The sequence below is a fragment of the Tinamus guttatus genome, unplaced genomic scaffold (assembly GCF_059628265.1).
Source record: "Tinamus guttatus ecotype Peru unplaced genomic scaffold, ASM5962826v1 Tinamus_guttatus_pri_ptg000447l, whole genome shotgun sequence".
Taxonomy (NCBI): Eukaryota; Metazoa; Chordata; class Aves; order Tinamiformes; family Tinamidae; genus Tinamus; species Tinamus guttatus.
The window spans coordinates 32,716-173,258 of NW_028288981.1; the positions used below are offsets into that span (position 1 = coordinate 32,716).

General features: G+C 47.8%; 10 protein-coding genes and 1 long non-coding RNA gene across 11 annotated transcripts in view; 5 read left to right on the plus strand and 6 right to left on the minus strand.

The window, feature by feature from the left end:
* Positions 1–8,431: 8,431 nt before the first annotated feature.
* LOC148593151 (butyrophilin-like protein 1) lies at positions 8,432–29,744 on the plus strand. The gene is given in 18 exon segments (XM_088532013.1): positions 8,432–8,549; positions 9,807–9,982; positions 9,984–10,152; positions 10,626–10,889; positions 11,563–11,826; positions 12,487–12,540; positions 12,767–12,793; positions 13,624–13,685; positions 14,674–14,694; positions 17,488–17,508; positions 21,055–21,075; positions 22,549–22,569; positions 23,599–23,619; positions 25,027–25,047; positions 26,075–26,095; positions 28,067–28,087; positions 29,116–29,136; positions 29,715–29,744. Coding segments are annotated over 18 exon segments (1,353 nt in total).
* Positions 29,745–30,224: 480 nt separating this feature from the next.
* LOC104579431 (butyrophilin subfamily 3 member A1-like) lies at positions 30,225–34,866 on the plus strand. Its single transcript, XM_088532014.1, has 5 exons — positions 30,225–30,228; positions 31,908–31,928; positions 32,419–32,439; positions 33,232–33,258; positions 34,303–34,866. Exons 1-5 carry the CDS (start codon positions 30,225–30,227, stop codon positions 34,827–34,829), a joined length of 600 nt encoding a protein of 199 aa, XP_088388140.1. The 3' UTR covers positions 34,830–34,866.
* Positions 34,867–43,294: 8,428 nt separating this feature from the next.
* Positions 43,295–50,536, minus strand: LOC104570481 (butyrophilin subfamily 3 member A3-like). Its single transcript, XM_088532010.1, has 11 exons — positions 50,462–50,536; positions 49,218–49,490; positions 48,577–48,675; positions 48,139–48,165; positions 47,242–47,268; positions 46,830–46,856; positions 45,841–45,867; positions 44,624–44,650; positions 44,363–44,383; positions 44,232–44,258; positions 43,295–43,849 (listed from the first exon to the last, which is right to left on the minus strand). The coding sequence occupies exons 1-11, from the start codon at positions 50,526–50,528 to the stop codon at positions 43,341–43,343; spliced, it is 1,131 nt and encodes a 376-aa protein (XP_088388136.1). The 5' UTR covers positions 50,529–50,536; the 3' UTR covers positions 43,295–43,340.
* A 10,620-nt stretch (positions 50,537–61,156) lies between these two features.
* Positions 61,157–72,578, plus strand: LOC148593152 (scavenger receptor cysteine-rich domain-containing protein DMBT1-like). Its single transcript, XM_088532009.1, has 10 exons — positions 61,157–61,262; positions 63,233–63,556; positions 64,419–64,742; positions 65,650–65,973; positions 67,260–67,596; positions 68,057–68,367; positions 68,814–69,137; positions 70,739–71,062; positions 71,634–71,957; positions 72,208–72,578. The coding sequence occupies exons 1-10, from the start codon at positions 61,157–61,159 to the stop codon at positions 72,576–72,578; spliced, it is 3,069 nt and encodes a 1,022-aa protein (XP_088388135.1).
* A 1,370-nt stretch (positions 72,579–73,948) lies between these two features.
* LOC104575518 (soluble scavenger receptor cysteine-rich domain-containing protein SSC5D-like) lies at positions 73,949–80,875 on the minus strand. The gene is made up of 7 exons (XM_088532015.1): positions 80,792–80,875; positions 79,720–79,746; positions 78,444–78,773; positions 77,049–77,378; positions 76,122–76,451; positions 74,516–74,845; positions 73,949–74,010 (listed from the first exon to the last, which is right to left on the minus strand). The coding sequence occupies exons 1-7, from the start codon at positions 80,820–80,822 to the stop codon at positions 73,949–73,951; spliced, it is 1,440 nt and encodes a 479-aa protein (XP_088388141.1). The 5' UTR covers positions 80,823–80,875.
* A 2,221-nt stretch (positions 80,876–83,096) lies between these two features.
* Positions 83,097–85,986, minus strand: LOC104569199 (sulfotransferase 2B1-like). The gene is given in 7 exon segments (XM_088532016.1): positions 83,097–83,212; positions 83,390–83,570; positions 83,765–83,859; positions 84,477–84,609; positions 85,032–85,228; positions 85,580–85,656; positions 85,958–85,986. Coding segments are annotated over 7 exon segments (828 nt in total).
* Positions 85,987–90,462: 4,476 nt separating this feature from the next.
* On the plus strand, positions 90,463–98,526 carry LOC104579363 (epididymal sperm-binding protein 1-like). Its single transcript, XM_088532017.1, has 9 exons — positions 90,463–90,468; positions 91,485–91,587; positions 92,307–92,459; positions 94,829–94,993; positions 95,081–95,242; positions 95,863–96,021; positions 96,956–97,114; positions 97,582–97,746; positions 98,346–98,526. Exons 1-9 carry the CDS (start codon positions 90,463–90,465, stop codon positions 98,504–98,506), a joined length of 1,233 nt encoding a protein of 410 aa, XP_088388143.1. The 3' UTR covers positions 98,507–98,526.
* Positions 98,527–107,828: 9,302 nt separating this feature from the next.
* LOC104580695 (uncharacterized) lies at positions 107,829–109,334 on the plus strand. Its single transcript, XM_088532018.1, has one exon. It carries the CDS (start codon positions 107,829–107,831, stop codon positions 109,332–109,334), a length of 1,506 nt encoding a protein of 501 aa, XP_088388144.1.
* A 5,036-nt stretch (positions 109,335–114,370) lies between these two features.
* On the minus strand, positions 114,371–115,414 carry LOC148593153 (uncharacterized). The gene is made up of 2 exons (XR_015913787.1): positions 115,281–115,414; positions 114,371–114,449 (listed from the first exon to the last, which is right to left on the minus strand). It is a non-coding gene; the product is annotated as an uncharacterized LOC148593153 (long non-coding RNA).
* A 2-nt stretch (positions 115,415–115,416) lies between these two features.
* Positions 115,417–140,543, minus strand: part of LOC104580693 (scavenger receptor cysteine-rich domain-containing protein DMBT1) — a gene marked incomplete at its 3' end in the record, with an annotated part of 25,881 nt that continues 754 nt past the window's right edge. The window contains exons 2-10 of the mRNA XM_088532019.1: positions 137,973–138,311; positions 137,533–137,862; positions 136,542–136,899; positions 135,654–135,961; positions 121,428–121,757; positions 120,725–121,054; positions 119,655–119,984; positions 117,488–117,817; positions 115,417–115,610 (exon numbers count right to left, since the gene is read on the minus strand). Coding sequence (XP_088388145.1) covers positions 115,417–115,610; positions 117,488–117,817; positions 119,655–119,984; positions 120,725–121,054; positions 121,428–121,757; positions 135,654–135,961; positions 136,542–136,899; positions 137,533–137,862; positions 137,973–138,311 — 2,849 coding nt within the window. The remainder of the gene's footprint in view (positions 115,611–117,487; positions 117,818–119,654; positions 119,985–120,724; positions 121,055–121,427; positions 121,758–135,653; positions 135,962–136,541; positions 136,900–137,532; positions 137,863–137,972; positions 138,312–140,543) is intronic.
* LOC148593154 (scavenger receptor cysteine-rich domain-containing protein DMBT1-like) lies at positions 122,190–134,845 on the minus strand. The gene is made up of 11 exons (XM_088532021.1): positions 134,743–134,845; positions 134,073–134,402; positions 133,042–133,370; positions 131,169–131,490; positions 130,293–130,622; positions 129,557–129,880; positions 128,082–128,431; positions 126,647–126,950; positions 125,181–125,510; positions 123,695–124,044; positions 122,190–122,570 (listed from the first exon to the last, which is right to left on the minus strand). The coding sequence occupies exons 1-11, from the start codon at positions 134,843–134,845 to the stop codon at positions 122,190–122,192; spliced, it is 3,453 nt and encodes a 1,150-aa protein (XP_088388147.1).

Sequence of the window (140,543 nt, forward strand, 5' to 3'; positions counted from 1 at the left end):
AATATTATAAATTGGCCCATTTTTTAGAATAAATAAATAAATATTTATTTTCTTGTGTTTTCCCAGGAAATTTTAAAAAGACACTGGAGGCAAGTGAGTACTGAGGGAGCCAAATATAATCACAAATGAAAATATTTTGGAAGAGAAGTTTGTGCTGCTTATTGCTGATTCAGAAATGATAGAGAAACGATAATAATGAAGATGGTTTCATAATAATGAAACGATAATAATGAAGATAATAATCAATACTTAGACTATTTGGTTTTGTTATGGGCAGAAGCGAAGTGGGGATATAATAATAAAAAATGTTTATAGCTCAACTATAGGTCAACCAAATGTTAGGTCAACATTGGTTAACAAAGCCATTTCTGCCTTGGAGAAGATGTTGCCTGTTTGGAGGTGAAAATTCTCCTTGTCTCTGGCATTTTTCCAGGTTATAAATCATAGCAGAATTATTCAATAAATGCAGTGTCTGCCTTCCAGGAGTACCTTTTTCTTCAGGTACTTCTTAGGTCTTCCAGTACTCAAACATTACTCCATTAGAAGAAATGACTTTCTCTATAGAAATAATGAATTTGGTTTTCTAGCAGTATTTGAGATTCTTTAATTATTCTTCACTTACTCTCTCACTTATTACTGCTGTTTTATTGCTTTTGTTAGTTGAAGTTTAAGGGCATGAATAATACGGCGATATAATTCTCTCTATTTTCAGAAAAAATGAAGACGAACTTGGAAGTTGGTAAATACCCTTTGAAAGCTGGGAGGATACCCTGAAATCATACATCTAAAAATACTGATTTAGGGCACTTTGATTCCTTTGACAAGAATTTCAAGAGTATTAGTCCTTTAAGTGTTAAGTCACAATTGGCCATATTGTTCTTAGTTATTAAAATGTTTTAACCCCTTCATAGGTAGATTGCACTAATAGATTGAGATATGATTTTACTAATAACCTTTTTTTTCCACTAAAGATGCCTTTGACCTATGATAATTTTCATGATATCTTTTTCTTCATAGCTGGATCAGTCACTCATATATTCCATTCTTTGTGACATATTTATCTCTGCTTCCTCACTTTATATCTCCCAAAGCTCCCAAATTAAAAATATAGACGCTAATCATAAAGGCCTCTTCACATCCTCAATACCTATTCTGATTACAAATTGAGTATAAAAAAATGATTTTAAGTAGTTGTTTGTGACCTCATAGAATAATATAAGACAAAGTTCAGTTTAAAAGTTGCTAAGATTCATAAGAGATTGGAAGTTTTACCCTATACTCGATAGTTATGTGATTTTATTACAATATATTACATTAAAAGCTATGCTCTGTTTCTTTCAGAAAAAGAAAGACTGAAGGAGGAATTAGGTAAGAATACAGTTGTTCATGTTCATATATATATATATACATATATATATACATTTCATGTTCATATATATTTGCAGCTGAAAAATGTAATATTTCTTGTCTGATCAACTTCATACATGTAGTAAATCTTCACTATCCCATACAAAAGCAAATAAGCTGGAGAATATTTCTACATGAAATAATTCTGGACATGTCTATTCCTTTCAACATTTTTTTTTATTATCAATTAAAAGATGTTTTAATTTAGATTTCCATGTACTTAATTCAGACTTAATAACTGAAGACAATGGAGTAATTTTAAAGCTCATTTTATCATTTTAACTTCTAAATTAATCCAGTGCATTAATATTTTTTCTTTTTCTTCCTCTTTTGTTGTTCGTGTTGTTTTGGATCGATTTAGATATACAGAAGGAAACAAATCAAGGAGGTAAATATAATTCCACGTGTGAAAATTAACTTATCCACAATTAATGAGTGAACATTAATTAATTAATATTTATAATAATTAAGTCATTCATTCATTAATATCAGACAGCACTGGAGGCTTAAAATGGGAACAGGGAGGCAAAGTTCAACAGCTCTAGAACATGGAAAATCTTCTACATAGATATGTGCGTTTATACCTGAATCTTATTAATACCATATGCTTTTGAGAACTAAAGTTGCCATATTTTCACACTGTAAATTTTGAAGTTAAAAAGCACGGTATTCTTCATGGGGGTAGCTGTATATTTCTGTTCTCATCTTTAATGATCTTCAGTTAACTCATTTAAGCTCTTCCTTTACAGCAAAGGTTGAAAACGAACAACGTCTTGGTAAGAAAATACGTCTTGAATAAATCTTGTATTCTTAAGAACTTTAGAAACAGCAAAGCTCGTCAGCATAGAGCCTATATATACAGCTAGTCAGTCATATATATTCCTAAATATAGTCATATATATTCCTAAAGCCCAAGGTAAATATCTCATCACAATGAGATTCTATTTCTTCCTTCAAGAAATATGGTAGGTAACGACCTCTCAGGATTAGGAACTCTTCCTTGGTTGGAAGTTCTTCATGCCCAACACCGCGACAAAGTTATCAACACATATATTGCTTCGGGTTTCATTATAAATCAAATTTTGGAAGTGTCTAATCTATTTTGAAATTGATTTTGGAAAAAGGGAAAACAAAAAGCAGAAAAAAAGTAGTAATATTAGTGTAAACGTCTTTTCTTTACAGATCGATACCGGGTTGATTTGGGTAAGTGGTTTTAAAAAAATATTGTATTGTGTTGGTGCGTTAATAGAGTAAAGTTAGCACTGATATAGAATCAGTGACATAGAGATATGGAATCACAGTGATGGCAATAACTGTACATGAGAAGACTGAATAGTTTAATCTGAGAAGTGTTTTACCACTCCAAGTTTTCACAAAACCTTAATGCCCGTTAGATTAATGTCCATGGATTCACAAGTAGATTAATGTCCATGGATTCACAGTATCCTTTTCTCCTTTTTTAGATTTCTGGGAAGCTCAGAATCGTGCAGGTAAGTTGACAAGAGGATGGATGGGGAAATGGGGGACCGGTTGGCCAAGGTATCCTGAAATGGGAGCACCCGGTTCCTAGAGATGTAGACGGAGTCAAAGACGTGTCCTCATCGGGCTTTATGTAAGGGAAACGAGGTTCAGTTGTGTGTTGGGAAGGGGGAGAAAAGGGGATTTTGGAAGGTGGCAAAATGAGGGCAACGTCAAAGCACGAGGGGGGCAATTCTGGAGAAGACAGAGCCACGTGAAACAGGAAAGAGACTCCAGAGCATGGAAGGGAAGACAGATCTGATGTGCCCTGGGAGAGGAGGTGGCTGTGGCAGCTGAAGGGGCCTCTTTGCCCATCAGCAGTTGGATGCTGCTTTGGGGACGGTTTGTAGGTTATGCTGAATTGAGGCAGTTCTGGTTTCTAGAACATCTCCCCCTCGCTCTAGTGGACGGAGGTCCCCAAGTCACCCTGCTAATTGGATTATCCTCCTTTTCCCTTCTAGTACCCATTCCTGTGAATCCAGATTACCCTCCTTTTCCCTTCTAGTACCCATCACTATGAATCCAGACTAGCCTCCTTTTCACTACTAGTAACCATCACTGGGAATTCCAATTCTCCTCCTTTTCCCTTCTAGTACCCATCACTGTGAATCTGGATCACCCTCCTTTTCCCTTCTAGCACCCGTCACCGTGAATCCCAATCAACCTCCTTTTCCCTCCCAGTACCCATTACTGTGAATCCGGATTCTCCTCCCTTTTCCTCACAGTCTCCATTCCCATGAACCCGGATCATCCTCCTTTTCCCTTGTAGTCCCCATTCCCATGAGTCTGGACTTTCCTCCTTTTCCCTTGCAGTCCCAATTCCAATGAATCCGGACTCTCCTCCCTTCCCCGTCCCCATCCCCATGAATCTGAACTCTCCTCCCTTTCGCTCCCCATCCCCATTCCCGTTAATCCGGGGATGGATCGGGCCGCGGGGATGTTGGAGCCGTTGGCGGCCCCACGTGAGGCCACGGCCTCCCCGTTCCTGTTCCACACAGTGCGGATCGTCCCCGTGCTGGAAAACCGGCCATGGGAAGCGGCGGATCCGGCGCATCCTGGAAGCGAAGCTCTTCCTCCACAAGCGGGAGAGAGGCTGGAACAGAGCGGACAGGAATAACTATGAAATAAAGGGAGCCGGATCAGGGAGGAAATGGGAAAACCAGGAAAATGGGGAAGAGTGAAGGAAGGATCCAATGTCTGCAATTGGGAAGGGCAACAAAAGGATTATTTTTGCTATCGTTACTGTCTCTACTAAGAGGAGAAAATTCCCAGGGAATGGCTAAACCGAGATGGAGGACGCTGTTGAGTTGAGCAAGTTATGTACTATCCATTGCTAAATAAATGCATAAGTAAAATTTTAAAAACGACATAACAAATTACTCTGGATAAACAGAAAACTTCCTTCATTGCTCCCTCTGAATGCTCTAAGAAGATGTATATGAAATAATGGGACACGGTTATGTGACATGATGGGAAGTTTTGTTTTTTTATTGTCAATTTGATGTGCTTCTCACTCAGCCCATTCATTCTGTTGGGACCCTTGAACATTTGTGACATCTTTGATGGACATAGCAGCCTCTTACCCTAACAAATACCACCATTCCCAAGGGAAAACTATGTAGTAGAGTTAAAGAAACTTGCACTGTCCTACTCCAAGTTTTATATGTTTTTTTCCATATTATATATCCAGCTGTTTGAGAGATCTGATGAATCAAAGGAGTTATGGTAAATCTAAGCATTAAAATGTTACTATGAGAAAAGAGGAGGAGCATGAGCCTAAATATCTGAAGGTCTCGTTAAAGCTGGAAATGTTACAGAAGCTCTTTATAATAAATTGTTTGTAAACCGGCCTGCTACCATCTGCACTTTGTTTTCATCTCATAATGCATTGTGTGACCCCCTTGATTTATCTTTGGTAGGATGAGTGAAGAAATACCATTTCTTTCAACCTCTGAACCATTCATCACGACAGAATCTCAGAGTTTCTTGCACCAGAATAGTCAGAATAATTAGAAATAGTGCAATTAGAACATCATCTCACAAGCTGATATAGTTTAAATATTTGATTTACTTGCAGTGCTGCCAGTTGGCTTTGTAAAGGAAGTGAATTTCACTTCTCTAACTAATAAAACCCCCAAAACCAGCACAGGGGAAGACTTGACTGCCTGGAGAAAGACATTTTGAGGCAGAAGAATGAGAAAAGAGGTCAGGTTTTGGAAGGTTTTTCTAAACTCTTCTGAGCAACAAGTGGGTAGAGAAGCTGCAGTTCCAACGCCAACATGGGATGAGGATTTGGAGCATGGTATTGGCATCCTATTCATGTTTTCCATGAGTCTGCTCCATGCCATGGTGCTAGCCACTCATATCAAGCAAATTATGAGGTTATAAGAGTTTCGCTATGCACTAGAGTTTGGAAATTTCTCATCACCAGCATGAGGTTCCTCACGATGCAAAGCTTTGCTGACATCCTGCTGTCACATTGGTGGTGACATGATATGTTGCAGACTAAACCATTCTATGGCCTCTAAGTGACCTAGAGAGTCTTCTTTTCTTGGGCTAGACCTTTTGGCCATGAGGAGAACCTAAAGATACCAACTGAGCTGGAGATATCAACAGTGCAGACACTTAAACTGACCAGATCTGAATGGAAGACATCTAGACATATATAGACATATATAGAGCCCAATCCTGTTTTTGTCCTCTGAACAAGCTGGAATCTATTATGTAAAAATGTTCATAAATATATCTCTTGTTCCTCTCTCAAATTCCTCATTATTTTGGGGAAAAAAAAAAAGGTCCTCCAATTACTGTTCTCCCATTAGCTTAGAAACTCTCCTCCTACTTAGTACTATTCCTACTACTACTACTCCTATGCTACTCCCAGTTTGATCCCATTACCCTTCTCCCCTTTGTGGAGAATTGCTCCTCCTACTTCCGTCTGTAACTGATTCGGTCTGTTTGCTTCTTCCTGCATTTTTTAAAAATCACATAGCCAGGAGAACTCTTCTGACAGGTAAGAACACAAGGCTTTTTCCTGCTGGAGAGAATATATATATTTAAAGTGTCTTTTTGGTCAGGCAAATTGTATTAATTCTTAGCAAAAGACAACTCGATATTAGAGCAATAAGAAGGAACAGAGAGTATATTAATAACAAATCCTCGGTATATTTCTGTCAGTTAATCACATAGTGTTTTGATATTTTACTGCTGATTTTAATTCATTGTCCTATTATTTTGTTGAAAAAAGTCGTGTTCACTGTTATGAAATGGTAAGCATCTATAAAAGTATATAACATAGAAATATTGAGCATAACAAAAGGTAAGGGGGTGGCAGATGGAGAAGTTTATGCACAACAGTGATACTCAAATGTTCTTTTTATTAATTTTTTCCACTCTTTTGAAATCTTAAATGGTTGAAATGAATATGTTAATACTCTGTCCTTCTGGCAGGCTCTAATGGAAAGATCTTATAAGTGAGAGCTTTCCAATGGGAATGATTTCTTCTGAACTGGACAAGAATGTGCAGAATTTTCTGTTTTTATAAGTAGTTGTGCTGCTCTGAGGAATAGCTCTGCACTTCTGCACTATTCAGAAAAACAGAGAGAAAAGACTGACTTGGGGGTTCATTCTTACCCCTTCACCTGCCTTTCAGGTGATCCTTGTGGTGTGCAGCATTTTTTTGCACTGTGCCTGCATTGCCTCCCTCTCATATTCTGCACATGTAGAGAAAAGACCAGATACATCCACGCCATGGTGTACTCTACACCCATTTCCTTATCGTACTAACAGTTACTCCAGTTTTACCACCCAGCTTAACAGCGGTTTGTTGGTCTTTTTCTGCTCATAAAGAGCAGAGTACAAACTATCAGAAGCTCCGTAGATTGCAGGTGCAAGATAAGGTAGTCATAGAGATGTACAGTAAGGCATGCCAAGGGTCACAGAGTAATTCAGAGCCACAGTGATTCAGGGATATTCCATGAGTCCTGCTGTAAGAGAAGGAAGACACTCTCTGGTAGTAGAGTCAACTCAAGGGACCGCATGCACAGAGGAGCGTTACTTGTCCAAAAGTGAGATAGGACCCTCAAAAACCTACAGGGATATTGCTGGAGAGCCATAACAGTCACTCCCTCTCAATCATCCATGAAATAGAGCAGTTTATTCTCCTGCACAGTTGTCCAGAACTTCACACTTGCCTGGGATACAAAAGGCTGATGCAATTTCCTCCTAGTCTACAACAAAGGTAGGACTTTCTTTGGACCCGGATCACATTCTTCACTCCAAACACAGCTCAGCTCCTTAGAAGAAGTCAACAAGGGCAGGTTGTCCAGCCTGTTTATTACTCACGAGCCTAATAATATAAGGACAAGGTTGATAGTGGGAATCCTGGATTTTTGGCCTTCCTTCATGCTTTTTTGGGTGAAAGTCAGAGCACGTGGCACAGGACTGCGTCCAAGCAGGTTTTGAAGATCTCCAGAGAAGGAGACTCCACAACCTCTCTGCGCAGCCTGTTCCAGTGCTCTGGCACCCTCACTGTTAATAAACTTTTCCTTAAGTTCCTGTGGAACTCTTGGGGTTTCAATTTGTGGCCATTACCTCTAGTTCTGTCAGTGGCCACCAGTGAAAAGAGGCCGGCCCCATCCTCCTCACTGCCTCCCTTGAGTTACTTCTAGACACTGCTCAGATCCCCTCTCAGCCTTCTCTTCTCCAGCTGAACAGGCCCAGCTCCCTCAGCCTCTCCTCATAGGGCAGATGTTCCAGGCCCCTCATCATCCTTGTAGCCCTGCGCTGGACCCTCTCCAGCAGCTCCACATCCCTCTTGCCCTGTGGGGCCCAGAACTGGACACAATACTCCAGATGCGGCCTCACCAGGGCTGAGCAGAGGGGCAGGATCCCCTCCCTCGACCTGCTGGAGACGCTCTTCTTGATGCACCCCAGGATCCAATTGGCCTTCTTGGCCACGAAGGCACCTGCTGCCTCATGGTCATCTCCAGCTCTTGGGGCCCTGGCAATGACAAAGCTGAGTGTTGTCCAATCAACACAATTCTCAGAGCTGAGAGAGCAGGCAAGAGGCACCCCAGCTGAAGGAGGGAATCAAGGATCTGCCCATGCTTCCGTGTTGCTCTGTTATGCTCTAACATAACACTGAGCTGCAGGAGTCTAGCCAGCAAAAATAGAAATATGGAATTTACCCCCCAAAATGAACGATTCTCAATTACAAAGCTTCATCAGTTCTTATTCACTTGTAAGAAATACCAGAATCCTGGTGCCACGTGATGTAATCATGCTGTAAAGCAACTCTATACTTGCAAAGAAGGTTCTCAGGAAGGAAAAATCCCTCACAGCTTCATTCTGGCAGCCTATATTTAAGAAATATGTGGAGGTTTCTATGTCTTGCTCCATAAAGAGTTTCTGTGTTTGTCAGAATTCATTTGCTTCTGTTTTATCCCTCCCAGCAGTTGTTCTTTCTCACCATGTATCATCTGCTTCCAGGAGGAACGTGACCAATATGCCGCAATATTCAAGGAATGTGCACATGGAACAGTCCCGGAGCTCAAAAACCCTGCAGAAACCCATACTCTTCTTTGCAATCCCAATGGTTTTTTTATTCAAAAAGTGGTTAACAGGTAAGGAACTCCCTAATTTATCCATGCATTCACCTCAGCTACACAATAGCTAGGGTGATGAACCCTTATGCTGATTTCCAAAATCCTATACAATATTAGTTTCATTCAGAAAATAAGAAAACATAAAGCACAGAGGAAGCTGAGATTAGCTTTCGAAATATGTTGGAGTTCCCCTTCCTCTCTTCCAAATCTTTTTTTTCAGCATGAACAAAAACCTTCCACATTGATGAATTAGTAAAAGAAAGGGTTTGCCACCAAGATAAATATCTTTTTTTTTTTTGGCTATCTTTATTGATGACCACTAAAGGAACATTGTCCAGAGTGAAGAGATCCTATGGGAAAGAGGACTAATGAAATCTAACTATTGACTATGTGTACTGATATCTCCAGACTGAGACTGATTAGCTCATGGAGCCTATTGCTCCATGAATCACCTTAATGGTACTTGTTTTAATCCTATCTTAACATCCACGAATCAGCTCTGATTTAAACTACTCATTTCAGACACCTCAAACCATCCCATAACTCATCTCCTGAGGTGGGTCTCCAAACCTCTCTGCAAAGGGAACAAGAAAAATAATAGAATGACTGTTGCTATTCCTCAGCTTGCACACTTACGTACTGATTGCTTTTTTATCCACCATGGGAAGGTCAAGAGCAACCTCATGTATCAAATCCAGGAAAAGAGAGCGTTGCCTCTCTCCTAGAATGGTTGTAATATTCAGTTGAGTTGCCTAAATGTAGACATTGGGTCATTTAATCCAAGATATCATGCCTGTACTTCAGTAATATTTCAGAAAGGGGCAGATCTACTGTAGATCCTGTGTTGAGTCTCCAAGCACAGGTCACACAATGACAGAATGGTTGAGATTGGAAGGGACCTCTTGAGAACATCTAGTTCAACCCCCTGCTCAAGCAGGGGCACCCAGAGCACGGGACCCTTATCAGTGTCCTCATTGTCCTCCTTTTTATACTACTGCCACAGCACCTTATAATACCTTGAAGGATGAACATGTGAATATAAACACAACTGATGTATATGAAATCTGGTAACTCTAAACAGGTCTATGCCTGGAGAACTGGCAGCAATGACTCATGATCCCATCCATGTTACTGCAGGGACTGTGAGGCTGTAACTTAGAGCTCAGCCTTCTCTTTTAGAGTCCAACACACCTAGTTTTTCCATTTAGATCCCTCTATGGAAAGATTACACTTGCAGGGAACAACAATACCTTGTCCCTTACCTCTTATTTGCAGGTGACGTTCCCATCACCATCATCAGTGTTGATGCCCCAACTGTCCTTGTTGGAGAGCAAGCGACTCTTCAGTGCTGGCTGGAAGAGAGTGTCCCCTCTAACACAAGTGTGCTTTGGTACAAAAGGGAAGAGAGGAAGAACATCACACTGTGCTTTTCCTCCAGCCTGGGAGGGGTGGGTAGAGCAGCACCAGGATGAAGAACGGATCAGGACACAGGGACACTGGGAGGGAAGAGCCCTTGTCTTGATAATCCGGCAAGTCCAAGTCGCAGATGAGGGCACGTATGTTTGTGCTGTGAGAGGCGATACTGGCTCATGGGAAGCTATTACTCACCTTGACGTCACAAGTAAGCAAGGAGATTCTTCCCAGTGAAATGAGAGCTGTTGTGACTATGCTGAGTTCAATTCCTGTCGTGGTTCTTTGGGTCTACCCATTCTTTGCTAGGGATTCACCCTCTCTTGAGGATATCACCCTCGCTTGAGGATATGAGCAAAGGAAACAACTGGGAAGCTAAGAGTTGGGTGCTGAGTGGGAAAAGAGCTCAATGGCAAGCTGAATTAAGAAGCTCAATATCCCTATTATTTCCTGTTCTAGAATCACAAGTGTTCTGCCCTTATGGCTAGAGCTGTTTTGACTGGGACAAATAAAAATAGTTGGGAATGGTATTTGCTAATAATCAGGGAGTGTAATGATGTAGTGAAGCTCCCTTTTCACTCCTCGGTGGGAATTCCTGATCCCAAAATACCCATCCCAAATGCTGACATGGAAATTATCTCTTCCAGAAAGCACCTTATTGCAGTAACTCTGGTTTTGTTACAGAGGTGGGGAATAAACCCACTTTTCAAAGGAAAGAACTAGAGGAGAACACATGTCAGTACACGTGTAAGTCAACAGGATGGCACCCAAAGCCCAAAGTCCTTTGGAGGAATTATGGAGGAAAGCCGATAAATGTGGAGGCCAAGACCAACGTAACCTGGAATGAGGGAGAACTCTTCACAGTACAAAGCAACATCACTGTGCCTTGTAGTGATGTAGATGTGATGTGTGTTGTTGTCATTCCCAAGACAAACATCAACCAAACCGGTAGGTCATGTTTTTATACCTACGTTGTTGAGGGGCTCCTGCATTTTGGCTAAAAGATCTGAAATTGGGCAGTCCTCAGTGCTTTGCCTGAGGCCCCAGGCATCCTGCAGGATCTCTTCTTAATAGAAATTTGTGTTCTTGGGTTATGGAGGTTCGGGTTGGCCTTGTAACATCTTCAAGGGATGAAATGACAACCCATGGCTGAGGGCAGCCTTACTCTTAGTGCAAGGAAGGAGTTCCACAGTATTACTTGCCTTTAAACATATGATGCCCGATATAAGGAAACTATGGGGAAGAGGAACAGTTAGAGGGCTTGATTCTAAGGCAATCTTCCTGCTTGTGAGACGCGTCCAGTCCCTAAAATCACAGAGGACAAATGCCTTTTTTTATATCTGGCTGCTCCTTTCTGTAGCCTGAACTGATCTTATAGAGCAGCTTCTTGTGAAAATCTGTGTTGACTACCTGCAAGTGGAAAAAAATGAAAGGTCGTCCTGCTGCTTTTGAAGTTTATGAAATTAAATGCTCAAATCCAAATGGGTATGATTGGAGATGAAGAAAAAAAATGCAGGTGTTCTATGAGATAGAACAACTATTTATGAGATAGATTCTCTTTTTGTGGCATACTCAGTACTTCTGTGCCATGTCAGATGTGGTTAAGTGTCCTCTTTTTCAGGTTCCATGAACGAAATGATGTTGCAAAAGCCAAGCACTTGTATCTACACAAGCAGAATAATAAGCTCACATGTCAAGCCCCAAATTATTTGGGTAGATCACCAAGGAGAAGACCTATCTTCGTTGGCCCAGACACACATTCGGCAGGAGGAGGACAATATTTTTGCAATAGAAAGTTCCATCCAGAAACCCTGTGAACAGCTGCCAGCTGCTTTCATGACCACCGATACGGAATTTGGTCTACACCTCCTTGCTCAAAAGTCAGGTATGCAGGAATTAAGGAGTATTTCATGTGCTTTAGCATTATCTGAGAAAGAAAAAATTGCCTTCTTCTCACACAGACATCGTTCTTCACTAATGATAACGATGGGCCTAATGCTGTGAGTTATTTGACTCATCTACCACAGTTGTTCCCTTTTTGAACTTTATTGCTCAAAATTTTGACAGACGTAGTGTTTCTATTTGTAATTTTTACGTAATGAAAAGTTCTCTTAAACGAAAGCATTTAAAGGAAGAGTTTTTGTGATATTCTTACAAGAGATGGTTGAGGGAAGAGTCTGGGTCTTGAATGAAGGAAAACTGCAAAAATAAACAGAAGAATAAACAGAAAATGAAAACCTTCCCGAGTGAGTAAAATCATCATTTCCTGTGTATTTCAAATCCAGGTTTCTGGGTGCAAGCATGTGGAAAATTCTCGGACACAAATCATAGATTTAAAATGAAAATATCTGTATCATACATAGTGTTTTTAAAGGATTTTTCTGTTTATGATCATTTTTCCAAAGCAATTTTTATTGAAACTGACTTTTTACCAGACACTTCCAAATGGGACAGAATAAGTGACCCCATCACTGCTCTGTGTATGTATATGCTATACTGAAAAAAAAGTCACTGTTTTTAATGCATTTTTTCTCCATTGTTTCAGAATTCAGTGACTGGTTCTGGCTTGTTTATGCCTTTTGTCATCTTATCTTAATAGGTAAGTCTGGTAGACGTCTTTACCCAAGTCTTCTTGCCATGAACCTCCAATCTCACTATAACGCTGAGGGTCTAGCTCCTTGCAGTCTTCCCAAGGGCCATGAGACTCCCACACAAGGAATGGCTCGTTATTGCCCCAAAATTCACAACTCGGGCTATGTATGTGCAAAAACAGAAAGAGAAAACCCAGATAACAAACCAAGCTGTACTCCCTTTCCCTTGTGTAGTTGCAGAGAAGCTGCAGAAAGACAACGGTGAGTTTTCCTGGCTGTATCCATCTCCATGTGGACCAATCCGTGGGAGGAGGGACTTGTCATTAACGTCTTGCGCTGTCCTGACATCTTGTTTTCTTCTGCTCTTCTCCACGGTCACTTGGTAGAACAACTTGAAGCAGACAAAGGTGAGCTGCTCCCTTTCCCCTTTGGCTTTCCCCTACGGCACAGAGCCCCTGACAGGGTAGGCAGGAATGGCCCACAGGCAGCATCTCTCCAATCCCCATACACCAATATCTCATTGGGCAGCCCCTCTACTCAGCCCTGGTGAGGCCACATCTGGAGTATTGTGTCCAGTTCTGGGCTCCACAGGACAAGAGGGATGTGGAGCTGCTGGAGAGAGGCCAGCGCAGGGCTACGAGGATGATCAGGGGCCTGGAACATCTGCCCTATGAGGAGAGGCTGAGGGAGCTGGGCCTGTTCAGCCTGGAGAAGAGAAGGCTGAGAGGGGACCTGAGCAGTGTCTAGAAGTACCTCAAGGGAGGCAGTGAGGAGGATGGGGCCGGCCTCTTTTCACTGGTGGCCACTGACAGAACTAGAGGAAATGACCAGAAACTGAAACACCAAAAGTTCCACAGGAACTTAAGGAAAAATTTATTGAGAGTGAGGGTGCCAGAACACTGGAACAGGCTGCCCAGGGAGGTTGTGGAGTCTCCTTCTCTGGACATGTTCCAAACCCGCTTGGACGCAGTCCTGTGCCACGTGCTCTAGGTGACCCTGCGTTTGCAGGGGGTTGGACTAGATGATCTCTAGAGGTCCCTTCCAACCTTAAGCATTCTATGATTCTATGATTCTATGTCCTTGTCTTTCAGCGCACCGTGACCACCTCATTGGTAAGTCAATGCGGGCACTCGGAAAAAGCGTGGGCAGCCACGTAATGCCAAGGTGCATGTGATGGGGCTCATCCTGTGTTGGGCTGTTGGGGTGATGACCCGCACCTGTGTGCATACGGCAGTGCCTGTGTGTTGTTGTGGTCTCATTACTGCCCACTTCCACCCAATTGCATTCGAAAAGGCCCTTGCTCCTTCGTACTAAGCTGTCAGGGGAAATTTTGACCCAGAAGGGCAAAGAGGCCCCGAAAGGGCAAAGCAGTGACATTCCAGTTGGGATAGACACGCTGGATCCACTTGTGTGAGAGGTGGAAAGGGGCCGTGGGGTGGTTGTGCATGGGGCTAGTGCAGGTCCACGGTGGCCAGAGGGTGCTGGGAGGCCTGAGTGCTGCTGCCAGGTGTCCCGTGCGCTTATGTGGGACATGGGACACTTGTTATACATAGGGACATTGTGCTAACCAAGATTGTTCTCCCTTCCACTGTGCTGTTGCAGAGGAACTGAAGAAAGAGTATGGTGAGTTTTCCTGCCTGGACCATGTCTGGGTTTATGAAACTCCTTTGGGGTAGTTGCTCTATGGGGTGGGATCCATGCGACACATGAGAGGCTTTGTGTCCATGTCTGGGTGGAACAATTTGTGGGAGAAGGGACTTGTCAGTAGGATCTTGGTCTGTCCTGACATCTTGTTTTCTTCTGCTCTTCTCCATGGTCACTTGGTAGAACAACTTGAAGCAGACAAAGGTGAGCTGCTCCCTTTCCCCTCTGTGCCACCAAGGGCACGGAGTACTGCTACAGCATGAGCAGAGACACCCCACAGGCACCATGGCACCAACACCCACACAACCACCACTGCTGCCAACAGCCTGGTCAATGCCTTGTTCGTCAGCACAGATGCTCCTGTCATGCGGGCTTTGCGTTGCCCTCCTTTGTGCCCTTGGGAACCCTGTTTGGTGCCTTTGGGCCTTGGTGTTTGGTTGTGGGAGTGGGCGAGAGCAAGTGTGGAGCTGCCCTGAGTGCTGGTGTTTGTCTTGCAGGGCGCCTTGAACGTGGGCTGGGTGAGTGGAGCTGGGCAGGGTGCGGGTGTCCTCTCCTTGGAGCGGGTGTGGGCAGCCCCGTGGTGCCCAGGTGCCCGTGGTGGGGATCATCCTCTGCTGGGCTGCTGGGCTGCTTCTGCCCTGCGTTCCTGTGGCAGGACCTGAGGGTTGTTGTCCTCAGAGCAGCAGCCACTTCCAAGTGCCTGCGTTTGTGAAGGCCCTTGATGGTTCTTGGCGTGTTGTGGGGAGGAACTGTGACCCAGGAGGGCAAAGAGCCCCTGCAAATGGAAAGAAGAGCCCATTCCAGTTGGGAAAGACACACTGGATCCACTTGTGTGGGAGGCGGGAAGGGGACGTGGGTTGTTTTGCATGGGACTACTGCAGGTCCATGGTGGCCAGAGGGTGCTGGGAGGCCTGAGTGCTGCTGCCATGTGTCCCGTGGGCTCATGTGGGACATGGGACACTTACTGCATATGGGGTCACTGTGCTAACCAAGATTGTTCCCCCTTCCATGGTGCTGGTCCAGAGGAACTGAAGAAAGAGAATGGTGAGTTTCCCAATTTGGACCGTGTCTGGGAATAGCCATTCCCGGCTACTGCCATTGCAAGGCCACGGCGGGTCCTGCATGGGCTGGTGAGCGTGGGGGTGTCTTCTGCTCAGCCACTGGTGCCTGTTTTTTAGGGGAGCTGCGGGCACGACGGGATCCCCAAGGGGAGGACGCCCAGAAGGGTGAGTGCGAGCGGCGCAGTGGCCCGTGCCCTGAGTGCGCCCACAGGAGGCCACACAGCCGTGGCCATGGGCCATGGGCAAAGGGTGTCTTGGAGAAAGCTCCCTGAGCTGTGGGTGGGCACTAGGGGGCAGGTGTGGGGTGTCCGTGGGTGCTCGGAGTCCTGCTTTGGTCCCAAAGGAGGAGATGGCGCCCGCGCACCCCTTGCTGAGGACACCCATGGGGCAGGGTAGCAGCAGCGCGTGATAACGAGGGTGCTGGGAGGCCTGAGCGCTGCTGCCAACGCTGCCCTGGCCCCCGTGCCCACATTGGCCCCCTTGCTCCCCGTGGGGACAGCGTGCTAACCGAGGTGTCCTCTCCTGCCCCTTGTTCTGTTGCAGAGAAACTGCAGAAGGAGATGGGTGAGTTTTCCCATGTGAAGGGAGGCCGAGGCCTCCTGCTGCACGTGGGAGCGGAGGCTGAGGCGGGAGAGCGGAGGACAAGGGTGTGCGGAGAGGCCGAGAAGGGGGAAGGTCGTCCCGAGGCTCCGTGTGGGGTGTCCGTGATGGCGGGAGGGCTCAGGGCCGCGTTTCTCAGCTTTCCCTCTCTTCTCCTTCCACCCACGGGGCCTGTGCGGCGCTGTGCGAGGTGGCAGCTCCAAGCGTGGAGCCTCTGGTGTCCCCAGAGCGGACACTGGAATCCATGAGGGGGTGTTGGTGGTGCTGGGTGTTGGTGGAGCCTGCGGTGTGTGAAGGAGGGGTGGGAAAGGGCCATTGTGCAATGGGGAATGGGACAGATGTGTCCGTGTGAGCATGAGAAGCGGGTGTGAGGGAGGCCCTGCAGGAAGGGCGTGATGGTGGGAGGGAGGTTGGCCTCACCCTTGGGAAGCTGGAAGCTCCTTAGGGGTATCAGCTGCACGGGGTGGCAGCCATGTGACACAGGAGTGTCTTTGTGTCCGTGTGCTCCGTGGGCAGCGGCGTGTGCCGTGACACGTGTCTCCTCCTGAGGACACACCTGAGGCACCACGGGAAAACAGGGGTGTTGGGAGGCCTGAGTGCTGCTGCCAGGTGTCCTGTGGGCTCATGTGGGACATGGGACCCTTGTTGTATGTGGGGACATTGTTCTAATCGAGATTGTTCTCCCTTCCATGGTGCTGTTGCAGAGGAACTGAAGAAAGAGAACGGTGAGTTTTCCTGCTTGGTTCATGCCTGCGTTAACCAAACTCCTTCAGGGTAGTTGCTGTATGGGGTGGGATCCATGCGACACATGAGAGGCTTTGTGTCCATGTCTGGGTGGAACAATGTTTGGGAGAAGGGACTTGTCAGTAGGATCTTGGTCTGTCCTGACATCTTGTTTTCTTCTGCTCTTCTCCACGGTCACGTGGTAGAACAACTTCAAGCAGACAAAGGTGAGCTGCTCCCTTTCCCCTTTTGCTTTCCCCTACGGCACAAAGCCCCTGACAGGGTAGGCAGGAATGGCCCACAGGCAGCATCTCTCCAATCCCCATACACCAATATCTCATTGGGCAGCCCCTCTACTCAGCCCTGCTGAGGCCACATCTGGAGTATTGTGTCCACATCTGGAGTATTGTGTCTAGTTCTGGGCTCCACAGGACAAGAGGGATGTGGAGCTGCTGGAGAGAGTCCAGCGCAGGGCTACAAGGATGATGAGGGGCCTGGAACATCTGCCCTATGAGGAGAGGCTGAGGGAGCTGGGCCTGTTCAGCTGGAGAAGAGAAGGCTGAGAGGGGACCTGAGCAGTGTCTAGAAGTACCTCAAGGGAGGCCGTGAGGAGGATGGTGCTGGCCTCTTTTCACTGGTGGCAACCGACAGAACTAGAGGAAATAACCACAAACTGAAGCATCAAAAGTTCCACAGGAACTTAAGGAAGAATTTCATAACCGGGTGCCAGAGCACTGGAACAGGCTGCCCAGAGAGGTTGTAGAGTCTCCTTCTCCGGAGATCTTCCAAACCAGCTTGGATGCAGACCTGTGCCACGTGCTCTAGGTGACCCTGCGTGTGCAGGGGGGTTGGACTAGATGATCTCTAGAGGTCCCTTCCAACCTTAAGCATTCTATGATTCTATGATTCTATGTCCTTGTCTTTCAGCGCACCGTGACCACCTCATTGGTAAGTCAATGTGGGCACTCAGAAAAAGCGTGGGCGGCCACGTAATGCCAAGGTGCATGTGGTGGGGATCATCCTGTGTTGGGCTGTTGGGGTGATGACCCGCACCTGTGTGCATACGGCAGTGCCTGTGTGTTGTTGTCATCTCATTAGCGCCCAAGTCCACCCGATCACGTTCGAGAAGGGCCTTGCTCCTTTCTACTAAGCTGCTGGGGGAAACTGTGACCGAGGGATCCACTTGTGTGGGAGGTGGAAAGGGGACGTGGGTGGTTGTGCATGGGGCTAGTGCAGGTCCATGGTGGCCAGAGGGTGCTGGGAGGCCTGAGTGCTGCTGCCAGGAGTCCTGTGGGCTCATGTGGGACATGGGACCCTCGTTGTACATGGGGACATTGTGCTAACCAAGATTGTTCTCCCTTCCATGGTGCTGTCACAGAGGAACTGAAGAAAGAGAACGGTGAGTTTTCCTGCTTGGACCGTGTTTGGGCTAACCAAACTCCTTCGGGGTATTTGCTACATGGGGTGGGATCCATGTGACACATGAAAGGCTTTGTGTCCATGTCTGGGTGGAACAATGTATGGGAGAAGGGACTTGTCGGTAGGATTTTGGTCTGTCCTGACATCTTGTTTTCTTCTCCTCTTCTCCACGGTCACTTGGTAGAACAACTTCAAGCAGAGAAAGGTGAGCTGCTCCCTTTCCCCTTTTGCTTGCCACCAAGGGCATGGAGTACTGCTACAGCATGAGCAGAGACACCCCACAGGCACCATGGCACCAACACCCACACAACCACCACTGCTAATGGCCCGCCCAATGCCTGGTTGGTCACCACAGATGCTCCTGGCATGCGGGCTTTGCGTTGCCCTCCTTTGTGTCCTTGGGACGCCTGTTTGGTGCCTTTGTGCCTCGGTGTTTGGTTGTGGGAGTGGGCGAGAGCAAGTGTGGAGCTGCCCTGAGTCCTGGTGTTGGTCTTGCAGGGCGCCTTGAACGTGGGCTGGCTGAGTGGAGCTGGGCAGGGTGCGGGTGTCCTCTCCTTGGAGCGGGTGTGGGCAGCCCCGTGGTGCCCGTGGTGGGGATCATCCTCTGCTGGGCTGCTGGGCTGCTTCTGCCCTGCGTTCCCCTGGCAGGACCTGAGGGTTGTTGTCCTCAGAGCAGCAGCCACTTCCAATTCCTGCATTTGTGAAGACCCTTCATGGTTCTTGTCGTGTTGTGGGGAGAAATTATGACCCAGGAGGGCAGAGAGAGCCACAAAGGCAAAGCAGTGCCCATTTCAGTTGGGAAAGACTCACTGGATCCGCTTGTGTGAGAGGCGGAAAGGGGACGTGGGGTGATTGTGCATGGGGCTAGTGCAGGTCCATGATGGCCAGAGGGTGTTGGGAGGCGTGAGTGCTGCTGCCAGGTGTCCCGTGGACTCATGTGGGACATGAGTTGCTCCTTCCTACTAAGCTACTTCCTACTAAGCTACTAGCATCAACATCCACAAATTGGGTTCGAGAAGGCCCTTGCTCCTTGGTACTAAGCTGCTGGGGAAACTGTGACCCAGGGATCCACTTGTGTGAGAGGTGGAAAGGGGACGTGTGGTGGTTGTGCATGGGGCTAGTGCAGGAAGCTACCTTGTTGTACGTGGGGACATTGTGCTCACCAAGATTGTTCTCCCTTCCATGGTGCTGGAGCAGAGGAACTGAAGAAAGAGAACGGTGAGTTTTCCTGCTTAGACCGTGTCTGGGAATAGCCATTCCCGGGCTACCGCCATTGCAGGGCCACGGCGGGTCCTATGTGGGCTGGTGAGTTTGGGGGTGTCTTCTGCTCAGCCACTGGTGCCTGTTTTTTAGGGGAGCTGCGGGCACAAGGGGAGGCCCAAGGGGAGGACACCCAGAAGGGTGAGTGCGAGCGACGCGGTGGCCCATGCCCTGAGTGCGCCCACAGGAGGCCACAGGGCCTTGGTGTGGGCAAAGGGTGCCTTGGAGAAGGCTCCCTGAGCTGTGGGTGGGCACTGAGGGACAGGTGTGGGGTTTCCATGGGTGCTCGGAGTCCTGGTTTGGTCCCAAAGGAGGAGATGGCGCCCGCGCGCCCCTTGCTGAGGACACCCATGGGGCAGGGTAGCAGCAGCGCGTGATAACGAGGGTGCTGGGAGGCCTGAGCACTGCTGCCAACACTGCCCTGGCCCCCTGTGCCCACATTGGCCCCCTTGCTCCCCGTGGGGACAGCGTGCTAACCGAGGTGTCCTCTCCTGCCCCTTGTTGTGTTGCAGAGAAACTGCAGAAGGAGATGGGTGAGTTTTCCCGTGCGGACGGAGGCCGAGGCCTCCTGCTGCACGTGGGAGCGGAGGCTGAGGCGGGAGAGCGGAGGACAAGGGTGTGCGGAGAGGCCGAGAAGGGGAAAGGTCGTCCCGAGGCTCCGTGTGGGGTGTCCGTGATGGCGGGAGGGCTCAGGGCCGCGTTTCTCAGCTTTCCCTCCCTTCTCCTTCCACCCACGGGGCCTGCGCGGCGCTGTGCGAGGTGGCAGCTCCAAGCGTGGAGTCTCTGGTGTCCCCAGAGCGGACACTGGAATCCATGAGGGGGTGTTGGTGGTGCTGGGTGTTGGTGGAGCCTGCGGTGTGTGAAGGAGGGGTGGGAAAGGACCATTGTGCAATGGGGAATGGGACAGATGTGTCCGTGTGAGCATGAGAAGCGGGTGTCGTGGAGGCCCTGCAGGAAGGGCGTGATGGTGGCAGAGAGGTTGGCCTCACCCTTGGGAAGCTGGAAGCTCCTTAGGGGTAGCAGCTGCACGGGGTGGCAGCCATGTGACACAGGAGTGTCTTTGTGTCCATGTGCTCCGTGGGCAGCGGCGTGTGCCGTGACACGTGTCTCCTCCTGAGGACACACCTGAGGCACCATCTGGAAACAAGGGTGTTGGGAGGCCTGAGTGCTGCTGCCGGGTGTCCCGTGGGCTCATGTGGGACATGGGACCCTTGTTGTACGTGGGGACATTGTGCTCACCAAGATTGTTCTCCCTTCCATGGTGCTGTTGCAGAGGAACTGAAGAAAGAGAACGGTGAGTTTTCCTGCTTGGACCATGCCTGGGTTAACAGAACTCCTTCGGGGTAGTTGCTGTATGGGGTGGGATCCATGTGACACAGGAGAGGCTTTGTGTCCATGTCTGGGTGGAACAATGTGTGGGAGAAGGGACTTGTCAGTAGGATCTTGGTCTGTCCTGACATCTTGTTTTCTTCTGCTCTTCTCCACGGTCACTTGGTAGAACAACTTCAAGAAGACAAAGGTGAGTTGCTCCCTTTCCCCTCTGTGCCACCAAGGGCACGGTGTACTGCTACAGCATGAGCAGAGACACCCCACAGGCACCATGTCACCCACACCCACACAACTACCACCACTGCTGAAAATGGCCCAGCCAATGTCTCGCTGGTCAGCACAGATGCTCCTGCCATGCGGGCTTTGCGTTTCCCTCCTTTGTGTCCTTGGGACGCCTGTTTGGTGCCTTTGGGCCTTGGTGTTTGGTTGTGGGAGTGGGCGAGAGCAAGTGTGGAGCTGCCCTGAGTGCTGGTGTTTGTCTTGCAGGGCGCCTTGAACGTGGGCTGGGTGAGTGGAGCTGGGCAGGGTGCGGGTGTCCTCTCCTTGGAGTGGGTGTGGGCAGCCCCGTGGTGCCCGTGGTGGGGATCATCCTCTGCTGGGCTGCTGGGCTGCTTCTGCCCTGCGTTCCTGTGGCAGGACCTGAGGGTTGTTGTCCTCAGAGCAGCAGCCACTTCCAAGTGCCTGCGTTTGTGAAGGCCCTTCATGGTTCTTGGCGTGTTGTTCGGAGGAACTGTGACCCAGGAGGGCAAAGAGACCCCGCAAAGGCAAAGTCGTGCCCATTCCAGTTGGGAAAGACACGCAGGATCTACTTGTGTGAGAGGTGGAAAGGGGCTATGAGGTGGTTGTGCATGGGGCTAGTGCAGGTCCATGGTGCTCAGAGGGTGTTGGGAGGCCTGAGTGCTGCTGCCAGGCATCCAGTGGGCTCATGTGGGACATGGGACACTTGCTGTACATGGGGACACCGTACTAACCAAGATTGTTCTCCCTTCCATGGTGCTGGTGCAGAGGAACTGAAGAAAGAGAACGGTGAGTTTTCCTGCTTGGTTCATGCCTGGGTTAACAAAATTCCTTCGGGGTATTTGCTGTATGGGGTGGGATCCATGTGACACAGGAGAGGCTTTGTGTCCATGTCTGGGTGGAACAATGTGTGGGAGAAGGGACTTGTCAGTAGGATCTTGGTCTGTCCTGACATCTTGTTTTCTTCTGCTCTTCTCCACGGTCACTTGGTAGAACAACTTCAAGCAGACAAAGGTGAGCTGCTCCCTTTCCCCTTTGCTTTCCCCGACGACACAGAGCCCTGGACAGAGTAGGCAGGAACAGCCCACAGGCAGCATCTCTCCAATCCCCATATACCAATGTGTCGTTGGGTGCCCCTCTACTCAGCCCTGGTGAGGCCACATCTGCAGTATTGTGTCCAGTTCTGGAGTATTGTGACCAGTTCTGGAGTATTGTGTCCAGTTCTGGGCTCCACAGGACAAGAGGGATGTGGAGCTGCTGGAGAGAGTCCAGCGCAGGGCTACAAGGATGACCAGGGTCCTGAAACATCTGCCCTATGAGGAGAGGCGGAAGGAGCTGGGCCTGTTGAGCTGGAGAAGAGAAGGCTGAGAGGGGACCTGAGCAGTGTCTAGAAGTACCTCAAGGGAGGCAGTGAGGAGGATGGTGCTGGCCTCTTTTCACTGGTGGCCACCAACAGAACTAGAGGAAACAGCCAGAAACTGAAGCACCAAAAGTTCCACAGGAACTTAAGGAAAAATTTCATAACAGTGAGGGTGCTGGAGCACTGGAACAGACTGCCCAGGGAGGTTGTGGAATCTCCTTCTCTGGAGATCTTCCAAACCTGCTTGGACGCAGTCTTGTGCCACGTGCTCTAGGTGACCCTGTGTGTGCAGGGGGTTGGACTAGATGACCTCTAGAGGTCTCTTCCAACCTTAAGTATTCTGTAATTCTATGATTCTATGATTGTTTGTCCTTGTCTTTCAGTGCACCGTGACCACCTCATTGGTAAGTCAATGTGGGCGATCGGAACAAGCGTGGGCAGCCACGTAATGCCAAGGTGCATGTGATGGGGATCATCCTGTGTTGGGCTGTTCGGGTGATGTCCCGCACCTGTGTGCATACGGCAGTGCCTGTGTGTTGTTGTGGTCTCATCAGCACCCACGTCCACCCAATTGGGTTCAAGAACGCCCTTGCTCCTTCGTACTAAGCCGCTGGGGGAAACTGTGACCCAGATGGGCAAAGAGACCCCACAAAGGCAAAGCAGTGACATTCTAATTGGGAAAGACACGTGGGATCCACTTGTGTGAGAGGCGGAAAGGGGACGTGCGGTGGTTGTGCATGGGGCTAGTGCAGGTCCATGGTGGCCAGAGGGTGCTGGGAGGCCTGAGTGCTGCTCCCAGGTGTCCCGTGGGCTCATGTGGGACATGGGACACTTGTTGTACGTGGGGTCATTGTGCTCACCAAGGTTGTTCCCCCTTCCATGGTGCTGTTGCAGAGGAACTGAAGAAAGAGAACGGTGAGTTTTCCTACCTGTACCACGTCTGGGTTAAACAAACTACTTCAGGGTAGTTGCTGAATGGGGTGGGATCCATGTGACACATGAGAAGCTTTGTGTCCATGTCTGGGTGGAACAATGTGTGGGAGAATGGACTTGTCAGTAGAATCTTGGGTTGTCCTGACATCTTGTTTTCTTCTCTTCTTCTCCACGGTCACTTGGTAGAACAACTTCAAGCAGAGAAAGGTGAGCTGCTCCCTTTCCCCTCTGTGCCACCAAGGGCATGGAGTACTGCTACAGCATGAGCAGAGACCCTCCACAGGCACCATGTCACCAACACCCACACAACCACCACTGCTGCCAACGGCCCGGTCAATGCCTGGTTGGTCAGCCCAGATGCTCCTGCCATGCGGGCTTTGCGTTGCCCTCCTTTGTGCCCTTGGGACGCCTGTTTGGTGCCTTTGGGCCTTGGTGTTTGGTTGTGGGAGTGGGCGAGAGCAAGTGTGGAGCTGCCCTGAGTGCTGGTGTTTGTCTTGCAGGGCGCCTTGAACGTGGGCTGGGTGAGTGGAGCTGGGCAGGGTGCGGGTGTCCTCTCCTTGGAGCGGGTGTGGGGAGCCCCGCGGTGCCCAGGTGCCCGTGGTGGGGATCATCCTCTGCTGGGCTGCTGGGCTGCTTCTGCCCTGCGTTCCTGTGGCAGGACCTGAGGGTTGTTGTCTCAGAGCAGCAGCCACTTCCAAGTGCCTGCGTTTGTGAAGGCCCTTCATGGTTCTTGTCGTGTTGTTCGGAGGAACTGTGACCCAGGAGGGCAAAGAGACCCCGCAAAGGCAAAGTCGTGCCCATTCCAGTTGGGAAAGACATGCAGGATCTACTTGTGTGAGAGGTGGAAAGGGGCTATGAGGTGGTTGTGCATGGGGCTAGTGCAGGTCCATGGTGGTCAGAGGGTGTTGGGAGGCCTGAGTGCTGCTGCCAGGCATCCAGTGGGCTCATGTGGGACATGGGACACTTGCTGTACATGGGGACATCGTACTAACCAAGATTGTTCTCCCTTCCATGGTGCTGGTGCAGAGGAACTGAAGAAAGAGAACGGTGAGTTTTCCTGCTTGGTTCATGCCTGGGTTAACAAAACTCCTTCGGGGTAGTTGCTGTATGGGGTGGGATCCATGTGACACAGGAGAGGCTTTGTGTCCATGTCTGGGTGGAACAATGTGTGGGAGAAGGGACTTGTCAGTAGGATCTTGGTCTGTCCTGACATCTTGTTTTCTTCTGCTCTTCTCCACGGTCACTTGGTAGAACAACTTGAAGCAGACAAAGGTGAGCTGCTCCCTTTCCCCTTTGCTTTCCCCCACGACACAGAGCCCTTGACAGAGTAAGCAGGAACAGCCCATAGGCAGCATCTCTCCAATCCCCATACACCAATGTCTCATTGGGCAGCATCTGGAGTGTTGTGTCCAGTTCTAGGCTCCACAATATAAGAGGGATGTGGAGCTGCTGGAGAGAGTCCAGTGCATGGCTACAAGGATGATGATGGGCCTGGAACATCTGCCCTATGAGGAGAGGCTCAGGGAGCTGGGCCTGTTCAGCATGGAGAAGAGAAGGCTGAGAGGGGACCTGAGCAGTGTCTAGAAGTACCTCAAGGGAGGCAGTGAGGAGGATGGGGCCGGCCTCTTTTCACTGGTGGCCACCGACAGAACTAGAGGAAATGGCCAGAAACTGAAACACCAAAAGTTCCACAGGAACTTAAGGAAAAATTTATTGAGAGTGAGGGTGCCAGAGCCCTGGAACAGACTGCCCAGAGAGGTTGTGGAGTCTCCTTCTCTGGACATGTTCCAAACCCGCTTGGACGCAGTCCTGTGCCACGTGCTCTAGGTGACCCTGCGTTTGCAGGGGGTTGGACTAGATGATCTCTAGAGGTCCCTTCCAAGCTTAAGCATTCTATGATTCTATGATTCTATGTCCTTGTCTTTCAGCGCACCGTGACCACCTCATTGGTAAGTCAATGCGGGCACTCGGAAAAAGCGTGGGCAGCCACGTAATGCCAAGGTGCATGTGATGGGGCTCATCCTGTGTTGGGCTGTTGGGGTGATGACCCGCACCTGTGTGCATACGGCAGTGCCTGTGTGTTGTTGTGGTCTCATTAGCGCCCACATCCACCCAATCACGTTCGAGAAGGCCCTTGCTCCTTCCTACTAAGCTGCTGGGGAAAACTGTGACCCAGGAGGGCAAAGAGACCCACAAAGGCAAAGCAGTGACATTCTAGTTGTGAAAGACACGTGGGATCCACTTGTGTGAGAGGCGGAAAGGGGCCGTGGGGTGGTTGTGCATGGGGCTAGTGCAGGTCTATGGTGGCCAGAGGGTGCTGGGAGGCGTGAGTGCTGCTGCCAGGTGTCCCGTGGGCTCATGTGGGGCATGGGACACTTGTTGTATGTGGGGACATTGTGCTAACCAAGATTGTTCTCCCTTCCACTGTGCTGTTGCAGAGGAACTGAGGAAAGAGTATGGTGAGTTTTCCTACTGGCTCCATGCCTAGGTTTACCAAACTCCTTCGGGGTAGTTGCTGCATGGGTTGGGATCCATGTGACACATGAAAGGCTTTGTGTCCATGTCTGGGTGGAACAATGTGTGGGAGAAGGGACTTGTCAGTAGGATCTTGGTTGTCCTGACATCTTGTTTTCTTCTGTTCTTCTCCACGGTCACTTGGTAGAACTACTTCAAGCAGACAAAGGTGAGCTGCTCGCTTTTCCCTCTGTGCCACCAAGGGCACGGAGTTCTGTTACAGCATGAGCAGAGACACCCCACAGGCACCATGTCACCAACACCCACACAACCACCACTGCTGTCAACGGCCCGCCCAATGCTTCATTGGTCAGCACAGATGCTCCTGCCATGTGGGCTTTGCGTTTTCCTCCCTTGTGCCCTTGGGACGCCTGTTTGGTGCATTTGGACCTTGGTGTTTGGTTGTGGGAGTGGGTGAGAGCAAGTGTGGAGCTGCCCTGAGTGCTGGTGTTTGTCTTGCAGGGCGCCTTGAACGTGGGCTGGGTGAGTGGAGCTGGGCAGGGTGCGGGTGTCCTCTCCTTGGAGTGGGTTTGGGCAGCCCCGCGGTGCCCGTGGTGGGGATCACCCTCTGCTGGGCTGCTGGGCTGCTTCTGCCCTGTGTTCCTCTGGCAGGACCTGAGGGTTGTTGTCCTCACAGCAGCAGCCACTTCCAATTCCTGCGTTTGTGAAGGCCCTTGATGGTTCTTGACGTGTTGGGGGGAGAAACTGTGACCCAGGAGGACAAAGATCCCGCACAAATGCAAAGCAGTGCCCATTTCAGTTGGGAAAGACACGCGAGATCCACTTGTGTGAGAGGTGGAAAGGGGCCGTGGGGTGATTGTGCATGGGACTACTGCAGGTCCATGGTGGCCAGAGGATGCAGGGAGGTGTGAGTGCTGCTGCCAGGCATCCTGTGGGCTCGTGTGGGACATGGGACATTTGTTGTACATGGGGACACCGTGCTAACTAAGATTGTTTTCCTTTCCATGGTGCTGTTGCAGAGGAACTGAAGAAAGAGAACGGTAAGTTTTCGCACCTTGGACCATGTCTGGGAATAGCCATTCCCGGTCTACCGCCATTGCAGGGCCACGGCGGGTCCTGCGTGGCCTGGTGAGTGTGGGGGTGTCTTCTTCTCAGCCACTGGTGCCTGTTTTTTAGGGGAGCTGCGGGCACAAGGGGAGGCCCAAGGGGAGGACGCCCAGAAGGGTGAGTGCGAGTGGCGCGGTGGCCCGTGCCCTGAGTGCGCCCACAGGAGGCCACAGGGCCGTGTCCTGGGCAAAGGGTGCCTTGGAGAAGGCTCCCTGAGCTGTGGGTGGGCACTGGGGGGCAGGTGTGGGGTGTCCGTGGGTGCTCGGAGTCCTGCTTTGGTCCCAAAGGAGGAGATGGCGCCCGCGCGCCACTTGCTGAGGACACCCATGGGGCAGGGTAGCAGCAGCGCGTGATAACGAGGGTGCTGGGAGGTCTGAGCACTGCTACCGGGTGTCCCATGGGCTCATGTGGAACATGGGACACTTGTTGTATGTGGGGACATTGTGCTAACCAAGATTGTTCTCCCTTCCATGGTGTTGTTGCAGAGGAACTGAAGAAAGACTATGGTGAGTTTTCCTGCTTGGATCTTGTCTGGGTTAAACAAACTACTTTGGGGTAGTTGCTGTATGGGGTGGGATCCATGTGACACGAGAGGCTTTGTGTCCATGTCTGGGTGGAACAATGTGTGGGAGAAGGGACTTGTCAGTAGGATCTTGGTCTGTCCTGACATCTTGTTTCCTTCTCCTCTTCTCCACGGTCACTTGGTAGAACAACTTCAAGCAGACAAAGGTGAGCTGCTCCCTCTCCCCTTTTGCTTTCCCCCACGACACAGAGCCCTTGACAGAGTAAGCAGGAACAGCCCATAGGCAGCATCTCTCCAATCCCCATACACCAATGTCTCGTTGGGCAGCATCTGGAGTGTTGTGTCCAGTTCTAGGCTCCACAATATAAGAGGGATGTGGAGCTGCTGGAGAGAGTCCAGTGCATGGCTACAAGGATGATGACGGGCCTGGAACATCTGCCCTATGAGGAGAGGCTCAGGGAGCTGGGCCTGTTCAGCATGGAGAAGAGAAGGCTGAGAGGGGACCTGAGCAGTGTCTAGAAGTACCTCAAGGGAGGCAGTGAGGAGGATGCGGCCGGCCTCTTTTCACTGGTGGCCACTGACAGAACTAGAGGAAATGGCCAGAAACTGAAACACCAAAAGTTCCACAGGAACTTAAGGAAAAATTTCTTGAGAGTGAGGGTGCCAGAACACTGGAACAGGCTGCCCAGGGAGGTTGTGGAGTCTCCTTCTCTGGGCATGTTCCAAACCCGCTTGGACGCAGTCCTGTGCCACGTGCTCTAGGTGGCCCTGCGTTTGCAGGGGGTTGGACTAGATGATCTCTAGAGGTCCCTTCCAAGCTTAAGCATTCTATGATTCTATGATTCTATGTCCTTGTCTTTCAGCGCACCGTGACCACCTCATTGGTAAGTCAATGCGGGCACTCGGAAAAAGCGTGGGCAGCCACGTAATGCCAAGGTGCATGTGATGGGGCTCATCCTGTGTTGGGCTGTTGGGGTAATGACCCGCACCTGTGTGCATACGGCAGTGCCTGTGTGTTGTTGTCATCTCATTAGCGCCCACGTCCACCTGATTGGGTTAAAGAAGGCCCTTGCTCCTTCCTACTAAGCTGCTGGGGAAAACTGTGACCCAGGAGGGCAAAGAGACCCACAAAGGCAAAGCAGTGACATTCCAATTGTGAAAGACACGTGGGATCCACTTGTGTGAGAGGCGGAAAGGGACCGTGGGGTGGTTGTGCATGGGGCTAGTGCAGGTCTATGGTGGCCAGAGGGTGCTGGGAGGCGTGAGTGCTGCTGCCAGGTGTCCCGTGGGCTCATGTGGGGCATGGGACACTTGTTGTACGTGGGGTCACTGTGCTAATCATGATTTTTCTCCCTTCCATGGTGTTGTTGCAGAGGAACTCAAGAAAGAGAACGGTGAGTTTTCCTGCTTGGACCATGGCTGGGTTTACCAAACTCCTTCGGGGTAGTTGCTGCACAGGGTGGGATCCATGTGACACATGAGAGGCTTTGTGTCCATGTCTGGGTGGAACAATGCGTGGGAGAAGGGACTTGTCAGTAGGATCTTGGTCTGTCCTGACATCTTGTTTTCTTCTCCTCTTCTCCACGGTCACTTGGTAGAACTACTTCAAGCAGACAAAGGTGAGCTGCTCCCTTTCCCCTCTGTGCCACCAAGGGCACGGAGTACTGCTACAGCATGAGCAGAGACACCCCACAGGCACCATGGCACCAACACCCACACAACCACCACCGCTGCCAACAGCCTGGTCAAGGCGTTGTTGGTCAGCACAGATGGTGCTGCCATGCGGGCTTTGCGTTGCCCTCCTTTGTGTCCTTGGGACGCCTGTTTGGTGCCTTTGGGCCTTGGTGTTTGTTTGGGGGAGTGGGCGAGAGCAAGTGTGGAGCTGCCCTGAGTGCTGGTGTTTGTCTTGCAGGGCGCCTTGAACGTGGGCTGGGTGAGTGGAGCCGGGCAGGGTGCGGTGTCCTCTCCTTGGAGCGGGTGTGGGCAGCCCCGCGGTGCCCGTGGTGGGGATCATCCTCTGCTGGGCTGCTGGGCTGCTTCTGCCCTGCATTCCTGTGGCAGGACCTGAGGGTTGTTGTCTCAGAGCAGCAGCCACTTCCAAGTGCCTGCGTTTGTGAAGGCCCTTCATGGTTCTTGTTGTGTTGTTCGGAGGAACTGTGACCCAGGAGGGCAAAGAGACCCCGCAAAGGCAAAGTCGTGCCCATTCCAGTTGGGAAAGACACGCAGGATCTACTTGTGTGCGAGGTGGAAAGGGGCTATGAGGTGGTTGTGCATGGGGCTAGTGCAGGTCCATGGTGGTCAGAGGGTGTTGGGAGGCCTGAGTGCTGCTGCCAGGCATCCAGTGGGCTCATGTGGGACATGGGACATTTGCTGTACATGGGGACATTGTGCTAACCAAGATTGATCTCCCTTCCATGGTGCTGGTGCAGAGGAACTGAAGAAAGAGAACGGTGAGTTTTCCTGCTTGGACCGTGTCTGGGAATCGCCATTCCCGGGCTACCGCCATTGCAGGGCCACACCGGGTCCTCCATGGCCTGGTGAGCGTGGGGGTGTCTTCTGCTCAGTCACTGGTGCCTGTTTTTTAGGGGAGCTGCGGGCACGATGGGATCCCCAAGGGGAGGATGCCCAGAAGGGTGAGTGCGAGCGGCGCGGTGGCCCGTGCCCTGAGGGCACCCACAGGAGGCCACAGGGCCGTGTCCTGGGCAAAGAGTGCCTTGGAGAAGGCTCCCTGAGCTGTGGGTGGGCACTGAGGGACAGGTGTGGGGTTTCCATGGGTGCTCGGAGTCCTGGTTTGGTCCCAAAGGAGGAGATGGCGCCCGCGCGCCCCTTGCTGAGGACACCCATGGGGCAGGGTAGCAGCAGCGCGTGATAAGGAGGGTGCCGGGAGGCCTGAGCGCTGCTGCCAACCCTGCCCTGGCCCCCTGTGCCCACATTGGCCCCCTTGCTCCCCGTGGGGACAGCGTGCTAACCGAGGTGTCCTCTCCTGCCCCTTGTTGTGTTGCAGAGAAACTGCAGAAGGAGATGGGTGAGTTTTCCCATGCGGACGGAGGCCGGGGCCTCCTGCTGCACGTGGGAGCGGAGGCTGAGGCGGGAGAGCGGAGGACAAGGGTGTGCGGAGAGGCCGAGAAGGGGGAAGGTCGTCCCGAGGCTCCGTGTGGGGTGTCCGTGATGGCGGGAGGGCTCAGGGCCGCGTTTCTCAGCTTTCCCTCTCTCCTCCTTCCACCCACGGGGCCTGTGCGGTGCTGTGCGAGGTGGCAGCTCCAAGCGTGGAGCCTCTGGTGTCCCCAGAGCGGACACTGGAATCCATGAGGGGGTGTTGGTGGTGCTGGGTGTTGGTGGAGCCTGCGGTGTGTGAAGGAGGGGTGGGAAAGGCCCATTGTGCAATGGGGAATGGGGCAGATGTGTCCGTGTGAGCATGAGAAGCGGGTGTGAGGGAGGCCCTGCAGGAAGGGCGTGATGGTGGGAGGGAGGTCGGCCTCACCCTTGGGAAGCTGGAAGCTCCTTAGGGGTAGCAGCTGCACGGGGTGGCAGCCATGTGACACACGAGTGTCTTTGTGTCCGTGTGCTCCATGGGCAGCGGCGTGTGCCGTGACACGTGTCTCCTCCTGAGGACACACCTGAGGCACCAGCGGAAAACAGGGGTGTTGGGAGGCCTGAGTGCTGCTGCCAGGTGTCCTGTGGGCTCAAGTGGGACATGGGACACTTGTTGTACGTGGGGACATTGTGCTAACCAAGATTGTTCTCCCTTCCACTGTGCTGCTGCAGAGGAACTGAAGAAAGAGAACGGTGAGTTTTCCTGCTTACTCCATGCCTGCGTTAACCAAACTCCTTCAGGGTAGTTGCTGTATGGGGTGGGATCCATGTGACACAGGAGAGGCTTTGTGTCCATGTCTGGGTGGAACAATGTGTGGGAGAAGGGACTTGTCAGTAGGATCTTGGTTGTCCTGACATCTTGTTTTCTTCTGCTCTCTCCATGGTCACTTGGTAGAACAACTTCAAGCAGACAAAGGTGAGCTGCTCCCTTTCCCCTTTGCTTTCCCCGACGACACAGAGCCCTGGACAGAGTAGGCAGGAACAGCCCACAGGCAGCATCTCTCCAATCCCCATATACCAATGTGTCGTTGGGTGCCCCTCTGCTCAGCCCTGGTGAGGCCATATCTGGAGTATTGTGTCCACTTCTGGGCTCCACAGGACAAGAGGGATGTGGAGCTGCTGGAGAGAGGCCAGCGCAGGGCTACGAGTATGATCAGGGGCCTGGAACATCTGCCCTATGAGGAGAGGCTGAGGGAGATGGGCCTGTTCAGCCTGGAGAAGAGAAGGCTGAGAGGGGACCTGAGTGTCTAGAAGTACCTCAAGGGAGGCAGTGAGGAGGATGGGGCCGGCCTCTTTTCACTGGTGGCCACCAACAGAACTAGAGGAAACAGCCAGAAACTGAAGCACCAAAAGTTCCACAGGAACTTAAGGAAAAATTTCATAACAGTGAGGGTGCTGGAGCACTGGAACAGACTGCCCAGAGAGGATGTGGAGTCTCCTTCTCTGGAGATCTTCCAAACCCGCTTGGACGCAGTCCTGTGCCACGTGCTCTAGGTGACCCTGCGTGTGCAGGGGTTTGGACTAGATGACCTCTAGAGGTCTCTTCCAACCTTAAGCATTCTATGATTCTATGATTCTATGATTCTATGATTCTTTGTCCTTGTCTTTCAGCGCACCGTGACCACCTCATTGGTAAGTCAATGTGGGCACTCGGAAAAAGCGTGGGCAGTCACGTAATGCCAAGGTGCATGTGATGGGGATCTTCCCGTGTTGGGCTGTTTGGGTGATGACCCACACCTGTGTGCATACGGCAGTGCCTGTGTGTAGTTGTCATCTCATTAGCGCCCACGTCCACCCAATTGGGTTCGAGAAGGCTCTTGCTCCTTTGTAGTAAGCTGCCGGGGGAAACTGTGACCCAGGAGGGCAAAGAGCCCCCGCAAAAGCAAAGCAGTGACATTCCAGTTGGGAAAGACACGTGGAATCCACTTGTGTGAGAGGCGGAAAGGGGCCGTGGGGTGGTTGTGCATGGGGCTAGTGCAGGTCCATGGTGGCCAGAGGGTGTTGGGAGGCGTGAGTGCTGCTGCCAGGTGTCCCGTGGGCTTATGTGGGACATGGGACACTTGTTGTACATAGGGACATTGTGCTAATCAAGATTGTTCCCCCTTCCATGGTGCTGTTGCAGAGGAACTGAAGAAAGAGAACGGTGAGTTTTCCTGCTTAGACCATGTCTGGGTTAACCAAACTCCTTAGGGATAGTAGCTGCACATGGTGGGAGTCATCTCAGCATCATGATCATCATCCCAGGATCATGGATTCCAAAACCTCCAGGTTTCACAGGATTGTCATGTCTGTCTTGATATATCTTGCACCCAAAGCACAAGCTCAGCTGATTCTGCTGGTTCAAGATGTAATGTCTACTTGTAGGACTGGGCATCTCAGCAGCTCCCTTCATCTACATGTTCTGCATTTGGCACCTCTTTCCTTCCCTCCTGGCCACCCTTCCACAAAGCCGTCAAGATACACATTCCCACCAAGAAATTCCACCTCCTCCTGCCTTCATTGCTCCCAGTGCAGGCAAAATTTTCCCAAATGTTCCTTTATATCGCGCTGAGCCTGATATATGTATGAAACATGACTGAACGTATCTCCATGAGTGTCACACATGGGACTCTCTTCTGCATCCTCAGACATTGGTTGACCTGCTACTCTCTCTGCATAGTTTCACCTCCCTATTTTGTGATTGTAATCTGACTTAAGTCTGAGATTTCTTTTCTGCCAGTTGCAGGAATATTTGGAGTTGGCGAAACTTTTCATTATTTTATTTTATTTTATTTTATTTTATTTTATTTTATTTTATTTTATTTTATTTTATTTTACTCTATTTTACTTTACTTTATTTTATTTTATTTTATTTTATTTTATTTTATTTTATTTTATTTTATTTTATTTTACTCTATTTTACTTTATTTTACTCTATTTATTTTTTTCTCCCCAGAATTCAGGAAGGCTCGTGGCTATGCAGGTAAAAACAATACATTCATTTCTGTGTACTCACTGGCTTGAAGGCCACCAAGGGACCTGTGCGCACAGCGCTTAGCATCAACTGGACTGTGAGTCCGTCCAGCACGGTTTTAAATTCCCCTGATGTGGAGATTTGCTTTAACTCAGATTCAGTCAAAGCTTTCAACCCTAAATACTAAAATTCAGTCACTGTTAATGAAGAAAGGTGATTAGAAGGCTTAAGTGTGTCCACTGGCTATGGCGTTTTGCTGTAACATCTCAACATCATTCAAAGAAAAGACTATCTGTTAAAATTATGGCTTTAAGTGTTCTCAGTATTTTTTGAAAAAAAAAGCAAAAAACAAACAAACAAAAACCCAGAAAATACAATTCTAGCCAAACACATTCAGCAGATGAACCTGATTTCTATAAGCACCTTTTTTTTTTTCCTTTCGATGTATTTTTTATTGAATAATGCATTTCGAGATCAAAACGAAAAGCCCTAACATTATGGAACCATAATCTCATGCCAGAGAACTCAGCGAAGATAAGAATGGTTCTTTCTAATCAGCAAATTTACCTTCCATCCTCAAAAAAAAAAAGAAAAAAAAAGAAAAAAAAAGAAAAAGAAAAAGCAGTGCTTTGAGTTTGATGTAATTCTTAAAATTGATATGTGCCCCACTGCACTGAAAAAAATACTTATTTTCTCTGGAAGTTATCAAAATTCTGGGTTTTGGGCTGTCTCCTTTGGAGGTGAAGTTCATCCCTCGAATTGGAGTGGCACCATCACCATATCCAACTATGAGACTTATTGCAGTCTGCCATGGATATTAGGTTGAGCTTATTTATATATTTATTACTTATTTTTTATTTTTAGATATGTTTCACTTGACAATTAAATACTTTAAAGTCAGAGTGCAAATATTTTATGACTGCAACCCTTCTGCACTGTAGGACAGAGGTTTTTCTAGGCTGGTTGTAGGGAGGTTTTCAAGGTGAAGGTCTGTAGACTTTTCTCTCTGCTTGAATATTTAGAAACTTATGAAGTCCCCAATGTCTATTGCAGATGATGTCAAGGCTGATGTGGACACAGCCCATCCAAACTTGTCTTTTACTGAGAACGGGAAGCGTTTTACGCATAATCCACACACTCAGAGAGTGCCTCAGATTGAAGGGAGATTCAATGCAACCGTCTGCGTCTTGGGCTCAGAAGGTTTCTCCTCTGGGAACCACTACTGGGAGGTGGAAGTTGAACAAAGCAATGACTGGGACCTCGGAGTGGCCAGCAAATCTATCCAGAAGAAAGGAATAATTAACTTGTCAGTAAAAGAAGGATTCTGGGTTATGGGGTCAAGTTTGAAAGATTATTGGGCAAGAACTGACCCTTGGACGCGTGTCTTGGTGCAGAGAAAGCCCAAGAAAATCGGAGTTTACCTTAGTTGTGAAGAGAAACTCTTGACCTTTTTCAATGTGACTGACATGTCTGTGATGTTCACGTTTAAGGACTGTGCCTTCTCAGAGGAAGTGTATCCGTTCTTTAAAAATTCACAGAAAGAATCAACCATGAGAATCTGTTCAGTCAAAGAGCAATAATGATTTTAAATGCGGTCATTTTGTTGTGAAATGAAAAAGCAGAGGGTACAATTTTCTTAGGCAAATGTAATGCTTAATAGCAATGTATTTCATGTATTTAATAATATTTTACATTGCACGTTTTTAATACTTTGGTTTATTTTTTTATTTTTTTGGCATTTTTGTATGCATTTTGTACAATATATACACTGTTTGAGCAGAAAAGAACACTGTCCTGTGCCACAGTTCTTTAAATGATATGTTTCTCTCAAGAACAATTTTCTGGAGAGCCTGTTTCCTTCAAAACATTTTAATAATACTAATTCCCTGGAGTTTCATTCTGGCGTGCTGCAGTGTGGCAGCAGAGCTGCATTTAGGTGCAAGGCCCAACTGAAGATTTTAAAAGCATATATCTCAACAGAGATACAACCTATAAATGTACCTACTCTTCCTCACTCTTTTGAGTGATTTCCCTCACTCTTTTGAGTGATTATCAGAAGTTTGAGAAGGTGTCATGGAATGAGTTGAGGGCTGATGTGATGCACTTCACTCGTATGAGAGAAGTGGTAATAGATTTCACTGATATGGGACTGTAGTTCAATCAGCTTCAACGGGTAGGTGCACTGTTATCTACTGCATAGAGGACAGGGTTATACATCATTGCTAAGGAGACCCTTCCATTGAGTCATGAGGTCCAGAAGGGACCCCCTTGCTTTCCAGACTCCTTCTCAGAGGAGTCTTGCTGCAGCTGAATGCAATCTTAGTCCCAGATTTGGTCAAGGAGGGATACAATTTAGTAAAGTTCACAGAGTTTAGCATGCCATGTTCACTTACCATGGATCTGTCCCGGGTAAGGGATCGGTCAACCCTGCGGAGTAACCTTGAGATCCGTCCTTGCTCAAGGGGAGATCCCAGGGGGCATCCCACTGCCATGCAAGGAGACCTCAATGGAATCCTGGGCTATTCCCTAATTTACGGGTTAAGATGATTGACTTGCAGTCACTTTTTCACACCAGGTGAATTTTAGCTCAATTATCCCCTGGTTATTGTTCTGTTAACTGTCTCCCCGGAGTGAGTCCATCGTAATGTGCCCCAGCAGAATGCAGCCATCAAGACTGTTACTGAGGGCTGCACATGAGGAACTTCGGAGTTTATTTGGGAAGGAAAACTAGATCAAACAACTTCATACTACATCTAGTTCAAAGGCTTGCTCACTCTGCCCTTCCCAAGAAGATGCCTGGCAGATGTATATTCCAGCATCAGAGGCTTGGACGTGTTTTAAAAGTAAAGAAAAGGTTCCTCTTCTTGGAATCCATTTGAGAAGCTCTTTTTGATGCCAGTGCCTTTTGTTCTGAACCATTTTTCTGGTGTTTCCATTGTAGGAGATGATGTGTACTAATTCTGAGGGTGTGGAAAGAAACCACGTAACGGAAATATTTGCTGGGATACCAGTGGCTGGCAGTCTGCAGTCCAAGAGCACATCATTTCCAAGGGCTGTAGCCACATATGTAGATGGGAGAATGCTTGGCAAAGCAGCTGTGTATAAAATAGAAAACAAGAGACATAGTAAGACACAGTAATCCCTAAGGAGTATCTGAAGCTATATGGGGAATTAAGCCATTTCATGCTCAGAATAGTCTTTGGACACAAACATCTTACTGCAAAAGAAGCAAGGATGGGTAGTTTTTTAGCCATTGTCAGGACTTGGAGCCTGATCAAAGAATCTTGGGCTGCCCCTGGCTCTTGCCAATCAAATCCAGGGTTTTGTATCTTCATCAATGCCATATAGCTACATTCCTCTTTGGAAAGTGCAAAAAACTTCAGGTAACTAAAGTGTTTAAAGTTGTCCTTCCTCATAGTTAGTTCATGGAAAGTTATGGAGAGTTATGGACCCTGCCCTTCCTGATTCCCCTTACTATTCAGAGCTATCGTTCTTGACCATGGGTAACCAGGACCATAGTAGCTCTGAACTGGCAGAGGAAACTGTTCCCTCCAACCATGCCAGAGAGATTAATTTGCCTATAATGAGCATATGACACTGCTTTCTTTGAAGTGATCTCTTTTGCCGCTCATAACTGACTCCCATGGTCCCTCTACCATGGACACATCTCTCTTTCTCCCAACCCTTGCATTCCTGATTAAAGAGAAGATGCTAACCTGTCACTTCCAGTTCAACGGCCACCTGGTCACGCCATTTGCCAGCTGATACACTGCAAATGTATTTCCCTTTGTCAGGGACCTGGGTGTTCTTCAGTTTTAGGGACAAATCGCCCGTGCTCCACTTGCTGAGGAAGAGCTCCGTTCCACCCCAGCTCCGATCCTGCAGCCAACTCTCTTCAATCTCCGTGTTGTAAGAGATCTTCCTTGATCTCCTGAAAGGCTGGACAACAGTCCACTCAACTGTGATGCTTCTGGGAAAAACTGTGGATGACAACTGGCAAGGCAGAATGGCATCTGTTCCAACATAGCTGATGACTGGTTTGTTGTGAGGGAGGATGTGGAACTTGCCTGTTTGAAGACAACAACATTTAGAAGAGGGGTTCTGAGAGGCTGGAAAAGGTGTTCCTGTCACTCAGCTTGGGGATAATTTTTCCTCCTCTAAGATACCTCCAAATGCTGGGGGGCTTTGGGGTTACGGCCTCTTGGAGAAGTCTGTGAGTTTGACAAGACAGTGCAATGAGTGAGCCCATGAGAGGGAAATATACATATATATATATATATATATGTAAGGCATGTCTACACTGTATTGAGAAGCCAATTGCAGTCATTGACGCCATTGAAGCAATGTTGAAGAGTCCATGAACAGCACAATACCACAGAGCGCGGTAACGGTGTGCAACCCCACTCTGCAACCAGACACGAGGTGCTACCATGCATACAGGTAAGACCCAGCTTGCATGAGTCCTGAAATCATTTCACTGACCTGTCACATCCAGCTCCACCTCAGTTTCATCCTGCCAGCTCTGGGTGGACAAGGTGCAGATGTATTCTCCTCTGTCAGTATACTTGACATTTTTCAACAACAGAGACATATTGCCATGATTTAGTTCAGAAGAAGACAATTCTGTTCGGCCTCCGTATTTCTCACCTCTTACTTCTGCTGTGACACCCTCGTTATATGAAGCTCTGTGGATTAATTCTGAAGAGTGAAGCAGCTTCCATTGCACTACAAATTTCCCGGTAAAATTAGTGAAGGAGAATAGGCAAGGTAAGAGAACATCTTTTCCTATTACTCCGATAACAGGAGAGCTCAAAGGCAGGCTTCGGTATGGAGCTGTTGAAACAGAAAGAAAACGTACTCACATTTCAATGTCATCAAGGATCTCCTTGATCCTCATCAAGGAGATCAAGATACAGTGGAAAGAGATAATGGGAATGAGTCAAGTCCAGCCCCTTGAAGAAGTCTGCATCCCAGAGAGCAACTGGAATGTCCTATGTGCAGGCCTTTATATGTGGACAGCTGAAATGAATCATAGGGATATACTTTTGAATAACCTGAATACTTGGATGTTCCTAAACTCAACTGTTTGAATTACTTGGATTACTGTTGTCTACTACGGTGTCTTGGACATGGTATGCTTAAATTTAAGCGTTTTTTAACTCTAACCACATACCATCCTTGTTTAAAATGAGTTGAACCTGACCTTGACTGTTGAGTATTTCTCTGTAGATTATCAAGTGTGAGTTTGTAGTTAAATATATTTGGTCAGATAAGTTCTCCTCTAGACAGCTCACTCAGGTGCTGATGTGGAGAAATAAACTCCACTTGGATTTTGCCCTTCTTTGGGTAGAAATTATTCTTCTGTTTTATTCCTTTCCAAATGAAATTCTAGGAAGAAGGTAACAGCAGTTGGGGATAATTGATTCATATCTCGTCTGCCCCATCATCCCTCCTGGAATACTGCCTTTATTCTATTTGTTAATTGATTTTGAACATCTAGTCACGTCCCACATGGAGACTCAGCCTACTGCCTGAAATTGTGGTCCAGTTGATCCATTTCCCCTCCCTATTGGAAAGAAAAGAAAAATCAGAGAGGAAGACACAGATTTTCCTGGAAATCAATTTTATCTTGCTCTGGACAGACTCCTTTTTGATCTTTCTTCTATGCAGGGATTCTCGGGCACTGACCTGTTACATCCAGTTCCACATAAGTCTCCTTGTACCAGTTGGAATACGTAATCCGGCAGGCGTATTTTCCTTTGTCAGAGACTTGGATGTTCCTAAGCTTCAAGGAGAGATTCCCCTTCCTCACTTGGGATGCAAAGAATGAAGTTCTACCCTTGTAGCTTTTCTCTTCCCTTTCCACTCCACTTCTTCCAATGAAGGAACTTATTCCTGTTCTTTTCATAGGCCTAATAAGGATCCATTGGACAGTGAGGCTGACAGGAACACTAGGGGCAGAGAGGTAGCAAGGCAGGATGCCGTCATCTCCAACAGTCCCAGTGATGACTTGATGAGAGGAAAAAACTCTAAATTGACCTGAGAAAATCAGATATGCACAGGTTAACATGTATAAATTAATGTTAATAAAGTATGTAGTATCATTGGAGGCATCCTAGGTGAGCTTCAATATGCATGCAGGGCTGAAGGAGACAATGCTACACAAATAGAAGTCCTTCTGTAGAAGTACTTGAAGGCCAGAGTGTACCTTATGTTATCTCAGGTGGTGCAAGATACCTCTGTTTTGGTAAATGAATAAGACCCCAAGTGTCTGCTTTAGCGTGATGTAAATAGGTATTTTAATTAGATCTCCATTGAAGTGTTTAGACACATGCTACAATTAGGTATTTTGACTGGGAACAGAGTACATATCCTTGAAATTGTGTTAAGATCCCTGCATACATATTTCTGATTCATGCAGTGTATGCATGGTAAATCCAATATATTCTGCACTTCCCAGTTGTTCGTATTTGCTCTACTCCTGCATGTGCTAAAAATCAGGTTCTGAGCTTTCTGGGTTGTTTTAACTTTATCTGGAAAAAGGGACATGTCTTGCTCTTGGAGATGTCAGACTGAACAAATAACAATATTTTGTAACAAACTAATATGTCTATGGATTTATATAAATGCTTCCCTCTGGATGTCTTGAATAACCAAGAGCATGGGTTGCCAGATGTGTATCCTCAGGCAAATTAATCCTACACTTAGGTAGAGATTCAGCTCATGGTTTAAGATATCTATATGTGGATAACGGTCTCCATCCGAACAAGTTATTAAGTAAAAATTATAATTAATGAAGAGCCCCGGTACAATTCAGTAGCTCTATCATAGAAACCTCCTATGGCATTCCAGATGCCCTGAGGAAGTATGTATATATAAATACCTATATTAATAGCAATAATGATAAGGATAGCCATATCGATATAATACGCACAGACATATAAATACATCCATTTTTTTATTACTTTGCAAGTGATGTTTTTGTGACATAAATTATGCTTACCACCGGTCTTCTGAAATATTTGCAGAAGAATCAGGATTTGTATCCTTGACAGCCATGTGAAGAAGAAAGCCATTGCTCAGCAGCAGCAGAAGCTCAGACTTTCCAGGTAATTGCAGACAAAGACTTCAGGGAGTTTCCCTGAATGCAAAGAATGAGTTAAAAGCAATGAGTTTATATTAGTAAATTAGAAGGAACACAATGGTAGTTTCAGAAAAGTATCTTTGGAAAAATGTTCAAGAGTTAGTAAAAAGAAAATCAAATATCATTTTTTACAACACAGAAAGAAAAAATAGCAGTATCTTTATAGTATTACTTACTAAGGATAGTCAGAGCAAACTTCCAATTAAAAGTTCTTTACATTTATCTATAAGCCCCAGAATCTGAACTCAATCAGTGAGGTAAACTACTTGCAAATGATTTCTGATGTTGCAGACTCTTTGTCCAAAACTCTTGTTCTTTAAAAAATATTTACATATATTTGCAACCAGGAGAACTGGTTGTGTATTAGTAATATGCAATATATAATCACAAGTAATTTTGCAGAGAGGGAGGAAAGTGATTTGTTCAAAGTGGAATGGCATTGGCTTAGGACGATTATAAGGTGAAGGTTTTCTAAAGCTGAGCTGAGTTTTTTGGGGGCATCACCCCATTCCTAGGGCAAAACATTGTTATTTACTCCAAGCTGGAGTCCAGTTTTCCATGTCGGAGAACTCATCCAAGATCTTCAGACTCTGAGCATCTACGAGCTAAATAAAAGGAGGGCACAAATTCATTAATTTCTTCTAAAGTCCTTGACTTCACATTTCTGTGCATTTATTCTTTGACACCACCAGCGGCATTATGAGTATTTAATTTGGCCTTGCTGTTTCGCTTGTATCGTGAATGTAATGAGTAGTAAACGCTAAGCCATGTCCATACTTGTGATAGGCATTCCTCTATGAGCTTTTTTTACCATAATGTCAGTATTTATCCAAACTTAAGTGAAACGGTAAGGCCAGATAAAGTGCTCATAATGCCGCTGGTGGTGTCAAAGAATAAATGCACAGAAATGTGAAGTTAATGACTTTAGGATGACTAAAGACAACGGAAACTCTCCTTCAGCTAAAGGAAAGACTCATTTTCTCACTTTTCTTCAGAAAACATGATCTTTTGAGAGAAGACAGTGTCTTTTTCTGTGTGATACAAGCTCAAATTTGTTCAAGAAAATATTGCTATAGTACAGCAAAGGAAGAAAATCCATCCTCCTTTTTTCTGTTTCATATGAGATCTGCCTAATGTCATGTAATACAAATAATATTTAATATATGAATAGTATAAATAATATAAAATTATCCTTGCAAGCAATTATCTTAAATACTACCCTAAATATTATCCTAAAAATCAGCCTAATTACTTGCAGAAAATCTATTCATCTTTTGCTGAAAAAAATGATCAGTTGAACTTGTTTATTAGCTTAAATAAGATTTCTTACCTGGACAGCAGACTAGAAAACAGTCGTTGAAAGCTTTACTTGGATGCTTGGTGAGGCGAACTTTTCCCCCCGATAAATATATAGCCCTTATTGTCATTTGTGTATATTGCTCTCATATCTTACAGGATTAGAGAGTTGTTTATTAACCAGGGACTTGGGTATAACGATATTACTGTAACACAGGAAACACCATCCATGTCACAGCCATGACCCAGGCTCCTTCCATCCAGCCATAAGACCACTCATAGCCACTCAAATCTTCTTCTACAGAGCTCTGAAAACATGAATTAGTTTCTGCAGAAAGATGTGGGTTCAACCAGAGCATGGTTTGTGTGAAAATCATGCAGGGAAAAGCAAGCAGGAAAATGTGACCTTCAGTTCTGAGGGCTGTGGGGAGAATTGAACTTTCATCTTCCTTGTCTAGCATGTCCTGACTGCTCAACAGTTGTCTGCATAAACAGATATCATCTTCCCTTTGCTCTCATTTTTCATTTTTTTTATAACTAACAGGAAGAGCTTCTCTTGATTCTTTGAAACAAGAAGCAAAGGACACCGAGGAGAAAGAATGGATTTCATATATCCTTTGCGTAACCGTAGAATCATCATGACCGGAAAAGACCTTCAAGATCGTCGAGTCCAACCGTAAACCCTTCAACACCCACATGCTGAACCATGTCCCTAAGTGACTCACCTACACGGTTCTTGAAGACTGTCAGAAAGGGAGACTCCATCACCTCCCTGGACAGCCTGTCCCAATGCTGGACTACTCTTTCCATGTTGAAACTCTTCCTAATGTCCAGCCTGAACCTCCCCTGGAGCAACTTGAGGCCATTGTCCTATTGGTGGTTGTTCTGGAGAAGAGATGGACCCCACCTCACTACAACCTCCTTTCAGGTAGTTGTAGGGGGTGATAAGGTCTCCCCTGAGGCTCCTCCTCTCCACACTAAATAACCCCAACTCCCTCAGCTGCTCCTCATAAGGTCTGTGCTGAAGTCCCTTCACCAGCTCCATTGCCCTTCTTTGGACAAACAAACTCATAATATATTAGGGTTTTAAATATGGGCAGGAGAATCTAGCTGTTGACTTCCATTCCTTAAGTCAAGCTAACTTAATCAATGTTTACATATTTGTTTAGGAGGTACTATCTTCAAGGAAAGAGTTTTATCACATCCACTAAGTAACGTTTATTTAACCCCAGAATGCCCAAAGATAATTTAGAAACAGATTTAAAAGAAATGTGCACAATTTGGTAATTTAATTTCTATCACAAGTTACTAATTTGTATAACATTTGGATAACAGTTGGCATTAATATTCTTCCTAGTAAATCAGATCTAAGGATTTATTGAAGAAAGTGAATACATAACAAATGCAAAAAATACATGTAAATAAATTCATGCTCCTTTTGTCCAGGTAAAATGCATTGTGATGGATCAGGATTTTTACAAAATTAATTCTCAGCAGGAGACAAAGATCCTGGAGAACCTTGAGAAAGTTTTTCTTTCTCATGCACAGTTTTAAAAAAGGCTGAAAATATATATTTTTTCTTCCTTTCTCCTTCTGTGTCCTCTGTGATTTGTTAAAAATATTAATCTCTTCTTGGTCGTGTGGAAGTGCTTCATGAAGCTCTCTGTGATGACTCGTGAATGATGACAGAACTTATCGCCAACCACTTGTCATCAGGGCCCGGATTAAAGAATGGATACAGCTTCCCAAAATAATCAAGAGTGAGAGACCCGAGAAGACGCTTCTCATCAGGGTTATAGAATGAAAGTGTTTTCTCCACTTGGTCCAGGGCAACACCAACAACACTACAAGGCTTTGGAATACTTATATCCTTGTTATCAGTTAGAATGTACTTGCCCTGGGAAAAATGGAGCCCGAAGACCGATGAATCGAAATCGCTCATCTTCACTGTATTTCTAATTTCCTCGCTTAACACCCCCAGCATCCACTCCAATTTATCCCCCACCTCCACTTCCCAGTATTGGATTCCATCCAAAAACCCTTCATTTGCTACTGCAAACAATTTTCTATCGAAATCTTCCTGCATGGAACACTTGACTCTGTTTTTCTCCTTAATGATGAGTTTTCCATCTTTGCGTTTCTCGTCCAAGGTGATATTAACTTTAGAAAGAAAAAGAAAAAAAGAAACGCACAAAGTGAATGACATTTCAGATGATCAAGAAAAATAAACAACAATAATCTCAGAGAAAGTGCATAAAGGAAAGAATAAAATAAAAGTTTAAATTGGAAAATGTACTGTGACTCAGTGGGACAAGAAGTCAGAAGGGAAATAATTTCAAGTCACCACAGCAAGGAAGGAGGAAGTTCTGAAGTCAAATCCCATCCAGGTTGTTCTTTTTCTATGTGTCAGATTGATATTTTTACTCATTTCAGATATATATTTTTCCCCATTTCAGAATATGGATTCTCAAAAATGATTTAAGACCATTTGTTTCTGAGAATGAAAGAATATGAGATTAATAACAGGCAAAACTTGGCTTACCTGCTTTGCAACGAATTCTCATGAATTCTGCAAGAAAATAAATTAATGATTAATTGAAATAGTGCTTATTCTACCATATTTTGGAACAGGAGTATGAACTTGATAAAATTAATTTCGAGTTTTCAACTTACCCACTTCATTCCTGGCTTTTTCTGAAATGCAAAGAAAGTCACATTATATCTACACATGGCAAGACTCATTGGTAGGATCTGCACTAATGTGAGTATTCCCAGTACTACGTTATTTAAGTGTAACTTGGCCTATGCAGTCAGATACAGCTAGATAAAAAGCTAGATAAAAAGGAGGGATTTTAGTTGCATAAAGCCAGGCTGGTCACCTGGGCTCTTTACACAGATTTTTAAGGACCTTCAAGTTTAAACTAATTTTCTTACCAAGTTCACGCTCTGCTTCTTGAATTTCTACAAAGAAACAGAAAGAAAAATGAAATTTAGGATGACCAAAGAAGTTGATTTATCCTGCAGTCATTATACATTACAGAAGTAATTTAATCATGTTTATCTAAAAATCTTTTTCATGTCTATCTTTAAAGAAATATAGACATGCATTAGGTAAGTTTTCTTTCATATTAAATAAGGTATTGGATGAATTGATCTGAAGAAATGAAATAAATAAAAAAAAAATGAAATTTTCAGAAACAGCCAGGAAGTGATCCCTGAATATTGTAAGGGCACAATAATTTCCTTACGTTCCTCAATATTTATTTAAGTGCTGTGTAAGAGTATATATATGAAGGCCTAATGCACACACAGGATTATTTTCTAAAGATACTTTATTTGCCATTTAAATTCACATTTTACAGTAATAATATCTCTTAGACAAAAGGTCATGAATCTAAAGAAAATAAGATTTTCAGAGATCTAAAGATTTCATTTAAGTCATCATTCTCAATGCAAACTAGGTGAACATAAATAAGTATCTTTAAACCATTATCTCTCAAAAAGCTGCCTACCAAACTCACTTCTTGAAGAAGTCTTAATATATGTTCAATATCGATGCTCTAAAGTTTAATGCATCCTTAAACATTTGCTGTAATAAAGACTTTACATTCCACCAAATAATCTATTTAACTTTGTCATCCTGACAGATTTTTATTTAATGTTTATCTTAGCATCCATCTCTATAATTTGTCTATCTCTATAATTTGTCTATCTCTATAATTTGCCTATCTTTATAATTTTTTGACATACAAGAGAGTTTATTCTCATTCCATTCGTGGCAGTAATTGGTACTTTTTCAATGCTATAATCTGTTTGGATGCAAATAACCCCTCCTCTTTTTCTTGCATATATATATATACATATTATATATATACACACACATATAATATATATATACTGTATATGTATATAATGTATATATATTATAATATATATATACATACAATACAACTTTTCAACTACCTTTTCTGTTGGAGTAATTTTAATCTCCACAATATAAAATTGGAAAAGCTCTTTCTAATTTAAGTACTGGAAATTGCATAGCACATTGTTCTTGTCTTAAAGCCATGATCTACTAAGTGTGTTTTACATCAGGACTTAAAGCATGATATGCAGTAAAAACGCAGAGTAGTAAAAATATGGCACATTACCCTTCTCTGACTTGTTCTGCTCCTCAGCTGAAAAACAAAACAATAATAAAAAAAAACAAATATAATAAATGCTACATTTTCAAGACCAAAACCCCCAAAACGTGATGGAGAATTACAGTGTTAAAGAATGTGCTTATACAGGGAAATGAGGATTAACATTAAATTCAGCATACAGTTTAAGGTTAAGCACACAAGGAGGTCTTCAAAATACATAAGATAAATTGTCCTCCTGAAATACGTGTCTTGTTGTATTTAATTTGAAGGCAATCTACATGATTAGCTAAGTCTGGGTATGTAAATTCCTATAGCTAAACCTAGGTGACGTGATACCTGGAATTATTACCCTCTATGTAACTGGAACAATAACAATTTCAAACAGTTACATATCAATGTAATTGAAAAACACACAAACACACGTATATTATGTATATCATATAATATTCGTAATATTATATATTTATGTTATATCATTTTAATATAATATAATATAATATAATATAATATAATAATACATACATCTATTTATATATAATATAATATAATTATATTACATCTATTAATATAATAAATAAAACTGCATAACGTATGTATTATATAATTATGCAATATATAATTTTTATAATAAATACAATTAATATAATCAATTAAAATATAATAATAATATAATTCTTATTATATAATATTGTATAAAATATAATGTATATATAATATATATATTATATTATTATATATATAGTACATAACACATAACATATAACATAATATATGATATATAATATTTAATATATAATATACACAATGTATATATAACATAATATATAATATACATTATAAATATTATATTATATTATATTATATTATATTATATTATATTATATTATATACATAAGAATAGAAAGCCTAATACTGTAATTTCTGGACTTACAAAGACTTCTAACAAAGAATACCCCAAATCAATATAACTAAGGTAAGTCAAAAAATGGTCTTACCCATCTGCTCTTTGAGCTGTGATATTTCTGAAAGAAATTAGGTTTCTACAGTAAAATAGCATTTTTTAAAAAATGTATAATTTAAAAAATGACAACTATTTATTTCAATAAGGCCATTTCAAGTTTATTATCTGTCATTCTGTGTTCAAATCTATTATCTAACATGGCTTTATAGAAGGTATAGATAGTGTTTCCCCGTGGTACCTTAAGAGCTATCTGAAAAGTTTCAGAAGAGTTTACTAAGCCTCTGCAATGAGTTATCTTCCTTTTCTCTAAGTGAACAACAACAAAAAAATTAAATTAAAAAAAAATTCAGCAAAAAAGTAACCACTGATATTTCCTGAATTCATCTTTCATCCAGATCGGAAAGATTTATTGACGGAAATAACTGTAAAAACGCTTCTTTACTTACCTTTTTCAAGTTCACGTTTTGCATTTACTGTGAATAGAGGGAAATACGTCATAATCCTAAAGAAAATTCTTAAAACAGTATCATTTTTTAAAGACTATACGAAAAGACTCCACATTGTGACATCCAGCTTTACTTTCTTTGCCGTTTCAAACTCAGAGAAATCCAGGGACCAACAGCTAAAGTTACACTTTGTGGATGATTTATTTTTAATAATAATAATGATTTATTAATCAGGGTTATATCCTGAGTTTTATTCCACACGCAATAGTGAATCTTTGACAGCTGACAAAATTTTGAAAAATGGATGACAAGTGTTTTAGGGACGACCTAGAGCAAATTCTAATGCAAGTCAACAGATTTGTTCCCAGATGTTTAAAATTTTATCCCCAAAATGTTTTCATTTTTACACAAATTCCTGAGTTATTTCCTGGCTAGCAGCTTACCCTATACAGGATGGCAAAGGAGTATTTTCTGTCCTTTAGGGTGTCTTAAAATACCATCGAATAGGTAACATAAAATGCCATCCGTTAGCTTTATAGTGCACATCTAATGTAAGTTAGAAACCCTAAAAAAGAGAAAAAAATCTCATGATAAATCACAGATCTCAATCATGAAATGGGAACTAGCACAACGAAGATCAGCGATTCCAGTATTTATCCAAAACAGGCAGGTTTTAATTTAAAAGGCTGAAAATCACCTGGAGCCTGAAGTTCAGTAGGAAGTACAAATCAACTATCAAATAAGCTGATTTATGTCATTAAATCAGCTGTTAATGTCATTAAATAGCATCTGGAATACAGCCCCGTGGTTTATTTATACAATGCAATGGGCTAACACTGTTTAAACTGCTGGACATATCATCGAAAATGCTGCAAAATAGGATTTATTATAACTTACATGCACGAGCGGTTGTCTTGTTGTTCTCTGAGAGAGAGAAAGAGGAAGGAAGGAGGGAAACAGGGAAGAGAAAAAGAGAACACGTTACTTTCTGTCTTCCTTGTAGGTTTTTGAATGAAGCTTTTCATACTGCGTTGGGGTCGTGGGTCATGTTTGGCGAAGGACAACTTATTTCCAAAATATCTTGGTGGATATTCACTTAAATTTACCACTGACATCATGAGAAATCATACAAAATTTACTAACTCTATCTATTGACATTGAAAGTGGAGAAAATGCAGAAATTATTTGTTTGTAGCATCATGAGCTGATGATTCGGAGCTGAATCACAGCTCTTTCATAACCCAGCACCTTTCACAGATAATTCTAGACATAGTGATGTGATTTTTTAGCCAGACTATGCTAAGGATTCGGTACTGAATTACGAGGGGAACTTACTCCTGAGTTTATACGTTGCAGCAATAACCAGCAATATGCTCAAGAGGAGGATCACGACAAACGCGGCCAGCCAAGGGGAGGTGGCAGGAAAGAAAACATCTGCAAATTGTTCACATGAACATAAACATGAGTTTATGGACACAAACGCAAGTTTATGAAAGTAAATTGCCCTGCAAAATCAAGTTTGGGCATGTCCTGAGGTTCACTGGGGTAAGAAACAACAGTTACTGCATCCACTGGGGTGGGTGGTGAGTGTCTCTGTCCATCTTTGATGTCCCGTTTCAACAGGTGGATGGCCAATTCCAGCAAGGTAAGACCTCAAGAGAAGACTGGAAAAATACCCTTAAGAGTGCCAGGATGCAGAAGAACCAACTTTCATTGCTCTGCTCCCATCATCCCAAAATAGCAGCACAAACACAAGTCTTGACAGGATCTAAATGTCCTCCAAAGCTGTATGCTCATGCTCAAATGAGAGCTGGTAGCAAAGCTGAAGTCGTAGTTGCTATTGTTACCTTCATTTTACTGGGAAGAACAGAGGAATAATCACTGAGGTTGTCATTTTCCAGAAGAAACTGGTAATTTCTGGCACCCCTTTGTCAACCATTGCAAGCGATTTACAGGAGAATTTGAATCATGCCCACCTGCAATGACGACTGAAGACTCTGTTGACGTTTTCAGCATTTTATCGATTATTTTGCAGGACACCGAGTTTCCAGATCCGGGTTTTAGAAGGAGAGAGCTGCTGGCATTGGCATCGCTGGTGCCGTCATCGAGCGGCGTTCCCATGAAGTCTTCTCCTTTGCTGTCCGTCCACAACACGTGGACTTCATCAAACAGCCTCTCGGAAGAGCATTTGAGTCGGATACCGTCGCCCTCGTAGTCATCCAGGATAATCAGGGGACTGTGGCCACGACCTACAGAAAGGGGAGAGGTGCAGGAGAGCTGTGCTTGGTGCATCGAGTGGTTTTGAACGCAACAGGACCGAACGAGCAAGAAATTTTGCAATTATTATCCGTGTTTTCCCATGGAAGCTGCAACTTGCACTCTAGGACATGAGCAATTCCCCCCACAGCAGCAGTCAGTGTGTGTAGGGCAATCTTGAGGACGAATTAAAGCCCAGAGATGCATTTTAAACACCATTTAGATGCATTTAGTTGATGCATTTAGATACCATTAAAAGACATTCATGCCGTGAATCTGTAGGTCAAAATTATCTTTTCAAAACCCTTTTCTGTGTTTAATATAGTAGATTATCAGGGACATAATCAGCCTACCAAATCTGAGCCATTTAAAAGAAAAGTATCTCATTTAAGGCTAACATCTCCTTATACCAAATAATAATAATAATAATAATAACAACATATAATATTATATAAATCATATTATATATTACATATTATATAATAATAATAATATATGTATTATTATTATTATACATAAATAATAATAATATATAATATAGATATAATAAAATAATATAATAATAATAATACATTATTATTATAAATAATAATAATATAATATATATATGTAAAAAAAAACACCAGGGAGAAATGGGATTCCCTAGAGAGAGTTTCATTCCCTCTTGAGATAAATGGGGTGCATTACACTGAAAATGCTGGTCTGTTTGAATTGATTATACGGGTAGCTTAGATTAGCAGGTAGGATTCAGATGCCCAGTTTTAGTATCTATAATTGAGCACACAGAATCCCCAGATATGCATTTATATTCACTGAAATCCACATAAATTAATCATCAAAGTCTGAGCTTATCCGTTTAGCTGAGAAGAAGCCAGTCATCATAGAGGGGTATCAATTAAAATATATTGATTTTAGAAATAAGTGTATTACAGAGTTAAATTAACGTGTTAAAGAGAAAAAATACCTGTAATGGGTTGGGGTGTAGATACCAAGATGAAGATAACTGCTGTCAAATGGAGCAAGAGCCCCATACCTATGTGGTAGAGAAAAAACTATTTGAATGCAGAGTAAATTATGAGTGGGTCTTCACATTCATGGACAATATAAACACGTAGAAAAACCTCTTAAAGTATATTTTTATGCATACATGGAGGCTCATCTCAGATGAAAAAGAAAAGCAGCCTCAAATGCTGCTTCCTTCCTTCCTATAGCTGCTCTTGAAACTCAAAATTGCAGGTGAAGATATTATCTTTCTAGCCACTCATATTCCGAAAACAGCATCTTGCCTTATTTTTGAAAACCCATTTTGAAGCATGGGGTTCAATAATTATCCCTTCAAAAGGGGGGTATATTGAAAAAATAATTGCTAAAATAAAAATGTATTGGCGCTTTCTAAATTAAGGGCTTCATTTTGGAACACTTTTTCTCAGATTTTTAAATTGAAATATAGTTATGTTTGTTATATTTATACATAGCTTATATGCAAATAAAGAAACAGAGAGTGTTTGGGTTACAAAAATCTTTGAAATTTATTTTGTTAAATCCTGGATATTTTTACACATCCAACTATATGCTTATATATTTAGTCAAACAGAAATATTTCACTTCAACAGCAGAAAGAGTAGCAAAAATCTTTTTTTTTAAGATAAAAAATGAACCTTTGGTGAAATTTTGATGAAAATAAAGTACATTCCTTAGACTTTGGCCTAGCAAAAGACACTGTTCACCGAAATTGCAGATTGCTTCTCCCCACCACAGGCAATATTTTTTGCATTGCAAAATGGGAAGTTTCCCTTTGTTATGGCTCATACAACAGCCACAATATAGTCCATTTCTAAATGCACTAAGAATTTAAGGTTTTTGAAGCACATTTTTGGTTGGCTTGATTAATTTCCTCTTTCTTTGAGCCTTTACACACTGTTTTCAAACCTTTCTCTGCTGCCACATAGCTCACAAGAACTTGGTCACTCTTGCTGCAGAACTGCAAACACTGAGATGTTTGGGATTCAAGGAAATAGAAAGGAAGAAATGCATGAAATATTGCAAAAAAATAGAGCAAAGCCATGAAAACAAAGAGCAATTCTTAAATTTACTGCTAGTGAACACCCTGAGCAGGAAGAAAGTCATTGCACACTGAGGACAGTGCTGCACCCCTGTGTGAAAAGATGGAAGGGCCAAAGAAATGAAAGTAAAACCTTATAAATGAGTCAACAAACTGAAACACAGGAGGTTCCACCTGAATTTGGGGAAGAACTTTTTGATTAGGAGGGTAACAGGGCATGAGACAGGGTGCAATCCTGTGCAATGCGCCCTTGCTTGCTCCAAATCCACTTGTAAAGGGATTTGGAAAGGACCATTTCCAAAGGTCCCTCCCAAACTTTAGCATTCCATGATTCCGGACAGATCCTCACATGCCAAGAGATATCTCGGTGTATTTGGAGTTTTATCTCTCTCCCAAGAAGCTGCTCATCATGCGAAAACACAAGCAAAACTGAGAGTACAGTAATTCCCAGAGATAAAATTACAGGGGTAATCTAAAAACCTGGAGATTTTTCAGAAAAACACGCAAAATATCTGCCAATCAACCCAAAAACACAACACAAAGACTCTGTGACAGAAAGGAAAGGGAACGGAAGAGTAAGAAAGTGCTTCGAACTCTTCTCTTCTGGCACCAAATTACTGTTTTAGCAAAGAAAAACACAAACCTGCAGGTCAGCAGCACCAACCTGAATTTATACAAATGCAGGTAGAGGAAATCCACATGTAGGTGTTCACATCAACTGGCAACGCACATGAGACTGTTGGTACCTTTGAACCCTGCCAGCCACTACTTTGCTAGCAATAAAACCGGTGCTTTTAGCGCCTCAAGTTACCTATTAACAGGGGAAAGCAATAGTGCAATCATTAGATTTTTCAGTGAATGGGGAAGAAAAAGAAGGAAGGAATGTGGATTTAAGCTATTCATGGCCAAATACTTGTAAAATTAAGAGCAAACAGCCCTTGGAAAAATCAGAAGGTTGAGGGCGTCTATAGTACAAATACCCACAAGAAGATAGTAGGGCTGCCCCATAAATTAGTTAATTTAAAATTAGAATAATTCATGGAAAGAGGAATGATGATTCGTGACTGTGCTGTACAAAAAGCCTGGTTTTATCACCCCAGAACTTCCCTGATGGTGTCTTAAGCTGTCCCCAAAGTTCTGGTGGAGCAATGAGTTTAGGAGCTCCGTGTGTTTGTGTTGCTTTCTACAGAGTTGGACTTTCGGGAGGGAAAAACAAGATGAAGGAGCAAAAGAAAAGAAGATATTTTGGGTTTTGCTGGGTGACGATGGAGGGGACAGCACATTTTCCCTGCAAAGGCAGCATTATCTCTCCAGAGGGAGCTGAAAACTCACCTGATTTTGGTGGGGAGTCAAATTCCAAGCACACTTGGACTAGGAATGCTTCTTCCTCCTGTAGTTTTAGAAGCTGGAACACCCTCCCTTTGCTCCTCACAATCAATGGAAGCTTTTGGCATATCCCCTACAGAAAGAACATGCTAAAAAGGATGTTTTCCCTAGAAAGATATAATTCCCTTTCTCTCTCTGTGTGTAGAAATTAAGAATTCCCTTTCATTCCTCAGTGGATACAACTGCACACCTCTTTAATGGGAGGTAAATATTATTCTCTATGTTTAGAGCATATATAAACTTAGAGTATGTATAAATTTAGAGCATATATACATTATATAAATTTAGAGCATATATAAATTATATAAATTTAGAGCACATATATATATTTAGAGAATATATCTCTATATAAAGCATATATTTTAGTGTCTGCTCTTCTGTCACCAAGGGTGTATTTAGGATTTTATTATCTGTACGCACACAATAATACCAAAATCATGACAGCAATTTGTGTTAATTTTATATGCATTGAAGACAGGGGAACTTGGAGAAGGGAGTTGCATCTTGACACTTGTCAACATGATGATGCATGAAGAAAAGGCACCTGGGTGGAACTTGGGAGCCCCATACATGTCCCATACATGTGATTCCACCAAGTACTTCCAGGCTGTGGGGGTTGTCTGAAAACAGGATTATTGCAGGAAGATGTGACCTATCACAGGATAACCAACCCCTGCACATAGGACATAAGATGTGGGTAGGTGTCCAAGGAGTTTCTTGCTTTCCTGTTAGAAAAACACTATTTAGCTTCTCTTCGGGACAAAGCTTCTGTGTGAAGGAATATATTTTGCATCCAAGATAAATATAAGCTATAACCTATCTCACCATTCACTTTGGATGCTCAACAAAGAAGAGGGCATCAAAGGCAGACGAATGGAGATTGGAGTTTAGATGGTTAACGAGCTGGTAGATGATGGATTCACGGGGTAGGGGATATGGATGTTCTCTCAATGGACCCCAGCCAAACAATATCCCTCTCTGTTAGTCCAAGGTCCCTCTTCAGGACTATTTGACCCCATCCCAGCACCAGAGGACACTACTGGCACTGTCTCCCTCACAGCTGTCAATTAGACTCCCTTGCGAATGGACATTTCTAAGGGTTTTCCAGGAGTTTCTTCAACTGTCATTTTTACAGCTTGAGGATCTTACAGAATGCAAATCTCCATCTACACAAAGATGCCACCCACGAGGCTCCTGGTACAGCAGCTACAATGTAGAATGTCTCATTACTCTTATAGTCCTGGAAAATGGAGATAGGAGTAACATCAGGCAGGTCAGGAAGGAGAAATATGTCAGATAAAAGATGCAAATGACTTGTGTGCCCCAAATTTTTCCTCTGATTATTCCTTATTGTCAAATTTCTGCTTTGTGTCTACCTTTAGCTGTGGCCCCTCTTCACCCCCAGCCAAACACACGACCAGGAATAGGTTGATGGCGGATGCACATTGCCTCTTCTTTGGAGTTTAAAACCTCAAAAGAGCAGAAGGGGAGGGAACTTGTGGCATCACCACCTGGAACTAGAAACCTAAACAACGGCTCTTTCAGAGGCCACAAAGTCCCACCCAAAGCAACGTTATGCAAAGGATCTAGCACTGTTGACGCTACCCAAGATGTGCTTCGCGTTGGAGGAAGCTCTCTTATTTCTGTGGACATGTTCTGTATGTGACAAGGATTTATTTTGCTTTACTCAACAGCTGGAAGCGTTCCAAGGGCTCCAATGAATAATGGTAGGTCTGTTCTCCAACTGAGAAAGTCGGAGGCACTTTGTCAGCTAGGGAGACTGTCTCATGTTGGGAGAATAGAGAGATTTTACTGGCTATTCACCTGGATGGGGGAAACATCTATTTCTTTGAGCACCTGAACTCATCCTCCCCAGTGCAGTGCTATTCCATGCACACCAACATGAATAAAGGCCATCCAGTCTTAAGGAATGTATTGCTTTTTTAATATATAAGTGTGTATTTGCTTAAAGAGAATGTGGGTGAGATATGCATATTTGAAACAAATTCAATAGCAGTAATGTAGAAAAAAAAATCAAACAAGAAGCTACTGAGAGGTGATAGGGCTTCAGGAATTATAATTCCCAGTTGAAAAAAATCCAGGTTTAGTATTTAATGTGGCAAATGCGCATCTTAATTAAAATAAACCTCAATAGACACATCAAAAATGAGCAATGTGTTCATTAGGCAGCTTCCTCAAATGGGAGAGATAATAAAATGTTAAGATAGCAGTTTTGTTGTTGTTCTTGTTGCACAGCAAGATCTTTGTGTCACTATTTGTACCTAAGAGCAGCAGTTGAAGACGAAAGCATCTGAACACACACAAAAAATGGTAAAAAAACAGCTTAAAATATCACTAAACTAGAGCTTACAACTGAAAATTTTACTTATTGTCCTAAAAAAAAGAACTGCCGAAGCAAAACTTACACAGGTTATAAAACCTAGTCCAGTGGGACTGCAAAGCTTAACTGTTGCCTTATTGCAGTCACCAGTTAGGCATCCTCATCCAAACCTAGCCATCAGCAAACAGTATGCATTTCTAATAACCTAAATTTTAGTAGTCAGTTCCTGCATCTTTCATCACCATTACGGACTCCTGCTGTTTGTATAGATCATACTTTCCTTATACACCTTGCCCAGGAGATATTACTCCGTCATGACTGATGTCAAACAAAACTATGTATGCATTAGTACAGGATTTTTTAAGACTGAGGATCAAGTATTCAACATTAATCAATTCGCTTTTGTGTGTAAAGGAAAGTTTTGCAATCAAATAAATGTCTACTTAATGCTAGTTTTGCATACGCTTGATACCTCTGGATTTCCTTCATGCATTATTTAGTATCTTAAACTGTCAGAGTTGCAAAACAAGTGAAATTCTTGCCTATTATGCAACATGTCCTAAGAAAAAAAAGGTTCTAAAATCTTCAATGAATTTAATTTACAGCTACTCATTACTATTGAAAAGATTCGTCAAATGATCCCAAGACCTGCTATGATTTTCAGTGGATTTACAGCCTAAAGCCTTGCAAGATAAGGTGTAAAACTGTCCCAAAATCTCATGGAGTTTTTGACAGATAGAGGTATGAAAACTTATGGGATATGTGGGATGATGTTGTTGCATCTCTGGTCCCAGAGCTAAAGGAGAACAGGATACCCACAACCGAGCAAAGGAAAAGATCAAGTCACCAGTGTCTGCACTGCTGCTGCAGTCTGCAAGACCTGGAAAATTTAGGGTTATGGAAAAAGTCTCTTTTCCTTCCTCACTAAAGGAGATGGCTGGAACTGAACCAAACTCTGTCCCATCCATACGTCCAACTCTCAGTCGACACCTGCCCTAAAGATCTTGCCCATCTTGATCTAATGGACCATCAGATTATAAAGATAAATTCCTGCAAGGGAAAACACAGGGAAGGACATGCCCACTGCCCTTTATTGCTGTGTATGCAGCCAGAATTCCAGCCTCCCAATCACGGTTCTGCACCCTGATCTCAACGCGGTGTATGTTAATACACACAGAAATACACATATGCATTTAAATACTTACTAATGAAAGCACAGAAAACCTTAAGAATACAAGAAACCCACTACAGCACTGCAAAAAATGTATAAAAACTATTACTGAAAATCTTATGTAGTCAAAAAAAGAAGAAACATAGACTACAGGAAAACAGGCAAAGCACAAGCAAGTCAAGCAGGTAAGAAATGAGTAGGAATAAAGGTGCCTATAGCCAAAGCCCAAATCCTACCTGGAAAAACAACGAATTAGAATTAGGAACTAGAATTACTTAAAATCACACTGTTGCAGGGACAAAATTCCAAGGCGGTATAATGACACCTGGACACAGCATCATTCATTACGGTATTTCTCTCAAACAACTGTCTTCACAGGTAGGTAGATACTAGCAAACAATATATTAGCTATTATGTAAGCTAAACAAATGCAACCACTGCTAATACTTTTTATCATTCTGTGTAAAAGAAATAAAAAGCTCCTTGGGTGACTGCAATGGGTAAATGAGAGCTGTTCGGCTGACATGAGATCTATGCAGCTCCAGTGAGGAAATACAGGGACCTTCACATCTTTGAGTAATCCTTTAGGTATATTGACATTGAAAGGGAGCCTTAGGAAGGCCAAGAGAGGATCCTGCTGGGACTGGAAGTCATCCTGCTCTTTTCCTGGAGTTGGGATCTGTCCAGGCAGGGGTCTCTTCCTCTTGAATCCCAAAAAAAGAAGTGTTTGAGCAACCAAACCACACAGCAGCTGCATTGCAGCACATCTATGCACTTCCTACAGGACCTCTTTGCTTTCTCTTCTCCGTGAGGATGATCAGATTCAGTCGTGTAGCTCAGATGTGGTGCAAAGTCCATGGGGTAGCATTAAATTCACCTTCATCTGACATTTCCTTCCTTCCTTCCTTCCTTCCTTCCTTCCTTCCTTCCTTCCTTCCTTCCTTCCTTCCTTCCTTCCTTCCTTCCTTCCTTCCTTCCTTCCTTCCTTCCTTCCTGTCTTCCTTCCTTCCTTCCTCCCTCCCTCCCTCCCTTCCTCCTTCCTTCCTTCCTTCCTTCCTTCCTTCCTTCTTCCTTCCTTCCTTCCTTCCTTCCTTCCTTCCTTCCTTCCTTCCTTCCTTCCTTCCTTCCTTCCTTCCTTCCTTCCTTCCTTCCTTCCTTCCTTCCTTCCTTCCTTCCTTCCTTCCTTCCTTCCTTCCTTCCTTCCCTCCTTCCTTCCTTCCTTCCCTCCTTCCCTCCTTCCTTCCTTCACCCTTTCATGAGTCTGGCCAGATACTGTTGAAACAACATGAAAATATAGAGGATCCCACATTAAATACAACAAGAAACCCATAAATATCTATCTTAAGAGGAAAGACTAACCAAGCTAGGCCTGTTTAACCTGGAGAAGAGAAAATTGAGAGCAGATCTGATCAATATGTACAAATACATGAGGGGAGAATGTGAAGAGGATGGGGCCAAACTCTTCTCCGTGGTAGCCAGAGACAGAACAAGGGGAATGGGTGCAAATCGGAACAGGGAGTTCCATCAACATATGAGGAAGAGCTTCCTTGTTGTGAGGGTGACAAAGCACTGGAACAGGCTGGAGCAAAGGGGGTTGGACTAGATGGACCCTAGAGGTCCCTTCCAACCTCAACCATTCCATGATTCTGTGACAAACTAACTACAAGGTCATTGCCGCTCTACCCATCTATATCTTGCAAGACAAAGCAACTCATTTCAGAGAAAATATGCAAACTAATAAATGAACCTCTCATTTTTTTTTGTCATTTCCCTGAAAAACTGAATCCAGGGGACCGCTTTTGGGAAATTTAAGTGTGAGGAAGTGAGAATAGGGAAGGTTCATCTGAAATCTTCCACTTCATCTTGATCTTGAATCTACTCGTAGCCAATTTCCTTGTCCAAGTTCCAGAAAGCCCTGGGCCCAACTTTAATAGTCACAGCTTGTCCCTTGGGCAAATTTTACATTATCCCTGCACAAAGCCCAAGATGCAGCTCTAGGGAAAGGCAACCCTAAAAGTTAGGATTCTTTATCAAAACATCACTGGTGCCAGTTTGATGGCAAACAGATGAGGACATCGTTCGAGCATCGTCCTCAGAATTCTTTCAAATCTGTTCTTTTTTCACAGCCATAGCAGCATGTCCTCACAGCGACAGACTGTCCTGAAGGTAAAGGATGAACACTATAAAAATATCATTGTTGGCTGCTATTATTGGGCAAAAAGAAGAGAATCCTGTGTGCAGGCTGCATATGCATTATCCTTGCATCTGCGTCCTGTCCCCCTGTTGCAGATACTACTCTTGTGCAAACATATTGTTACAAAAACAAATTTGCATCACATTTGTTATGCAAACAAATAGGGTCAATAGGGTACAAGGCTTTGTATAAAAAAATAATATTATGTGTTTCAGAGAAACCTATAGGAAAGAGCAATGCAGCATAGCCCTCAAATTATGGGTACAGGAGGATTCTTCCTCCCTTGTAATGTCAGGGGAACGCAGGGCTGTTCATCACTTAGCCAAACACCTATTGTTTTTGGTAAGTGAAGACAAGAAGATAATATAGAGTTATATTCAATGTCAACAGGAATAGGACTGAAGGGTAAACAAGGAACTACAAAGTCAATTAAAGTTGAAGCAAAGAATAAATAGTAGCCTTAGAGCATAACCTGAAGAAATTTGGCCACTTGGAAACAAAGGATATCCTGATTGGAAATATGAAATAATAAGGCAGAGAAGAAAGCTTAACTGGTAATTGTGGGAAAAATCTGGATAGGAGGACCTGGAGGTTTCTCTTAGACATATACAACATGTTACTGATACTTCGTTACAGCAGAAAAGGTTTGATCATTATTGCTCTTATTGGATCTCTCCTTTTGAGTCCTGATTTCTTCATTTTTGTCTCTGACGCTCTTCCAGGCCTCTCTGCTCCACCTTGCCTTCAGGTTGACCCCTCTGCTCAGTCTTTTTCAATTCAGTAAGATCCACCTCTTGGGACTTTTCTATGGAAAAAGAAATTACTCCAAATATGCTTAGTTTTCTGTCCAGGATTATTCCACCGCCTCATAATGCAGAGAGGAAAATGGTTAGTAAAGAACAAATAAATCCAACTACCTGAATATGTGTTATGGTCCAAAGAATTTTTAGATAGTAGTGTGGTCTAGTCTTGGTCTGTGCAATGGTTTGACTCAAAGGTAAGACCTCTTTGGATGCTTAGTGACCTAGAGGACATGATCAAAAAGGAGAAGTCCAAGGAACTGGGCATCTTTCACCCAAAGAAGAGAAAGCAAATGGCAATGAAACAGCAGCACAGGGCCACTTGAAGGGCAAGAGGGCAGATGCAAATGGTTCTTGGCATAGTCAGGAGGCTGTAGCAAGGAGAAAGAGACACAAAATGCAATTAAGGAACTTTACTACCCATAACGTTAGTGCAGACCTTGGACAGTCATCAGAAGAATAAGCAAAGGCGCAGCTGATCTGGAGTCAGCAATAGTGTTGCCTTGACCAAGTTTTGCATAGAAAGCACCAGAAGTCCTTTAGAACTAACACTTCTATGATTTTTGTGAAACTGCTAAACGTACCCTAAAATTACGCACCCATTTATCTGGTTTTAAAACTCAAATTTCCTGAGTTTGTCTCAAACTCGCAGGCAGCCCCTGTAGATTCCTTTGTTCCCAATGCCTCCAAGGTTCATCCTGGATCAAGGACCAGCAATATCACTGCCCCTGACTGTAAAATTAGCCCTATGGGTCTCAGCCTGCTTTTCCCAAGGTTTGCACCACTGAAAACACTTTAAAGGAAGCTTGTTCCCTGAAAGGAATGAACTGCAGGCTAGCTGAAAGCTTTTTCTTGCTTTGTTTGGCTGGAAAGAAGTATTGTTTGAGCCACTGGTCTTACAACAGAGTAATATTGCAACTTTTTGGAGTCTATGCTGATTTTTTGCTTCATTTTTTGCACTCTTACTTGCACTTGCAGTGTTTTCTCCTGGGACAGTCTCACATTTTACCCTAGTCCTGAAGCTCCCATTGCTCTAAGTGGTTTCCAGTCCTTCAGGGTTCACAGCAGCTTCACTAACATGACCCCATCCAATTCCTAAGAGACCCTTCCACAACACCCGTTGAGTTTCAGAAACTGAACAGAAACAGGACATTTCTCAGTCTACCAAATAAGCCAAGAGTTTATGTCTAGGTTCTCCATTTCCAAAGAGAATTTAACAAGTGGAGAAATTCGCACATGTGGCAAAATTCACACATACAGAGATCATTCCTGCAAATCCCAAGCAGTCTTCCCAGTACATGGCTTGTAAGGAAGCCAGTCCTGCCAGGAGAACAGCAGCTTTAGAGGAGCGCCAGACATATTTTATTTTTTTGCCAAGACAAAGAGGACTAAAGATTCATGCTTTCTTGATGTGTTGATGGACAGAAGAGCACAGGAGGTGGGGAGTAGCAAGGGGACATGCAAAGAACAGGAGCGGGTCAACTGAGGAGAGGGAGAGGCCAGCAAAGGGAGGAGTCATAGCAGAGCAATATTTATCATTTACTTCCCGTCTTGGTCTTTGCTGTCTTCTCTCCTGCCCTCCCAATCAGTCACTGACTCTAAGTTCTTTGTCTCTCTAACAAGCACAATCTTCTCGTCCTGTCCTTCCAAACACGGAGGTCCCCGGCCTTCAGGAACCGACATGTGTAAGGTCTTTGTTGCTATCATGGGACAGTCGGGTGTTCCACCTGTATATGCACACAGTCGGAGTCTGGCTGCCTTTTCTGGAACCACAATGGAAATCACGCTCTTCCTCTTGGCATGGCTTTGGGGTAAGTTTTCTCCTTTGCTCCTGAAGAATAGGGTCCTAAATGTATTACGATAAATGGAGGTCATGATGGATTGACTCCTCTCGTATCTTCAGTATTGGCAAGGAGATGTGTTTCATGTTTAGAATGTGTTCGTGCTTCTCAGGACTCTCCAGGACATGGTCTCTCTGAGGCAACAAAAGAAAGCAGTGGGCCAGCACTCAGCTTCTGAAGGCCATCAGGAGATTTAAAGGTGTTATTTATGCAAATGTAGAGATAGAATACAAATATTACCATAAAAGCAAAGACTTGTTTGATTGATTTCTGGCTTCCCTAACGCCATCTTACACCTCCTTGCTCCCAGTCTGGATTTGAGTCAGGCCCCAAGCACAGTAGATCTCCCTTGCCTCGCCAACAAAGTCATTGCATGGTCAATGTGGCTGCATTTATTTCCTGCACAGTCAGATAACTCCAACCAAATAGTAGCAGAAGAATCGGCTAAGGATTATCCTAAGACACTGAGGTCATTTGTAGCAAAACCTGATAGAAGGTAAGGCTGATGCAAGGTCTGGGAGAGAGTAAGGGTTGAGTCAGTATTGCAAGTGGTCAGAGTGGGGAAATTTTTTAGAAAAACATCTTTGCAACACTGCAAGGATTTAAGTTGCAATCCTTGCTCTAAAGCATGTGATAAATCTGTAAGAGCAGTACCGAGGACCAAAGATGTAGACCCAGTTTAGGTATCACATTTCTGAATTAATGAGTGAGCTTAGACTACCAAGTTCCTGATGGTAGTCTTGATTTCCCTTATATCCATAGAGAGAAACAGAGTATATCCATAAAGGGAAACAGAGACCATTCTGTAACCCATTATGAAATGGAAATGTTGAACTAGATGACCTCTAAAGATCCCTTCCAACCCTAAGCATTCTATGGGGTGATGTTGTCTCAAAATTTCTTTTTCTCTGACTGCTAAAGTAGCGCAGTTGTTAAGTACAGACAACACTGCAACAGTCACCAACTGGACAGATTAATTCTACTTTACACACCCTAGATAGTTATGTCAACATAAGTGCCCAAAGCCGCTTGAGTTGCCCTGATTTATCTCCTCTGAACTCCAACTACTACACTGCAGGGTGGAAGGTCTACTAATGGCACCAGAAGACAATTTTTGGGCAAATTAGCTGTACTTCACATGCCCCTACATCAGCAAGCTCTGGATAGCAGAAGGTCTGACAAGCATTTTTGGACAAGGCCTGGAAATACTGTGGGAGAAAGTGCCAATACGCCACAAAATACTCCCTAACCCAACTTTGTCAGAAGTGACCTGAAATTTTCCTTCAGTAACTTGTACAATTGAGGGTCAGTGACAGGCTCAAAAAAAAAAAAAAAAAAAGACAAATCACAATCTTGTGCATGGAATAGGATGATGAACAGGATGAAAAGATATGGTATGGGATAAGACCATAAGACTCAAGATGCTGCAGTTACTCAAACTGGACCAAGGCACTTGCTCTTAGGCAGTATAATATGAGGTTTTCCTCTATTCTTCCTGCCATGTGCATGGTATAATCTAGGGTTTCCAAGGTCTGAGACCATCATATATCATGTCACAGAATGTGTTGGAACTGGTTGGAAATTATAGATTTTCATCCAAAGTTTTGAATATTTGGCATTCTCCCAGCAGGGACATCTTAAAGAATCCCATGATAAGGACAGTTCTGGGTCATGAAGATCTAGTAGCTGCTCATAGGGACATGAACTACAGGTCCTAAAACCTCAAAAGAGAGGTTTGTATCATCAATGAGGCTGAAAACTGTTCTTAAAATGTTCCTGGTAAAAATGCCAGGCATGAGCATTTCAGTCAAATAAATAGCCAAATACAAAATGGAATTATTTGTGGAATAGTAAGCTATTATATTCTCAGTTACCGGTGAAAAGGTGCCTCAAGACAATTTCCTGGACTATTTTTCATTTTGGTTGATTTTTTGATTCAGGTGTTGCCAACTCAGCTCCACTCAGACTAGTGAATGGCTCCAGCCTCTGCGCGGGGCGACTCGAGATGCTTTGGAACCAACGGTGGGGAACGGTGTGCGACGATGGTTGGGATCTCGCTGATGCGACGGTTGTATGCAAGCAACTGGACTGCGGGGAGGCGGTATCAGCCCACGGCTCAGCTTATTTTGGCCAAGGCAGTGGTTCTATCTGGTTGGATGACATAAACTGCACGGGGACAGAAGTTGACCTCACCGCGTGCAGGACCAGGCCTTGGGGAGAGCATAACTGCAATCATGGAGAAGATGCAGGCGTTGTGTGCTCGGGTAAGTCACATTTGCACCAATTCCCATTGCTCTGGGGGGGAATTTTTTAAGTCTGCTGGCAAAATTTTATTTTTTGATGAGAGCAGCACTTGGGATGGTGACAACTGCTTCAGGTACTGATCTGTACCGTGATCTGACAGGGAGAAAATGAGGTCCAGCTCAGTTCTGTTATCACTTAAATACCGTGTTTGAGGGTGATGTTTGTGCTCATTCTGTTACTGAGGCAGAACAAGGATTGCATTTACTTTCTTTCCTCATCCGTGCTGTTCTTGACATTTATGGAGTCACCATGCAGTAAACTGGCAGAGAGTCTTAAGGAGGTCCATCTGGGTGGACATGCAATCCATACACACGTTTCATAGCCGAAATATAATGGGGAAATTGAATATTTATGTGACCTCTTTCCATTTGTCTTTAGTGACAATACTCTCTCCTGGCAGGAACGTTTATTCTCCAGACTTGGGCAAAGATGAGTGATCATTTCTCTGTGTGCTTGTGCGAACCTGGATGTCACAACACGTTTTTCATGACTGTTACGCTTCGGGAGGTGGGTGGGAATTTGGAAGTTGTGCTCTACCCCTCTACTTTATCATTAACTGGGAGTAAAATACGTGCAAATGGACCACGGGCTCCAGGGGATGGGAAAAAATGGGAAAAGCACCCAAAGCCTCTCTTCCAATCAGAACTGAAAGAGAAGGCAGTTTCTAAACCCATGTGGCCCTAGATGGATCTGGAATGGTATTCAGATGCAGATTAAGACAACTTGGATATAACCAGTGGAGATATTTTCTTTCCTTGGGTCTTTAGAGGACCTTTTTATGTATAATTCCTCACATAGACACATCTCTCTCTTTTAATGCAGGAGCCCCACGAGTAGCCCCACTCCGATTAGTGAACGGTACAAGTCGCTGTGCTGGAAGAGTAGAGGTGCTTTATGGCCAGCATTGGGGAACCGTGTGCGATGACAACTGGAATATAATCAATGCTGAAGTTGTGTGCCGACAGCTGGGCTGTGGGGCAGCTCTATCAGCCCCTTCGTCAGCTTATTTTGGGCGAGGATCTGACCCTATTTGGCTTGATGATGTGAGCTGCAGAGGAACTGAAGATGCCCTCTCTGAATGCAGAGCAAGTCCTTGGGGAACCCATAACTGTAGGCATGGAGAAGATGCTGGTGTTGTGTGCTCAGGTAACTTCCATCCTACATGGCACAAGGGGGTTTTTGTGGAGTGTGGATCTGAAGATGCTTTTGGAGGCCCTCTTCATTCGGAGCAATGCTGATCTCAACACCCAACTGACAGGCAAAAAGTGATTCATCCTATGGATTGATTGAGCCCTAAGGGTCTTGCCTTTCTTCCTAGTTAAGATATTCTTCTGCTAGCCAAGCACTTCCAGCAATAAGAGCTGGAATATAGGAGCATTTCCCATATGAACTAGTGGTGAAGCCACCCCTATTGAGGGTGACATGATATAGCACATAGCCTGTGGACATCCTCAGAGGACACCCTTTCCCACTGCAAGGAGCAGTGTCTTCACCAGCCCTGTCATCCCACCCTTGTGACATTAAACACAATCCTTCCCAAGTTCCTCCAAAACCCTTGCATTAAGACTAGGTTCTTCCCATGGCTTATATTATCCCTCAAAATGAAGCAGCATCAAGTTTTCTCACATAGCTGGAACCCAAAATCTCAAAGTCTCCCTTCACAACCCCCAAAGCCACCCACTCATCCCCAAACAGCAGTCTCGTCAAGCAGAAGGCAGTATTGGCCACTTGGCCATTTGTCACAAGGAGTTACCAGATATGGTGTAAAACACACAGCAGACCTGAAACCCCTTGTAATAGCAGATGGAAGCTGGACCAGATGCCCATCTTAAGTGGCATCAAACACCCACATTTAAAAAGGACTTGGGTTTGCCCTCTTCCATCCCAAGTATATTTTATCTTGAACAATCCATCCACAGCGGACATGGTGGTGATTCCTCATGCAGTGTTTTCCCATAGGAAAACCTGAGGTCCCAAGTGAGAGACGTTACAGAAGAACAGAGCATCCAGATTCTGGGCATTCAACACTTCCCTGGCTTTCTTTTCCTTGTAGGCTTTGCACAACCGGCTCCGGTCCGACTAGTGAACGGATTGACCCAATGTTCCGGGAGAGTTGAGGTGTTTTATGGACAGCGCTGGGGAACTGTGTGTGATGATGGCTGGGGCCTCGAAGAGGCTCAAGTGGTGTGCAGGCAACTGGGCTGTGGAAGAGCCTTGTCAGCCCCAGGTGGAGCTCACTTTGGACCAGGATCGAACCCCATCTGGCTGGACGATGTCCAATGCACCGAGGCAGAAGCTGCTTTGTCTGAATGCAGAGCCAATCCTTGGGGAAGCCATAACTGTGGGCATGGAGAAGATGCTGGCGTTGTGTGTGCAGGTACCCACCACTCACAGGATATTGGTTTAGCCGCGGGGGAGCCGTTTGGGAGAGACTGTTTGCACAGATCCCGGGTGCCAAGTTCCTTCCGTGCAAATAGTTCATCCCAAGAAAGTGTCAACAAGCCAAAAGTTGTAAAAAACATTGTTTTTGTTGAAAAAAAATGCTGTGGCTAAATCTGTAGGCTGATTCTGATCTCCCCCAGTTTAATGGATTTCTATTGCAGGCAGAGAAACCTTCATTTGGGGACATTTTCTTAACTCAGTTACTCTTTGGTCCAATGGTTCTCTGTGATTCATTACATAACAGAGAGCAGCATCTGGAGTATGAGGGGTTTTCCTACTTTTTCAGTTAGCTTTTTCCCAGGCCATGCAGGGCTGACCATCTGGGTCTAAGGCACTATAATTCTTCCACTCTTCTTTACCTTCCTTGACCCTGTTTCACAATAAATAAATAAATAAAATCCCTTAGGGATATCCACAGGTCTTCTGTCATCAGCAGTTGCTTAGTCTGAGGAGGAGTTGTTCATCTTCCAGATTTAAGATATGCAAAATGCAGACATTGAAGCTAAAAATGTGGGTAGATTTAATCATCATCAGGGAAATTAGCCCCTCTAATGAGAGATTTGTCTGTCCTAATTTCCTGTTCTCCAAAAAAGCTGCTGCTGAACATTCAGCTTCCTACATTCAACCACACAAGCTCAAGCTTGCTGCTCTTCAAGTAATATTTCTTGACATCTAATAAGATGTTATGGCATCACTTCACCCAAGCAAGACCCCCAGCCACAAATACCAACACTTTAATATTTCAGCTTCTGATAGCAGCAGTCCCCAATCAACTCCTTCTGCTTTACAGAGATTGCTGATCTGTAGTTCTAAGAGTCCTGTAGAGCCTGAACTGTAGAGCACCGTGGTGCTTCTGGATCATTTCCAAGTCACGGTCTCTTCCCAGTCAACACAGTGATATTCCCCTTGTTTGGTCCAGCACAGCGATGACAGCTTGCATGCATAACTGCTGTTTTCTGTTGAGATAAATGATCAGAAAGAGCTTGTTAATTCCAGTGTGGATCAGTCAACAGAACACGTCAAACTGGAGCCCCGATTCTCACCTACCCAAGGGACTGAAACGGTCGCAAGAACCTTCTGAGCTGTTATAAAAAGCCATGTCCTTCCGTGCCACGCGGATGCAATCCAGGAGGGAGCATCACAGTGCCCTGCCCTCTCAGCACAGACAAAAATACAATGGAAAACACGGAGGATTAATATCTTGGTTATTTCTCAATGCAGGATTTGCCGAGTTGCTTCCGGTGCGGCTGGTGAATGGCTCGAGTCACTGCGCTGGGAGAGTCGAGGTGTTTCGGGATGAGCAGTGGGGAACGGTCTGTGATGATGGATGGGATTTAACGGATGCTCAAGTGGTGTGTCGACAGCTGGGATGTGGTGAGGCTGTCTCAGCCCCCGGCTCCGCTCGCTTTGGACAAGGAATTGGCCAGATTTGGCTGGATGATGTGAATTGTGCAGGAACCGAGACTGCCCTCTCCGATTGCCGGGCCAGACCTTGGGGAAACCACAACTGTGACCATGGGGAGGATGCTGGCGTGACGTGCTCAGGTGCTGTCACTGCATGGGTGCATGGTTACTACATGGCGCATGGGTGACATGTCAGAGCTTCCCTCCGCTCTGTCCCTAGGGTAATGCCTGGGTGACAGGAGCCTGGGGCACAGTGTCACCTCTTGCACCCAGAACAGCTCTGGGACAATGGCCTGAGAATCAGCCTGCAGCTACTGTGGGGACTAAGATGCTGCTGAATTTGATGGCCAATGTTGACACGGTTGGGAGAGTGTCATGAGGGGGGATCCTGGGGCACTGTGCCCTTCCGTATTCTGCATTCCCCAAGCATTTCAATGCCCTCATGAGGGATTCTGCTTAGGAAGCAATCCTCAGCCCTCAGATGTGGTTGCTCTGCAGCTGAACGATTCACGGTCAAGGTCTCAGCCTAGGCTTAACACGGTCAAGGTCTCAGCCTAGACTTAACCGTGTGTCCTGCAGGGACTCAAGTTTTTGTGTTTTGATCCAGGTATTACAGCTCCCATCCGGCTGGTGAACGGCCCGAGTTGCTGTGCCGGGAGAGTGGAGGTGTTTCGGGACGAACGGTGGGGAACGGTGTGCGATGACGGCTGGGACCTCCCCGACGCCAACGTGGTGTGCAGGCAGCTGGGATGCGGGAAGGCTCTATCAGCCCCCGGCTCCGCTCATTTCCGACAAGGATCCGGCCCCATCTGGCTGGATGACGTGGATTGCTCGGGGAGCGAAGCCGCCCTGTCTGAGTGTAGAGCCCGGTCCTGGGGATCCCATAACTGCAATCACGGAGAAGATGCTGGTGTAGAGTGCTCAGGTAATCCCCATCCATGTTTCAATCTCCATGACAGAAAAAGGTTCTGTTTTCTAGGATAAACATGTAATATCATGCAATCCCAGACTCAGATTTGTTTCTTGCTGAAGCAGGAACTGTTGTGAACTCTCTCTGCCCAGTAGAGACCTATTACAGATCCCTCTTTTTGCCTGTCCCATAACCACAGCCGCCCTTGTTAATAGAAGCCATTTACCATCCTTGACTTGGATTTCCCACATATCCTGAAGAATATGGTACATGGTCTATTGGACCCTTAACTTTGACTACCAGAATTAGGGAAATATGTCACCATTAGAAAAGTTGGAAACTGCATGTATGTCACATCCTTGATGTTATTAGACTCCCCCCTCATTGTTGCAGATGGTATGATTTATTTAGAGTAATGTGAGCTTACAAATCTATATCCCTGATCTTCCCCTTTCCTTCAGATATACCAAGAACAGCTCCACTCAGGTTGGTGAATGGGCCAAATCGTTGCACTGGGAGAGTTGAAGTCTTTTATGGCCACGAGTGGGGAACCATATGTGATGATAGCTGGGATATCGCTGATGCTGAAGTTGTTTGCCAACAGTTGGGCTGTGGAAGAGGATTATCCATTCAAAGCTCTGCTTATTTTGGAGAAGGATCTGGCCCTATCTGGCTGGATGATGTGAACTGCACGGGAACGGAAACGGCCCTTTCCAAATGCCAGAGCCGTCAATGGGGAGTCCATAATTGTAGGCATGGAGAAGATGCTGGTGTTGTGTGCTTGGGTAAGTCTCATTTATATCACCATCAGTTTGTGGCAGGTGGAATGATGTTGGAATTACCCTTGGATATCCTCTTCCCTCTCCTTTGACACTAAAACCAAGAGCTGTACAAAGTATTTCAAGCAGGGAGGTGGATGAATTCATGGATGTTCCTCTCTGCTTGCCATTCAATATCTAATTTTAACACTGTGGTGTTGCAGTCTAGTATGCTACTGGTGCAGAAGAATTTAAATTTGAGCCTTTTTCCCCTGTGGGCTACTGGTAAGCCTAATGATATTGCAGGACTGCTGTGATTCCACCTCTTGCAGAGAACAGCGTGCTGAATCTCCTAGGCTCTTCTATTGCCATCTGTGATAACCCAGACGAATTTATCACACTATTTTCAAATATCACTCTCTGTCCATTATATCCCTTAAACACCTTTGTCATTCTTTTAATCCTCTATACAATTAGTTTTACTTTCCAAATGTGGTAAATTTTTGCCTTGCGCTTACTGGAGACAATCTGGTTTTCTGTGGTGACTTGTAGGCACCTTGGAACAATATGGATGAGCCCCTGGCTAAACGTAGGTGCCTGCCACTGAGTTCAACATACTGGCTTCCCTTTGCAGCCAATAAAGTCAAATTAGTGCAGTCCAAGGTGGGATTTGGCCCATCTGGAGGCAAATGTCTAAAGGAGATAAAAGGAATCGCAGCCCAGCAGGGCATGTTGACTATAAAGGGAACAGAGGTCCCGAGCTGAGGTGCAAGACTGAGGTTTAGTTGCCTAAACACGCATGTACGGTGTCATCTGAGGTACCCTGGGCCACCCCAGCCAGTTTCTAACTGCAGATCCAGAAGAACATCAGGTCTGCAGGCCCCATCTCCATGTCTGGGATTCCCTGTGTGTCTCAAATGACACCAACTCCCCATGCTCGAGAAAGCAAATCAGCCCCTAAGAGTTTAAGGTTAGGTCCAAGCCTAGCTAAGGTGAATTGTATCCCAGTTTCCTCACAATATTGTCTAAAGAACTCTTTCCATTTTTTTTTTTTTTGGACTAAAACCCTTTACCTTGTTCAGGTTATTTGCCTGAGCACAGGTATCTCCAGGTATCTCTTTAGTGAAAGACAGAGGGGAATAGTGGCTTTAAGTACGTCAGATTTTGGAGTCATCTCCATCAATATATACCTTCTTTCTTCAATTTCGGGCAGCTCCTTCCCTTGACCTTTTTTTGGGCAATGCAGTGGTACTATACCAGCAGGCACCATGCCCTACGATGGGAGAGCAAGGAAGACCCCAGCTCTGCCTGGTTTCCCAGTAGCACAAGGCATGGATCCCTGCATCTGGATATAGGGTCATATGAAGCAGAAATTGGGGAAAATTTTGCCTACTGGAAGCTTCCAGTGCCAACGCCCCAAAAACTTGCCAAGTCCTGTAATTAGACACAAAGTCATGAAGGGTCAAGAATGGGGAAAATGCGGTGAAGGCTTTTCCTTTCCCCATGCTCTTTGTCACCGTAGATCATACTAAGCCAATGGGTGCATGCTCTTCGCTGATTTAAGGAAGGCCAGTTAGCAGGAATCTTTGCAAAAAAATAATTTACCTTGTCTTACTTTTGGGGTTCAGGTGTTCCAGAACCGGCCCCCATCCGACTGGTGAATGGTTCAAACTTCTGCTCTGGGAGAGTCGAGGTGTTTCGGGATCAGCAGTGGGGAACGGTCTGTGATGATGGATGGGATTTAACGGATGCTCAAGTGGTGTGTCGACAGCTGGGATGTGGGACAGCAGTCTCAGCCCACAGCTCCGCTCGCTTTGGACAAGGAACTGGCCAGATTTGGCTGGATGATGTGAATTGTGCAGGAACCGAGACTGCCGTCTCCGATTGCCGGGCCAGACCTTGGGGAAACCACAACTGTGACCATGGGGAGGATGCTGGCGTGACGTGCTCAGGTGCTGTTGTGTTAATTCATGCCCTTTAATGTTTCAAGTAATGGGATTGTGTTTGTGGGAAGGGTGTCTGTGACCAAACTTACGCTACTCTTGAGCGCAATACAACAGGAGTAGAACCAGTGCTATTTTAGACATTTTAAGGGATCCAATATGTCTTGGATGCTCCAATGCTCCACAGAGCACTGGAACAGGCTGCCCAGAGGGGTTGTGGAGTCTCCTTCTCTGGAGATCTTCCAAACCCTCTTGGACGCAGTCCTGTGCCACGTGCTCTAGGTGACCCTGCGTGTGCAAGGGCTTGGACTAGATGACCTCTAGAGGTCCCTTCCAACCTTAAGCATTCTATGATTCTATAATTCTATGATATTTTGCTGGGGAATATGACAGAAGACTTATAGAAGACCTGTGCTCTGGAGAAGTGACAAGAAATCAGGCAAAATACACAGGCGTCTATATTGAGATGGATGGACCCCATCTGCAGTACGGGTCAAGAGGGGAGAGGGAAGATGCTCCAGAGCGTTGAGAATGTGAAGCTCCCTGAACATTTTTTCCATGGCTTTATGTTTTGGCCTAGGTATTGCAGAACCAGCTCCCATCCGGCTGGTGAACGGCCCGAGTCGCTGTGCCGGGAGAGTGGAGGTGTTTCGGGATGAACGGTGGGGAACGGTGTGCGATGACGGCTGGGACCTCCCCGACGCCAACGTGGTGTGCAGGCAGCTGGGATGCGGGCAGGGGCTGTCAGCCCCCGGCTCCGCTCATTTCCGACAAGGATCCGGCCCCATCTGGCTGGATGACGTGGATTGCTCAGGGAGCGAAGCCGCCCTGTCCGAGTGTAGAGCCCGGTCCTGGGGATCCCATAACTGCAATCACGGAGAAGACGCTGGTGTAGTGTGCTCAGGTAATCCCTGTCTGTATCTTGGTTTTGACGGCATTGGAGAACATGGAGAAATGTTTCTCACCCTCAATGGATGGTCATCCCTGAGTTAATGCTACTTCTAGTGTGTTTAAACCTGTTTCCAGGAAGCTAATGAGCCTCATGTCCCTTGCCATGACTCTCAGTCATGATATCTACGATGTCTCTGGTGTCAATAGGGTTCAAACGCAGGGAATTGATGTGTCCTTACCTACGTGGGTTGCTTTTTGTCCAGGTGTTCCCGAACCGGCTCCACTCCGGCTGGTGAATGGCCCAACTCGCTGCGTTGGGAGAGTTGAAGTGTTGCACGGCCAGCGGTGGGGAACGGTGTGTGATGACAGCTGGGACCTGAGCGATGCCGCGGTGGTGTGCAGGCAGCTGGGGTGCGGGACAGCCATATCGGCTCCAGGTTCAGCTTACTTCGGACAAGGTTTTGGCCGTATCTGGCTGGATGATGTCAGATGCTCCGGTACGGAATTTGCCCTGTCTGAGTGCTCAGTGAGGCCTTGGGGGGTCCATAACTGCAACCATGGAGAAGACGCAAGTGTTGTGTGCTCAGGTAATCTTCATCCATGTCCTGTTTTACTAGGCATTAGTATATACTAAACTTCTAGGATGGATGTTGGGGCTGATGACTTCAATCTTTCCCAATCCTTTCTGTTTCAGTCAAGTATTACTGGGTGATGATGAAGTTATGGTGGAATATATGGAATAATACCCATCTTTCCACAAAGCAGTTCATTTTTCCTATTTGAATTTTTTTTAATATCACAGGAATATTATATACAAGCTACTAATTTTCTGTTAGCTACATGTCAGTGGCTTTGCAGGATAAAGGAGACTACTTTTACGGATCTTGGTTGCCTATATTTCCTTCCAGGTAGGATCTAAACCTCACAGATGTTCCAGATGGAGAATGGATAAACTCTCACTCAGCTTTGTCTCTGGTGCATTCAGCAGACTCAACTTCATGACCCTCAGAAACATTCCCTCCAAATCTTGAGATATTTCCGTGTTTTTCCTCACCTTCCATTTTTAAAAATGTAGACAGTTGACCTGCACTTGCTGTTCCTGGAAGTCTGTCTGATGCTCTGCATATAGATCATACCCAGCTTCATCATACATCTACTCTACACAGAATGTCACTGGGTTGGACATCATCCAAGAGCAGATCATCGGAGCTGTTTTAGACCTTTCTTACCATGGGAGCGTCCTCCAGGTGGAGGCAGAAGAGAGGAACCATCCACCAGTCCTGACTGTAATAGAAGTTTGAGTTTGAGACTTCCAAATTAGGGAAAAGGAAACCCATCTTAGGCTGCCAATATTGAGCTGAAATCCCTAGTTCTTTGCTTCGCTAAAATAAATCATGCTGAGAGGCATAAAGCCTTTATTTATTTATTTATTTATTTATTTATTTTTATTTATTTATTTAATTATTCATTTTTCAGGGCAAAAATCAGAACACAACTGTGTTGGAGGCTGAAGTTCGCCTGGGCACCCTAACAAGGGGCAATTGCCAAGCTTTTTCTCCATAGGAAGAAGGAAGGAAAAGGAGCAAATTGTGCCCCTGTTGAGGGAAGGAGGACAGGGTTCTGTGGTCCCCTCTAGGGAGGCACAGAAAAAACGTTTGGAAATAAGCTCACACTATGCAGTGTCCAATATCATCTCCAAGGCTCGTATGACTGCTCTTTTTATCACCAGTGTGAAACAGTGGAGGCAAATATTTCTCAGACAGGTTTTAAGCTTTGGAGGAACTTTATTGATACTCGGTGATGTTTGCTTTTCGGTGGGAATAATTTGTTTCACTTGGTTTTCAACCAGTGCAATTATAACCAGGTCTGTGGTTCCTCCAAGGGGTGAGAGAGAACGGTTTTGCCAAGCCGTGGATCCAATCGTATCACATCGATGGTTCTGTAACGTCCTTCCCCTTCCCCTCTCAGTTGGGTCTTGCTGGTCCATTTCCTGCTACAAGGTCATCATGGCCTGGAGTTGCCGGTGGAGGTCTCATGTTCTTCTAGCTCCTCCAAGTTCTTGTTAACTGCAAAGAAAGGGAACACGGTAGAGCAAGATCTGCCTCAGGAATACTCTGACACTAGAATTTCCAGGTATAAGTGACCCACTCTCTGCTCCCAAAGAAGGTCTTTGAGTTAGATCATACCAATACGATTGGGTCAGTTCACGAAGGGCACCTTGCCATATACAAAGCTTCCTTCTCAGGATCTTCCCAGTAGGACTCATCCCAGGTTGCCACTCATGTTTGTCTCTGCTGTTGCCTCTCTCCCACTAGCTGGTTCTTCACACCCACCAAAGCCATCCTAAGCAGATAATACATTCTCTGTATGTCCCTTCCTGCACCATTTTCCATATCTTGATTAGCAGATAATCCATTCTCCTTCCTGCACCATTTTCCATGTCTTGATTAACATCATTCTGTGAGGAATGTTCCTCCTTTGTGTTTCCCTTTTGTCCCCTGCAGTCCATCCTGCTGGACCTGCCAGAACCACTCTCACAGCACTACAGACGCGTTAGCAATCAGCAATTACCTGCACAAATAACATCAGCATCTTCTCCGTGATAGCAGTTGTGTTCGCCCAATGGCCTGGCCGGGCAGTCGAAGATGCTCTCTTCTGTCCCCGTGCAATTTACATCGTCCAGCCAGATGATGTCTGACCCTCGTCCAAAGCGAGCAGCTCCCAGGGCTGACAACGGCGACCCGCAGCCAACTTGCTTGCACACCACCTTCGCATCCTTCATGTCCCAGTTGTCATCGCACACAGTGCCCCACTGGTGGTCATGGAGCACTTCGACTCTCCCAGCACACTTGTTTGGGCCGTCCACCAGCCGGATTGGTCCCAGCTCGGGAACATCTACATCTGGACATATCCCAAGAAAAGAAAGGCTTGGGGAGGTTCATACATGTCTCTTCGCTTGTGGAAATTATGACTACCCAGGAGAGGCTTTGCTGTCTCTGCTAAAGATATGCCAAAGGATTCATTTTTATTGCATCCAGCTTTCTCCAGAAGGGAAAGGAGGCAGAAATCCTCTGAGGAAAGGACAAGTGGAAGCTTTGAAATAACCCCAGACACCAGTACAGGCTGGGGACTGACATTCTGGAGAGCAGCTCTGCAGAGAGGGACCTGGGTGTCATGATGGACAACAAGTTGACCATGAGGCAGCAGTTGCCCTCGTGGCCAAGAAGGCCAAGGGGATCCTGGGGTGCGTTAAGAAGAGCATCTCTAGCAGGTCGAGGGAGGTGATCCTGCCCCTCTGCTCAGCCCTGGGGAGGTCACATCTGGAGTATTGTGTCCAGTTCTGGGCTCCACAGTACAAGAGGGATGTGGAGCTGCTGGAGAGAGTCCAGCGCAGGGCCACAAGGATGATCAGGGGCCTGGAACATCTGCCCTATGAGGAGAGGCTGAGGGAGCTGGGCCTGTTCAGTTGGAGAAGAGAAGGCTGAGAGGGGACCTGAGCAGTGTCTAGAAGTACCTCAAGGGAGGCAGTGAGGAGGACGGGGCCGGCCTCTTTTCACTGGTGGCCACAGACAGAACTAGAGGAAATGGCCACAAACTGAAGCACCAAAAGTTCCACAGGAACTTAAGGAAAAAATTCTTACCAGTGAGGGTGCCAGAGCACTGGAACAGGCTGCCCAGAGAGGTTGTGGAGTCTCCTTCTCTGGAGATCTTCAAACCCGCTTGGACGCAGTCCTGTGCCACGTGCTCTAGGTGACCCTGCGTGTGCAGGGGGGTTGGACTAGATGACCTCTAGAGGTCCCTTTCAATCTTAAGCATTCTATGATTCTATGATTCTGAGTTTTCATGCATGGCTATAGGCTCTGCTGAGGGGCTGGTTCAAGGAGTCTATTGATTGCAATTACCCCTCAGGCTGGAGAGGGACCAAGGGAACCACAGCGCTCTCAGGTAGGAGAAGATTTAACGCTGCCGTAGGCGCAGCACCACTTCCAGAACTGCATCATTAGGGGACTAATGCCCTGCACATCAGGATGACTTCAGGGGGCCCCTCTCCATTCCCACCAGAAGACACAGAAGAAGTTACGCTGATGCTCGGGATCAGCCCTCATTTGAACGGGGCGTACTGTAAGGTGGGATCCAACCACTCAACTCCTCAACACAAGGACAACGGAGAGATTACCTGAGCACTCCACGCTGGCATCCTCCACGTGGTTGCAGATGTTTTCTCCCAATGGCTTCGCCTCGCATTCCATGAGGGATGCTTCCGTCCCTGTGCAGTTAAGGTCGCTCAACCAGATTTTGCCCTTCCCTTCTCCGTACTTGGACTTTCGGGGAGCTGACAGCGCTCTCCCGCAGCCCAGCTGCTTGCACACGATGTTGGCTTCCCTCATATCCCAGCCATCGTCGCACACGGTCCCCCAGACGTCCTTGTGCAGCACCTCCACTCGCCCCGAGCAGCGACTCGGGCCATCCACGAGGCGGACAGAGGTGGAGACGGTGATCCCAGAGTCTGCGGACAGAGCCAGAGAGCAGATCCTTGGGATCCTTGGGAAACGCAGGATGCGCATTTGCAGGTCTCTTGTTTTACACCCCACTCCCGGACCTGCTCACCACAACGTCCCATTCGGAGCTTTTTCCGCATGAGAAATGCAGCTATCTCAGTGAGAGACACAACAGCAGCCTTTACCAGGTGTGTAGGGAAATAAAACCAGGTCTAGTTGTGGGGAAAGGCCCTGTTTTTTAAAAAAATCAACCAAATTAACTCTCTGGTAAATGAGGCACTGCATAGAGACTGTAAGTCCTGTGTTTCATAAAATGACTTCTTTGTCACCATAAAAGACTGACCCTGAGTCTGATCTGGAAAAAAAAAATGCCACAGAGCACCCCTGTGGGCAGAGAGGAGGAAATCTCCCAGACCAAAGAACCCTTCCATGCCATAAGGACCCTGAATGACCGTCAGGAATCAGCTCTGGATTGCATCAGCATCCACCAGCTTGCACGAACTCAGCAGATTAATGTTCGATATTAAAGTCCTATTTCCTTCCAGAATTGTTTGTGAGGACATCTCAACCTGTAGCTAAAAAAATGGGGAAAATGCAAATATTACCTGAGCAAATTGCACTAGCGTCTTCCCCGTGGTAGCAATTGTGTTCCCCCCATGGCCTCGCTTGGCATTCGGCGATGGTCTTTTCTGTCCCATTGCAGTTTACATCATCCAGCCAGATGGTGTCAGTTCCTCTTCCAAACTTGGCTCCGATTGGGGCCAGCACCGCATCCCCACAGCCCAGTTGCCTGCACACGACCTGGGCATCATCCATATCCCAGCTGTCATGGCACACGCTCCCCCACAGATCTTCATGGAGCACCTCGACTCTGCCAGCACATCTGTTCGGGCCTCCCACCAGCCGGATTGGCCCTGGCTCAGCTATTTCTTCTTCTGAAAAAAAAAATAAAAAAAAAGGGTGAAATAACTTTGAAAGAGGTTTTAGTGCAGGTGGTATCAAGAGGAGAGCAGGGTCTCTTATGACACATCGAAACTGCCTGTCCACTGTCAAGGACATCCTTCCCACCTTCGTCATGGTGGACGACAAGTTGACCAGGAGGCAGCAGGGTGCCCTTGTGGCCAAGAAGGCCAATGGGATCCTGGGGTGCATCAAGAAGAGCGTCTCCAGCAGGTCGAGGGAGGGGATCCTGCCCCTCTACTCAGCCCTGGTGAGGCCACATCTGGAGTATTGTGTCCACTTCTGGGCTCCACAGATCAAGAGGGATGTGGAGCTGCTGGAGAGAGTCCAGCGCAGGGCCACAAGGATGATGAGGGGCCTGGAACATCTGCCCTATGAGGAGAGACTGAGGGAGCTGGGCCTGTTCAGCCTGGAGAAGAGAAGGCTGAGAGGGGACCTGAGCAGTGTCTAGAAGTACCTCAAGGGAGGGAGTGAGGAGGATGGTGCTGGCCCCTTTTCAGTGGTGGCCACCGACAAAACTAGAGGTGATGGCCCCAAACCGAAGCATCGAAATTTCCACAGGAACTTAAGGAAAAATTTCTTGAGAGTGAGGGTAACGGAGCACTGGAACAGGCTGCCCAGAGAGGTTGTGGAGTCTCCTTCTCTGGAGATCTTCCAAACCCACTTGGATGCAGTCCTGTGCCACGTGCTCTAGGTGACCCTGCGTGTGCAGGGGGGTTGGACTACATGACCTCTAGAGGTCCCTTCCAACCTTAAGCATTCTGTGATTCTATGATTCTGACATAACAAGAAAAGTTCAAAGAAGAAAGATGGCAACATGGAGGCTACCACGAGTGAAAGGGAACTGTCTCTATCCATTCCCCGCATTGCAGTATAGAGAATCATGACGGGTCATGATTATTTGGGTCAACACAGGTGAGAAAGCAGATCTCAACAGGGTCATTTTGCATCCCTAATGGGGTGTGTTGGAAGTTGCTCCATGGCCCACCTTGAGGCAAAAGGGCCAGGAAGGCTCAAAATGAGAAATATTTGGATCTTACCTGAGCACTCCACACTGGCGTCTTCCACGTGGTTGCAGATGTTTTCTCCCAATGGCTTTGCCTTACATTCGGCAAGGGAAGCTTCTCTCCCTGTGCACTTAAGGTCGCTCAACCAGATTTTGCCCTTCCCCTCTCCGTATTTGGACTCTCGGGGAGCTGATAGTGCTGTCCCACAGCCCAGCTGCCTGCATACAACCTTTGCTTCCCTTAAATCCCAGCCGTCATCACACACGGTCCCCCAGACGTCCTTGTGAAGCACTTCCACTCTCCCAGAGCATTTATTGGGACCATCCACCACGCGGACTTCCAATTTGTCTGTGTCTACATCTTCTGGAGAGCAAAAAAACCCAAAGTCATCCCAGGGTGAAGGCAGGGAAAGGGAAAAGAGTGCTCTTCCTCTTGTTGCAAGTCTGTTTTGGGAAACCAAGTGCAGAGGTCATCTCCAGATGCAAAGGGAGAGGTCTTCCCATCCCAAAACTACTCTGATTTAGATTCCCCATGACGAAGGCCAACCTCTCTCAGCAAATGCTGCTCTAGATAACTGGCCTGGTGCCACAGAAGGGAGAATTTGGAGACTTTCAGTCTTTCCCCAAGGAAAGGTTGGATTTTGCACAGCTAGAGGCAGTGATTGCTGGTACTCAGCTGACGTGGAACTATTGCATACCTAAACACAGCACCCAGGACTGGAAAGGACTTTCCTCAATCCTGTTCTTGCCCATCCTTCCAAACAATCCCTTTCAAAATCTCTAGAGCACTAGGAGATCCCACAACCTATTTGGCACTTTAGTGCTAAGAATTTAATCTCTTTGCATAATGATTTTGCTTTTGTGTTGATCTGGAGTGCTGTAGTAGAAGTAATTTAGAGACTGAAAGTATCAGGTTCCCCAAACCTGAAGTTCCTCCACAGTGGCTCGTGAAGGGGACACTGGACACTTTGCCTCTTGATGACAAGACTCTACCATTCCCCATGCTCTTAGTTCTGTTTTAGCTTTGCTAAAAAAAGAAAAACAACTGTCTTAACTGTTCCTTTCACCTAGAGACCTCCAATATGGTACGAACTGCACTTTGTAAACTATACAGGAGGTAGAGTCAGTTCTCTAGTGGTTGATCAGGAGAATATGGTGCATAATATTGGCCACAGGAACAAGATTTGCATCAAAGGCTCTTAATTCAGAATAGTATGCTTGAATCTCTAGGTTAGACATAGCATCATTCTGCATGATATTTTATGGGGTATTTGTAGACTCGTGCTCCGCTCTCTACTACAAATACTGACCTGCCAGGAGGACACCAGCAAGGGAAGCTGAAATATATAAAAAAAGGACGTTAGTCTCCATCCAATAAGCTCTGTAAAGGCTGGAGTTTCGGGATAGCAAAGTACCAGACACGATATTTTTGGAGCCTATAGCTGTTCTCAGTCTCCCAGTCCCAGCTGTCCATGGGTTTTTGCATGTCCTAGGACTTATATGGGGGACTTCTTTGAGAAAGATATCAGATAGGTAAAAAAAAAAAAAGTGTTTCGGAAAAAAAAACTTTGATATTTGTGATTTCCACACCAAATGTCTCCGCAGCGCAGCAGTCCGGCAAGGTCCCAAGCATTGACCAACAGCTTTGGGCAAAGGAAGAACTGCTGACACCAGAAAGGTCATTGACATTATTGCTTGGGTAAACTTCTCTTCCACCTCCTATTTTGTAGCTGTTTTTAAGAAATGTGGGCTGGGATTCCTAAAAGTTATGTCCATTCTCTCCGAAATCCCATCTTCATTTCATCTTGGCCATCTGGAATGCCTGCCCAAGTACAAGAGTCATAGAGCATATTCATACTATGCCCACAGTCTCTGTATCTGGTCCCATCCCTACCACACAGGAACCCACAAAAAATATGGATTCAGAACAAAGAAACATGAATAGAAAACCCCACTTTAATCAATGCTGTCTTCTAGGGAGGGTTGAGATTTAGATCTATGATGAAACATTTAAGACGCAAGATCAAGTAAATCAAGATGAGACTGTTTCTGGTTGTCTACTGTAGTTGTCTAATGACATCTAAGATATGCTCACAGGATCTAAGTCTCCATAGTGAAATATTAGATGTGCACAAGCATTTTCTGACCACATAATCTAGAGAGGGATTCAGCTCGCTGTAAAGCAGAAGCCACAGATTGCATTTCCCCTTCTTGCAATGCAGCATTTGCTATGGGGCTGTTGCAGGAGAAATAGTGGAAGAGGAGACTATTGCTTGCAGGAAGAGGAAGAGTGGAGAGGAGAGTGGAGAAATAGTGGGAGAGGATCATTGATAAAGGTATCTCAAACCAAAAAGGAAGAAAAAAGGAAAGCATATGACTTACCACAGAGACATGCGAGGAGGACAAGCTTCATGTTGGCAGCACGGAGCCTGCGTGCTCTGTGTCTCAACAGGAAGGGACGCCAGGAGAGGACACGGGACGTGCATCCAAGGGACAGGGTATTTGACAATTCCTCTGGGTCCTGACTCCTCCTCTCCACCCCAAAACGTCCCTCTGTGCCCCATGGCAGGTACTCGGTGGGTACAAAAAGGCAGAGCCCTGCCTGGAAGTGACTCTTTTGCTCTGGGCTCTGGCATCACGTAGATTGTGGGATTGTGAAACAGAGCTGTTCCTGGAACCCACTGGGCAAACAAGGCATCTCGGGACACCTGGTTCTGGACCATAGGTGGCACGGATAGGGACAGACAGGGTATTGCAAGTCATCCCCCAGGATTGGCTTCTGGTAACCACACGAGTAGGAGATCAGTCCTGAGGATTAACTGGGAAAATGAATTTGATTCCACCCCCTTAGCACAGAGCAGGAAGCTGTAAGTTGCCTTTCCCACTGCTCTAAGCAGAGGTTTTGTCTAAAATGGAGGTTTTCCTACTTTTGCTCACATGTACGTCCCAGAAAATGCAGACATTTGTCAAAAAACTCTAGACAACAACCAATGAGACAGCACCTAACACAGAAGCAGAGGGTTGGGGTGGACACAAGACTCCCCAGGAGAGTGAATGAGGGCAGAGCTAGCAAAGATGAGGTGATAGGCTGGGAAAACATGTCTAACTAAATACGAATCTCAAGATACCAAGGGTCATGGCTTTCCCAAACAAAAACCCACATTCGTCTAAGTTAATATTGAATTTCATATTGAATATTGAATTTCATATCAAAGCTACGTGTGTTAGGGGAGAGCATGGTATCCACCTTGGAGCAGATGAGCTCTTTATCATATTGTGTGAAGAATGTTATAATCTGTTTGCCAAATTTCTGCTCCTCTCCATCAAAAAGACCTTTACTCTCGCCATTTCTGACCTGTTTTCCACACTCTGATACCTGTTACTGCTTCTCTTCTGGACAGTCTCCAGGATGGCCAACATGAAGAGAAGGCCAATGCATAAAACAGCCACGGATGTGCAGCAGAGATCTCAGTGGGGTTGGATAAAGAGGAAATTGGCATACGTGTCCCATACACAAGAACCTCCTGTTCCAGGATTTTGATGTGAAGTTTATTTTTTTTGCAATATCCCTGCATTGTTGGGATTTCATACAGATCCTCACACTCTGCCTCCCTTCTTGGAGAATGGACACTGATTCCAGGTGTGCATTTGTGCAACTGATACTGATATTTAATCTTGACAATTCTGTATTAGCTGATAATCCTTTTCTGTAACTCAATATTTGCCAAATAACTGGGTTTAGACTAAATCTTTTAAAATTCCTCCTTCCTTCCTTCCTTCCTTCCTTCCTTCCTTCCTTCCTTCCTTCCTTCCTTCCTTCCTTCCTTCCTTCCTTCCTTCCTTCCTTCCTTCCTTCCTTCCTTCCTTCCTTCCTTCCTTCCTTCCTTCCTTCCTTCCTTCCTCCCTCCCTCCCTCCCTCCCTCCCTCCCTCCCTCCCTCTCTTCCTCCCTCCCTCCCTTCCTCCCTCCCTCCCTTCCTCCCTTCCTCCCTCCCTCCCTCCCTCTCTGCCTCCCTCCTTTCCTTCCTTCTTCCTTGCCCCTTTTCCTCCCTTCCTCCCTTCCTTCCTTTTCCTTCCTCCCTCCCTCCCTTCCTCCCTCTCTTCCTCCCTCCTTTCCTTCCTTCTTCCTTGCTCCTTTTCCTCCTTCCTTCCCTCCTTCCCCCCATCTTCCCTCCCTTCCTCCTTGTCTCCTTCCCTTCTTTGTCCTTGATTTTGCTTGTTGAAGAAATGATCCATGTTCCTGTAATTATTATCCTCTCACTGATCATTTAGCTTCACTTTAAACTTTCTTTTAACTATTCGAACAGGTTGTTAAAAATCTGCTTTCTTCAGGCTCTCTGTCTTTATATTTCTTTCCTTTTTTTTTTCTTTTCCTCCTAAACAATTTAACTTGTTAGCACTGCATTTGCACTCTTATCCAAGAGGTTTTCTCCCATAACACGATTTGATCTTAAACATAATTCAGATTAAAATTGAGAAAATTCTTCCCGTTATGTGCTTCTCTTTCTGATATAAATTATCCTCAGCACATCCGAAGACCTTGCTCCGATATTGCTCAAATCCTGAGGAAGATCTGAAGGGATGAGGACTGGAATGTGTTGGAAGGAAGGGACATGTGTCCTTCATAGGGGACCCCTGAGACACACATTAGTCCCACTGCTGCCAGGTGGCCTTAGTTAGGTCAGAATCCTAATGCCCATCCAACGGAAAGTCCATGTTCAGGCCCTGCATCCTATTGTGGTAGATTCGGTCGAAGGTCTCACTCTGTGTCACTGTGAAATGGTTCTTCCAGTCCCCACAGATGCCTGAGGAAAAGAGGAGGTTTGTCCCATCATCCCAGCACCCCAAGGATCTTCCCCATAAGCTATCCTCTACCCCAAACACATGCATTGTCGCTCTCTGAATACCCTTGTTGAGGTTGTCCCCGTGAGGACACTACAGCCTTCCAAGCAGGCTCCCTGGATGGGACCCTCCACACTCACCCTTTCTCAGGAACTGCCCCTTTGTCTGGTCCATGATGTCCACAGGGAGCAGGAAGGAGTTGCACATTGGCTTCTCCTGCATGGACGTGAAGGAGGCATTTTGCACCACGGAAGAAGCAGCATCCTCATCCAAACCCTGCCCCAGAAACCATCAGAGATGTCACATGCTGCCCCTCAGGTCCTGGGGACACAGATGGAGACTGTTACCACCGAGGGGTTTGTGACAAGCCCCAGTGCTGTCTTGGGGGCAGAAAGACTTGGGGGTAGCGTGTATATGGGAGTTCAATCCCCAGTTCATGCTCTGGAACCGGGTAGAGTTGAGTTGCAGTAGGGCTGCGCCTTGTTTGGAGCAATGGGATCTGCTCAGGTCTCTACCTTTTTCAGTTCTTCATAGGTGACAAAGAAGAAATTCTCCCCGCCCCTCATCTCCATCCACCCCTGGACGTGTTCAAACCAGGAACTGTGGGGCACTGATAGGAGACAAAAGGCAGCAGGTTTGGGAGGAGATTGGGGCAGGGTATGGGGTGTGCAAGGAGAGGAAGGTTCACACAGGGTTGGGACCATCGCAACCATAAGATTGGCCAAAGAAAAAGTGTATAAGAAGCAGGGGGTTCCACTAGGGAAAGGGGAGTGACCTGTTGTTGGAGCTGACCATTGTGGTCTTCATCGTCCTCTTCCTCAGTCTGCCTTGTTCAAACCCAGCTGTGATGATGCCATTTCTTTTCCCTGAAAATACAGGAGCAGAAACAGGCTTAGAGACCTCAGAGAGGCTGAAGTTCGAGGTATGCAGGGCTCCCAGGTCAGCTCCTGACAGAGCTTTATAGGATTTTCTGATCGAGACTTCCTGAAGACCTCTGAATTCTGCAAGACAAAGCAAGGAAATCCACCTTCCATCCATTTCAGAGCACAGCAGGGTTTTGCAAACCTGCATATCTCTCCAGTACTGCTTTGTTTTGTCTATCTCCTGATTCATCCTCCCCTCCTGGCAAAAAGTTGGTTCCATAGACATCCTCGGTGGACATCCTCAAGACCCTTGAGCTAGAGGTGATTAGGCACCTCCGCATGCTCTGAGCATGCCCTAAACCACACTCATGCTCTCCATCCAGAAAGTCCCTCAGGAACTGCTCAAATGGTGTGGGGTCCTCATAGCTGTTGCACATCTTGCAGAAGTAGTAGTAGGAGATGACGACATCGCGAGGATTCCGTAGAGTGTAAATGACCTGGAGCAGGGCGTATGCAGAGGTTATAGACCCCCAGTAGGTGAACTGGAATGTCCAGGACCTGGCAGTCCTGGTGGGTTTGTAAATGGAGAGATCTTCCACAGAGGCCCCAGACTCCATCAACCAGTCCTTAATCAGGGCTCCATGGAGGTCCCAGACTCCATCAACCTTAACCATGAAAACTCCATGGCTCCATGAAAACACAAGGTCTCTAGAGTCAATGGATGTGCCCCAGAGAACCAGAGAGGGGCAAGACGCAACGTGGAGGGGTTGCACATTTCCATCTGGAAGGCTTGTAGGACAATTCCCACCTTCACAAGATAACACCAAGGACCTTAGCCAATGTCCTATCATTCCAAGGCTCTCAAGATCCTGCGTCCTGCCCCTACCCCCTTCAAGCTTTCCATGGATATCCATCCCACCTTGGCCTTGGAAGAGGAGAAGGACTTCGGGAAGATGTGACAGGTCAGCAGGTGAGGTGAGGGGTGGCTGAGGGCCAACTCCAGACCCAGACGAGTCGAGAACCAGGGCACATGGTCAGAATTGAGGACCGTTCGGCTCCAGCCAGGATGGCCGTGACTGTGGATAAGGCTTAGGATCTCCGTCATCCACACGGTGCCTGCCAGGAAAAACAGAGGTGCATCTCAGCCCTAGGAGGCCGAGATAGGAAGAGATGCCAGAAAGGAGATGCTTTGCCAGCGGCATTTTCACCGCCAAGTCTGTGCATTCCCAACACATGGTGCTACCCTGCCCACATACAGTCACTGCATCAAAAAAAATGCCCTCTACTACCCATAAGCTTCCTATTCCTGCCATGGGAAGTGATTCTCCCTCTGAACAACACCTGGAGATGCTTCCAAATCCAACCCCCCCTTCCTGGACCTTTCCCCAAACCCTATTGAGAACATCTCCATCAGTCACTCTGTCACCCTTTCCTCCCTCACCCTACTCTGCTGCCTTCCCGTTGTACCAGATTTGGGGTAGGTGATGTTGAAGACATCATCGTGCCGCACCAAGAACTCATGGTGCCTAGGTCTGTGGGTATCACTGTGATGAAGGAGGAAGACAAGGTCAAGGTGCTGGTTCCAGGAAAGGAAATTTCCACCCCTGTAGCAGATCCCAAACTGGTGCCAAGTGTTCAGCACAGCAGGGCGAGATCTGTGTGTTACAGGACAACCCACCAGACGCTCTCTGACCCTTCCCATGGGGACGTTATGCAAACAGCAGTTTGTTTGGTTGGGTTCTGCTGACTCACAGAGCGTTTTTAAGGAGGTCCAGAGGCAAATTCCTGCTAATGGGCTGACTTCTCTCCCTCCCCTTGCTGCCCTGTGTGTTTACCTGTCCTCACAGCTCAGAAGAGCGTGAAGCAGACATCATGGTGGGATCTCTGGTCAGCCAAGGTGGGACAGGAGGCAGTTGCGAGTCAAAAACCTCCCTATGGATACCCCAAATCTGGCATTGCTCTGCTTCTGCAGCCATGGTCTGCAGAGCTGGAGGAGGGACAAGGGGAGGGAAAAGGTTTCTGCCCTTGCACCACCATCCTGGACCAATGATTAACAAAAGCTGAAGTCCAGGAGTCATCCCTTCCTCAAGTCGGGATGGGCATGGGTGGGTGATGCAGACCACACGAATGTGTAAGTCTGTACAAGCCGTTTTTGGAAGGATTTGCCCTTAATTTCACTCCCACTATAAGAACTCCCCTTCCCTTGGTTTCCCAGATGAGTTTCTCCCTTTTTCTCCAAATATACCATTAAACCTCCAAAAAAACCCACTGCGGTGTCTCTATTTCTTCCCATTTCTCTTTAACTCCATGAATTCTTGCCCCTCATCTGAAAATCCCATAACCACCTGCTGACATGACCTTTATGGGTTATTCTGAAGACCTTTTCTCCTAGGTCAAACTGTGCTGAGACTGGGTCATGAAAATGTTTCCTTCTCCAAAAGGAAGGGAATGCAACTGAGGAAATGATAAATTTGGAAACAATAAATGCGCTGAATCTATATGGGCCATTAAAAAAGTTTCCTAGGAAAAGAAGAGATGCTGCTTCATCAAAGAAGGATGGAGCAGATCTTCCCCTTTTTCACTAAAAATCCTCATTTCTGCATTACAAGAGAAAGAACAGGGGAAGTTCTTCCTTCACTGTGGCAATAATATAGACTGCACTGGACACAAAGGCAGTGGGTTTTAATGCCATTAATTAGGAGCAAAGCACAATTAATACTACCCTATAATCACATGTGAAATTAAAGGTCGTTCTTAATGTTCCCCTGGGAATGTAGGCATTAAGAGCTCAGCGTTATTCCAAAAAGACAGTTATTTGGAAAACTTTACATAACAGAAGGAGTAACTAAAAGTAGGCGGAAAAAATAAATAAATCACACAGTATATATGACGAGTATTTCAGAAATAGTAAATATTTGACCTTCTGTATGGCATGGAACTCTTTTTTTTTTCTTAAGAAAAAGCTGAAGCAGTCATTTCCCATTCGATCATGTTCTGTTTTCAGAGCAAACATGGGAGATGATCTGATTAAGAAATATTTAAACACTTCAAAGTGGAATGTTATCTGACCACAAGTATTCCAGTAACAGTGGATGTGAGAAAGAAAATTAACCCTTGAGACATCTATCCTGTTCATTATTTCAGTCTAAAAATCATGACTGAGAAAACATTTTGAAAATAATAATATTTTTTGAAGTGAATAGCTGCCTTATTTCATGAAGCAAAATGATAAACTGTTCCTTTTCATGTTCTTTCTGTTTTTTTAGTATCTCCTAACATAAATTTTACTACAAATAACTCTGGAATTTACCATAAATTAACAGAAATTACTGTTTTTTTTACAGAAAAGGAATTTAAAAAGCTATTTTTGTTCTATTCATGAGAGTATTTACAGCTAAAGGATGACAGGACAATACAAACTTTGCAAACACATTTCAATGTAATTTCTGCTGAATGTGCAGTTTTCTCAGTGCACCACAAAAGGCCCTGAGTTTGCCAATATCAGAATAAGCCAAAAAGAGCCATTTTTTTTAGAGTAGATTGAAAGAAAAAAACAAGAGTGGATTAAGGCTTTTTAAGAGTAGAATAAGAGCTCCCACTAAAGTTTAACAAAGCCCAAATCAGGAAAGAAGGCATGCCAAAATTATTCCCTATATCCAGGCATTTGTACCAAACTAAGAGGTCAAGGAAAAACTTCCAAAATATTATCAAAATTTATTTTTCTTGCAGTCCACGTAGGTATCTAAACTTCTCAGACAGCCCTAAAAGAAATATATCTGGAGTTTCATATGCAACAGGTAATAGTTGGTGCAGCTTAAACTGTGCAGTATATATATAGTCAATGTAAAGATTTCTACCTCCAAAAGGTAAATATGTTACCCTAAATAGTTACAAAAAGGTAGGTAAGAAATATGTGCATTGGTATTTTCTGTATTGCTAGTTAAAAAAGCAAGGTAGCAATCTATTTTAAAATACATAATCATTTTATTAAAAAGTGTGAAAATGTTGTGAATAATGCTTGGTTAGTTAAAAGACAGAGAAAAATGAAAATAATTAAATATCAAATTTTAAATATTTTAAAATTTGCTTATTAAAAAAGTATTTTATAGCTCTAATGAAAAAGAAAAGGATTTTAAATTGCAGTCAGAACATTTATGTTTTTTAAATTATTTTAAAGCTGGTCAAATATTTATAATAATAATAATACGCAATTATCAGGTTTTAGGCAGGGGTTATTGTTATATTCAAATAATTCCAAACTACACTTATCAAGGCAGAATTAATGGATCTTTGACAATATTTGAAAGTTAATAATGTATTTATGTTTGCTATATAAAGCATACATTACAGAGCACCAAAACACACCGCAGAGGTCTATCTTCATTTTTTCAACAGCAAAATTTCAGAAACAACCTCCAGACCAACCCAGTGAAGACAGAATTCAAAGTACAAGTCGTGTTAGAGAAGTAAAGGCTCCTGAAAGAAAATACATCCATGCTAAAATAAAATAACATCAAACACCACTTGGTGAAGAATCTTGTGGAATTTGAATTGCTGCTACAGGACAGTTCACAAAATGGAACCCCAGGTGGGTGGAAATTCAAAAAAAAAAAAAACAGGGAACTAAAAAGCAACAAAACCATCAGTATCTGTCTTCAAGGTGAAAATAAAAGAGGATTTTTTTCATGTCTCACCTAAAGGTTACATATTTTCTCCTTTGCATTAGAATGATTGGAAATAAGAGATACCAAAGGATGATTTTTTCCAGCATAGATCATTTTCACAGAATAATAGAATCATTATGGCTGGAAAAGACCTTCAGGATCTTCGAGTCCAACCGTAAACCCCTCAACACCCTCCTGCTGGACCATGTCCCTACGTGCCTCATCTACACGGTTCTTCAATACTATTAGAGATGGAGATTCCACCACTTCCCTGCGCAGCCTGTTCCAAAGTTTCACCACTTTCCATGTAGAAACTCTTCCTAATGTCCAACCTGAACCTCCCCTGGAGCAACTTGAGGTCATTTCCTCTTGTCCTATTGGTAGTTATTCTGGAGAAGGATCAACCCCTTCTTCACTACAACCTCCTTTCAGGTAGTTGTAGGGGGTGATAAGGTCTCCCCTGAGTCTCCTCTTCTCCATAATAAATAACCTCAGCTCCCCCAGCTGTAAGGTCTGTGCTCAAGTTCCTTCACCAGCTTCCTTGCCCTCCTTTGGACACACTCCAGCACCTCCATGTCCTTCTTGTAGTGAGGGGCCCAAAACTGAACACAGTATTTGAGGGGTGGCCTCACCAGCACCGAGTACAGGAGGATGATCCCTTCCCAGGTCCTGCTGGCTACACTGTTCCTGACACAAGCCAGGAGGTCATTGGTCTTCTTGGCCACCTAGGCACGCTGTTGGCTCATGTCCAGCCGCCTGTTGACCAACACCCCCAGATCCTTTTCTACCACACAGCTCTCCAGCCACTCTGCCCCAAGGCTGTAGAGCTGCATGGGGTTATTGTGACCAATGTGCAGGACCTGGCGCTTGGCCTTCTTGGACCTCATACAGTTGGCATCAGCCCATCAATCCAACCCGTCCAGATTCCTCTGTAGAGCTTTCCTACCCTCCAGCAGATCTACTCTTCCTCCCAGCTTGGTGTCATCTGCAAATTTTGCTGGGTCCCCTCTGGAGATACTCCAAAAATGCTTGTCAGATGCCCATCGTTTTGGGCATCTGTTGGTCCCTGTTGATTCCCCACTGAATATAAAGGGAATCTAGCAGCTATCTTGTATGCACGTGTGTAAATTTTGGGTGATTATGTGTGCTTTGAGGTATAATCCTACTGGCTGGATAGCATGACGCTCCTGTGTTGGAAATAGTCCCAAAGAAGTCCTTGTCATCGTGACCTGACCTGTGGCAATTGCCCCAAACTCAGCTGCTCCCAGGGTCCTGAACACACAGCAAATTGCACTGCGTGGATAGAAAAGTTCTGATAGAGATGGTCCAAGCAAACTGGGGAGACAAGAAGTCACTGAGCTGGCCTGAAAGTGACTGCTTCTTCCGCCACCTTTTCTGACTGTGGTTTTGGGTTTTGTGGCTTTTTTTTTATTCACTTTTTTTTTTCTTTTAAATGGAGTGAGTTTTCAAACAGTTCTTGCTGATTTATTCCTTTTATGCCCCATTGGTACAGTTTCAAGGGACTTTGTATCTTCTTGTTTGCTTTGCTCCTTGGTAAAATAAACACGAACAGCTGGATTATCCACAAGTTCTTTGGATCACTTCCAGCCCTTCTGAACAACTAGAGCCACATTTCCATGTCCTGTCCATGCGTCAAGAAAACTGGTTTAAGAGGCTTACTACACAATGCAGGTAATTTTACATTTAAACTCCTCAAAAAGGTTTGCATAAGTGTTGATGGTGAGTATCTATTTTGTTGGTTTATTCTAAGTCTTCTTGTATTTATTTTGGCCTATAGCAGCTGCCAGGACTTGCTTTGCTATGGAAAGGTGGAAAGGCTCAATAGCAGGAACATCTCAGACCTTCCCCATAGTGAATGCTAAGGGGCCCCTTTTTGGGGGAATGTCACAGCCAACAAAATGATGTTGTAAATTGCAAATAGCGTGTGTGTGACAGGGAAATTACTTTCAAGTGACATTAGCTGGCTCCTTCATATGCCACCTGCAGAGCTTGGAGAAGACACTATCTGGAGAACACTCTAAAGGAGCAGTCTTAAAACATGCTATTTGCATCTATCTCTAGCTATTCCCTTATACATATTTCAAGTATAAATTATTAAAACTGATTAAATTAAATCTTGGTTTGCTGCATTCTTTAAAAAAATCATCACAGAGACACCCATGTCTCATATCTGACGTTGCAAAAAGGTCAAGGAAGCAACAGTGGTGTTAAAGGACTGGTAATGCAGCCATCTCCATATCTCCCTTATTTGATTTTATTTAGCAGCTGAAGATAAAATTTTGGCATCATTACAGTCCCTATATCCTTCCCTAGCATTACCCTATGCACCTCCAACACTGTGTAGTCCCAAATTCCATATCTTCCAAAAACATTTTCCATAACCCTGATCTTCCTCATACTGCATCTGTCCTCATACTGCATCAGTAAGAGCTTCTTTCTATTAAGTTGAATATGAAAATATTTCAGAATCCTCGTGGATTCACTCTAGCTGGGCTATGATTCCCTTTGCCTCTCCTTTTGATTCCTCAGTCCTGATTTCTCCAAAGTTGGGCTGGGAAATTAAATAAATTCACTTCTAACTTTGGGGCGGGGAAAAGAACATTTGTCCCTCCCCTGGGCTTCCAAATTCGCTGCCAGGGAATAAAGGTGGCTGCAGATAGACACCAAGGGCACCTTCTGTGTGGCAGCTCCAGCAAAAAGCAGCTGCAAGGGACGTGAAGAAGATGCCACTGAAGTTTATTATCCTTCTTTGGGGAGCACTTGCTGTGCCCCTGTGCTGGGCTGACACAGGTAATTCCTTAATGCTACCCCTTTTCAGGCTGGACATCCGTACCTGGGCTAGGAAGAATGCATTTAGATATATCACGAATGCATTTAGATATATCAACGAATGCGTTTAGGTAGATCTGTGTGCAGAAGACATTTTGATGGTATTTATTTCCTTGTCGGTGAGAGCAGTTTGTTTGCAGATGGTGATAAGTACAGAGCATTGAGGACCATCCATAAGACACCTCTGAGGTTCCTCAGATGGGTTTTGCCAGGAGCAAGATGAAGGGTCAATATCAGAAAGCCAGGAGAGGGGAAGACAAAAGATGCTTTATTTCTGTGTCTTAAATTATTATTATTTTTTTAAACAATAGACATACATTGGAAAAAAATATATTTAGCATAGTTGAGCCTCATTATAACTGAGGAAAAACAATCTAGACTTGTGCATTGACTAAGTCTGTGTCTGTCCCCATATGAAGGAGCTAAGAGGCATTGCTTCTTACCTACACCAGCTGAAAACTCTTTAAGTCTTTAAAAAACCCTTTAAAAATGTGAGTTCCTCGCAGTTTGCCACCATTCTCTGTGTCAAGCTGTGTCCCACAGAAGGATCTACCTTGTTACCTTCATGATCTGCAGAAGACCCTTTTTCCTTCCTATCCTAAGCTGGTACTCTCCTTCCTTTACCAAAGCTGATCCTTACTAGGGGTCTGATACTTCATCTCTCCCTGTTTCATTCCAAGATGATGATTCCGCTCCCTGCGTCTTCCCCTTCACCTACAAGGGGAAAAGATACTCCTCTTGCACCAAGGTTGACAGCAGCCAGGAAATTCCCTGGTGTGCCACAACAAGCAACTACGACGCGAATGCCAAATGGAAGTATTGCAGCTCCCAAGGTGAGTGCTGGGCCTCATCCCAGGGTTCCTCTCCTTCTTTTTAGAACTGCTGTGGTGGGGATAGAAAGCCACACCATGCAAAGAGCCTCATGAAGCAAAGAAACGCCCCCTTGTTAAGTTTGTTGGTCAGTTTAGGGGAGTTTATAGGCAGAATTTTTCTCACTCAGCTTTTAGAGATCCACATCTGTTCTCTCCCTTTATAATCAGTGGGAAAAGCAGATGCTTCCAGGGAATGACTGATCTGCTATAAATGCAGACATCTGTAGTCCATGTAGACCATGGCTACTTTGTCCTCTGGGTGATTGTACATGAGCCCAGACTATGGTACGTGGGAATGGGCTGCCCTCACTTTTATTGGACTTAACTCCTCTCCCTGAGTCTTATCTTGTCTTCACAACCGTCTAGATGCTTGGGTCTGCCTAGGATTATGGGATGAGGCTGGAGTCCTCCTTTAGAATGTGATTTGGGAAGTGTCTCAATTCAGCTGAGTATCCGGATCTCAACTTTTAAGGCAGATGAACTTGCCCTAGCTCTTTACGCCTTGAGAAGTTCAGTTTAGTCAAATTCTGCTTTTTCTCTCTCTTACTTACTCAAAATTCATCACTCTGTCTCCAGCAGAGCCTGTAAAAGGACTGTGGTTCTTTCGGAAAAGTTAGTTTGGAAAGTGGAAAGTTATAAATGGTCACATTGAGCTCAGCACTAGGAACAAGACACTTAAGGCATCAGCCAAATGCTTGTCCCTGGGTATGAGGATGAACTGTTCGGGGCCTGTTCTGATCTACACCTTCACCTTCTCCAGTCTTCCATCCTCCTTTCCCTCATCCAGGCTCTGGTCTTCTCTGTGTACATTGTGCAACAGTCAGTGAGCTCACATGGGCACCAAAGTCTCAGTAAGGAAGGCGATGAGATGCTTTTGTGCTGGATTTGGGTTTGTTTGAGGGCATTGGCTTGAAAGAGGAGGTGAAAGGAACTGGTAGAGGTGCCCCAAATTCACCCTGCTTGGCTTCCAGGCACAGAAGATTTGCAAATCTGATCTAAGCAAGTTGCCTTGTTTCTGTGTTACCCATGGGATGCCAAAAGCTTTACAGAGAAATTCATGGAGACTTCCTTTAGCCCAGGATCAGGTACAGATCTCTCTTCGGAGGTGCTAGAGCCAGTCTAGAGGGCTTTAGGCATCTGAATACTGGAAATGGATTTGGGGCTGCATCTATTTGTTTAGGTCCCCACATACACACAGCTCTTTTCATAGAATCATAGAATGCTTAAGGTTGCAAGGGACCTAGAGGTCACCTAGTCCAACCCTCCTGCACACGCAGGGTCACCTAGAGCACGTGGCACAGGACTGCGTCCAAGCGGGTTTGGAAGATCTCCAGAGAAGGAGACTCCACAACCTCTCTGGACAGCCTGTTCCAGTGCTCTGTCAGCCTCACTCTCAAGAAATTTTTCCTTAAGTTAATGAGGAACTTTTGGTGTTTCAGTTTCTGGCCATTTCCTCTAGTTCTGTCGGTGGCCACCAATAAAAAGAGGCCGCCCCATCCTCCTCACTGCCTCCCTTGAGCTACTTCTAGACACTGCTCAGGTCCCCTCTCAGCCTTCTCTTCTCCAGCTGAACAGGCCCAGCTCCCTCAGCCTCTCCTCATAGGGCAGATGTTCCAGGCCCCTGATCATCCTTGTGGCCCTGCGCTGGACTCTCTCCAGCAGCTCCACATCCGTCTTGTCCTGTGGAGCCCAGAACTGGACACAATACTCCAGATGTGGCCTCCCCAGGGCTGAGTAGAGGGGCAGGATCACCTCCCTCGACCTGCTGGAGACGCTCTTCTTAACACACCCCAGGATCCCATTGGCCTTCTTGGCCACGAGGGCAACTGCTGCCTCATGGTCAACTTGTCATCCACCATGACACCCAGGTCTTTCTCCGCAGAGCTGCTCTCCACAAGGTCGGTCCCCAGCCTGTACTGGTGTCTGGGGTTATTCCTCCCCAGGTGCAGGACCTTGCACTTGGCCTTGTTGAATTGCATGAGGTTTTTCACTGCCCAGTTGTCCAGTCTGTCCAGGTCCCTCTGGATGGCAGCGCAGCCCTCTGGGGTATCGGCTACTCCTCCCAGTTTGGTATCATCAGCAAACTTGCTGAGGGAGCACTCTGTGCCTTCATCCAGGTCATTGGTGAATAAATTGAACAGGATTGGATCAAGGACTGACCCCTGGGGGACAGCGCTAATCCCAGGCCTCCAAATGGACTCTACACTGCTGGAGTTACCTTGACTTTTGAAGATAGCAGCTCTCCAGGGAAGGCTGTTCTCCAGGAGGAAAAAAATAGAAGTCCAAGCCCCCCAGCACTGCCCTAATTGTGTCTTTATCTCTCCCCACAGAATATGGGGGCAGCTCAGGTGGCCAGCCCTGCTATTTCCCCTTTATATACAAAAAGCGGACATTTTACACCTGCACTAACGAGAACGCTTCAAACGGGCGATTCTGGTGTGCCACCACAGACAGCTATGACCGTGACCAGCGCTGGAGCTACTGTTCTGACATGTGTGAGTGCCAATGCCCCTTGCAAAACTTTCCTCTCCTGAGCATTGCTGAATATCTGCAGCACTGACGTTTTTCTATCCGGCTCCTAGTGTTGAGCGCGGACCCGAAAGGACCTTGCGTCTTCCCATTCACCTACAAGGGTCACACCTACAGCTCCTGCACAACCGAAGGGTCATCTGCAGGGCTTCTGTGGTGCTCTTTGAGCAGCAATTACGATGAGGATCCAAGGTGGACGTACTGCCGGGCTTCTGGTAAGGATATGGGGAGTCGCAGAGCTCAGCAAGGCACAGCTCCTTCATTCCACCTCATCCCTGGGGCATCTTGAAGGGAAAATCCACCCAGGGATGTGGCAGGATCAGGACTGGTAGCTAAAGCAAATTTGGCCAACCTCATCTCCATCAGCAGTGCCCAAGACAATAGAGAAATGTGGGTTTGAGACGCACATTTTGCATTGAAGAGAAGGAAAAAGGAAGGCAAACTATCTTAAGAAACTTCAACACACATGAAGAGATAGGAGAAAATATCCAAAAGCAGTTTAATTTCCCCACTTGTTATCTTGATCAGGGAGGTGCTGTTTAAGGCCTCAAAACTGAAGAAAATGTTTAACATTAATTTTAAAACACTGCCCCCTTTTCCAAGACTCTTCTCTCAACCCCATGTGATGAGGATGACCAGCTCAGAAGGTGCTAATGATATTAGGAAAAATGCAGTCTATCAGTTCCAGGCTTGGTGCCTCATTGACTGAGCTTGGAGGATGCTGAGTGTCCAGATGGACATGGGGGTTGGACACTGACCGTAGGCAGCGGGTATGAATGGGAGGTTAAAAAGTACAAACCAATCTTCTTTTCCATCTCAACCTTCCCCCAACTAGTGTCTGGTACAAACAGTGGGAACCTCCCTTGTGTCTTCCCATTCACATACAAAGACAAGCTGTACCACGGCTGCACAAAGGTTGACTCGGGATTTGGGAAGTACTGGTGCTCCTCCACCAGTGACTACAATAAAAAGTGGCACTACTGTTCTGCAACAGGTAAGAGATGTGACAAGAGGGCATCCTCAGAGCGCTCTAGACTTCTGTCACAAGGTGCAAGGGGGACAGAAGAGTGAAGGGGTCTGGTCATTTGCGGTGGGTGTAGGTGGGCTTTCCTATAACTTCAAGTGGGAATTCAGTCCTCCTGGGTCATTTCTGGTGTTTGAAGAATGGCTCAGTGCTTACAGATGGTCAAGTAATACTCTGGCGTGGAAATATGTCTGAGATTGCACAGCTAGAGAAGATCTTCTTCTCCAGAGATCCTTTTATTCATCTTCTTGGTTCTAGAGGTCCTTATAGGACCTCTGTGCTCATTTCTGATACTGGCAAGCCAAAAAGATCCCAGAAACAGCCATGAAAAAGGTTCTGGGTTGGCCTTGACTCTTAGCAAGTAGTTTTGGTCCTTTGGTCTACAGCAGTGGCATTTAATCCAACTGGATTAGAGGGAAATTCTCTAACCCAGCAGACAAAAAAAAGCAAGATAAAAATGGGAGAAACTGAATAATTCTGTGCTCATTGGCATTAAGCATGGGATTTATCACACAATTTAAGGTTAGACACCTAGACTGCTCTTGCAAATAGCAGAGGAAAGGAAGGCGAGTGGGAAGTACCTGACCTAGGTTGAACATCTACTTTCAAATGAGAGGAGACTTTGGAAACTTGGACAATTCCAAGGTAATCAGAAAAAAATGCCTGCCTTCTGGTCAATGATCACCCATTTTTATTGCTAATGCCATGCATTGAAAGGACTCTAAGTGGCAAGACCTGTGATCTGAATTTAGACAAATGATGTAAAAAAAAAAAAACCCAACCCCCCCAAAAAACAGCTGTGAAAACTTACTACTCAAGATAATATGAAGTAAAGAAAAAGGTAGGTCATTTTTTTTCTTCATTTTTGAGCTTACCCTCTTCTTTCTCTTGTTTATATTTCTAGAGTATGGAGGAAATTCCAATGGCGGACGATGTGTTTTTCCTTTCATCTATAATAAAAAGCTATTTTATAGCTGCATCAGAACAGATAATGAAGATCCATGGTGTGCTGCAACTGGAAATTATGACCAAGATAAACTGTGGAGCTATTGCCCTGAAATGTGTAAATATCTCCTTTTCTTTGTTCTCCTCCCAGTGAAAAAACAGATTAAGTATATAATAATATTAAGTATTAAGTATATAAGAATTGGGTAGCAGCTGCCATGCATTAGCCAGAATTCAGTAGGGGAAAAAAGAGTGATGCAGGTGAGGAGAAGACGGGAACTCTAGGAAAAATGAAATGATTAGAAGTTATGCAAACACTAAAAGTTGTCTTTTGAGCCCAAGAATCTGTGTGTGGATAGGGAAGCTTTAACTCGTGGAGCTAAACAGAGACATCCTGGGGCTGGAGTATCGATTTTTGCTTTTTAAATAGTAGGCATTAACTTCTGGGACAGCTTGTGTCACACTGGATCTATACAGTTAGAGATCAATGTCTTTTGGAGCAGTTTGTACACACAGGGACTAGGCAGATTTGTGGGACTTATGTTCATCTGTGAATTAACCTGGTCTACTTTGGTTGCTTTGCAGATAGGTCCTGGACTAACACGGAGTCCAAATGTGTGTTCCCATTTATTTACAAGGGGCAGTTGCACTATTCCTGCATCCAGAATGAGATGCTGCCTGGAAAATTCTGGTGTGCTACGACGAGCAACTACGACGAGCACAAAACATGGTCTTTATGCTCCTACTCGGGTAGGGTTGTGGTTCCTCCATAAGCATCTTTGGGACATAAGGGAATATGAGTTATCCTAGGTTCATTATCCCAACTCCTGGTGGGCAAAATGCTCAAAACTCAGCTCTTGGGTGAGATCTGGAGCCCATCCTTCGCTGTGCCCTGCTATTCCATAGCTACAGTCCCATATTTGAGAAACTTGGATATAATGAAGGGAAAGGAAAGGACAGGGAGAAAAAATACAAGCGTACGTGATCCTGGAAGGCAACCCAATGGAAAACAGGCCTTGGAAAACAGGCTTTATGCTTCAATCTTCAGGGAACCTGCATGAATGATATTGAAACATCCATCCCCAACATGTTCACAGGAAGTTTGGAGACATGAAAATTGAAAATTAAGGATGAGGGTGCAGAAAAAACTAACCCGGGCTAAAACTAAATTATATTGCCAGTGGTTAGTTCCTGCAACACAAGTAATTTCCGTTTGATAATGGATATGACTTTAGAGGCAAAGGTCTGATCTTTTCTGTCCCGGTTCAAAATCTCCTCCTTGGTGCATGGTATGGAGATACTTGAGCTAGGGAGAAGGATGCCTCTCTCATCTTCCTTCTCTCCCACAGGTCCAGGCCGTTCCTCGGAGAAATCCTGTGTTTTCCCTTTCATCTATGCGGGCAAACAATTCAATGAATGCACCACCGTGAATGAGAAAAACGGGAAGCTCTGGTGTTCCACCACTGACAACTACGACAGGGACCAGACATGGAACTTCTGTCCTTCCTGATGCAGAGGAAGGATGGAAAAGGGAATGGGCAGCGTCCATCCTGTAATACATTGCATCCAATTCTGTCTCCTACTGCTTAGCTTCATGCAATCCACTTAGTCTTGCTTTGACTGCATGCACAGCGCTATGCGTTTTACCAGAAATGCTCAATCTTTGAATCCGTTCTGTCACTGGAGTCATTTTTATCACACATGTCCATGTCTCCGAAGGAAAGGGAAGCAGCTGCAGCTGGAAAATGCCACATGTATTTCCCAGAATAAGCCAGGATCCTATTCCCAGAATAAGCCAGGATCCTAGTGGGAAGCTTTCCCAGGTTTCTCATCCTTGTGCTTCCCAGTTCCAAGTGGCAGAGCTTGGAAGGGGAAGACACCCCATAAAGGTAGAGCAAGGAAATTAAGTGATATCAGTAATTTGGAGCATTTCCAAGGCTATTTTCCACCTCTCTAAGGAGTTAGGCTCATGTTCCACCCTTGTTCAGGCTTGGAGAATAAGCCTTAAGAATAAGAAAAAAAACTAAAAACTGATGAGAAAACTGAAGTTTGCCTTGCATAAACAAACAAGTTCTTCCCTATTCCTGGTACAAAGTTGCAACCAAATATGCAAGAAATATTGCTGATAGGGTGAATTTGAGAAATGACAGTGGGTCAGCTACTTTTGCTTCATGTGTTTTTAGCAAAATTTTTGGTTCTATTGCTCTGCTTTGGACCATTTTGGGGTCTGGCCACAATCACAAAGGTTCAACAGGAAAGTGCTTTTAAGTAAAACTAAAAAAATGAAAAGATTAGTAGACACATAGTGGCCTGCAAAACTTCCAATACAATTTTCCAAAATCCAACGGAGCTTACAATAGTTTTCCATGCAGTTCATTTCAACGGAGGCCACAATACTGTGAGGCAAATGTGCCATAAACTCTTGCCATGTTGATGCCTAGCTCATGGGATGTGCTGAGGTTTAGTTTTATACAGAAAAGCTACAAAAGAATAAAAAAAGGAAGCTTTTTCCCCTTTGTTAAGCTATTTGAAATAAAGCCAAAGAAGTCCAAGTACATATAGCAAAATTAAAAATAAACCTAAATAAATATATGATAATGCATCTTGAAGTGCTTTTAAAAGCAAATTATAATTTCTTGGCCACATTATGTCTCAGATAAGACTTAGATAAAAGACCTCTAGCATTTAAGCAACTGCATTTGAGGTCCAAGATAAGAAAAGCACAAGGTGAATGATATCACCAACAATGTTGACTTATAAATAATGTGGCTTTTGTATATATACAAATATATTTTACCAACTGATTGCAAAGGGAATTTAGATTAAATGCAGGCATGTACATCACAAGCATTAGCATGGGGAAAGTGAATTCCAGCTGCACCACTATACAGTTACTGTTAAATGTTGATGGAAATCTATCTATGGAAACTACCAGGATTTCTTTGGTATCTTCACCCTAGTGTCTCCAAAAGCCACTATATTCTGCCTATATATTCGGCCTAGGAGAATATATAGGGAGGACAGGATAAAGAACCAGTTCAGACAGTTCCTTTTTGTCACAGCACCATATGCTGACATGCAAGTTGCTATGTTTTAAAGGCACGTGATGTTTTAAACTTATTTTAAAAATGGGAGAAACAAACCCTTTTTTGGTGACGCAATCAGCCCTTGTTACAAATGCCTTTTCCTTCAGTGTCCTGAAAATAAAAACGGGAAACAGGGCATTGCAGCAAGCTTAAATGGACTCGTTTCCCATCCCTCTCTGGCATCGCTCCTGCTTTTTGGGGACATGGATATCCCTCAGAGTCACTCCAACATCGTTCCCTGTGTGCCAGGAGATGAACTTCGAGCCCCACATTAATGCAGTCAGCAGAACCTTGATATTCTTGCTCTGAAGAAGCGGTAAAAAATGTGGTTAAATTCAGGTGGCCAAATAGAGAACCGCACTTTGGTATCCATCCAGACCTCTGGGTCTGATGAGGGGCTTTCTCATATATAGAGGTGTTTTGCTTTCAAGATGCCTCTGCTATAGGAATCCTAACCCTCTTTCGGATTTAGAAGCAACCTGGATATGGCAGAGATTAGGAAAAGGTTGTTCCAGGCCCCAGCATCTCGGTACAGGCACAAGGGTGGATGGCAGTCACCACTTCCCGGATGAACTTCCAAAGATTCCTGGTCTTTGCACTTGCGGTTTCGCATGGACTTGTTTCACATGGACTTATTCACATGGACAATGGATTTATTGCTACTGTCCTGCAGATCAGGGATATAGGGAGGACTCTCCTTTTGCAGCAATCCTGGGCAATTGCTCTGGTTTTGCTCTATCCTGGCTACAGTCACTGGTCTTAGAGGTCTTGGGATTGACCAGAAAATGGGTCAATCCCAACCTTGGGCTAGGATTCGGGTGCCCCAGTGTAGAAAAGAGACATAGAGACAAGTGTTGGCTCCTGGGAATGCTTCTCGTGCACACAAGCCTGTGTTCACTCTCATTCAGAGCTTAAATAGAAATACAAATAGAAAGCAAACGTGCCAGCGTCCACGTGCACAGGATTCTTGCAGCGCTTCCAGCTCACAGACATTTGCTCTAGGTGACCCTGTGTGTGCATTGGGTTGGATTAGATGATCTCTAAAGGTCCCTTCCAACCTTAAGGATTCCACGATTCACACTGACCACATGCAGGTCATCTCCATGCAGAGGTCTCCTCAAGCAGGTCTTGAAGCTCCCTTCGAGGAGGACAAAGAACAGGTGAATGTGGCGAGGAGATGGAAGGAAGGAAGAGTCCCAGAGTGGCAGAGAAGCAGGAGACACTGAGGAACAGAAGAGCACTCAATGATTCGTCACATCCCTGCAGCACAGCCAGCCGCTTCCTTCTCCATGACTTCCTTCATGGTTCCTGTGGCCAACCACCATAACCCACCTCTTGCCCCAAACCCTGTTCCTCACCCCAGGGTAGACATATCCCCAGGCAGACAAACTGCACGGAGAGAAGATACTGCAAAACTGCAGAGCAGCTCGTTTGGATGACACGTTTACTTATTTCCTTTGGTGGTCTTCATCTTTTGGTGGCTTTTGGTGGCCGTGGGCCCCCTTCGCCTGGTACTGTGTCCTGGGCTAACCCCGATGAGCACCGGGTGCTTCCACCCTGCAGAGCTGCCTGGCTTGTCCCCAGCATCCCTAAAGTGTCCCTAGGTGGGTGAGGGGCCACGGATGGAAGAAAGGACAAAAAAAAATCCCTTTGACTTTGGCACCGTTGGCTCCGAGCCCAGTGCGGTTCCTCATTCGGGCAGCACCAGCACACAGGACGCGGTCGGGATCACCCGGTCATGGTCCCCATCCTTGTCCTCGGTGAGGGAAGAGGGGGTGGTTCTGGCTGTGGGTCTGTCCCTCATGGCCTGTGTGTCCTTCACAGGACGGTGGCTCGTGATCCAGGGCAGGGCACACGAGGAATGGGCATGGGGACCGGGACCCTTCTCCAAAGCCACCTCCACAAGGGTCCTGGCCACCCTCTGGGACCCACAGGACCTGGCTACGGGCACCCACCACCGTCTCCCTTGGGATACAGGAGGGAGGATCGGGGCATGTCAGGCTCTCCAAGCAGCAGCTTTTCTCCATCTCGTTCTTCTCTCCCCGTCCCCAGAGCCAAGACCGTCGCTGTGGCCCTGGGGGACAGGGTGACCCTGCAGTGCCACCGACCCAGGGCCACTCTGCGCTCCCTGGGCTGCCCAGGAACCGCGGGAGTGGGATAGTCTGCAGGGAGATGACCAGGATGGGAATGGGCCCCCAAGGGACCACCCCACGGTGGCACCGATGGAGCAAGGAAGATCCCCAGGGATCCAAATCCACAGCCTCCTCCAGGAGGCCCAAAGAGGGGCCAGACAGAGATGCTGGAGGGTGAAAGAAGCCACCTATGTCCTTTGCACGGGGTGCCGGGTCCATGGGGAGGACATCGTGGTGGTCACGGGTGGGCTGGGGACAGTGGCATCGCGGGGATGGAGGGTGACCTGTATAGGTGCAAGGAGAGTGGGGAGAGCTATGGGGACACAAGGGGACAGGAGGTAAAGCCAGGAGGACCTGGAGCCTCTAGCCAGGCATCCCTGGGTGTTCCCAGTAGATCTGCTGCTGCTCCCCATGGTCATCCCTGGCTCTTTGCACTCCCAAAAGCTCAAGATGGGAGACGCAAAGAGAGACCGGCGGGATATGGGGCAGGAGAGGGAGGGCCAAGGGGGCTGCATGGAGAAATTGGGGTCTCTGGAACATACAGGGAGGATGAAAGGTGGGGAAAAAAAGGCAAAACTGGCTAAAAGAAGACAGTCCATTGCCAACGTCAATGGAAGGAGGAAGCCCTGGGAACGGGGCTCCCGGTTGTGACTTGGAGAAGTAAATCGCATGCAAAGAGCAGAGATCGTCACCAAACGCACAAAAGGACCTCGGGACTCTGAGGGTGACGCTCTGCAGAAAAGGAGCTAATTCCCGGGGGGAATAATTCCCTGGTGGGGAATAATTTGAATAAATCTCAGCTTTGGGCCCTTCCTACAAGGTTGTGAGAGCGGCATCGGGTCTTCACATCCAGTTTGGGGCTCCCCAGCACGAGGAGGAGCCAGGAGACCTTCTGGTGGAGACCATCAAGATGGTCACAGAAGAAAAAATGGAAGAAAAAAGAAAGGAAAACGGAAAAAGGGGGATAAATAGTGTGAAAAAAAGAGAAAAAAATACATGCAAATGCAAAGGAATGGATGGGGAGCAGCAGAGCAGAAAGGCACTTGGGAACATGCCACCAAGATGACGCATATGGCAGCAAAGTCCAGCGGGCAACCTGATACGGGAGGCGGATTTGTGAAAGCAGCTGGCAATAAATCGGCAGATAAAACAAATTGGCAGATAAAACTCCCCGCAAGAGAAAAAAAAGGAAAAGAAAACAAGAAAACTAAAAGGAAAAAAAAAGAGGTTGCAGGAAAGCAAAGCTGCATGTGCAGATACATGTGCTCCATGCATGTGCTGGCCCTGCACACATGCACATTGCATGTGCAACACGCATGTTCCAGGCGTGTGCTGGGCCTGCACACACACACGTTGCACATGCAGACATGCGTGATCCACACGTGCACATTGCATGTGCTACATGCATGCTCCAGATGTGCTGGCCCTGCACACACACGCAGATTGCATGTGCAACACGTGTACCCCAGGCGTGTACGAGGCCTGCACACATGCACATTGCATGTGCAACATGTGTGCTCCAGATGTGCTGGCCATGCACACACACATAGTGCACATGGGAACACGTATGCGCCATGCATGTGCTGGGCCTGCACACACACGCACATTGCACATGCAACATGTGTGCTCCAGGTGTGTACTAGGTCTGCAAACATGCACATTGCATGTGCAACACACATGTTCCAGGCATGTACGAGGCCTGCACACATGCACACTGCACGTGCAACATGCATGCTCCAGGCGTGTGCTGGGCCTGCAAACACAGGCACATTGCACATGCAACATGTGTGCTCCAGGCATGTGCTAGGCCTGCACACATGCACATTGCACGTGCAACATGCGTGCTCCAGGCCTGCACACATGCACATTGCACATGCAACATGTGTGCTCCAGATGTGCTGGCCATGCACAAACACATAGTGCACGTGTGAAAATGTGTGCGCCATGCATGTGCTGGGCCTGCACACACATGCACATTGCATGTGCAACACACATGCTCCAGATGTGCTGGCCATGCACACACATGCACATTGCATGTACAACATGTGTGCTCCAGGCATGTACTAGGCCTGCAAACATGCACATTGCATGTGCAACACACATGTTCCAGGAGTGTATGAGGCCTGCACACACACACATTGCACGTGCAACATGCATGCTCCAGGCGTGTGCTGGGCCTGCAAACACAGGCACATGGTGTGCGCAACACACATGTTCCAGGCGTGTACTAGGCCTGCACACACACACATTGCATGTGCAACACGCATGCTCCAGATGTGCTGGCCGTGCACACACACGCACATTGCCCGTGCAACACGCATGGTCCAGATGTGCTGGCCGTGCACACACACACACATTGCATGTGCAACACGCATGTTCCATATGTGCTGGCCGTGCACACACACGCACATTGCCCGTGCAACACGCATGCTCCAGATGCCCTGGCCCTGCACACACACGCACATTGCATGTGCAACACGCATGGTCCAGATGTGCTGGCCGTGCACACACACGCACATTGCATGTGCAACACGTGTGCTCTAGATGTGCAAAACTCCAGCTGTGCAAACACACCTGCGCATGCGCACACGCTTGCTCCGGGGGGGGGGGGGGCTGCTGCTGGCGCATGCGCACACGCGTGTTCAGAGGGGCGGGGGAGCCCTCCTCCTCGCGCATGCGCGCCGCCGCGCTGCGCCGCTCGTTCCCCGCGCATGCTCGGTTCCCCCCTCCCCGCGCAGAACGCTTTGCGCATGCGCACGCGCCCGCCCGGGCCCGCCGCCCGCACGCGCCCGCCCCCAAACACCGTCTCGCCGGAAGCGGTTCCGGGGGGGACACGTTCCGCTGCGGCACCGGCCGGATGTGAAGGGCGGCGGGAGGCGGCGGCCCGGTGAGCGGCGGGGCCCGGCGAGCGGCGGGGGTGGGGGGGGGCGGAGACCCTCCCCCCCCGGTGACGCGGGGAGGGGGCGGCGGCGTCCGCAGATCCCCCCCTCCCTGCGGGGTCTCGTGGTACCGTCCGGCAGGGCGGGAATGGGGCGGGCGGGCGCGTCCATTCCCTTTTGGCGGGGGGAGAGGGGGAGGCGGGCGCGTCCATTGAGAACCGGGGTGGGGGGGGGGGAGGTGGGAGCGCCCATTCCATAGGGAGGGGGGGGGAGGGCGCGTCCATTCCCTGAGGGGGGGGAGGGGGGAGGCGGGCGCGTCCATTGAGAAACGGAGTGGGGGGGGGGGGGGGAGTTGGGAGCGCCCATTCCATAGGGAAGGGGGGGGGGGCGCGTCCATTCCCTGAGGGGGGGGAGCGGATGAGAGAGGTGGGAGCGCCCATTCCATAGGGAAAGCGGGGGGGGGGAAGGGGATGGGAGCGCCCATTCCATAGGGGAGGAAGGTGGGAATGAGGTGGGAGCGCCCATTCCCGGGGTTTGGGGGGGGGGGCACCCCTGTTGTGTGTGAAGTGGGATCGTCCATTCCATGGTGGGGGGGGGGATGAGGTGGGATCGCCCATTCCATGGGGGGAGGGGGATGGGGAGAGGTGAAAGGTCCAGTTTTTGGTGGGGGGAGGGGTTAGAGATGGCGGCTCTGAGGGGGGGGATCCTTCCTGTCGCTGTTGGGTGACCCCCCCCTCCGCAGTGTCAGCGCTGTGGGGGGGACATTGGGAATGTCGGGAATGTCAGGGATATTGGGAATGAGGGAACATCAGGAATGAGGGGACATCGAGAATGTCGGGAATGTCAGGGATATTGGGAATGAGGGGACATCAGGAATGAGGGGACATCGAGAATGTCGGGAATGTCAGGGATATTGGGAATGAGGGGACATCAGGAATGAGGGGACATCGAGAATGTCGGGAATGTCAAGGATATTGGGAATGAGGGAACAACAGGAATGAGGGGGCATCAGGAATGTCAGGGATATCAGGAATGATGGAGCTTTGGGAATAAGGGGACATCGGGAATGAGGGAGCGTTGGGAATGTCAGTGACATTGGGAATGAGGAGGTGTTGGGAATGTCAGGGGCATCAGGAATGAAGGAGCATTGGGAATAAGGGGACATCAGGAATGTCAGGAATGTCAGGGACATCAGGAGTGAGGGGGTATCAGGAATGTCGGGAATGTCAGGGACATCAGGAATGAGGGGGTGTCGGGAATGTTGGGAATGTCAGTGACATCAGGAATATCACGGGCATCAGGAATGAGGGGGCATCGGGAATGTCAGGGACACTGGGAATGAGGGGATGTCGGGAATGTTGGGAATGTCAGTGCCACCCGGTGCGGGGGGCTGGTTTGGGGGGGGACAGCCGGGATACCCGGGATGGGGTATCCATCTCTTGGCTCTCCGTGGAATTCCCAAGCCTTTTCCTGCCTTTCCGAAGACGGAGGTGCCTCGGGAACAAGCCCTGGGACACGGCTCGGCCTGGAACCCGCCGCCGTGCCAAACGCGCTGGAATTATCCCCAAATACGTGACCTCTTTCCCAATGTTGCTCCCTAGGTTTCCCGCAGGGAACATGTGCATGTGGCACCGGGAAGAGCCCGACGCTCCCGCTTCCGCCGCGGCCTTCCGTAAGTCGCCGTGTTCATCCCTGCTATCCCGCCGTATCCCATGGGATGGGGAACAGAGACCGCCCCAAATCGCCCTTCCCGCTCGAGGCATCCGGATCTTTCCATCCATCCCGCTGCCTTTTCTCTGCATGGAGGAAGAGGCAGCCCTGGAACACATTTTTCCCCCCAAAAAAGCCTGGGATAGACTCTCTTTCCCACCCCTTTGTGTTTCTAATGGATTTAACACTTATTTTCACCTTCCTTCTATTTTTTGTCACCTTCTTAAGCCAAAATCCACACTTTACTCTTGTCTTTTGGGGCCTCCAGGCCGCTTAATTCCTTATTTTTCCCTCAATGCTCCTTTTTCCCAGCAAATAGGGGCCACAATATTCCGTAGCTTTTTTGGGAGAGACCAGCACAGCTTCGTGCTGGCTACGTGGGAATGAAAATATTTGTGTTGCAGTGCTAGTTTTCCTGGGAATTCCCTCTCTTGCAATTGGAAGTCAGGTAGGGATGGTGATTTAGGATTTTTGGGAAGAGCTAATTTTATTTTATTCGTTAAGTTTTTGCTGTTAATGAACCAGACTGTTCGCCAGGGCGCCAGCTCTGTCCACGCAGGCCCCATTCCGGTGCATCCCTGCAAATTCCCGGGAATGGGAGCGAAAGCAGCGCTCGGAGAACGGTCCGTGCTGAGGAGGCAGCCTGAAAATTCCCTGGGAAGGATAAATCCCGCTGTGGAATCCGCAGGAACTGGTGGCTTGGGACACCCGGAGGCCTTGGAGCAGCCCCCTATCCTGGCAGAGAGGGTTATCCCTGTTCCTGGTGGGACAAAGCCGCTCCGAGGAATTCGGGAAGCTGCTGGGAAACCCCTGGGAGCCTCCATTTGTGGTTCTAGTGTTGGGATCTCTGTCCCCTGTTTGGTCCTGTTGTTCCTAGGTTCAGGAATAAAAGGTTTTCTGGGGAATTCTGTGTCGTTTCTGGTGCCTCCTTGGGGGGTTTTGTGTCCCTGCGCGGCCTCCCTGTTTATCCCGCTGGGTCACGCTCTCTCCCTTCTCTCCCGTTTTTCCAGAGGGTCCTGGGAATCATGGAAGAGCAGCCGGCCTGTGAATTCCCCTTTCCCGTGAGGCGCATCTGCGTTTCGGGAGCGGACGGATCGGGAGATGAAGAGCAGGAGGCGGCTTCGGAGGACGACGCGGCGGGGAGCTCCCCGTTGGACACGGATGGACCTCGTGGAAAGCCGGGAGAGGACGCGGAGGCTCCGCGGGAGCCGCGGCCGTTCCGGCGGCGGCACCGGCTGTGCCTGAAGCCCGGGAGCGCCCCAGCGGCCGCGGCGTCGCCGGCGGACGGATCCGAGGAGCCGGGGCCGTCGCGCGGGAAGCGGCTCCGCTTCCTGTGGGGACAACGCGGGCGCTTCCGACGGGAGAACGGCCTGGAGGAGGCGCCGCGGAGCAGCGAGGAGGAGGAGGAGGAGGAGCACAAAGGCTCCCGGCCCTGCTCCCCGGAGCCGCGCGCCACGCCGGGCTTCGTGCAGCTCATCGACGAGCGCGGCATCTACTCCACGGCCAAGCTGGTGCTGGGCGGCGCGACGGGCGAGCCGGACGAGCCGGCGCCCCTGGGCCGGGCCGGCGCCGACCTGGAGATCCGCGAGGTGATCGTGGACGAGAAGCCCTTCCAGTGCGGCGTGTGCGAGAAGGCCTTCAAGCGGGCCTGGGAGCTCTTCAGCCACGAGGTGGTGCACAACGAGGAGCGGCCCTTCCGCTGCGACCTGTGCGCCGCCTCCTTCAAGCGCCACTCGGACTTCAAGAGCCACCGGCTGGTGCACACGGAGGAGCGGCCGTTCCGCTGCGAGCTGTGCGGGAAGCGCTTCAAGCGCTCCTCCAACCTCCAGGAGCACCGGCGCATCCACACGGGCGAGCGGCCCTTCGGCTGCGCCTGCTGCGCCAAGAGCTTCAAGACGCCCTACGAGCTGCAGCGGCACGCGCTCACGCACTGCACCGAGAAGCCCTTCAAGTGCGCCGACTGCGGCAAGGACTTCCCCACGTCCAACGCGCTGCTGCTGCACCAGCGGCAGCACTGCGACGACAAGCCCCACGTGTGCGGCGTGTGCGGCAAGAAGTTCACCTACGGCCACAGCCTCAAGGTGCACGAGCGCGTGCACACGGGCGACCGGCCCTTCGTGTGCCCGCTCTGCGGCAAGGGCTTCAAGCAGTCCAACGCGCTGTCGTCGCACGAGCGCGTGCACACGGGCGAGCGCCCCTTCGTGTGCAAGACGTGCGGGAAGGCCTTCAAGCAGTCGTCCTACCTGGTGATCCACGAGCGGGCGCACACGGGCGAGCGGCCCTACAAGTGCGACGCGTGCGGCAAGGCCTTCGCCCGGCCCTCGCTGCTGCTGCAGCACCACCGCGTGCACAGCCAGGAGCGCCCCTACAAGTGCAGCTTCTGCCACAAGTTCTTCAAGGACCTGGCCTACCTGGCGGTGCACGAGAAGGTGCACACGGGCGAGACGCCCTACAAGTGCAGCGTGTGCGACAAGGGCTTCGCGCACCCCTCCAACCTGCTGCAGCACCAGCGCGTGCACCGCGACGGATGAGCCCCGCCGGTGCCACCCGCGTGACAGGCACCACCCGGTGCCCTTCAAAGACTCGTGTGGACTTGGACCATGGGGAAGGCCAAGGGCTCCTCCACACTCTGCCCCTGTAACCGGTTGGGGGATCCCGGTTGTCCCAGTGGATATTGGCCTGCCCAGGAGCCTCCGTGAGCGTCCCGTCCATGTGTCACCCTGCTCCTTCCAATCGGGCCAAGTCCAGCAGTGTCCCCTGCTGCGCAGGGGCCACGAGGACCTTCTGCTCGTTGGGCAGTGGGTCCCCCAGGACGAGGAGCCGAGGCCGGTTACGTTGGTGCAACGGGCTCCATGCGGCGGCTCATGGTGCACTCGGCCGCAGAGCAGCCCTAGAGGAAGGAGCCTGGCGCATCGACGGTCGCTGTCGCGTTGACAGTCAACGTTGATGCTCGCTGTCGCGTTGACAGTCAACGTTGACGCTCGCTGTCGCGTTGACAGTCACTGTAGCGTAGACTGTCACCATTTGATGTTGACGATCGCTGTCACGTTGACGGTCAATGTTGACGGTCGCTGTTGCGTTAACCGTCACTGTCAACGTTGACGGTCGCTGTTGCGTTAACCGTCACTGTCAACGTTGATAGTCACTGTCAACATTGCTGGTTGCTGTCGCATTCACAGTCACTGTCACCTTGACAGTCAACGCTGACAGTCGCTGTCAACGTTGACGGTAGCTGTCACGTTGACAGTCAACGTTGATGGTCTCTGTCATGTTGACTGTCAACGCGACAGTCGCTGTCACGTTGACAGTCAACGTTGACAGTCCCTGTCGCATTGACAGCCGCTGTCTCGTTGACAGTGAACATTGACGGTCGCTGTCACATTGACAGTCACTGCCACGTTGATGGTCACTAAACATTGTCGGTCACTGTCACGTTGACAGTCGCTGTTGTGTTGACAGTCAACGTTGACAGTCGCTGTCGCATTGACAGTTACTGTCGCGTTGACGGTCAGCGTTGATGGTCACTGTCGCGTTGACAGTCAACGCAACAGTCGCCTCGCCATCACATTGACAGTCATCATTGACAGTCACTGTCAATGTTGACAGTCACTGTAAACATTCTCGGTCGCTGTCGCGTTGCCGGTCGCTGTCGCATTGCCGGTCGCTGTCGCATTGACGGTCACTGTTGCGTTGACGGTCGCTGTCGCGTTGACAGTCGCTGTCGCGTTGCCGGTTGCTGTCGCGTTGCCGGTCGCTCTCGCGTTGACAGCCCCGTGCCACCGCGCTGCTCACAAACACTAACCTCTTTCGTGCTGCTGTCGGGAGCAGAGCGCGGGGACGTCCCCACCGAGGCCATCGCTGGCCGCGGGGCGAGCGAGCCGGCGCCGTCACCTCTGCCCCTTCCCCCTTCCCGCAGGGCTGGAGCATCTGCCGGAGTTGCCGGAGCCCGGATCCGGCCTTGGGCTGCTCCCGGGTGACGTGGGGACCTTTCCATGAGCCACCATGTCCACGAGCCACCCCGGAGGGGCCTCGTGTCACACGAACCTCCCTGCGCCGGCGCCACGGGACCACGGGGACCTTCCCCTGGACTCTTGGGGACCCACGTCCTGCTCCGTTATCCGCTTCCGATGGCGCCGGGGCGGGAGGGAATGTGCTCCACACTAATTACAGGACCATTATTTAAGGATGTCTTGGCCTCGTCACTCCTTCGTGTGGCTGAATCCTTGGAGCGGCTCCTCTTTGGTGTCTACTTGGGGGCACTTTTCTCTGCAATGGGAAAACCGGGTCCTCCTGAGCTGGTTGGAACCTCGGGAGGCGACCTGGTGCCATCTTCACCATTTCAGGATGCTCTGGATGTGACGCCTTCAATTTTGTCACCCTAAGTCATATCACCCTTCCAAGCGGGAATTTCTCTTAAAGGAGAAAACGGTGGGAGCATTTGGAGGACACATGATAACTCTGAGGGCAAAACCTCCTTTTTTCCTGCTTTTTTCAGGACGGATCCAGATGTGGGCACTGCGGATCAGATGTGGGCGTCCTCCCCTATGGGGTCTGGAGGGATCTTTGGTGTTTTGGAGGCCAAAAGCAGGTTTAGGATGGTGCATCCGCTGTATTTCAGATGGGGAAGACCTTCCTGCTCCTTCAGGCTGCAGGTGGCTGTTCCCAGAGGTCTCCCTCAAAGCCGTTCTCGTGTCCTGGAGCTGTGTCCAACAGATGACCCTTATGGCCAGGAACTACCCAGAAACTGCAGTTGGCAGGGAAAGGAGGTGACCCCCGTTCCCGAGGAGCCCTGTGCAGCTCTCGTGCTGCTCGAGGTCCTGCAGAGCGCTCAGGCCATCTCCCAAGGCACCGTCCTGTCCTGTTGATCCATTCCAAGATGTTTCTCCTAGAGCCTCATGAGCTCCTTCAACCTTGATTGCCCCCCATATAACATCCCGCATCCCAAAATCCCACTATCCCCCCTCATCCAAAGCATCTGGATGGCAACATCCGCACCTGAGAGGAGTATCTGGACACTTCCCAGGTAACATATCCCCCCTTGGAAGCGATTACCTTGCATGGGGCATTGACCATAAGTTGGGGTAATTCCACGGGAATTTTGTCACCCTGTGGAAGCACTAGCAGTGGGGTAGTGTCATACCCACATAGAATCCCAGAATCCCAGAACGGTGGAGGTTGGAAGGGGCCTCTTGGGATCACCCAGTCCAACCCCTGCTCCAGCAGGGACACCCGGAGCAGGGGCACACAGTGGCATCCAGGTGGCTTTGGAGGTTCTTCCTCACATGGAGATGGAACCTCCTCGGGTTCAGCTTGTCCCCGTTATCCCTTGTCCTGTCACCGGCCACCACCGAGGAGAGTTTGGCCCCTTCCTCCCTACACTCTCCCCTCCGGTACTTGACCACGTTGACCCGATCCCATCTCAACCTTCTCCTCTCCAGGCTGGACAGGCCCCGCTCGCTCAGTCCTTCCTCATCCTGTAGATGCTCCAGTCCCTTCATCATCTTTGTGGCCCTGCACTGGCCCCTCTCTAGCAGCTCCAGGTCCCTCTTGTCCTGGGGAGCCCAGAGGTGCCCCCAATGCTCCTGGTGCCACCTCAGAGTGGAGCAGAGGGGCAGGATCCCCCCCTGGACCTGCTGGCAACGCTCCTCCTGCTGCAGCCAGGAGCCCATTGCATCCCGTTGGATCCCATGCATCCCGTTGGATCCCATGCATCCCATTGGATCCCATTGCATCCCATTGGGTCCTATTGCATCCCATTGCATCCCATTGGCCTTCTTGGCCACGAGGGCACGTTGCTGCCTCATGGGCAACTCGTCACCCAGGACTCCCCAATCCCTCTCCACGGAGCTGCTTTCCAGCAGGTCAATCCCTAATCCCTCCCGCTTCCTGGGTTCTTCCCGCCCAGGGGCAGGACCCTATGCAAGGGCCAAACCAAAGCTCCTGTGGCCTCTCCCCACGCTGAAACCCGGTGCGTGATGCTCCAGCATGAAGGGCAGAACCAAGGAAACTCCTTGGGAGCCACCACTGGCCCTTGCTCAGCCCACGAAGGAGCCCGTCTCCCCCACCGCGCTCGTGTGGAAGCTTGGGAACACTCTCCTCCTTTCATTTATTAGCAGTTTTTGGTAGCTTTCGTGCCCCGTTCGTTGGGCTCGTCCATGCCGACATACCCGCAGGCTTCTTTGGATCTCCTGGAGCTGCACAGAGGCTCCCGGAGTGGATTAAGGAGATGGTGGAAGGCTGGGATCACCCCCAGTGCTTTGAGTGCAACCCGTGGGACCGGCTGCTGTAAATGTCCAGCCCTGGCGGTCCTGGAGAGCATCTTGTCCTGCTGCATAAGACCTAGCTCCATGGTGCCCATCTACAGGAGCTCGGGGGCTCCCGAGACGTGCACCGAATGCGGAGGTGCGTGGGAAGGAGGAGGAGCGCGAGGTCCCTGCGATCCCGGAGGAGGGATCCTCGCCGGGGACCCCGGTGACGGCAGCGCGGGGGACGCGGCGCGGGGATGGTCTCAAAGGGCAGCGTCTTCCTTGACGAGCTGGGCCGTCTCGCTGCTGGGGTCCTCGGCCTTCGCGGAGAGGTAGATGGCTCCCATGGAATGGAAGGGCCGTGCCGAGCTGCTCAGCTCTGTCATCCGTCCGTAATCTGCAAGGGACAGGGGACACGGTTATTGGGCTGGGGACCGCCGAGCCCCATGAGCTTGGATGAGTCAACCCTCTGCTGCATCTTCTTGGACCGTGTTGGGGTCCAAGGTGCTGCTTGGACACCAAGGAGACCAAGGTCCAAGCTCTGCAGAGAAAGACCTGGGTGTCATGGTGGACGACAAGTTGACCATGAGGCAGCAGTTGCCCTTGTGGCCAAGAAGGCCAATGGGATCCTGGGGTACATTAAGAAGAGCGTCTCCAGCAGGTCGAGGGAGGGGATCCTGCCCCTCTGCTCAGCCCTGGTGAGGCCACATCTGGAGTATTGTGTCCAGTTCTGGGCTCCACAGGACAAGAGGGATGTGGAGCTGCTGGAGAGAGGCCAGCGCAGGGCTACAAGGATGATCAGGGGCCTGGAACATCTGCCCTATGAGGAGAGGCTGAGGGAGCTGGGCCTGTTCAGCCTGGAGAAGAGAAGGCTGAGAGGGGACCTGAGCAGTGTCTAGAAGTACCTCAAGGGAGGCAGTGAGGAGGATGGTGCTGGCCTCTTTCCACTGGTGGCTACCAACAGAACTAGAGGAAATGGCCACAAACTGAAACACCAAAAGTTCCACAGGAACTTAAGGAAAATTTTTTTAACAGTGAGGGTGACAGAGCCGTGGAACAGGCTGCCCAGAGAGGTTGTGGAGTCTCCTTCTCTGGAGATCTTCCAAACCCTATTGGACGCAGTCCTGTGCCACGTGCTCTAGGTGACCCTGCGTGTGCAGGGGGTTGGACTAGATGACCTCTAGAGGTCCCTTCCAACCTTAAGCATTCTATGATTCTATGATTTAGGGTTTTGGGGACCTCGAAAGGCAAAACGGGGCTCAATGATGGGGGGTCCCTCACCTGAGTCTTGGGCTGCTCTTCTAACGCATCGTCTCCTCAGCACCAGCCACAGCAGCACCCCGGAGAGCATCATGGCGAGGACGAGCAGCGCAATGAGCACGGAGCAGGACTTGGGAGAGTCTGCGGAGAGAGCAGGGCTCGGGGTGATGCTTTTGAACCCCTTTCCGAGCAGGAAAATCGAACCCCAAAACCTACCTCCACATCAGTGGCTCCCAAGGGATTTACTTAATTCAACCTTGCGGTGAGACCTGTTTCATAGCCAGACCTACAAGCCGTACCCCCAAGGGAAGGGCTTTAAGTGCTGCCCAACATATGTCACAGCAACGTAAGAGAGGGGACCTTGGACAGGTCACTGTGCGTATGAATCTTGGGGCAAAGCTGTGCTTTAAGCCACACTTAATGCCAAAAGCAGCATTTTCACTGCAGATCTCCATGCCTGCAGTTTGCTCCTTCCCTCTTGCCAGCGTAACTTCAGTGTCTTCCTTCAAAACAGCCCCCTGTTCTGTTATTCTTTGCATTTAACTCCGTAGAGGGGCATTTGGGGGTTGTTCACCTCTTTGAACCTCCTTTCCTGACCCTCTATCACTGGTAAGATTTCCCAGCTCCTAGGGGTGTCTTTTAGAAGTATATTGTATGCCATATGGTGTTTTATCACTGGAAATATTTTCCCACTTTTGAAGACAATGTTTTTTTTAAGATTAAATGTTGCAAAGTTCTCGCAGCTGTTTTAGTCCCCCAAGGATATCAAGCTGAAGCGTATTGTCACCCCGCTGCGCACGAGCTGTGCGATCCTCCAAAGAGGATCCTGCAGCTGCTCGACACCGAATTGCTGCATCCACCGTGCAAGCGCTTTGCCCTCTTCTCCCTTCCTTGCACGATTGCATCCTCAATTATCCCACTTTTTCAGCAAAAACAGCCGGGATGTGGGCTGCGGGCGTCCCCAGGGCTCACCTTTGGGGTCGGCGCACACCACGCCGGCCGCGGCGCCGTGTCTGCAGGGCGCCGGGCCCGCCTTGCTCTGCTGGCACTCCAAGAGCAGCGACTCGGTGCCCGTGCACCTCAACCCTTCCAGCAGCGCCAGGCCTCGCGGCTGGCCAAAATGAGCCCCGCCGGGCGCGGAGCGAGCGGGGCCGCAGCCCAGCTGCTTGCAGGCCACGTCTGCTTCCAGCAGGGTCCAGCCGCTGTCGCACACGCCGAGCCACGTCGCGTTGTGCAGCACCTCCACGCGCCCCGCGCAGCGGCCGGGGCCGTCCTGCACGCGCAGCTGCAAGGGGTGGTTGTCTGCAACGGGAAAAAGATGCAGGGGGTGAAGTGGCTTCCTTGGCCCAAGGTTTGGCAGATGCACGCGCACGTCGTGCATGCACACGCATGTTATGCATGGACACGCATATCGTGCATGCACACGTGCATACGCATATCATGCATGCACACACACGCTGCATGCACACGCACAGGGCGCATGCACACACACATCATGCATGTGCACACACATCATGTGTGCACACGCATATAGTGTGTGCACATGTATATCATGCATGCACACACATTGTGCATGCACATGCACACACACATTGTGTGTGCACATGCATATCATGCCTGCAGACACACATTGCTTATGCACACTCATATCGTGCATGCACATGCACATCGCTTGCACACGCATATCGTGCATGCACACAAATATTGTGCATTCACACGTACATTGTGCATGCACATGCACATCATGCATGCACACACGCAGCTCATGCAGGCACATGCATATCGTGCCTGCACATGCGCATGGTGCATGCACACGCACGTCATGCATGCGCATGCATATCGTGCGTGCACGTGCATATCATTCAGAGACATGCATATCGTGCATGCACACGCATATCGTGTGTGCACACGCATATCATGCATGCACACAAATATCGTGCATGCGCACACATATGCATGCACACACACATTGTGCATGCACACGCACATCATTCATGCACACGCATATCACGCATGCGCATGCATATCATGCATGCACACCCACTGTGTGTGCACACACATATCGAGCGTGCAAACACACATCGTGCATGCATACGTGTATCATGCAGGCGCACACGTGCATGCACACTCATATCATGCTTGCACATGCATATCGTGCATGCACACGCACAATGTGCATGCACACTCATATCATGCATGCACATGCATATTGTGCGTGCACCCGCACATCGTGCATGCACACGCACATCGTGCATGCACACACACATCGTGCATGCACACGCGTATCATGCAGGCACACACATTGTGCATGCACACACATATTGTGCTTGCACATGCATATCGTGCATGCACATGCAGCCTGCCAGTGACGATGCTACCTACTGCTATCGCGTCTCCACCCACAGAGAATCCCAGAATCCCAGAATGGTTGAGGTGGGAAGGGACCTCTAGGGATCATCCAGTCCAAGCCCTGCTCCAGCAGGGACACCCAGAGCAGGGGCACAGGGTGGCATCCAGGTGGGTTTGGAGATCTCCAGAGGAGGAGACTCCACAGCCTCTCTGGGCAGCCTGTGCCAGGGCTCTGGCACCACCACAGGAAAGAAGGTCTTCCTCACATGGGGATGGAACCTCGTGGTTTTCAACTTGCACTCATTATCCCTTGTCACTGGCCACCACTGAGAAGAGTTTGGCCCCTTCCTCCCTACACTCTCCCCTCAGGTATTTGAACATGTTGACCTGATTCCGTCTCAATCTTCTCTTCTCCAGGCTAAACAGGCCCCACTCACTCAGTCCTTCCTCATCCCATAGATGCTCCAGTCCCTTCATCATCTTTGTGGCCCTGCGCTGGTCCCTCTCCAGCAGCTCCAGGTCCCTCTTGTCCTGGGGAGCCCAGAGCTGCCCCCAATGCTCCAGGTGCCTCCTCAGAGCGGAGTAGAGGGGCAGGATACCCTCCCTGGACCTGCTGGCAATTCTCACCTGGAAATCCTCATCTCATGCTGTAAATTCTCATGTCACAGACGTTCCTGTATCCGCACCTCATGTGTGCTCCCATCAGCACCCTTGTGCAGGCACCCAGCACGGTGCCATGGCCGTGAGGCAATGTTGATCTCTTTCCTAACTTTCCCTAACGTCTCTGCAGTTCCCTAACACCCTTCCGACGTCAGCATTCCCACCATTACCTAAGCACACAACTCCGGCGTCTTCCTCATGGCTGCAGTCGTGGACACCCCAGGTGTTGAGGTGGCACTCGGAGAGAGTGGCCTCGGTGCCCGTGCACTCCACCCCATCCAGCCAGATGGGGTCAGCCCCTCTTCCAAAGTGAGCCTCAGCGGGTGTCGATACAGCCGTCCCGCAGCCCAGCTGCCGGCACACCACCTTGGCGTTCCTTAAATCCCAGCTGTCGTCACACACGGTCCCCCACTGGTCATCGTGAAGCACCTCCACTCGCCCAGCGCAGCGGTGCGGGCCCTTCACCAGGCGGATCTGCAGTTCTGCCGCGGCGCTGGAGTCTGCAAGGAGAAACGCAAGACCCTCTGCTTAGGACGGGAGAAGATCTTGGTGGAGCTATCCGGCAACAGCGCAAGAACAGAAACGAGAGCTCAAATTTAGGTGTCCTAAAGCTCCCCTGGCACTGGGTACAACCATGTGACCCTATCAAAGGAACTCACAGAATCCCAGAACTGGAAGGGACCTCTAGGGATCATCCAGTCCAACCCCTGCTCCAGCAGGGACACCTGGAGCAGGGGCACAGGGTGGCATCCAAGTGGGTTTGGAGATTCTTCCTCACATGGAGATGGAACCTCCTAGGGTTCAGCTTGTCCCCGTTAACCCTTGTCCTGTCACTGGACATCACCAAGAAGACTTTGGCCCCTTCCTCTTTACATTCACCCCTCAGGTACTTGAATATGTTGATCAAGTCTCCTCTCAATCTTCTCTTCTCCAGGCTGGACAGGCCCCGCTCGCTCCGTCCTTCCTCATCCTATAGATGCTCCAGTCCCTTCATCATCTTTGTGGCCCTGCGCTGGCCCCTCTCTAGCAGCTCCGGGTCCCTCTTGTCCTGGGGAGCCCAGAGCTGCCCCCGATGCTCCAGGTGCCTCCTCAGAGCGGAGCAGAGGGGCAGGATCCCCCCCTGGACCTGCTGGCAACGCTCCTCCTGCTGCAGCCAGGAGCCCATTGGATCCCATTGCATCCCATTGGATCCCATTGGATCCCATTGCATCCCATTGGCTCTCTTGGCCACGAGTGCACATTGCTGCCCCTTGGTTAACTTGATGTCAACCAGGACTCCCAAATCCTTCTCCATGGAGCTGCTTTCCAGCAGGTCAACCCCTAATCTCTACTGGTGTCCGGGGTTATTCCTGCCCATGTGCAGGACCCTGCACTTGTCCTTGTTGAACCTCATGAGGTTCCTCTCTGCCCAGCTCTCTCTAGGTCACCCCGAATGGCAGCGCAAACTCATCTTCCTTAGCTATAGAGATGGGATTCGCTTCCAGATTCATAACCTAATATCTTGGTGTCTCTTCCACACAAACATATGAGCTGAGCAGTGTCAACACTGGCAGTGAAGATCTCTTTGGTAGTACGCGGTCAGGAAGATGAATGAGTCTGCTCCATTTAGTGCCACGTGAGATTTCCATGGCATGTTGCAGTGAGAACTGGTTGTGAACAGAATATCTCTTGTTTTCCCCTACATACTTGGTATCCTCTTCTTGGCATTGAGCTCAGCTTGGAACTGAGCTCATTCTACTCCTGCAAGACGGGGTGGGTTGTCTCTTGGCCTGGCCTGGGACTGGGGTTGGTCTAAATAAAAGGAACCTGCACTTTTCTCCATCCTCCCTTAACAAACATCCCCAGGACCATCCCATGGCAGCATTTCTTCCAAGACAATAGGATGCAGCACCAGCTGGGACATCCCGCGCTACAGGGTTACCTTGCTCAGGGTGCACTCTGTGCCCTCATCCAAGTCATTGATGAACAAGTTGAATGGCACTGGACACATGTCAAACTCTTGGGAGGCTTCAACTAGACTCAGACAATCTTCTAAGCTCTGCCATCCAGACAGTTCTCAACCCACCTCACTACACACTCATCTAATCCGCTCTTCTTGAGCTTCCCTATGAGGATGATAGGGGGGCTGGTGTCAAAATCTTTGCTGACATCAAGGGAGACAACATCCATAGCTCTCCTCTCATCCATTGAGACAGTCATCCCATCCTACAAAGCTATGAGGTTGGTCAAACGCAACTTCTCCTTGTTGAATCCATGCTGACTACTCCTCATCACCTCCTTTTCCTTCACATGCCTGAAGATGGTCTTAGGATGAGATTGTGCATGACTCTGGGTTACCTGAGCACACCACGCCAGCGTCTTCTCCATGGTTGCAGTTATTTTGACCCCACGGGCGGGATCTGCACTGGGAAAGGGCATCTTCCGTCCCGACGCAGGTCACGTCATCCAGCCAGATGGGCCCTGAGCCTTGGCCAAAGTGAGCGCCGGTGAAGGCCGAGTCGGCCCTCCCGCAGCCCAGCTGCCTGCACACCACCATGGCGCTGTTGAGTTTCCAGCCGTCGTCGCACACCGTTCCCCACTGCCCGTTGTGAAGCACCTCCACTCTCCCGGCACAGCGGTTCGGGCCGTTCACCAGGCGGACCTGCGCCTGCACCGCAGCGTTTGGGTCTGCAACAGGGACGTGGTACAACGTTCAGTACAATAGAATGATGCACCCAGGGTGATTTCTCACATGGTCTTTAGTACAAGAGAATGATGCACCCCGGGTGATTTCTCACATGGTCTAAGGTCAAGGACCTACTGAGGAGCAACTGAAGTGCAAACTTCGGGCATGCAGATCCTAACCAGGACATTTCCACCAAATGGACGTACATGAGACAGTATTTATGCACAGGCAGGACACCTGAAGGCTTTTTAAGCATGAATCACTTATTTTTTTAGTCTCCTGACTTGCTCTCCTAAAGGAAGACATCCCTTTTTGGTGGCTTTGCCTTATTGTGCCCTGCGCTCCTGTAGGTGCCACACAACCTCAGTGCAGGCCAAATAACAAATAGGTAGTAAAATCCGCCCCCCCCCCCTTTTTTTTCTCCTACCTATTTAACCACTTAAAGGACAGCTCAGGTACTTTGGGGTTTATTGGGAGGTAGTGGGATTAAATTTCTAAATTCCTCTGTCAATTGGGGATGTGAGATGGGATAATGGGATAATGGGATTAAATTTCTAAGTTCCCCTGTCAATTGGGGAGTACCCCTGCTCCATGCACAGTAAATCTGCTTCCCACAGCTAGAGGTCCTGATATTAGGGTGTAAGGGTCAGTTCAGAGGGGAATGGGCCCTTTGGAGGGGTATTCCAGCCCATTCCAATTCCCAGCTACTCGGAATCACCGTGCCTGTGGGTGTGAGCATCACCTGAGCACACAACACCAGCATCTTCTTGATGATTGCAGCTCCTGATGCCCCAGCGTGTGGCTTTGCACTCCGTGAGGGCATTCTCCGTCCCGGTGCAACTGACTCTGTCCAGCCAGATGGGGTCAGACCCTTGTCCAAAGAGAGCCTGTTTTGAGGCTGACAGTGCCGTCCCGCAGCCCAACTGCCTGCAAACCACGGTGGCATCATTCAAGTCCCAGCCGTCGTCACACACGGTTCCCCACTGCTGGTTGTGAAACACCTCTACTCGCCCAGCACAGTGATGCGGGCCATTCATCAGCCGGACGGTGGTCATATTTGTCATGTCTGAATCTGAAAGAACTGCAAAATGGAGTAGGGAGACCATGAACCAGCAATGCTATGGGGCACAGTATCTCCTGTGGCTTGTCTGAGCAGCACCCACACGTCCTATGTTTTTCTATCTCTCTAAATTGCAGATGCCCTCACATGCAATGAGTGCGAGGTCCTTTGGTCGCTCCTGGGGTTCTGCTGTATCATAAAATTTGCAGGCCATGGTCAATGGGGAGAGGCATTTCTGGGACACACTCTATGGGCATCTGTATGGGGATTGCCTTAAGAGGAAAAGTGCCGTTTTTAGTGTTCCTGAACGTTTTCCCTCCTGCACCATCCTCTTCTAGAGCCACCCCCGTGCCTTCCAACCTCTCCCACCACAGCTACAGCTCACCTGAGCACACCACGCTGGCATCTTCTGAATGAGAGCAACTATGCAGGCCCCATGGCTTTGCCCAGCATTCCGAGAGGGAACTTTCTGTCCCTACGCAGGCCACTCTATCCAGCCAAATAGGGTCTTGTCCTCGGCCGAAGTAAGCCTGGCCGGGCGCTGAGATCACTGCTCCACAGCCAAGCTGCCGGCACACCACGGTGGCATCGTTGAGATCCCAGCTGTCATCGCACACGGTGCCCCACGTGTGGTCATGAAGCACCTCCACTCTCCCGGAGCAGCGATGTGGGCCATTCACCAGCCGCAGGTCTCCTGCGCTTGAGGAGCGCGGATCTGGAAACACAAAGAGGGAATAAAGCATAAATAAAATTCCTGCACTCTTCTCCCAGCTCCTCCCATTCCCCAAAATAAACATTCTCAGGGTTACCACATGGAATAATTCTTGTCTAGGCTCAAGACAATCAGATCTGGCAATGGCTCCTCTGCATATTCTCCAGGACACCCCACATGGGAGACTCAGCCCCATTTATCACAATGTTCTGAGCTCTGCCATCCAGCCAATTCTCAACCCACCTCACTACACACTCATCTAATTGGCTCTTCAGCTTCCCTATGAAGATGATAGGGGGTCCAGCATCAAAAGCCTTACTGAAGTCAAGGGAGACAACATCCACAGCTCTCCTCTCATGCATCAAGACAGTCATCCCATCCTACAAAGCTATGAGGTTGGTCAAACGCAACTTCTCCTTGGTAAATCCATGCTGACTACTCCTCATCACCTCCTTTTCCTTCACATGCCGGAAGATGGTCTAAGGATGAGATTGTGCATGACTGTGGGTTACCTGAGCACACCACACTGGCATCTTCTCCGTGGTTGCAGTTATTTTGACCCCACGGGCGGGATCTGCACTGGGAAAGGGCATCTTCCGTCCCGACGCAGCTCACGTCATCCAGCCAGATGGGCCCTGAGCCTTGGCCAAAGTGAGCCCCGGTGGGGGCTGACTCAGCCCTCCCGCAGCCCAGCAGCCTGCACACCACGGCGGCATCGCTGAGTTTCCAGCCATCATCGCACACCGTTCCCCATTGCTCGTTGTGAAGCACCTCCACTCTCCCGGCACAGCGATTCGGGCCGTTCACCAGACGTAGGTTGGAGTTCTGCGGTGTTGAAGGTTGTGCAGTGTCCGACTCTGAAAACACAGGAATTTGCAATAAGCCCTCACAGAAATTCTTGCTCCCCTGAGTCTCCCTCATCCCAGCACACCTAGTTGTCTCTTCCCTTTCATTTTTCCCTCAGGTATTTGTACATATTGACCAGATCCCCTCTCCGTCTCTTCTCCAGGCTAAACAGGCCCAGCTCTCTTACTCTTTGCTCATACGGTAGATTCTCCTGTCCCTTCACCATCCTTGTCACTCTACACTGGACCCTCTCTAGAAGTTCACGTCTCTGTTGTCCTGGGGTGACCAAAATAGCACCCAATACTCCAGGTGCGGCCTGTTCAGAGCTGAACAGAGCGGCAGGATCCCCTCCCTTTACCTGCTGGCAACACTCCTCTTGATGCAGCCAGGATCCCATTGGATCCCACTGGATCCCATTGGCCTTCTTGCCATGAGGGCACATTGCTGCCTCATGGTTAGCTTGATGTCAACCAGGACTCCCAAATCCCTCTCCACGAAGCTGCTTTCCATCAGGTCAACCCCTAATCTGTACCGGTTCCTGGGGTTATTCCTCCCCAGGAGCAGGAACCTACACTTGTCCTTGTTGAACCTCATGAGGTTCCTCTCTGCCCAACTGCCCATTCTGTCTAGGTCTCTCCGAATGGCAGCACATCCCTCGGGAGTGTCGACCATTCCACCCAGTTTGTGATCATCCGCAAACTTGCTCAGGGTGCACTCTGTGCCCTTGTCCAAGTCATTGATGAACAAGTTGAATGGCACTGGACACATGTCAGACTCTTGGGAGACTTCAACTAGACTCAGACAATCTTCTGAGCTCTGCCATCCAGACAGCTCTCAACCACCTCACTACACACTCATCTAATCTGCTCTTTTTGAGCTTCCCTACCAGGATGATAGGGGGGCCGGGGTCAAAATCTTTGCTGACATCAAGGGAGACAACATCCACGGCTCTCCTCTCATCCATCGAGACAGTCATCCCATCCTACAAAGCTATGAGGTTGGTCAAATGCAACTTCTCCTTGGTGAATCCATGCTGACTACTCCTCATCATCTCCTTTTCCTTCACATGCCTGAAGATGGCCTTAGGATGAGATTGTGCATGACTGTGGGTTACCTGAGCACACCACACCGGCGTCTTCTCCATGGTTGCAGTTATTTTGACCCCATGGGCGGGATCTGCACTGGGAAAGGGCATCTTCCGTCCCAACGCAGCTCACGTCATCCAGCCAGATGGGCCCTGAGCCTTGGCCAAAGTGAGCCCCGGTGGGGGCTGACTGGGCCCTCCCGCAGCCCAGCAGCCTGCACACCACGGCGGCATCGCTGAGTTTCCAGCCATCATCGCACACCGTTCCCCATTGCTCGTTGTGAAGCACCTCCACTCTCCCGGCACAGCGATTCGGGCCGTTCACCAGACGTAGGTTGGAGGGTTGCGCAGTGTCCGACCCTGAAAACACAGGAATTTGCAATAAGCCCTCAGAGAAACTCTTGCTCCCCTGAGTCTCCCTGATCCCAGCACACCTAGTTGTCTCTTCCCTTTCGTTTTTCCCTCAGGTATTTGTACATATTGATCAGATGCCCTCTCCACCTCTTCTCCAGGCTAAACAGGCCCAGCTCTCTTACTCTTTTCTCATACGGTAGATTCTCCTGTCCCTTCATCATCCTTGTCACTCTACATTGGACCCTCTCTAGAAGTTCACGTCTCTCTTGCCCTGGGGAGCCCAAAATTGCACCCAATACTCCAGGTGCGGCCTCACCAGAGCTGAACAGAGCAGCAGGATCCTCTCCCTTGACCTGCTGGCAACACTCCTCTTGATGCAGCCAGGATCCCATTGGATCCCACTGGATCCCATTGGATCCCATTGGATCCCATTGGTCTTCTTGGCCATGAGGGCACATTGCTGCCTCATGGTTAACTTGATGACAACCAGGACTCCCAAATCCCTCTCCACGAAGCTGCTTTCCAGCAGGTCCACCCCTAATCTATACTGGTTGCTGGGGTTATTCCTCCCTAGGTGCAGGACCCTGCACTTGTCCTTATTGAACCTCATGAGGTTCTTCTTTGCACAACTCTCCATCCTGTCTAGGTCTCTCTGAATGGGAGCACAACCCTCGGAAGTGTTGACCATTCCACCCAGTTTGGGATCATCCGCAAACTTGCTCAGGGTGCACTCTGTGCCGTTGTCCAAGTCATTGATGAACAAGTTGAACAGCACTGGACACATGTCAAACTCTTGGGAGAATCCAACTAGACTCAGCCCCATTTACCACAATCTTCTGAGCTCTGCCATCCAGACAGTTCTCAACCCACCTCACTACACACTCATCTAATCTGCTCTTCTTGAGCTTGCCTACCAGGATGATAGGGGGGCCGGTGTCAAAATCTTTGCTGACATCGAGGGAGACAACATCCACGGCTCTCCTCTCATGCATCGAGACAGTCATCCCATCCTACAAAGCTATGAGGTTGGTCAAACGCAACTTCTCCTTGTTGAATCCATGCTGACTACTCCTCATCACCTCCTTTTCCTTCACATGCCTGAAGATGGTCTAAGGATGAGATTGTGCATGACTGTGTGTTACCTGAGCACACCACACTGGCATCTTCTCCATGGTTGCAGTTATTTTGACCCCACGGGCGGGATCTGCACTGGGAAAGGGCATCTTCCGTCCCGACGCAGCTCACGTCATCCAACCAGATGGGCCCTGAGCCTTGGCCAAAGTGAGCCCCGGTGGGGGCTGACTCAGCCCTCCCGCAGCCCAGCAGCCTGCACACCACGGCGGCATCGCTGAGTTTCCAGCCATCATCGCACACCGTTCCCCATTGCTCGTTGTGAAGCACCTCCACTCTCCCGGCACAGCGATTCGGGCCGTTCACCAGACGTAGGTTGGAGGGTTGTGCAGTGTCCGACTCTGAAAACACAGGAATTTGCAATAAGCCCTCACAGAAACTCTTGCTCCCCTGAGTCTCCCTGATCCCAGCACACCTAGTTGTCTCTTCCCTTTCATTTTTCCCTCAGGTGTTTATACATACTGATCAGATGCCCTCTCCATCTCTTCTCCAGGCTAAACAGGCCCAGCTCTCTTACTCTTTTCTCATACGGTAGATTCTCCTGTCCCTTCACCATCCTTGTCACTCTACACTGGAACCTCTCTAGAAGTTCACATCTCTCTTGTCCTGAGGAGCCCAAAATTGCACCCAATACTCCAGGTGCGGCCTCACCAGAGCTGAGCAGAGCAGCAGGATCCCCTACCTGGACCTGCTGGCAACACTCCTCTTGATGCAGCCAGGATCCCATTAGATCCCATTGGATCCCATTGGATCCCATAGGATCCCATTGGTCTTCTTGGCCATGAGGGCACATTGCTCCCTCATGGTTAACTTGATGTCAACCAGGACTCCCAAATCCCTCTCCATGAAGCTGCTTTCCATCAGGTTAACCCCTAATCTGTATGGGTTCCTGGGGTTGTTTCTCCCCACGTGCAGGACCCTGCACTTGTCCTTGTTGAACCTCATGAGGTTCTTCTTTGCACAACTCTCCATGCTGTCTAGGTCTCTCTGAATGGGAGCACAGCCCTCGGAAGTGTGGACCATTCCACCCAGTTTGGGATCATCCACAAACTTGCTCAGGGTGCACTCTGTTCCCTCATCCAAGTCATTGATGAACAAGTTGAACGGCACTGGGCACATGTCAAACTCTTGGGAGAATTCAGCTAGACTCAGCCCCTTTTATCGCAGTCTTCTAAGCTCTGCTATCCATCCAGTTCTCAACCCACCTCACTCCCTACTCATCTAATCTACTCTTCTTGAGCTTCCCTATGAGGATGATAGGGGGTCCAGTATCAAAAGCCTTGCTGAAGTCAAGGGAGACAACATCCACAGCTCTCCTCTCATCCATCGAGATAGTCATCCCATCCTACAAAGCTAGGAGGTTGGTCAAACGCAACTTCTCCTTGGTAAATCCATGCTGACTACTCCCCATCACCTCCTTTACATTCACATGCCTGAAGATGGTCTTAGGATGAGATTGTGCATGACTGTGTGTTACCTGAGCACACCACACTGGCATCTTCTCCATGGTTGCAGTTATTTTGACCCCATGGGCGGGATCTGCACTGGGAAAGGGCATCTTCCGTCCCAACGCAGCTCACGTCATCCAGCCAGATGGGCCCTGAACCTTGGCCAAAGTGAGCGCCGGTGGGGGCTGACTGGGCCCTCCCGCAGCCCAGCAGCCTGCACACCACGGCGGCATCGCTGAGTTTCCAGCCATCATCACACACCGTTCCCCATTGCTCGTTGTGAAGCACCTCCACTCTCCCGGCACAGCGATTCGGGCCGTTCACCAGACGTAGGTTGGAGGGTTGTGCAGTGTCCGACCCTGAAAACACAGGAATTTTCAATAAGCCCTCAGAGAAACTCATGCTCCCCTGAGTCTCCCTGATCCCAGCACACCTAGTTGTCCCTTCCCTTTCATTTTTCCCTCAGGTATTTGTACATATTGATCAGATCCCCTCTCCACCTCTTCTCCAGGCTAAACAGGCCCAGCTCTCTTACTCTTTGCTCATACGGTAGATTCTCCTGTCCCTTCACCATCCTTGTCACTCTACACTGGAACCTCTCTAGAAGTTCACATCTCTCTTGTCCTGAGGAGCCCAAAATTGCACCCAATACTCCAGGTGCGGCCTCACCAGAGCTGAGCAGAGCAGCAGGATCCCCTCCCTTGACCTGCTGGCAACACTCCTCTTGATGCAGCCAGGATCCCATTGGATCCCACTGGATCCCATTGGATCCCATTGGATCCCATTGGTCTTCTTGGCCATGAGGGCACATTGCTGCCTCATGGTTAACTTGATGTCAACCAGGACTCCCAAATCCCTCTCCACGAAGCTGCTTTCCAGCAGGTCCACCCCTAATCTGTACCAGTGCCTGGGGTTATATCTCCCCACGTGCAGGACCCTGCACTTGTCCTTATTGAACCTCATGAGGTTCTTCTTTGCACAACTCTCCATCCTGTCTAGGTCTCTCTGAATGGGAGCACAGCCCTCGGGAGTGTTGACCATTCCACCCAGTTTGGGATCATCCGCAAACTTGCTCAGGGTGCACTCTGTTCCCTCATCCAAGTCATTGATGAAGAAGTTGAAGGGCACTGGGCACATGTCAAACTCTTGGGAGACTTCAACTAGACTCAGACAATCTTCTGAGCTCTGCTATCCAGACAGTTCTCAACCCACCTCACTACACACTCATCTAATCCGCTCTTCTTGACCTTCCCTATGAGGATGATAGGGAGGCCGGCATCAAAAGCCTTGCTGACATCAAGCGGTACAACATCCACGGCTCTCCTCTCATCCATCGAGACAGTCATCCCATCCTACAAAGCTATGAGTTTGGTCAAACGCAACTTCTCCTTGCTGAATGCATGCTGACTACTCCTCATCATCTCCTTTTCCTTCACATGCCTGAAGATGGCCTTAGGATGAGATTGTGCACGACTGTGGGTTACCTGAGCACACCACACTGGCATCTTCTCCGTGGTTGCAGTTATTTTGACCCCATGGGCGGGATCTGCACTGGGAAAGGGCATCTTCCGTCCCAACGCAGCTCACGTCATCCAGCCAGATGGGCCCAGAGCCTTGGCCAAAGTGAGCGCCAGTGGGGGCTGACTGGGCCCTCCCGCAGCCCAGCAGCCTGCACACCACGGTGGCATCACTGAGTTTCCAGCCATCATCGCACACCGTTCCCCATTGCTCGTTGTGAAGCACCTCCACTCTCCCGGCACAGCGATTCGGGCCGTTCACCAGACGTAGGTTGGAGGGTTGTGCAGTGTCCGACCCTGAAAACACAGGAATTTGCAATAAGCCCTCAGAGAAACTCTTGCTCCCCTGAGTCTCCCTGATCCCAGCACACTTAGTTGTCTCTTCCCTTTCATTTTTCCCTCAGGTATTTGTACATATTGATCAGATCCCCTCTGCACCTCTTCTCCAGGCTAAACAGGCCCAGCTCTCTTACTCTTTTCTCATACGGTAGATTCTCCTGTCCCTTCACCATCCTTGTCACTCTACACTGGAACCTCTCTAGAAGTTCACATCTCTCTTGTCCTGAGGAGCCCAAAATTGCACCCAATACTCCAGGTGCGGCCTCACCAGAGCTGAACAGAGCAGCAGGATCCTCTCCCTTGACCTGCTGGCAACACTCCTCTTGATGCAGCCAGGATCCCATTGGATCCCACTGGATCCCATTGGATCCCATTGGATCCCATTGGTCTTCTTGGGCATGAGGGCACATTGCTGCCTCATGGTTAACTTGATGTCAACCAGGACTCCCAAATCCCTCTCCACGAAGCTGCTTTCCAGCAGGTCCACCCCTAATCTGTACCAGTGCCTGGGGTTAAATCTCCCCACGTGCAGGACCCTGCACTTGTCCTTGTTGAACCTCATGAGGTTCTTCTTTGCACAACTCTCCATCCTGTCTAGGTCTCTCTGAATGGGAGCACAGCCCTCGGGAGTGTTGACCATTCCACCCAGTCTGCGATCATCCGCAAACTTGCTCAGGGTGCACTCTGTTCCCTCATCCAAGTCATTGATGAACAAGTTGAACGGCACTGGACACATGTCAGACTCTTGGGAGACTTCAACTAGACTCAGACAATCTTCTAAGCTCTGCCATCCAGACAGTTCTCAACCCACCTCACTACACACTCATCTAATCCGCTCTTCTTGACCTTCCCTATGAGGATGATAGGGAGGCTGGCGTCAAAAGCCTTGCTGACATCAAGGGGTACAACATCCACGGCTCTCCTCTCATCCATCGAGACAGTCATCCCATCCTGCAAAGCTATGAGGTTCGTCAAACGCAACTTCTCCTTGTTGAATCCATGCTGACTACTCCTCATCATCTCCTTTTCCTTCACATGCCTGAGGATGGTCTTAGGATGAGATTGTGCATGACTGTGGATTACCTGAGCACACCACACTGGCATCTTCTCCATGGTTGCAGTTATTTTGACCCCACGGGCGGGATCTGCACTGGGAGAGGGAATCTTCCGTCCCGACGCAGCTCACGTCATCCAGCCAGATGGGCCCAGAGCCTTGGCCAAAGTGAGCGCCAGTGGGGGCTGACTGGGCCCTCCCGCAGCCCAGCTGCTGGCACACCACCGTGGCAGCATGCAAGTCCCATGTGTCATCACACACCGTTCCCCACTGCTCCTTGTGAAGGACTTCCACTCTCCCGGCACAGCGATTTGGGCCACTCACTAGTCGCAGATCAGTTGAGCTCGTTTTTTCTGCTTTTGGAGAGATCATAATGGTCACCGTAAATAAATTCCTCAAAAGTGGCAGAAGGGACTCTAAGGACTCACTGCCATCCCATTTCATTTAACCATGACATGTGAATACTCCCCTGGATGGGAGTACAGAGTAGGTCAGGCACAGCATGAATGACAAAAACATTGTTATGTCCCTTCTGTTGAGGGAACAGACCACTCATTTGCCTGATAGGAAATCTGGTTTGGGGTGCTGCACACTGTAATGAAGACCAGGGGCATGAGACACAAATTGTAGACAGCTGCAAGGAGAGCACTCCTAGGCTAGCTGCATGCACAGCATCTCTTCTAGAGAGACCTATAACCCTGTCCTAAACACCACATGGAGCTCTGCTTGTGAGGCTTCCTCTTACTGTCCCCTAGCAGGTCTCACCTAGGCACACCACACCGGCGTCTTCTCCATGGTGGCAATTGTGGACGCCCCAAGATTTTGTTTTGCATTCAGAGAGGTCAGTTTCTGTTCCATTGCAGTTCACATCATCCAGCCAGATACGGTAGGATCCCCATCCAAAATGAGCCGAACCTGGGGCTGAAACTGCCATCCCACAGCCCAGCTGCCGACACACCACCATGGCATCATTCATATCCCAGTTATCATCACAGACCGTTCCCCACTCATGGTTATAAAACACCTCGACTCTCCCGGTACAGTTATCCCTACCGCCCACCAGCCGAAGCTTAGAAGTTTTGGAAATTCCTGCTCCTGAAAAACACACAGAAATACGCATTGTTAGGAATATTCTTGTACATCTTTGTGCCTGCTAGGCTGGAGAATGCAGCACATGTCTGCAATGGGTTTGGATGGTGTTGACACCCAGAGCTTTCAGAGAAGTTCTGCAGCACTGCAGGGACTGCACATCTGCTTTCAGGGTAGAAGGGGCAATGAAAGATCCCTTTAACCAGTTGCAGCCTGAGGGAATATGACATATTGGTTGCCCACTAGTTCAGGGGTAGGAACAGGAGAAAACACATGTATCTATTTGAAGGACACACTGCTTGGAGAAAAGGCCAAAATACAGTAAGAAAGCTTGCGCCTTGTCTGCACTGTTTTTGGCCTTTGCTCGTAGCCAGCTGTGGATGCCAAGGAAAGAGTAAGGAAATGGTTTGAGGATATAATCTCCCAGCCTCTGACTTCTTGCTACTCAGGGATTTATTCAGTTCTGGGCACCAAAATTATTACTTCAAGGCTGCATCTTGCAGAAAATTGGGGTTTTATCTTTGTGCAGCGAAAGCAGGAGACGAAGCTCACCTACGCACGTAACGCTGGCATCTTCCACGTGATTACATCCATGTTGGCCCAAAGGCTTGGCTCGGCATTCAAAAAGAGTGGCTTCTGTCCCAAAACAACTCACTCCATCCAGCCAGATGGGTCCAGATCCTTGCCCAAATAGAGATGACCCTGGTGCTGACACAGCTGCCCCACAGTCCAGCTGCTTGCACACCACCTTGGCGTCATTCAGATCCCAGTTGTCATCGCACACCGTCCCCCACTGCTGGTTGTGAAACACCTCAACCCTCCCGGAACACTTATTTGGGCCATTCACCAAGCGCAGGACTTCTGAATTTGTCGGCTGTAAATCTGAAAACAAGATTGGGACATAACAAATCCTGTTTAAAACCACTATGTGGTTGCTAGCAATGTCATGAGGCACAAAATCACCCTATCAGGGGTCTTGCAGGGTCTGCATCAGCACGTATTATTTATGAGAGAATGGCTAATATGCTACTGAGTTTGGGGGACAGGAAGAAATGCACAACATTTCCACAGGGAAGCTCAAAGTTGTAAATTGACAGAGTTGTCCCATTGCTCTATGAATGTTCAAATATGGATGCCGCATGTTACAGGTTAATATAAGATTATTTATATTATCTATATTATTTAATATAATTTGGTCTATTCTGGATGGAGAGTTAGAAACCACATGGGTTTCCTGCTGCAGCACATCCTGGCCTACAGTTTTATACTAATGCTGTGCAAGGAGTATGCAAGAATTAACAGCTTTTAGAATGACTGTGTTAGGAACAAGCCTTGTAGGCAGTGAACGTGGCCACCAGATGTTTTTGACATCCACCTCAGCTTGAATTCTTTCTTTATGCTAAAAGATTAGCTCTGAAGGGACCAGGCTTCAGGTATGCTGGCACTAAGGTTGTGTGCATGCTGACACTGATAAACCCTATGCACTGTCAGCAAAAAAAGTATGAGCTAAGAGGTACAACACAGCCCTGGAAGCACTGTAGAGGACGCTCATCTTTTCCCTAGAGCGAAGACCTCCTAAATATGTGCTGAGACATTAACATCCATCCCATCAGGAGAGGTATTTTAGTGAAAAGTCCAGTTTACGCCTTACACACAGTCTCTGAGTTTCACAAATATCCCCAGCTTCATCTCCACAACCTTTATGGTGTGTCTATAGTGCGTAGGCTGCAATTTGTCACAAGATTAAATCCAAGGTAATTCCCCCTTCCATGAACAAGAGCATGGCTAAACACATAAGGGTCATAGGATTTCTTTTGGTGTGAAGTTCTGAGCCAAAAAGAGGACTCAGAGACATTGTGGGGGATGAACTACAATGCAGAAGGTAGACTTGACACTTTTAGTGCTATTTCTACACTAATATTTTAGGGTCTCCTATTGTTTCAGGTGAAGAGAAGCACGGAACCCTCTAAGAAGCGTGCTGTCCCTCACCCAGTGACTTGCCCTCTCTGGCATGTTTTAGAATCATAGAATCATAGAATGCTTAAGGTTGGAAGGGACATCTAGAGATCATCTAGTCCAACCCCGCTGCACATGCAGGGTCACCTAGAGCACGTGGCACAGCACCGCATCCAAGCGGGTTTTGAAGATCTCCAGAGATCTTTAGATCCCAGTATTCATGAACACTTTGCTTTCCCTTTGCCGCTCACCATAGCCAAGGCCGGCTGATGGGAAAAGTGCTTCCCTTAGCACAAGGCTGTCTTCCTTATATCTAAAAGGAAAATATTTTCCCTGCGGGGGACCACAGAAGGCAGCAAAGGTTCTTTTTGGCTGTCTAGAGAGACAGGACGAGGCAGAGCTGGGTGAGTGAATTTATAGAGTATCACCAGACTCATTGACACTGACCTGCAGTTGCAGGTGTAGCTGCAGAGCACGTAACGCTCGCGGATCCTTTAGACTTGCAGCTCTGGGCACCCCAGAGCTTGACCTTGCATTCGAAGAGGGCAGCTTCCGACCCCGTGCACTCCACGGCATCCACCCATATCAGGGAAGCTTCGTCTCCAGAATGGGAAGAGCAGTTGGCGGAGAGCGCTGGCCCACAGCCCAGCTGCCTGCACACCACGCGGGCTTCGGTCAGGCTCCAGCCGTCGTCACACACAGATCCCCAGCGCTGGTCGTGAAATACTTCAACCCGTCCTGAACATTCGGTTGAGCCGTTCGCTAAGCGGAGACGGGCTAGGTCGGAAATACCTGATCCTGCAACCACAAACATAAGCGTGTAAGGAGATATCTTGTACTCTTTGAAACCTTTGACCATCGGCAATGGGTTTAAGTCTATGTAGCCTGCTGGACAAGGTTGTTCTTACTACAATAGGGCAGTCTACTGAAGTGTGATGCAAACTGGCTTTAAAAGGCTGAATACTGATTAGAATGGTATTTGTAGGACTGTAGTCAATGACTATATAATCTTATAGAGTGATTTAGTCTCTCTTAAAGCAAACACATCAGGTTGGCCATGATAACAACCCTAATGAAAGAACATTCCCTCATACTAGTGTCTTTTGTGGTAAACAATAGCACTGTCCAAAGGCATGTCGAGTGCCATACTGTTAATGCAACAACGGAAATGTTTAAGCCATTTTTTTCTTGTACTTTAATGCACAAGTATATACACTGCCCATTTCCACCATGGTGGAATATGAGGGATTATTTTCGAAGAAAACGGTCCCCACGTTGGCTGAGAATTGTGTTGCAGGACAAGCGTTTATAACCATATGGAAAAGCAGAGTCAAGTCTGAGCCTAAGAAAGAGCCTAAGAAAGTCTGAGCCTAAGAAAGAGCCTAAGAAAGAGTCTAAGAAAGCCTAAGCCTAAGAGGACTAAGAAAGAGGACTGGCAGCACAGTAATAACAGCCCTTGCTTGCCGTGATGCTCCTGATTCAGTGACAAATGGCGGTTACCTGAGCACACCACACTGGCGTCTTCTCCGTGGTCGCATCCATGGACTCCCCAGTCTTTGGCCTTACATTCGGAGAGAGCAGCCTCCGTCCCCGTGCAGTTCACCTCGTCCAGCCAGATGGGGTCCTGTCCGTGCCCAAAGTGAGCCCTCCAGGGAGCCGATATCACCACCCCGCAGTCCAGCTGCCTGCACACCACTGCAGCATCCAGGAAATCCCAGCTGTCATCACATACAGTCCCCCACTTCTTGTTATGAAGCACCTCGACTCTCCCAGCGCAGCGACCTGGGCCGTCTACCAGTCGGACTGGAGCAATGTTAGAAACTTCCGAGCCTGCAAATAGACAAACACCGAGAGCAATCCCTGCACATCCAGTCTGTGCAATAGGATAAAGAACCTTAATTTTGACACACTTTGCAGGCAGAGCTAGCAATGCTGTGCAGAACATCAGAACTGCATTGCTCCTGAACCCACAAAACCTTAAAGCACTATGAAGAAACTTCTCAAATGGACACAGGGTATTAAGTCCACCAGTAAATGGAGTAAAGGAACCACTTTGCTCCCCTCCTAATGACCGACTGGAATGGAGGAGTTGGAACTGGCTGCAGCATTGTGGCCAGTGCATCCTGACCCACTCTTGGTAAGAGTGACACTACCAGGGACTGAAACTCACCTGAACACACCACGGTGGCGTATTTTCCATGACTGCAGCTGCTGTTTCCCCATGGACTCGCCCTGCATTTGTTAAGGGCTGTTTCTGACCCTGTGCAGCTCATGTAGTCCAGCCAGGTGCGGAGAGGTTCTGCACCGAAGTGAGCTTCGCTCGAGGTGGACAGCACTGTCCCACAGCCCAGCTGCCGACACACGACCTCAGCATCACGTTTATCCCATCCGTGGTCACACACAGCTCCCCACTCCTCATTGTGAAGCACCTCAACTCTGCCAGCACAGCTGTTTGAGCCATTTGTCAACCGGAGTCGAGCAGTCTCTGAAATGATGGCATCTACAAAGGGAGAGAGTTACTAATCCCTTCAAATGGCTACAGATTTCTTTTGATGGTTATCCTAGAATTAATGGTTCTTGTCCACCAAAGGTCACAGTGGGAAAAGGTGAGAACAGAACATCTCAATACAGCCTGAAACTCCTCCTAGGAATATATGGCATCATAGCACTGCCCAGAGGATGGTGGTCTGCATGGGTCCTACAGTGACCTTGTCCTCTGCAAGGCCCCAGCCCCACTCTCCACAGAAAAGGCTCTCATAGAGTATTCCTTTTACCAGAGTTCACTTAACAACTTGATCTAACTGTTGGTGGTGAGTCTGTAGAGTTCATGGAGAGAGGGATTGCTGCAGAATTTCATCCCAACACCTTATTTATACAAATTAATATAGGAGAATCTACCCTCAGAAGGAACCTCTTCCCATTCAACAGCTACAGAGAGGGAAAACACAGCAACTGAAGCTAATATTGGGTCTGAACTCACTTCCTCATGGAATATAGACCTGTCCTCATGACACCACCCATCAACCCTCCAATTTGCTCTGTAGGACACACATACAGAGGTGTGGAAGAAATAGGGATTACCTGAGCACACCACACCAGCATCTTCCCCGTGGTAGCAGTTATTTTCTCCCCATGGTTTTGCCTTGCACTCAGTCAGAGTGGACTCAAATCCCGTGCAGTTTGTCTCGTCCAGCCAAATTACGCTATTCCCTCGCCCAAACTGGGCATCTCCTGGGGCTGAGAGCGCTGTCCCACAGTCCAGCTGCCTGCATACGATGCGAGCATCCAGTAGATCCCAGCCATCATCACACACGGTTCCCCACTGATCGTTATAAAACACTTCAACTCTGCCGGCACAGCGACTTGCGTGATTCACTAGTCGGATCCAACTGTCACCTGGAGTTAAGAAAACTCAGGGAAAGTTTGGCGCGCTATTACACCTATATGGTCTATGCAGCATGAGTTGACCATCCTGGTACCTCTGACATGGAGCAAAATGTAGGAGAGACAAAATATAGGAGAGACAGAGCAGCTATATACAACTAAGAAGACTTTGGGTTTAAGTGGTCCACAGAGCATGTCTAGGCACAGCAATGAAGAATGGGGCTGACCCCTCAGGTTCAGAGCACATCGCCCTTGGGAGATGCCTGTTAATGAAGTGCTTCAGGGTCATTAATTACTGTAGAAAAGGTCCAACACACCATGTGAGCTCAGCAGCCCCATGGTACCTGCTGGCAAAAGCTGAGACTTGGGCAAAACAAGGCTGCTAAACAGCAAATTTTAACCTTGGTATCAGCTCTGACCCCTCAAAAGAATGCCCCAAAGTTGCTCTGACAACCACGGACCCCTCAGACACTCATGCAGTCAAAAAAAAAAAAAAAAGAAAAAAAAGAAAAAAAAGAAAACATATAGTATGGGCTGCCTGCATAACATTGCTGCAGAGACAGAAAATCAACAAACAAACATCACTTCCCCCCATCATTCCCATGATGGTTACCTGAACACACTACACCAGCTCCTGTTCCATGATGACAACTGTTGTTTCCCCAAGGTGTCCTCTGGCATGCAGTGAGGGCAGTTTCTGTGCCCACGCAGTTCACAGTGTCCGGCCACATTCCTCCAGATCCATCTCCAAAATGGGATCCGCGTGAAGCTGCCAGCACCGTTCCACAGCCCAGCTGCCTGCACACAACTCGAGCTTCAGCAAAGTCCCAGTCATCATCGCATACGGCTACCCACGTGTCATTGTGAAAGACCTCGACCCTTCCACTGCAGTGATTCGAACCATTCGCTAGACGAACCTCGGCTGTGGCAAACATCTCTGAGGCTGCAAACAACAAGCGAGAATAAACACCCTGCATGACCTGTGTCCCTGGAGATGCGGGGAATATTCTGCTCCAGGCCGATGGGTTTATGCATGCACAATGACCATGCACCTAAAACTTCTTCAGAACATCAAAACTTCAGCACCCCTGGAATGAAAACTCTGCCGATATGGGAGGGGAAACCCAGCCTGGCTGCATACCAGGAAAGTGAGAAGGGGGGTTACACTTGTAGAAAACTTTACATGTTACTGGCTAATTGTTCCGGTGGGAAACGGATCACAGAGCTTGGTTTAGGTGTCTTGCAACTCATGAAGGATTCCAGGGTGCAAATGGCCACTGAATCTAGCAGAAGAGGAGGCTCAGACAGGTCAGTTGTGGTTTATGGTTTAACCCTGGAATCCAAGCAGGGAGGTGGAAGAAGGGTTTTTATGGTAACCTTCTTCCCTGCACGCTTCCTCAGCACTGCAAGGGAACGCTGCAGACCAGAAGCTTTCTGAAGAGACATACCCCAGAAGATGTGCAACCTGACCTGCTCTTTCCCAAGCCCCCTTACAAGCAAGACCCTAGAAGCCCTCCCACGTTGTGGGGTTCTGGAATTGCAACCCTTTGCAGTGAAAGATCTACCTGGGAATTACCTGAACATATAACTCCAGCATCCTCTCCATGGAAGCAGTTGTTTTCTCCCCAAGCACTGGCCTGGCATTCAAAGAGGGAGGCCTCTGTGCCAGTGCAATTCACCTCATCCAGCCAGATTTTGTGATTGCCTCTGCCAAAGTGAGCCCCGATCGTGGCCGAAAGCGCGGTCCCGCAGCCCAGCTGCCTGCACACCACGGTGGCATCCGCGAGGTCCCAGTTGTCGTCGCAAATGGTGCCCCACAGGTGGTTATGCAGCACCTCCACTCTCCCCGCGCAGCGATTGGGGCCGTCCAGCAGTTGGAGGGGGCCCAGCTCTGAAATGCCCGAGTCTGCAAACATCGCGATGGGAAAAGTCAGAGGGAAGCTGTGGAAAGCATGGAGCAGGAAGGGAAACAGGGATGGAGGTGCTGCTCATCCTGCATGGGGCTATCGTGATTACCTGCACACTCCACGCTGGCGTCTTCCGCGTGCTGGCAGTTGTGCTCTCCCCATGACTTGACCTCACATTGGGAGAGGGCGGCTTCTGCCCCCGTGCAGTTCACCTCGTCCAGCCAGATCCGACCCGTGCCTTCTCCGTAGCGGGCCCCGTGCGAGATGGACACCAGCGCGCCGCATCCCAGCTGCCTGCACACCACCTGCCCCTCCGACAACCCCCAGTTGTCGTCGCACACCGTCCCCCACGTCGCCTTGTAGAACACCTCGACTCGCCCGGCGCAGTGGCTGGGGCCGTTCACCAGGCGAACGTCAACCACGTGGGGAGAAGATGAGCTTGCCAAGCCTGAAAGAGACACAGGAAACTGATGGAGGTTGGGAGATGAATCCTGGGAAAGATCTCAGCTGCTCACACATTTGAGATGTCTCCTGCTGTTTGAAAGGGCTTTGAAGATGCTCTGAACATCTGAATGGGGGGTTGGACTAGATGACCTCTAGAGGTCCCTTCCAACCTTAAGCATTCTATGATTCTATGATTCCTCAGATACCCCAAGGCATCTCATATGGACCTGGGTGTCTGTTTTTAGTCCTATCTCTGCATGTCTTAATTTAAATCGTCTTAACCACAGTCACCATCCCACTTAAGTAGTCCTTTTCTTGCTCACTTAGTAGGTACTTATAAACAATTAGGATTAATAATATAAGAGACATAGGTTCATCACCAAGAGAGAACGCAACATAATATTGCTATGTGGTACAGCTGCAAAAAGGACTTGTAGGGAGAATGTGAGAATGTGCTAGGACTAGGGGAAGGTTTTTGCAGTTTGCAAGACCCACGCTGTAATAATGCCTTTGCAAAAGTACTAACACTTTGCAAAAGTACTAACGAAACATAGGGTGTGCAGAAAGAAGCCATAAGTAAACTGGAAGTTGGTAACAGAGAGAGATTTTATGGTTCAGCTTGAAAAAAATGTTCAGGAAGCAATGTGACAGCACTGTGTAAATAACTTTCTGACCACGGATAACGATTTCCAAAGCGCTCAGATCAAAGATCTGTGCTCAGATCAAACACTGTTTTGCTGCTCCTCCTACCTGCTGTACTGCTGAGTCACAAATTGCATCAGGACCAGATGTCTGCTCATTTCCTAAACCAGGAGCCCCATTCTCCAAACCTGCATCAGTGAAATACCTCCTGCTCTCGGTCTCCTTTTACAATAATGCAAAGCAGTGGGCAATGATGTCCACATAAAATGACACCTGCCTTCTAGAGATGCGCTCACTCTCCACTGGATGAATATTGCACACCTGAGTTATGACCTTCCGTGAAGATCTGATTGATGCCCAAGTCTAGTAAGCTGTAAGTACTTCACAGACTCAGTAAGTATGGGCTCAGATGCAGCATGGAAATCATAGGAGCTTGAAAAAAAGAAACATTTTAAAAAACAAACTCTGGTTTTGGATACAGACAGGATCTGGGGATCAACAGCCTGGCTAAAGGGGAGAATCTCTCTGCATTCAGGCTTGTGTAGTTCGGCCTTTTTCAGAGGGGACCAGATTATCTATTGGGGACCAGATTATCACCAGGAAAGTGTCTTTGCAAAGCCATCCCTGGAAATTCTTTTTCAAGATGAGACTGAACCAGATATATTTTGTGTACTTGGAGTTTGCCATCTCTCCTCTCTCCAGGCTAAAAGCAGTCCTGATTACAGCCTCTAGTCCTTTCTCTTTGGGCCCTTTACTCATTTTTCCTTCCTCATTTTTGTTGGAAACGCTGAGGTTTCCATCTCTTCAGCAATAACAAGTTAACCTCAGAACCGCAACTTAGCAGAGCTGATACATTTCTTGGACGTTTTTTGCAAGCAATGCCTTGGCAGGAGAGCATGAAATGAGATTTCTTGACAGCCCTGGGACACCTCACATTCACCAAATGCCTGTGTTTGTTGAACAAGTCCCAAAACAGATGACTCCAAGCAGGTTGTAGCTACTGAAGATATAATCATCATACTGAAAGTCCTTGGAGCAGGATTTTCAGAAAAGTGGGAAGTTTTTAATAGATCATAGAAGAAGAAATCCAAAGAAAATTAAAGGAAAGTGTTAATCCTAAGGGAAGGGGTACAAACTGGCCTTAGCAGAAATCAGCCTGGAAATTAAAAGAATGTCAATACCAACAATCAAATCAGGGAAATTAACTTCTTAATTTCACTTGCTCCAAATGTAATCAGAAGACAGGAACTTCATGCTCACTGCTTGCAAACATAAAACATCACCAAGAAGGTGCCCAGATCAAATAACTGATTCTTCTCTGAAATGTTGAAGTCTGGACAAAAACCTGAGCCCTTTTTTCGGTCTTTTCCAAAGGTAAGTTGCCATTGCACCCTCTGCATGATAATACTTTCATGGCAGAGCTCTTCCACTTCATTCACTTCATTGCTCTCATTTCTAAGACAGTACCACAGCTGCAGAACCATCATATTGGATAAGGGACCTGTGATTTTCTTATCATTCTGCCTGCACACAAGAAAGGTCATGGCTCTCAACATCATTTTTTCTGTCTTCCTAATTAGCTCAACAATTATTT

Coding starts and splice junctions, on each gene's coding strand:
- LOC104579431 (XM_088532014.1), top strand. Junction 32,440..33,231: donor GGAACTGAAGAAAGAGAACG/GTGAGTTTTCCT, acceptor TTTTCTCCCCAG/AATTCAGGAAGGCTCGTGGC. Junction 33,259..34,302: donor GAAGGCTCGTGGCTATGCAG/GTAAAAACAATA, acceptor TGTCTATTGCAG/ATGATGTCAAGGCTGATGTG.
- LOC104570481 (XM_088532010.1), bottom strand. CDS start 50,528: ATGGGGCTCTTGCTCCATTTGACAGCAGTTATCTTCATCTTGGTATCT. Junction 46,857..47,241: donor AAAACGTGAACTTGAAAAAG/GTAAGTAAAGAA, acceptor AATTTCTTTCAG/AAATATCACAGCTCAAAGAG. Junction 44,259..44,362: donor AAAAGCCAGGAATGAAGTGG/GTAAGTTGAAAA, acceptor ATTTTCTTGCAG/AATTCATGAGAATTCGTTGC.
- LOC148593152 (XM_088532009.1), top strand. CDS start 61,157: ATGGGACAGTCGGGTGTTCCACCTGTATATGCACACAGTCGGAGTCTG. Junction 69,138..70,738: donor TGCTGGTGTTGTGTGCTTGG/GTAAGTCTCATT, acceptor TTTGGGGTTCAG/GTGTTCCAGAACCGGCCCCC. Junction 71,958..72,207: donor CGCTGGTGTAGTGTGCTCAG/GTAATCCCTGTC, acceptor CTTTTTGTCCAG/GTGTTCCCGAACCGGCTCCA.
- LOC104575518 (XM_088532015.1), bottom strand. CDS start 80,822: ATGAAGCTTGTCCTCCTCGCATGTCTCTGTG. Junction 78,774..79,719: donor TGCTGGTGTCCTCCTGGCAG/GTCAGTATTTGT, acceptor TTTGCTCTCCAG/AAGATGTAGACACAGACAAA. Junction 74,011..74,515: donor TGCTGATGTTATTTGTGCAG/GTAATTGCTGAT, acceptor CTTTCTTTGCAG/TTAACAAGAACTTGGAGGAG.
- LOC104579363 (XM_088532017.1), top strand. Junction 97,115..97,581: donor GAGCTATTGCCCTGAAATGT/GTAAATATCTCC, acceptor GTTGCTTTGCAG/ATAGGTCCTGGACTAACACG. Junction 97,747..98,345: donor GTCTTTATGCTCCTACTCGG/GTAGGGTTGTGG, acceptor TCTCTCCCACAG/GTCCAGGCCGTTCCTCGGAG.
- LOC104580695 (XM_088532018.1), top strand. CDS start 107,829: ATGGAAGAGCAGCCGGCCTGTGAATTCCCCTTTCCCGTGAGGCGCATC.
- LOC148593154 (XM_088532021.1), bottom strand. CDS start 134,845: ATGAGCTGCACAGGGTCAGAAACAGCCCTTAACAAATGCAGGGCGAGT. Junction 130,623..131,168: donor TGCCAGCGTTACGTGCGTAG/GTGAGCTTCGTC, acceptor TGTGTTTTTCAG/GAGCAGGAATTTCCAAAACT. Junction 124,045..125,180: donor TGCCAGTGTGGTGTGCTCAG/GTAACACACAGT, acceptor CTGTGTTTTCAG/GGTCGGACACTGCGCAACCC.